This window comes from Aphelocoma coerulescens, unplaced genomic scaffold (genome assembly GCF_041296385.1).
Source record: "Aphelocoma coerulescens isolate FSJ_1873_10779 unplaced genomic scaffold, UR_Acoe_1.0 HiC_scaffold_39, whole genome shotgun sequence".
Classification (NCBI taxonomy): domain Eukaryota; kingdom Metazoa; phylum Chordata; class Aves; order Passeriformes; family Corvidae; genus Aphelocoma; species Aphelocoma coerulescens.
In genome coordinates, this window is record NW_027183733.1 from 2,189,332 (window position 1) to 2,292,394 (window position 103,063).

The 103,063-nt window shown below is 53.2% G+C and overlaps 1 protein-coding gene across 1 annotated transcript; it reads right to left on the reverse strand.

The window, feature by feature from the left end:
• Positions 1-8,726: 8,726 nt before the first annotated feature.
• LOC138101668 (centrosome-associated protein CEP250-like) lies at positions 8,727-91,376 on the reverse strand. The gene is made up of 35 exons (XM_068999442.1): positions 91,362-91,376; positions 90,428-90,475; positions 90,034-90,281; positions 89,424-89,577; positions 79,043-79,236; positions 77,620-77,747; positions 77,261-77,430; positions 76,346-76,525; positions 75,602-75,736; positions 75,182-75,325; positions 74,445-74,725; positions 73,087-73,246; positions 72,332-72,508; positions 47,518-47,584; positions 46,764-46,918; positions 45,490-45,831; positions 43,319-43,512; positions 41,933-42,023; positions 39,458-39,586; positions 38,721-39,001; positions 37,363-37,522; positions 36,541-36,784; positions 35,775-35,929; positions 34,504-34,842; positions 33,943-34,098; positions 19,045-19,092; positions 18,651-18,898; positions 18,041-18,194; positions 15,740-15,883; positions 15,003-15,283; positions 13,645-13,804; positions 12,857-13,066; positions 11,859-11,946; positions 11,105-11,259; positions 8,727-8,882 (listed from the first exon to the last, which is right to left on the reverse strand). The coding sequence occupies exons 1-35, from the start codon at positions 91,374-91,376 to the stop codon at positions 8,727-8,729; spliced, it is 5,991 nt and encodes a 1,996-aa protein (XP_068855543.1).
• Between the last annotated feature and the right edge of the window lie 11,687 nt (positions 91,377-103,063).

Consider the following 103,063-nt stretch of genomic DNA (forward strand, 5'->3'; position numbering starts at 1 on the left):
CTGAAGCTTCTTTCCAGGGCATTGTTTCTCTAGGTGAGGCCTGAGATGGGCTTAGCATTTCAACAGACTGGGAGTAGCCCCAAAGAGATGAAGGCCATCGACGGAACATCAACAGAACATCAGCGGCCATCTATGAACATCTACCCCAGACTCTGCCTCTGGCAGAGTTGGAGACATCTCCTCCAGAAAAGACTGATAAGAAAATCAAGGAATGAAGATCTAATTAACATCAGAAGAGAAGAAATCTGGATTCCATAGGAGAGCAATTGCTAAGAACTACACTCACTTGGGACCAATGAACACTGACCCAATTTGTTTCTATGACTTTTGACTGTATAAAAGATCTGGAAAATCTAGTAGAAGCCATGTGTCATGGAATGATTCTCTCTGCACACCTGGGCTATGTGTGGATGAGATGATTTCTGGGGTACATCCTGGCCAGAACAATATCCTGGCCAGAATAAAGTAATGCCTTGACTCTCTAACATTAAAAATGTTGTGTGAGGGCTTTGTTTTTCCCACAGTTTTGGTGACACCCCCAGGCCACACATCCAAGGACGTGTTCTCCTTCCACCCGGGGGGGGGGGGGGGGGGGGGGTAGGGGGGGAGGCTCTGTGGGAGTCTTGGTGTTCTGGGGTCCCATCTAGCGTTCGGGGGGGTTCCCCTGATTTTGGGGTTTCCTCTGATTTCATGCTCCCCCAGTTACATTTTCCTCCCATGTGGGGGAGCTCGGGGGTCCCAGCTTCTTTGGCAGGGGCGTCACCCTGATATTGGGGTCTTACAGCATGATTTTGGGGTGTCCCCCAATTTTAAAGCCCCCTGATTTTGGGGTCCCCCACAGGACATGTTCTCCTTGCATCTGAGGGGGTGGGCAGGTCTTGGGGATCTCCCATCTTGGGAGGTCTGGGGGATCTGGGGGTCCCATCTACTCTTGTGGGGTGTTACAAACAACTTATTGAGAGTTGGCTTTTGCCATATGTTTATGGGTTATGAATTACATTATGAGTTATAATATTAAATATTATGATATTTTCCTTGGGAAATATTAAGACAATGGTATATGTTAAAATGTTTAATGTTGTTAAAATAGTCTGGTTGTAAAGTTGTTTTTTTATAAGGGCTGCATGAGTTTGTGTGCTGTAATGTCAGTTCTGTAAGTGGGACACGCTGTTGCGAGCCAAACTTCGAAGACACAGCCATAAATGTGTGATAAATACATACTATAATATTGGCTTTCCGCAAATGTTAAAATGGATGCTATATGTATAATGTTAAAGTATTTAAATAACAATGTTAAAGTATTTAATGTTAAAGTATCGTTGTTATAAAGATACAGTTTTGCAACAATAACTAATGCCTTTATTTCTGCCATTAACTAAACTTAGACATAACAGTGAAATAGCTGATACAGTTATGCTTGCGATAATTGAACTGTCTGCTTGGTTGGATAACATCCAATGAACGGATGATGAAGACCCCTGCTACTGACATGCCAGCTATCGGCAACTGCCGTCTGCAGAAACCATCGACCAAAGCCCACCCTGGAGGTGATAATAAAAACTGACTGAAACCACAGCCAGGAAATGCGCGTGCTCTAAAAAGGCAGATCCAAGGAGGAGCCATGCTAAACAGTTCCTGGAACATGTAAACTAGTTTGGGGGGGAAGTTTGAATTGGCATGATTGATTATGAATATGCATTAGGCTGATGCAATAGGACAGGTGTGTAAAGGGTGTCTCCGCAATAGCAGGTGCGCTCTTGGCTGAGTGCCAAAGCACCCAGCGCCGTGACTTTTGCTTTATTGTCTTTGTCCCCTATTGTCCTTTATTAAACTTTTAAATCCTAACAGCAGAGTGAACCTCGTTTTTCACAAAAGGAGTGGGATTCCATCCAACGAGGACCCCGACGAGCACAGCAACAGAACTGCGCCGGCTCCTAAAAGAGTGACGTGGGGTGAGACTATGCAAAACTGTACATCAGTGTGCATAAGGCTGATGCAGCCACAGGGGTATAAAAGGTAGCACCACCATTTTGTGATTGAGCCTCTGGCCCCTGGCCATGCTCCCAGCACAATCCCTTTTGCTTTGCTGAATTTTATAGTTCTCAATAAAATTTTTAATAACTCATTTCCATATTGGATCTGGGTTGTTTATAACATGGGGTTTCCCCCTGATTTGGGGGTCCTGTCCCCAGGCTGCACACCCGAGGACGTTTTCTCCTGAGCTGCTCCAGTTCCCGCTGGAGGGGGGAGGGAATCTGTGGGAGTGGTTGGGGTTTAGGGGTGGGGGGGAAGCCCCCCCCTCCCCCCCCACCAGCTACTCCATGGTCTTCCACCCTCCTCCCAAACCCTCCTCGTCTACGGGGGGGCACCAGCCCTCTACTGCCACATATAGGGGGGTGCCTGGGGAGGGTACTGGGAAGGGCTGGGAGGGGATCTAGGGGGAGATATGGGAGGAGTATGTGGGATACAGAGTCCTGGGGAGTCTAGGAGGGAGATATGGTCGGGTAGAGGGTCCGGGGAGGTCTGGGGGGAGTTTTGTGGGGCCCTGGGATGGCTTGGGGGGTATGGGCCCTACACTGACAGGTTGGGGGGGTATCTGCCAAGTTCTGGGGTGTCTTAAGGGGGCTCTGGAGGGGTCTGGGAGGAAGATATGGGGGGTACAGAGTCCTGGGGGTCTTTGGTGGGGAGATAGGGGGGGCAGCAGCCTTCCACTGACAGGTACGGGGCATCCTGGGGGGGTCCTGGGAGGCTCTTGGGAGGTCCTGAGGGCGCTGGGGAGGAAGATATGGGGGGTACAGAGTCCCGGAGGTCTCTGGGTGGTCCTCAGCAGGGGGACATGAGGTGAGTTACGGGATCCTGCGACAGCTCTCGGGGTCTCTGGGGGCACTTATTGGGCTGCCCCTCACCTGCCCCACCCCTGCCCCACCCCTTGCTCATTCCTGCCGCACCCTTCCCCTCATCCTTCCCACCCTGTCTCACCCCTGCCTGGCCCCTGCCCTGCTCTGCCCCTCACCTGCCCCACCCCTGCCACGCTCTCTCGCCTGTGCAGGTTCAGTGTCCGGGTGAACTGCACCGACCTGTTCCATGTGGATCGGCACCACTGGACCCCCCCTGCAGGGTTCGGGTGTGGGGGGGTTCGGGAACCCCGGGAATGCGCCTTCCCCAGAGCCACCGGCATTGGGGACTCATGGTGGCCTGTGGTGAGATCCCCGGGACACCCCCAAATCCATAAGAACCCCCAGAAACCTGTGGCCTTTGGAGAGCAGCTGAGCTCTCCTTCGGGACTCTTAAGGCTTCTGGGTGCTTTTTCAGGGCTTTTTGGAGGCATTTTAGGACCAAAATTGCCTTTTCATCCTCCACATTCCAGAAATAATGCCATGTCCTGAATTTATTCAAATTCAGTCAATTTAGATCTATTTTAGTTACATTTATTAAAATTTTCCAATGTGGTTGAGGCATTTTGTGTCTTTTTGAGGTGTTTTAATGCCCAAATGATCTTTTAACCCTCCACTTTTGAAATACAACATAAATATCATCCTAAATTACTCATATTTATTCACATTTACTCCCATTTTCGTCCGTTTTGTTTAAATTCCTGACAAGAATGAGAAGTTGTCTTTACAAACTGTGGGCCTGCTGTAGATAAAGCCACATACTGAGAGGTAAAAGAAGCAATAATGAATCGTGCCGCAACCGGGCCAGGAGACACTTCAGAGACAGAGTCAGAGAAGCGGGTATTTGCTTTATTCGGCGCGCCGGGTGTGTGGGGATCGCTCCTCCAAACACACACACCTGGTGCTCTCTACAACACAGTATTAAGGGTTAAATTATGAATATTCATCACATTCCTTGGGACAGGTGTGGTTACACAAATTATTTCTCGGAAGTCATTAGCATATGGGCCACGCATGCGCTGTGTGTCCTGGTGGTCGCGCTGAGGAAGGCCTCTCCTCTTCCTCGGGGGTCTTTCTGATGGAGGCCAGTAGTCATCCTCGCAGTGAAGTTTTTCACCTTTCTCCCTGGGCATGCGTAGTCCTTTGAGGGATGATTCAGCAATCTCTGAGATGATCCTTGTCCCCTCTATCTTGACAAGATTAGGGTGAATTCGGCTTCTCAGGCTTTGTAATGAACATCTTCCGTCTGAACTAACATTGCTGTCTCCCAATAGTTAACTTGTGCTTACATGAGGTAGTTATTGACTGCCCCTTCTTCAATAAGAGGAACCAAAAATTCCATAGGAATTCCACTAATTGACAGGGAGTGTTACTCACTCAAGACTGCCTTAAATCCCTGGACTTAGAGAAAAAGAACAGAAACACAAGGCAAAAGAAAACAGGGGGGAGGGGGGGAGAGGGAAGGGGAGAGTACACATTGGAAGGGGGTATGTTACTAGGCAATTCGGGAAGTCTGTACCTCTCAAGTACCTCAGCCAACGGGGAAAGACAGAGGGAAATGTGGCCGGGAAATTAGGATAAAAAGAAGGCTGGATCCTCCAACAACTTGAGAGACCCCACAGGAAATGACCATGATCGCTCCCTTTATGTGAATAAAGTAACAGGATTTCTCTGTCTCCTTTTTGGACATAAACCTCCAGTGGTTTTGGGTTAGTTTTCCTGACATTCCGAAGGGGTTTGGGGTCTTTTCTGGGTCCTTCTGAAGCGTCCCGTCCTGTCGTGACTCCGCCCAGCCAACCCCTGAGGGGACGTTTTGCTGAGGCGGGAACGGCTGGTGCACACCCACGCCCTCCCCTCGCACAGCCAACCCCTGTGGGGAGTTTTCCCCGAGCGCGGTTTCGGCAGGAGCCGCCCCTCCCTTCTCAAGCAAATCGGTGCGGAGGGGGGACCGTGCGACGGCAGCTGAAGCGCTTGGGAGCCTCCGAAACGGCGGGCGGGCCCCACCAGGCCGCCCAATGTTCCTCCCCTCTCCCTCTCTTGCCGCCATTCCCCCCCCGCCCCAGCCCGTCCCTCACGGCCACCGCACTCTGATTGGTCGTCGCCGTGAGGCGCGCTGCGCTCCCATTGGTTCAGCCCTTCCCGAGCCACGCGCTGATTGGCGTTAGCCGCCCCTGCTGCCGCGCTTCTTCTGTTGCCAAGGGCAGCCGCGCGCTGATTGGCCGGCGGGTGAAGAAAGGGGCGGGGCAGAGCGATCAGGGCAATCCCAAGCACAGACTCGGGCTGGGCGGAGAATGGATCGAGAGTCGCCCTGTGGAGAAGGACTTGGGGGTGTTGGTGCATAAAAAGCTCAACGTGCCCCAGCCCCTTGCACTGTCACCCAGAAACCCCCAATGTCCTGGACTGACCTCACAGCGTGGGCAGCAGGGGACAGGGGGATTCTGCCCCTCTGCCCTGCTTGGGTGAGATCCCACCTGCAGAGCTGCCTCCAGCCCTGGGGTCCAGCATCAGAAGGATGTGGAGCTGCTGGAGTGAGTTCAGAGAGGCTGCAGAGATGCTCCAAGGGCTGGAGCCCCTCTGCTCCGAGCCGGGCTGGGAGAGCTGCGGGTGTTCAGCCTGGAGAAGAGAAGGCTCCGGGGAGACCTTAGAGCCATTTCCAGTGCCTAAAGGGGCTCCAGGAGAGCGGGGAGTGGGCCTGGAATGCCAGGACAAGGGGAATGGCTTTCCATTCCAGAGGGCAGGGTTAGAAGAAGTTCTTCCCTGGGAGGGTGGGGAGGCCCTGGCACAGGGTGCCCAGAGAAGCTGTGGCTGCCCCATGCCTGGAAGTGTCCAAGGCCAGGTTGGAGGAGCCTTGGAGCAACCTGGTCTGGAGGCAGATGTCCCTGCCCACGGCCAGGGGTGGCATAGGATGAGCTTTGAGGTCCCTCCATCCCAGACCAGTCGGGGATTCTATGCTGAGGAGAAACATCACGCTAGGGATGGCGAATCCAGGGAGTGCCAAGCTGCCACGGCATCATGTCCATTGGGTGGTCCCTGACAAGGCCAAAGGGCAGCTCCTGAGGAGACCAGGTCATCCAGTTGGGCCAAGACTGCAAAAGTGGGATGCCATCACTCGGTGCTGAAGGCTCACTGCCAGGTGCCCTGACCCTTGAGCAGCTGTAGAAAGCGGAGGCTTATGTGCCTTCAAGGCAGGGTAGCCTGAGCACACGGCTTCTGTCTCTCCTGCCTGTGGGTCTCCCCTGTCTGGGCAAGGGATGCAAGCTGAGCTGAGGCTGGACATGACATCAGTGCGTGACACATCCGTCAGCCTCAGGGACCATAGAAATGGGGGCTGGCTCCAGATGCATCTTCTCCAGAAGATGCATCGCTGCCACTCACTGTGACAGACAACATGGAGAATAGAAATTTTCGGTTGCAAAATAGAGCTTAAAGACTAACTAGCAAATTAGATAAAAGAATGTAAAAGTAGACACACAGGATGCTAAACAGAGCTGAAAGCAGTGGACAAACAGATAATAAGGAACCTAAGTGGGTTTTGTGACAAAGTTATGTAACAAGAAACACCAGTGCATGCCCTAAGAGAAGTTCAAGGCAAGGTCACTTCCAATTTTGGGGGCTCTCAGCGAATACGACCACCAGAGACCCCTTTAGACAACCCTCTAAGACCATAAAAGGACTTCCAGTAAGGGGCAGAGGTGGGTAAATTAGTTCTAGGAAAGTAATGTTTATGTATTAGCCCGGAAGCACCTTGTAATGAATGTGTATGATCCTGACGGAATAAACACCCGGTGTAAAGTTTCATGACACACATCTGCTTAGAGGAGACATCCTCTGCATGTAAATATTAGTCGTTAATCAACAGTAATACCGGCTCCAGGGAGGATCAGTGAGTGGTGTCACCACAGCCTGGCCACTTCCTGCACCTGATCCAGCAGTACTGAGCCTGCTGGCTCGGGCAGTTTTCCATTCACTTGGCCGCTCACTCGGTCCGTACCTCACCAGTCCGGCTGTAAGGAGACTGTGTGGCTGTTGAATGGTTTGCAGTGTCAGCAAAACCCTCCCTGGTCCCCCATTATTCACAGAGTCCATCAGGTCGGCCAGCCATGATTTCCCCCGTGGTAAATCTGTGCTGGCTCTTCCCAGTGCCCTTCCCTCGCAGTTGCTTGAAAGGGTGTCCAGGACCATTTGCTCCATCACCTTCCCAGGGATTCCAAAGGAGCTGATTAGCCTGTAGTTCTTCAGATCCTCTTCTGTGCCCATCTTTAAGACTGGTGTAACACTCTTTGCTGTTCTCAGGAACCTCCTTCAATGGCCAGGCTTTTTTGAAGATGACAGACAGCTCCTGTAGCTTCCTCTGGTCCTCAGACCTGGTGGATGCCTGGCTCAAGAGCTCCCTGACTATTCTCCCCCTCCCCTACTGCTTCCACAGCAATGTCTGTTCACTCCTTCTGGATAACTTGATTCTTCTTCCACAATTTTTTCTTCCACATTCCTCCTTTCTGAGATGAGGTTGATCACAAGTTCCCCGCTCAGTTGATCTCCTGTCAGCCAGGGCTGTGATTCTGCTTTTCACCTTGCTAAGTTACCTTATTCTAAACTAGGACCTCAACCCCTGACCTTCTCATCCTCAGCCAGTTCTTGAGTGTTTCCAGGATCAAGAATTCCTCCCACTGGGAGGGTGGCCGAGCACTGGTGCAGGTGCCCAGGGAGGTGGTGGAGTCTCCATCCCTGGAGAGATTCAAAAGCCGCCTGGACACCTCCTGGGCAGCCAGCTCTGGGTGGCCCTGATGGAGCAGGGGGCTGGGCAAGGTGACCTCCAGAGGTGCCTCCAGCCTCCCCCAGCCTGAGATTCTGTGACTCGGAGAAAAAACAGGTTGCAGTTTCCTAAGGACAAATGCAAAAGCTCCACATGTGGCAGGATTCTCCTGCCCTCACCAAAGTGGTTCATGTCACGTGTCTCCCATCTGCAGATTCCTCCCTGGAGTGAGGATGCCCCTCAAGGTCACTCCTTGAGGCTGACAGAAATATTTGCCCACGGTCATTGGTTTGGGTGAGAAGCATCAATCTTTAATTATTAATTGGTTTTGCTGGCTTGAATATAACTGCTTCCATGTTGCTTCAAATATAATGCACTCTACCGGAAGTTATAGTTCTCTGTACTGGGTAGTCAATAACTCTGATAAAGGTCTTTTTGTGTAGTCGTAATAAACACTTTATTTTTCTATAAATATATCCTTCATCCTATGGAACACAGTTGTATAAAGGTTCAATTACACCTATTATCCTACAATCCTACAATTACACCTGCAATCCTTTAAACATAAACTATGGACAAAATCTGAGGCTACGACTGCATGCAGCTGCACCCTGTCTCCTCTCTGACAAGCCTAGGAAGTAAGGAGGTCCTTGTGACTCAACGAGAGCATCTCCTGCCTGCTCCCTGCACAGCTCTCCAGGGGTTCCTGCCGGTCTCGGGCCAGCTGTGACTGCAGCAAGGACACCTGAAAGAGGCAGAAAGCCCAGCTCAGACAAGCCCACGTGGGCAGGAGCATCCGCAGCCCCACGGTACCGGCTGTGGGGGCAGACACAGCCTCCAACTCCAGCCCTCACCAACACTCTGCCCTTGGGGAAGGGGAAAGGAACAGGCTCCCACACTGCCCCTGAACGGAGCTCAGATGATCAACAAGTCCAGTTCATGGCTGGCAAACCCTTCCCTCATACAACCCTCAGCCACCACAGGTCGGGGAGAGAGAGTTCCGACAGGATTTAGGAACCCAGCTCTGATTCCCAAAGCACGCATTCTGGCCACTGACCCCTTTCTCCACAGGCTGTGCCTCAGCACGGGGGCTGCAGCTCCCCTGAGCTACTGGAGGACTCTTGTCTTTCAGAGGTTGATGCATTTTTCTGGTCAGACTGGGAGACAGGCAATGTAAAGTAGTCTGGGGGGAACACTCTCCAAAAAGTTCTGATTCTCCTCCCTTCATGTTCCACCTGCAGGTTGGATGGGAGAAAGGGTCACAGAAACCTGTCAGCAAACATGGGGCAAAAGGACCTCTGGACATCAAGGCAAGGAGATCTCTGCTCACAGACCCTCAATTGCACCAGACAGCACTGGGGGCAAAGAACTCTCGCTGGGGGCTGTGCAGGAGAGGCCAGTGTGTGTCCGGGGACACAGGGCCAGGGAGGGAGGCAGCGGAGTGAAGGTGCCTTTGTGAAAGCCATGGGCTGCCACAACAGAGACAACAAACAAAGGGGTGTGCCCACAGCAGGGACAGGGAGAGGCAAGGAAACAAGCAGAGGACTCCAAAGCACTGCCTGGGCACACGAGTCATGATCCAGAGGAGCCTGAGGCTCTGCAGAGGCAGTGAAAGCCCACTTTACCTCAAAAGTTCTCCTGAGCTCACGCTTCTCTGGCTTGTCTTTTGCTGCTGCTGCAACCTGGTCCCGCACACATTCCACACCCCTCCTGGAGTGCTCAGACAGCCGCTTGCCTTCTGCTCCAACAGCCTGCTGGGTGTTCAGAGAGGAGATGATTCCCTTATTTCAAACACCACAAGAGCTGTCCCTCAGAAATCTCCATCTGGGGAAGCATCCTCGAAGCTCCAGCAGTGCAGCTGCTCTTCAGCCCTCGCTACAGAACTCTGCTCACTTCAGTCCATCACTCTGCTCACCTGCTCCATTCCTTTCCACACCAAATCCAACCCACACATGTTGCCTCCCCTTGCCTGGGCACGGGAGAAGCAATTCCCCATGCCCAGCTTTTGGCCTGGAGCTGATTTGAACAGCAGCTCCAGAGCTGCCTCAGTCATTCCAGGCGTGCCAGCAAACAATCTGGCAGCCAATGGTCTCTGGCTGGAGCCAGGCAGACACACAAGGCTGCCTGCTGCAGCCCGGGCTGCTTTGCCCAAGCAGGCCTAGACTGACAGGGATTTAGAATCCCACCTCTTCATGGGAAACTTCATTGGAATCTTTGAGAGACGTTGCAGTGGACTGAAGATCAGTGCCAGTGCCTACCTGGGGATGACTCTTTCCCTGCAGAAAGGCTGAGTGTTTCTTCAGAGCCTCTTTGGCAATTTTACACTTGGCCAGTGGAGCACACAGGACTTGAGCATTTCCTCTGCCTTCCTTCAAAGCAGCAGCCCCATGCTCCAACTCCTCCTGTTTTCTTTCATTTTCAGCGTCCAATTGTTGCGTTGTTTCCTTTCTTGAAATTTCAAGTGTTTTCATTTCATTCTTCTTTTTCAGATCCCTCATCTGCTCCTCGTACAATTCCCGTTCACGCTGCCAAAACAGGGAGGTCACTCATTCCCTCTCTCGGTTTGCTTTTCATACCAGATCGGGACTCCTGCCACAGGCAGGCAAAGGCTGCCCCTCTCTCTCTGCCTCTTGGGATGCCTCAGACCTTTGCTGGGACCGCCCTTGACGCTGAGTCTTTCCCAGCTCACTCAGCCCATCCCAGCTCCCTTTCTGCCCTTCCCCGACCTCTTGCAGCTCCACTCGAGTGTTCCTTTGGGGAGCAGCTGCCAGAACTGCAGCCAGGATTCCAAGTCCACGCTAAGCAGGATTTAGGCAGTGCCATGAGGATGTGCTCTCCAGCAGGGAGAAAGGGAAGAGCAAACACCCCCAACATTTCATTCCCTGCAGCTGGGGTGACAGGAGTGGTTTTTGAGCTCTCCTGTGTAGAGTTTCCATGGCACCATCCCCGAGAGCCCCACTGCCCTCTCTTGGAGCAGCAATGGCCACATCAGTCTGTCATTCTCTGCTGCCACTCAGGACGAGTTCTCCCCTTGCAGGCACACGTCCTTATCTGCATCAGCACTTTGCTTTTCTCTCTTTTCTCCCCACTGGCTGCTCTCTGATGGCCAAGGCCAAACACCTTTCTATTAACAGCAAACTTGGCCTTCTCACCCCTCGTTCCAGGTCCAGGTATTTGAAATCTGGACGTGGGTTTGGACACGAGGAATTGCCCAGACCATGCAATGTCCATAGAGACAGTGTGGACATTGAGAACTACAGGGCACAAAACTCCAGCATGGAGGAAAACCAGCAGCCTCAGCACTAACTGGCTTTGACATGACTACGACATCTTTTCCTCCTTATTCAGAAGAATGCAGTTTGAAAAGCTCAGCTGGAAAGAGGTGCTCCTTAGAACTATTAACACAAGGGCCAAACATAGCTAGGAAATGGCCCTTCATGGCATCTGCCGTTCTCACCAGCACATCCTTCCTTTCCTTCTCCAGGCTCTCCAGTTTCCTCTGCAGAGATGCCACCTCCTGACAAAGAGTCACACCCTCTTCCTTCAGGGCAATGGCCTCTTTCTCCAGGGCAGTTTCTCGAGAGGTCTTCTGGTGTTCTGCCCTCCACATCGCTGCAGCAGGAAGGAGAAGGAGAATGAGAACAGCAAAGCAAAGGCAAACTGATGTGCATCCTGCAGGGACAACAGCACTGTCTTCTTGGCCTGCCTGTGTTTGCCAGCCCCTAAGGCCGCAAGGGCTTCCAAAGCTGACAGAAATGAAGGAGAAAAAAGCAGGACTCCAAGGGGCAAGGTTCAGAGGAATAGGAAAGTGTCTTTACTCTTGGGCTTGTGCAGAGTGAGCAGTCCAAGAGAGACAAAGGAGCGGGGATGCCTGTGCAGCCCTGCTCCAGAGAGGCCAATAGCCTGGGGGCTCTGGCAGGGCCTGGAGTTGGGGGGAATCGAGCTGAGGCATCCAGCTACAGCTCCTCAGCACAGACACAGCACCTGAAAGGCACCACCTGTGCACGGGATCAGCCATAGCACAGCCAGATGGCACTGCCAGCCACGGCATCTTCCTCGAGAAAAAGCTTTCACTGGCACTGGATGGAGAAATCTCCTGCTGGTTGTTCTTCCCCTCTGCCATCTCTGGGCACTGCCCTTTTCCTCTGTGTGGCATCAGAGATCCCTGCTGGGACAGGATGGGGCAGCGGGTGGGAGAGGTGAAGCTGTACCTGCTTGAATTTCTTCCAACTGTTTCAGCAGCTCCTGATTGCTGGCTCTGAGATTGTCCCTCTCAGCCTGCCCCATGCCCAGCTCCAGCTCCAAGGCCTGTATCTTCTTCCTTGCATCATTCTGGAAGAGGCAAGAGGAACAGAATCACCTGTCAGTGCCACTGCTGGCAGGAGACAAAGGGCTACAAACACTAAAGCAGAAATAGCCCAGGTGGGAGAGGGCAGCTGGACCGTACTGGTAGATGTGATCGTGATCCTCCTTCCTCCCCATGCTAGTGAGACAACCCCCCTACAAGAACTTCCACCCATCCTGGCCTTGGCACTCTGCTTGTCCAGCAGCCCAGCAGCAGGACAGGATTTCTGGGTGCATATTACCAGATCTTTCTGGGAATGCTCCAGGTGCTGCTGCAGGTCTTGCAGAGCTGCTGACACTCTGTCCACTGTGAGCTCTGCGGGGACATCCCCATCCTGAGAAGCACTTAGGCCCAAGACATGACCCTTTTCTGAAAAGAGAAGACATTCTCTTTCAAGATTTAATCCAACAGTCTCCAACAAACAAGGCCTCTTTCTACCTAGGAGGAGGTGCCTTTGTCATTGTCCTAGAGCTCGCCTTGCAGCAGGATGTGTGTCACAGGCTGACGTTATTTTGATGACCACTAATGTCAGCACTGCCCCAAAGACAACTGCATGGGCCCTGTGGCTTGACAGGACTTGGGCCCTTCTCCCTTCTGACTCTAATCACTTCTCTACAAACAAACATGGACTTGTGTCTCTGCAGGGAGACAAGACTTCCCAAGGCCTGAGTCAGCCTGAACTGACAGGGTGAGTGTGTCATACCAGGATGACCAGGAACCACCCCCTCGCTCCACCTGCTCTCCCAGCCTCCCACACTTGCCTGAGCTCCAGGTGACCAAGTCTCTGCTATCCCTGATCACGTGGTGGAGAACCAGGAGCAGTTTGTCCAGCTGGGATTGAGTTTCCTGGTGAGCACCACTGGCCTGCTGACACTTTGTGGCCAAGGCCTCTGCTCTGTTCTCAGAGCTCTGGAGCTTCCTACGCAGCTCAGACACCTCAGCCTCCAGCACCTGCACAGAGTCCCTCAAGCTCCGTTCTCCTGCTCGGGACTCCTCCAGCTCCTGCAGCAGCTGCTTCTCTCGAGTTGCCTGGGTAGCCTCCATCTCCAGCACTGCCTTCTGCAGGGCCCGCATCTGGAAGATGGATGCACAGAGCCTCAGGGACAGGGCTGCTCCTGAGGCAGCAGAGCAGGCAGTAGAGCAAGTAACAAAGGAGAAATGACTTCAGGCAAAAAAACATGCCCAAAACAGAAGGCACAGAGCCAAGGATTCCAATGGAAACAAGTGTCCTGAAAATAGGGAAAGGGAGCCAATGGGCATCCTTGAGGCTGCAGCTCTGAACACCGGCTGAACTGGCTGCGCTGGAAGTGCCCTCCCCAGCCTGCCATAGCCACGTCTGTGTGCCCACATTGCTCGGTGCCCAGCACAGGCACCAACTCCATCTGGGACAACACTGCTAACAGAGGGATGGAGAAGCTCCAAAGGAGTCTGCTGCTGCTTCTCCTCCCACATTTCCTGCTGGGAGCCGGGAGAGAACGGAGGAAAACATCGGCAGCAGACACCAGATCCAGCCTTGGCCTGTGGGTGCAGCAGCACCCCGGGGCAGAACACGGCAGCAGTGGATGCTGCTGGGAGGGGAAAGCAGTTGGGGCCTCCAAGCCAAAGGTGATGATGTGTGTCCCTGGAGAAGAGGACGCCAGGGCACAGATTACCTGGGCGTTGAGCTTCAGCACTTGTCCTGTGCGGTTTGCACAGAGCTGCTCGGCCTCGCGAAGAGCAGAACGAAATTGAGACACCTGATTGTTCAGTGCCTGGTTCTTTTCTTCCAGTGTTCTGAGGCACAGGTTCTTTTCCTCCAGAGACAGAAGCAGCCTAAAAGGGAAGCATGCAACTCATTACTACACGGTATCACATTTTAGGAACTCTTAGGACTCGCACCACCTCGGGGAAAACTGCTCTGTCTGATGAGGTTTGTCTAAACAACGTGGCTGTTTGTTTGTTCCCCCTGCAGTCACAGCCCAGCATGTGCCCACTCTGCTTTTATTCATGAAAGAATGAGGAGTTCCTGCCTACATGTCCTACCTTCTTCTTGAGATGGGAATGTGAATATAGACCTAACAAAGTCTTGCCATGAAGAGATTAGGGGAGAGGAAGAGTTTTCTTCTGACTACGCAGGCTCCAAGGGGGAAAGGTTTGGTCAACATGGAAGAGACATTTCCTTGCCCCATCTTGTATGTCCAGGTAGGAGGAGCAGCACCCTACAGCCAGAGGATCTCGGGGAAGTTCCCTAAGATTTACCAGCACCCATCCTACTTCCAGCTGGAGAAACAAAGGCCGATAGCAGAAGTGGCAACAGAGCCTTGGAGCACAACCTGATGGAAGATGCAGAAACCTGCAGGCAAGCAAGAGGGCCCTGCCCTTTCTTTGTCTTCTTCTCAAAAGAAGAATCCTGTGGCACTGAAGACCGGCAGGACTTGGTCAGCTGGAGGGGCCCCGCTAACCTTGGTCTTGTCTCTTGCATTCTTTGCACAGTCAGTATTGCCTGTGACTCTGGAGGCTGGCAGGGACCCTGCTTGAGCCCCCCCAGGCACCTGGGGGCATTTTCTGAGGAACGATGCAACAGAGACATTCTTGGTTCTTGGGTGCCTTTGAGGGGAATCTGGCCTAGGTCAGCAATCAGGGCCTTGAGATGGTTCTGCCAAGCAAAGGCATCAGCATGCCAGGCTGGTCCAGATCCCAAAGGCTTCAAGTTACAGGACCCAAGGCGGAGCTGCTGGATGTGTCCAGCTCCTTACACTGCAGCTTGGGCAGTGTTAGCACACCCACCTCACAACAGAACACACCCCTAGAGGGAAAGAGCTACTCCAAAAGCCTTTGTCTTCAGAAAAACTCTAACTGAAGGCTTGAAAGAAAAGAAAATGAAACACAACATCCAGACAACCAGACGCGTCTGCACGGAGAGTTCAGAACTCTGCCACATAGGAAATGCTGCCAGAGCCCCTGGCCAGTGCAAAGATGGCAAAGAGGGAATCCATTCCCACAAGGCAGAGTCCCACAGGCTTTCATTTACCTGGCTTTTTCCTTCTCTAGGGTGTTCAAGGAAGCCCAAAGTCCCGAATTTTGGCGTGCCACTTCTTCCCATTGACTCCTTTCCATCTCCAAGTTCTTCAGGTGCACTTGCAGCTCCTTGTTCTGATGTTCTGCCTCCTCCAGCATCTTCTGGAGCTGCTCAACCTGCAACAGCTTCTGCCTTGACTGCTTCTGGGCCTCCCTCACATCTTGCTGGGCTCTCTGAACAATCGTTGCCTGGGACTCTCTGGAGGCTGCCAGCTGAGATGTCAACTCTCCCACCTCCAGTCAAACAGAACAAAGCAGTCAGAGGCTACAGCCACAGCCTGTCACTGTCAGCCACAGCAGAGGCTGTGAGAAAAGGCAAAGGCCAACTTTCCATTTCTCCCTGTCCTCAGAGCACCAGATTCACAATGCATACGGACAACTTGTTTCAATCTCTACGTGGCCCACCAAGGGCACCTGAAAAAGCACCTCCCACACCAAGGCCAGCAAGAAGAGGCCAGCAGGAATCCGTGCTGATGGTTGCTGGCCAACAGCCCAGAGGACTAGTCCAGCTGTCCAGGGCAGCAGCTGAGATTCAGCAGAGCACCGAGGGTCCTTCAGAGCAGCTGCCAAGGAGCCCAGAGCACGAGGCAGCCCCAGGGACCACCCCAGCAGCTGCTGCTCTGCCATGGAAAAGCAAGAAGGGCACAGACCCCCTGCTGGATGCTGCGGTGCCACTGCTCTTTCACTCACCTGCTTTTGTAGAGCCTCCCTCTGCTCAAGGAGGAGATTCATTTCCTCTTTGATGCCTCGTAATTCTTCCTTGTGCCTCTTCTGCGCTGCCTGGATCTCCCCCCGAGCTTCCTGCAGCTCAGCTTGCAGCTTTGCCTGGATGGTCTGGCAACAAAATGCAGAGCAACTTCCTGCGACCTGCCCTCAGGCTCAGCTTTTCCCACTTGCTCTCTCAAAATCCCATTCCTTCAGCGACTTCTTTTGGCTTCTCTACCCAGCTCTGCTTCCATTGCAAGCCTTGCTTCCCGGGCCTGAGCTCTGGAGCTTGCCAGGCTCTGTGCTGCCAGGGCCTGAAGCAGCCCTTGCCTCCTGACTCCCAGCACCTGCCTTTTGTGCCCTTGCCACTGCCCTGCACTCTGTTCCCTGCCTGCTCAGACTTACCTGCCCCTTCTCTTGCTGCTCTTTCACCTCCTGCCTGAGCTGCTGCACCTGCTGGCAGGCTTGGCTTAGCTGTCCCCGAGTTTGGAGCAGTGTCTCTGATAAAGAATTCTTCTCCTTCTGCTTTTCCAGCAGGACCTGCACAGAAGGAAAGAGCAGAGGGCTTGACACTTCCCCTGCAAACTCTGTGTGGCAAGAGGCAAAGACTGATGGGCTCACGCGCTCTCAGAGCACTCGGCTGCTGCTCCCCTGGGCCACTGTCTGCCCTGGGGGGGACACAGCTTCCCAGGAAGTGACTTAGAACACAGCCCAGGAGACATCTCTGGGTTGCTGTTCAGAAATACTCCAGGCGAGTCTTTAAAAAGATTTGTCTCTTGTCAGCGTTCCTGCTGCGCCCTCCCTGTGCCCACAAAAGAAAAGTCCTACAAACTCAGTTTGGCTATGGACACCGACCAGTACACACCAAAAGAGGACCCTTAAGAGAACAGTGAAGATCCTCCGAGGTAAGTCTTAGGAAAACAGAGCACAAGAGCAGCACAAAAATCCCAACGGAAAGCTGATGTTTCTGCCGGGCTTCCTGTGAGAGGGCTCATTCCTGGGCCCAAAGATAGCCCTGTTCACCTTTCACCTCCCCAAATTCAATGTAGAAGGCATGGAGGGCATGCTCCACACAGCCCCATAGCCTGTCATCTCCCACAGCTCCAGCCTTGCAAAAAATCACACCAGTTCTCCTTGCACACTCCCTTACCAACAAAATGTCTATCAGGATCTATTCCTGTGCTGGACATTTTCAGGATGGTTGAGGAAAGCAATTTTGCTTGCTGAAGCAAGTGAAAATTCACAGGGTTTCTCCTTCTCGGACAAAACCCACATCAAAGTGTCCCCTCCTCCAGTGTGCAAAGCAGCTCTCTGCAACGAGGGCATGCCTGGCAGGGAAACGGCTCTTGTGGTGAGCAGTCCTTTAGTGACTGATGGCAGTCTGGCTGATGTGGCCAAAGCAGACTCTCTTTGTGCAGCAGTTCACACCGACAATACCATTTACTTGTCTTACACAAAGAAGGTGTCTCATGGCCCTTGCTGGTATTCAAGCCTGAAGACTACACTGTGGTTTTGAGCTTTTCTCTTCAAAAGCAAAACCTCTGCTGGGTATTTGCCAAACCTACCACATACTCCAGAACTGAGACTGTCTGACAGAGACCATCAGAAACAAACCCTTCTCTCACAGCTCTCCTGTAACACCCAATCCAAACCTCCCCCGGCACACTTGGGGCCGTTTCCTCTTGTCCTGTCCCTTGTTCCCTGGGAGCAAAGACCAACCCTCACCTGGCTGCACCTTCCTGTCACAGGGAGTTGGAGAGAGCGAGAAGGTGTCCCCTGAGCCTCCTTTTCTCCAGGCTCAGCCCCCCCAGCTCCCTCAGCCACTCCTTGTCACACCTGTGCTCCAGACCCTTCCCCAGCTCCGTTCCCTCTTTTAGAGGCTCTGGGGCTGCCCAAAGGAACAAATTTTGCAGAAGCATGTAACCCTTTGCTGATGAACATGCATATGCCTGGCTAATAAATGCATGTGCCATCTTGAGCCAGGTGTGCACAGCAGTGTCCCTCTCTTCTACTGCCAGAAACAGCATCTGGCCTGATCTGGCTGGCACAACTCCCACTCCCACAGGTGCTGCCTAGGAATAAGGTGTCCAGAGCCACGGTAACATCATGCCCCTCTTGCTCCAGCAGCTCCCTCTGAAGCTGCAATTCCTCCAGTGCCTGCCTGTTGACTTCCAGCTCCCTCTGCAGTGATGGGTCTTCTCCCTCGAGTGCAGCCAAGTCCTCCACTGTACAAGAAGGGGCAAGACAAGTTTTCAACGGAAAACCAGCCTCATTTCCAAAACCAACCTCCATCCTGTGCTGCTGCTCCGCCTTTTCCGCCTGGGCTGACGCTTCCTTCAGCTGCTTGCTGTTCTTCTGGCGCAGACTCAAGGCTCCTGGCTCCGGGATTCCAGTGCATTGCTGCAGCTTTTCCTTGGACTTCTCAAGGTTTTCACAGTCACTGCAGAGACAAGGCTCAGTCAGAAGAAGGAAGAGGCCTGAAGAGCCATCGATCCCATTTTCAGCCCTCCACAATGGAGCTGGGGGCAGTGGGCTAAGGAAGACCTTGCTCTTTCCCTCCCAAGGAAATCCTCCAGAGGCAAAGGGAAAGGAAGGCAGGATTTTGCCTTCCTTCAGTGAGAAGCAGTGGCTGGACAGGGGCTCTCAAAGAACAGAATTCAGGGAAGCAGCACGGTGAGAGGAAGGAGTCTTCTATTCCAACATCGCTGTGCATCTCCCAGGCAGCCTTGGGAGTCACAGTAGAGCATGAAAAGCCCTGACAGGACGATGCTCAAGAGCCACACTGAGGCCTACACATGGTAGGGCAGGTGAGTTCTTTGCCCAGAACACCTCTGAACTCCCAGACCTGGACGCAGATTGCCTCTGGAACGCAGGAGGAGGAGGAAGAAACACTCACCTTCTGATTTCTTCCATCACAGAGTCTATGTGCTCCCGGTGGCTACTGAGCCTCTTGCATCGCTCCTCCATTTTCTCAAAACATCGCTGCAAGCGCCCACAATTCTCTGTGGCTTCCCAAACCAATTCCAAGGGATGCTGTGCATCAGTGGATGTCAGAGTTGAGAGGCTGTTCCTGGAGGCTGCATGCTGGGAACGGTCAGCGCCGGTGATGGAACTGGCCATGCTGTCACTGCCGTCTAACAGCACCTGAAAGCCCACATCCAGCTGTTAGTCAGGTACTCTGTTCCTATTCCAAAGTACCACTGAGATGCCTCTTCTGATTCCACAAGAACCAGTGTCCATTTGTGGAGGACCAGTTTCAAATCCGAGCCAGCTCAGCACAGTTTACTCACCTCAGGGGCTCTGGAGAAACGTCCCTGGTGAGAAAGGCCTCGAGCTCCCTGGAAGAGCACAGGGAAGAGCACACTCAGACTGCATGGCTGCCCCTGAGGCAGTCGCCTCTAAATGCTTCCCAGCCTGGAATTCCAGCTCAGCTCCTTCCTCCCTTCCTTGGGAATATTTTCAGCCCAGTAGGTTGACAGCAGCACAAACAAACATGCTGGAAGGTGTCTCATCACTTCTTAGAACACCACAAGGGGAATTGCCCAGAGCCCCATCCAACCTGGTCTTGAACACTGCCAGGGATCCAGGGGCAGCCACAGCTTCTGTGGGCAACCTGTGCCAGGGCCTCAGCAGCCTCACAGGGAAGAATTCCCTCCCAATATCCCATTAGACCCTGTCCTTTCCCTGCAGGCCCCTGGCTTAAGACTCTCTCCAGCTCTCTTCCAGCCCCTTCATGCATTGGAAGGTCACCCTGGAACCTTCTCCAGGCTGGACAACCCCAACTCTTGCATCCTTTTCCCTTGGCACAGGTGCTCCAGCCCTTGGAGCATCTTCCTATCATCCTCGTGGCCTCCTCTGCACCACTGGGGATCATCTTGGAGATGTCTGGGAGAAACCCATTCTTGTCTCTGGGAAGCGCTCAGGCTGCGCTGTGAATTGGGCTGAGGGGAAGGCAGTGAAAGCTGCTCCCTTGTTTGTGCCCACACCCTCCAGTGGGACAAGGACGGAGGAGGAGATGTGGGTGTGCTCTGGGATGGCCAGGAGCCCCCCCATTCCCTCCCAGGCCTGTCCCCATGGCCAGCACCAAAGCTGCTGCTAGCTCTGGAACAGCCAACTGTTAATCCCTTGCTATTCCCAAAGGGAACTGTTCCCAGTGGCACAGCCCAGGCCCACCCAGGCCCCTGCTGGGCTTGGCACAAAGAGGGCAGCAGCTCTCTCACTCACCCGCCGGGTCTCCATCTGCCCCTTGGCACGAGCAGTGACCAAATGTCAGTGTCCAAAGGCCGTTGGCCTTTGCAGGGTCTAAACCCCAATCTCCAAAGGCTTTTGGCCTTTGCAGGGTCTAAACCCCAATCTCCAAAGGTTGTTTGACTTCGCAGGGTCTAAACCCCAATGTCCAAAGGCCGTTGGCCTTTGCAGGGTCTAAACCCCAATGTCCAAAGGCCGTTGGCCTTTGTAGGGTCAAACCCCAATCTCCAAAGGTTGTTTGACTTCGCAGGGTCTAAACCCCAATGTCCAAAGGCCGTTGGCCTTTGCAGGGTCAAACCCCAATATCCAAGGGTCGTTGGCCTTTGCAGGGTCAAGAGCACAAGATCAAAGTGCTGTTGGCAGTTGCAAGGTCAAAGCCCCAATGTTCAGGAGCTGTTGACAGTTGCCAGGGCGAAAACCCCAACATTCCATGGGCTGTTGATGGTTGCCAGGCTCCAAACCCCAACATTCCATGGGCTGTTGATGGTTGCCAGGCTCCAAACCCCAACATTCCATGGGCTGTTGATGGTTGCCAGGCTGCAAACCCCAACATTCCAGGGGCTGTTGGAGAGGCCCTCCCCTGGCTCTCCACCCATCCCAGCTCACTGCTGCCCGGCACCTGCACCAGCACCCCCACATCCCCACAGCCCAGCTGGGCAGCTGGGCAGGGACCTGGCTCATAACATGAGTTCAAAGTTGCTGGCCCAGACAGCATCAGTTTTAAGGCTCAGCATTCCTGAGACCCGCATGCTCTTTAGGGATGCGCTTAGTTCCTGAGTCACAGGAATTTGTCTGTCTCCCCTGACAAAGGGGAGGTGTAAGAAAAAGCCTCAAAAGGTTCTTGGTGCTTACAAATATTCATGGAAAGTAAAGCTCTGCATCTAGAACAGCCACATGAGGAGGAAAAATGGTGTTTCAGGGTCTTTTCAAATTCCTACAGAGAAATGCCAGGAGTTGCAGTGTTTAAGGCTCATAAAAGAGATTCAGAATCCCGAGACAGACACGAGTGCATTTTTTTCTCTGCTCTCTGTTTGGCAACATATCACTAGGTCTTCTAGGCAGAAGAAAAGTCTTGCTGCTTATTTCAAAGATTCCTTGTGTCTTGGGGTGACCTTATGATGTGTAGCCCATATCGCTGCCTATGCCCAGAAATTAATTTCTATGCCTCTAAACTGAGCACAACTTTTTCAAAGCAGTTTGCAGCTTGTTCAAGGTCACACACAGATAGCGGGGTTTTTTTCCAGCTGCGGCAGGGGAGGGAGGAGGCACCTGGCTTGCGGCTTCCCGGTCAGCTTTTGGCCAGTTGTTCAGCTTCTTTTTCTCCGGAGAGAGAGGTGAATTTTTTTTTCCTTCCCTGGAATTTCGGACTTTCTCCCTTTTCCACTGGACTGCTACAATATTAGAACACATCAGGAGGACTTTCCACCGAGCGCAGAGGGCCTGGCCTTGGGCCAAGCCCCAGCTCTGAGGAGACCAACAGGAGGACTCTAACACTTTCCCAGGTTTTTTCTCCACAGCGAGAGATTTTATTGTTTAGCATTATTTTCCTTTTCCCGTGTGTTTGTTCAATAAATAGTTTTATCTCCTTCACTTTCCTTCAAGGAAAATTTATTTTTTCCCAAACCTGGTGGGGGAGGGGTGGTTGTGCCTTCTCTCAGAGGATATATTTCTAAATTTGGCCAAACCGGAACACCTCGCTAGGAACAGACCTTCCAGAACCAAATGCTTGGAAAAGCTTTGGTAGATATTTTACTCCTTCATCTTTGAGAACATTCATCTGTGTCCTAGGGAGAATTTTTGTGCCCCAGTTGACAGGAATTGGTTTCTGGCAGGGTACAAATCGTCTGGGGAAGAGAAGAGCGGCACCTGCCTTCTCCAGGGCCTCTCCAGACTCTCTCCAGAGACTGACGGCCCAGGGATGTCACTGCCAAGTTCAGCTTCAGAGACCGATGCAGCTTCGAGTCTCTGCTTCCAGAACAGCAGCTTTGGGCTCCTTGAGCACAGCTGCAAAGGAGCAGGACAGCTCCCGGTGAAGGTCTGAGCTCCTGGCTGGTCCTTGCACAGCTCTCAGTGTAGTTCTGCCAGTGCTGTTGGTCTCAGGCCAGCTGTGACTGCAGCAAGGACACCTGAAAGAGGCAGAAAGCCCAGCTCAGACAAGCCCACGTGGGCAGGAGCATCCGCAGCCCCACGGTACCGGCTGTGGGGGCAGACACAGCCTCCAACTCCAGCCCTCACCAACACTCTGCCCTTGGGGAAGGGGAAAGGAACAGGCTCCCACACTGCCCCTGAACGGAGCTCAGATGATCAACAAGTCCAGTTCATGGCTGGCAAACCCTTCCCTCATACAACCCTCAGCCACCACAGGTCGGGGAGAGAGAGTTCCGACAGGATTTAGGAACCCAGCTCTGATTCCCAAAGCACGCATTCGGGCCACTGACCCCTTTCTCCACGGGCTGTGCCTCAGCACGGGGGCCTCAGCTCCCCTGAGCTCCTGGAGGACTCTCCTACTTGAGCTGCTGGACAGCCAGCCCCGGCAGGAGGGGAATTTGGTGCTTGTGTTATAGCAGGTTGGCTTTCCCGGGCTGGTTACCTATATATCGATAATTAGTTGATGAATTGTTAAATAAAGTGCCTAATTAATGTACTATGAATTTAAATAGTTATAAGCTAATGAGTTAAGTGCGCGTGTGTACAGGAAGCAATGCATGGGTATAACCATTAGAGGCAGGTACAACAGGAACCTGATGGACTTTATAGAAGGATCCTTTTAGAACCATTACCCCATGAGACGATATCAGTACCCAAGACCCTGACTGGAAAAGGAGCTGACCAATGGAATGGATCCAATTAGAAATGATTGGTCAAGGATGCACCATGTTAAAAGGCAATCAGAACACCGGAAAGTGGCCAATCAGTGAGATTGAAAGCGCACCAGTCCTGGAGGTGACAGAGACAATAAAAACTGACCAAGTGCTCTGTACCAGGTTCTCTGGTGGAAACTTGTGGTCCAAGGGAGTACTCGATGTGTCACATTGTTCATTTTTCTGGCTTGTAGTGTAGGGTCTGAGCTTATCTTGGATCCTCGTTCTCAGTTGCTAATTAATAAACAAGTTAGCCTGCCAAAAGGTTTCCCACCTCGTTTATAACACCTGGGGTTTTTTGATGCCTTCTTGAAGCATTTTAGCACCCGAAGCCCCTTTCACACCGCCCCATTTTTTAATTATATGTTAAGTATAGCTTTAACTTCTTTATTCATATTTATTATGCTTCTACTTAATCTCACTTAATCCCGAGGGATTCTTAAAGGGGTTTTGGGGGTTTTCTTGGTTTTGCCACGTTTTTGTGCACAGTCCGCCTTTTCAACCCTCCATTCTTTAAATGTAACAAATATAGCCTTAAATTTTTCTATACTTATACAAATTTATTCCATTTTTGTCAGTTTTGTTAAGTTTTGAAAAGGTTTTGAGGCTTTGTTGGGTCATTTCCGGTACCCACCCAGCCAATGACTGAGGGGAGTTGGGCTGAGGCGGGAACAGCTCTCGCCCCGCCCCCTGTCCCGCCCAGCCAATGACTGAGGGGAGTTGGGCTGAGGCGGGAACAGCTCTCGCCCCGCCCCCTGTCCCGCCCAGCCAATGACTGAGGGGAGTTGGGCTGAGGCGGGAACAGCTCTCGCCCCGCCCCCTGTCCCGCCCAGCCAATGACTGAGGGGAGTTGGGCTGAGGCGGGAACAGCTCTCGCCCCGCCCCCTGTCCCGCCCAGCCAATGACTGAGGGCGCTTTTCCCCGCCCGCCGGTTGGGCGGGAGCCGCTCCCCACTTGTCAGTCAATGAGGGGGGTCCGGCTGAGGCTGGAACTTCCCCCTCTCCCCCTCCCCGGCCGATCACTCCCGCCCCTCCCTGCCTCGCTGCCACTGGCCCCTTGTGACTCTGAATTTTCCCCACCTGCCCCAGTCTGGACTGGTTTATACTGCTTTATACTCCCCCCTCCCCAGGCAGAGGAGCTCCTGTGCCCCCCACCCCGCAGTGGGTAAAATTCACCTCACTAGAAGTTCGTGTCCACAAAGGAGACCGAGGAGTCCTGTAAAATTGCCTTGATTTGGAGAAAGGGAGAAAGTCCGTCAGGTGTGTGTCCAACGGGGTCTCTCCCAATTAGTTGGAGCAAGTAGCCTTCTTTTCTCCTCATTTCCTGGCCGCATTTTCTCCTCCTTCCCTTTCCCTGTTGGCTGCGGTACTTGGAAGGTACTTGGGACTTCCCGATCCACCTATCCGTGTCCCCCCTTAGTATGTGCCCCCTGTAAAACACACGATCCATGAGCATTACAATTAGCTAAATCAAATGATCTATTTTAGTAAGCTTTACTAATTGGCACGGACTGCTGCTCAGCCAAAGTCATGCTGAAGTCCTGAACTTTGGGAAGAAGAACAAAGACTTTATAGGATTATGAATATTAATATCTTTGCCTAGGGTGGATTAAAAGCTAATTAGAGCCCCCCAAACTCCCATCTCACCTCCCACAGACTCCCAGAATGTCTCCGGAGCCACCCCAAACCCCCCTGTTAGCCCCTAGAAACGCCCAAGGGACCCCCCCTGTTGGAAAACCAACCAGTTTAAAACCACTTTTTTTATATAACTTTAGCCAGGTTTCTTCACCTTTGCCCCGGAGAAGGGAACTGAAGCTTCTTTCCAGGGCATTGTTTCTCTAGGTGAGGCCTGAGATGGGCTTAGCATTTCAACAGACTGGGAGTAGCCCCAAAGAGATGAAGGCCATCGACGGAACATCAACAGAACATCAGCGGCCATCTATGAACATCTACCCCAGACTCTGCCTCTGGCAGAGTTGGAGACATCTCCTCCAGAAAAGACTGATAAGAAAATCAAGGAATGAAGATCTAATTAACATCAGAAGAGAAGAAATCTGGATTCCATAGGAGAGCAATTGCTAAGAACTACACTCACTTGGGACCAATGAACACTGACCCAATTTGTTTCTATGACTTTTGACTGTATAAAAGATCTGGAAAATCTAGTAGAAGCCATGTGTCATGGAATGATTCTCTCTGCACACCTGGGCTATGTGTGGATGAGATGATTTCTGGGGTACATCCTGGCCAGAACAATATCCTGGCCAGAATAAAGTAATGCCTTGACTCTCTAACATTAAAAATGTTGTGTGAGGGCTTTGTTTTTCCCACAGTTTTGGTGACACCCCCAGGCCACACATCCAAGGACGTGTTCTCCTTCCACCCGGGGGGGGGGGGGGGGGGGGGTAGGGGGGGAGGCTCTGTGGGAGTCTTGGTGTTCTGGGGTCCCATCTAGCGTTCGGGGGGGTTCCCCTGATTTTGGGGTTTCCTCTGATTTCATGCTCCCCCAGTTACATTTTCCTCCCATGTGGGGGAGCTCGGGGGTCCCAGCTTCTTTGGCAGGGGCGTCACCCTGATATTGGGGTCTTACAGCATGATTTTGGGGTGTCCCCCAATTTTAAAGCCCCCTGATTTTGGGGTCCCCCACAGGACATGTTCTCCTTGCATCTGAGGGGGTGGGCAGGTCTTGGGGATCTCCCATCTTGGGAGGTCTGGGGGATCTGGGGGTCCCATCTACTCTTGTGGGGTGTTACAAACAACTTATTGAGAGTTGGCTTTTGCCATATGTTTATGGGTTATGAATTACATTATGAGTTATAATATTAAATATTATGATATTTTCCTTGGGAAATATTAAGACAATGGTATATGTTAAAATGTTTAATGTTGTTAAAATAGTCTGGTTGTAAAGTTGTTTTTTTATAAGGGCTGCATGAGTTTGTGTGCTGTAATGTCAGTTCTGTAAGTGGGACACGCTGTTGCGAGCCAAACTTCGAAGACACAGCCATAAATGTGTGATAAATACATACTATAATATTGGCTTTCCGCAAATGTTAAAATGGATGCTATATGTATAATGTTAAAGTATTTAAATAACAATGTTAAAGTATTTAATGTTAAAGTATCGTTGTTATAAAGATACAGTTTTGCAACAATAACTAATGCCTTTATTTCTGCCATTAACTAAACTTAGACATAACAGTGAAATAGCTGATACAGTTATGCTTGCGATAATTGAACTGTCTGCTTGGTTGGATAACATCCAATGAACGGATGATGAAGACCCCTGCTACTGACATGCCAGCTATCGGCAACTGCCGTCTGCAGAAACCATCGACCAAAGCCCACCCTGGAGGTGATAATAAAAACTGACTGAAACCACAGCCAGGAAATGCGCGTGCTCTAAAAAGGCAGATCCAAGGAGGAGCCATGCTAAACAGTTCCTGGAACATGTAAACTAGTTTGGGGGGGAAGTTTGAATTGGCATGATTGATTATGAATATGCATTAGGCTGATGCAATAGGACAGGTGTGTAAAGGGTGTCTCCGCAATAGCAGGTGCGCTCTTGGCTGAGTGCCAAAGCACCCAGCGCCGTGACTTTTGCTTTATTGTCTTTGTCCCCTATTGTCCTTTATTAAACTTTTAAATCCTAACAGCAGAGTGAACCTCGTTTTTCACAAAAGGAGTGGGATTCCATCCAACGAGGACCCCGACGAGCACAGCAACAGAACTGCGCCGGCTCCTAAAAGAGTGACGTGGGGTGAGACTATGCAAAACTGTACATCAGTGTGCATAAGGCTGATGCAGCCACAGGGGTATAAAAGGTAGCACCACCATTTTGTGATTGAGCCTCTGGCCCCTGGCCATGCTCCCAGCACAATCCCTTTTGCTTTGCTGAATTTTATAGTTCTCAATAAAATTTTTAATAACTCATTTCCATATTGGATCTGGGTTGTTTATAACATGGGGTTTCCCCCTGATTTGGGGGTCCTGTCCCCAGGCTGCACACCCGAGGACGTTTTCTCCTGAGCTGCTCCAGTTCCCGCTGGAGGGGGGAGGGAATCTGTGGGAGTGGTTGGGGTTTAGGGGTGGGGGGGAAGCCCCCCCCTCCCCCCCCACCAGCTACTCCATGGTCTTCCACCCTCCTCCCAAACCCTCCTCGTCTACGGGGGGGCACCAGCCCTCTACTGCCACATATAGGGGGGTGCCTGGGGAGGGTACTGGGAAGGGCTGGGAGGGGATCTAGGGGGAGATATGGGAGGAGTATGTGGGATACAGAGTCCTGGGGAGTCTAGGAGGGAGATATGGTCGGGTAGAGGGTCCGGGGAGGTCTGGGGGGAGTTTTGTGGGGCCCTGGGATGGCTTGGGGGGTATGGGCCCTACACTGACAGGTTGGGGGGGTATCTGCCAAGTTCTGGGGTGTCTTAAGGGGGCTCTGGAGGGGTCTGGGAGGAAGATATGGGGGGTACAGAGTCCTGGGGGTCTTTGGTGGGGAGATAGGGGGGGCAGCAGCCTTCCACTGACAGGTACGGGGCATCCTGGGGGGGTCCTGGGAGGCTCTTGGGAGGTCCTGAGGGCGCTGGGGAGGAAGATATGGGGGGTACAGAGTCCCGGAGGTCTCTGGGTGGTCCTCAGCAGGGGGACATGAGGTGAGTTACGGGATCCTGCGACAGCTCTCGGGGTCTCTGGGGGCACTTATTGGGCTGCCCCTCACCTGCCCCACCCCTGCCCCACCCCTTGCTCATTCCTGCCGCACCCTTCCCCTCATCCTTCCCACCCTGTCTCACCCCTGCCTGGCCCCTGCCCTGCTCTGCCCCTCACCTGCCCCACCCCTGCCACGCTCTCTCGCCTGTGCAGGTTCAGTGTCCGGGTGAACTGCACCGACCTGTTCCATGTGGATCGGCACCACTGGACCCCCCCTGCAGGGTTCGGGTGTGGGGGGGTTCGGGAACCCCGGGAATGCGCCTTCCCCAGAGCCACCGGCATTGGGGACTCATGGTGGCCTGTGGTGAGATCCCCGGGACACCCCCAAATCCATAAGAACCCCCAGAAACCTGTGGCCTTTGGAGAGCAGCTGAGCTCTCCTTCGGGACTCTTAAGGCTTCTGGGTGCTTTTTCAGGGCTTTTTGGAGGCATTTTAGGACCAAAATTGCCTTTTCATCCTCCACATTCCAGAAATAATGCCATGTCCTGAATTTATTCAAATTCAGTCAATTTAGATCTATTTTAGTTACATTTATTAAAATTTTCCAATGTGGTTGAGGCATTTTGTGTCTTTTTGAGGTGTTTTAATGCCCAAATGATCTTTTAACCCTCCACTTTTGAAATACAACATAAATATCATCCTAAATTACTCATATTTATTCACATTTACTCCCATTTTCGTCCGTTTTGTTTAAATTCCTGACAAGAATGAGAAGTTGTCTTTACAAACTGTGGGCCTGCTGTAGATAAAGCCACATACTGAGAGGTAAAAGAAGCAATAATGAATCGTGCCGCAACCGGGCCAGGAGACACTTCAGAGACAGAGTCAGAGAAGCGGGTATTTGCTTTATTCGGCGCGCCGGGTGTGTGGGGATCGCTCCTCCAAACACACACACCTGGTGCTCTCTACAACACAGTATTAAGGGTTAAATTATGAATATTCATCACATTCCTTGGGACAGGTGTGGTTACACAAATTATTTCTCGGAAGTCATTAGCATATGGGCCACGCATGCGCTGTGTGTCCTGGTGGTCGCGCTGAGGAAGGCCTCTCCTCTTCCTCGGGGGTCTTTCTGATGGAGGCCAGTAGTCATCCTCGCAGTGAAGTTTTTCACCTTTCTCCCTGGGCATGCGTAGTCCTTTGAGGGATGATTCAGCAATCTCTGAGATGATCCTTGTCCCCTCTATCTTGACAAGATTAGGGTGAATTCGGCTTCTCAGGCTTTGTAATGAACATCTTCCGTCTGAACTAACATTGCTGTCTCCCAATAGTTAACTTGTGCTTACATGAGGTAGTTATTGACTGCCCCTTCTTCAATAAGAGGAACCAAAAATTCCATAGGAATTCCACTAATTGACAGGGAGTGTTACTCACTCAAGACTGCCTTAAATCCCTGGACTTAGAGAAAAAGAACAGAAACACAAGGCAAAAGAAAACAGGGGGGAGGGGGGGAGAGGGAAGGGGAGAGTACACATTGGAAGGGGGTATGTTACTAGGCAATTCGGGAAGTCTGTACCTCTCAAGTACCTCAGCCAACGGGGAAAGACAGAGGGAAATGTGGCCGGGAAATTAGGATAAAAAGAAGGCTGGATCCTCCAACAACTTGAGAGACCCCACAGGAAATGACCATGATCGCTCCCTTTATGTGAATAAAGTAACAGGATTTCTCTGTCTCCTTTTTGGACATAAACCTCCAGTGGTTTTGGGTTAGTTTTCCTGACATTCCGAAGGGGTTTGGGGTCTTTTCTGGGTCCTTCTGAAGCGTCCCGTCCTGTCGTGACTCCGCCCAGCCAACCCCTGAGGGGACGTTTTGCTGAGGCGGGAACGGCTGGTGCACACCCACGCCCTCCCCTCGCACAGCCAACCCCTGTGGGGAGTTTTCCCCGAGCGCGGTTTCGGCAGGAGCCGCCCCTCCCTTCTCAAGCAAATCGGTGCGGAGGGGGGACCGTGCGACGGCAGCTGAAGCGCTTGGGAGCCTCCGAAACGGCGGGCGGGCCCCACCAGGCCGCCCAATGTTCCTCCCCTCTCCCTCTCTTGCCGCCATTCCCCCCCCGCCCCAGCCCGTCCCTCACGGCCACCGCACTCTGATTGGTCGTCGCCGTGAGGCGCGCTGCGCTCCCATTGGTTCAGCCCTTCCCGAGCCACGCGCTGATTGGCGTTAGCCGCCCCTGCTGCCGCGCTTCTTCTGTTGCCAAGGGCAGCCGCGCGCTGATTGGCCGGCGGGTGAAGAAAGGGGCGGGGCAGAGCGATCAGGGCAATCCCAAGCACAGACTCGGGCTGGGCGGAGAATGGATCGAGAGTCGCCCTGTGGAGAAGGACTTGGGGGTGTTGGTGCATAAAAAGCTCAACGTGCCCCAGCCCCTTGCACTGTCACCCAGAAACCCCCAATGTCCTGGACTGACCTCACAGCGTGGGCAGCAGGGGACAGGGGGATTCTGCCCCTCTGCCCTGCTTGGGTGAGATCCCACCTGCAGAGCTGCCTCCAGCCCTGGGGTCCAGCATCAGAAGGATGTGGAGCTGCTGGAGTGAGTTCAGAGAGGCTGCAGAGATGCTCCAAGGGCTGGAGCCCCTCTGCTCCGAGCCGGGCTGGGAGAGCTGCGGGTGTTCAGCCTGGAGAAGAGAAGGCTCCGGGGAGACCTTAGAGCCATTTCCAGTGCCTAAAGGGGCTCCAGGAGAGCGGGGAGTGGGCCTGGAATGCCAGGACAAGGGGAATGGCTTTCCATTCCAGAGGGCAGGGTTAGAAGAAGTTCTTCCCTGGGAGGGTGGGGAGGCCCTGGCACAGGGTGCCCAGAGAAGCTGTGGCTGCCCCATGCCTGGAAGTGTCCAAGGCCAGGTTGGAGGAGCCTTGGAGCAACCTGGTCTGGAGGCAGATGTCCCTGCCCACGGCCAGGGGTGGCATAGGATGAGCTTTGAGGTCCCTCCATCCCAGACCAGTCGGGGATTCTATGCTGAGGAGAAACATCACGCTAGGGATGGCGAATCCAGGGAGTGCCAAGCTGCCACGGCATCATGTCCATTGGGTGGTCCCTGACAAGGCCAAAGGGCAGCTCCTGAGGAGACCAGGTCATCCAGTTGGGCCAAGACTGCAAAAGTGGGATGCCATCACTCGGTGCTGAAGGCTCACTGCCAGGTGCCCTGACCCTTGAGCAGCTGTAGAAAGCGGAGGCTTATGTGCCTTCAAGGCAGGGTAGCCTGAGCACACGGCTTCTGTCTCTCCTGCCTGTGGGTCTCCCCTGTCTGGGCAAGGGATGCAAGCTGAGCTGAGGCTGGACATGACATCAGTGCGTGACACATCCGTCAGCCTCAGGGACCATAGAAATGGGGGCTGGCTCCAGATGCATCTTCTCCAGAAGATGCATCGCTGCCACTCACTGTGACAGACAACATGGAGAATAGAAATTTTCGGTTGCAAAATAGAGCTTAAAGACTAACTAGCAAATTAGATAAAAGAATGTAAAAGTAGACACACAGGATGCTAAACAGAGCTGAAAGCAGTGGACAAACAGATAATAAGGAACCTAAGTGGGTTTTGTGACAAAGTTATGTAACAAGAAACACCAGTGCATGCCCTAAGAGAAGTTCAAGGCAAGGTCACTTCCAATTTTGGGGGCTCTCAGCGAATACGACCACCAGAGACCCCTTTAGACAACCCTCTAAGACCATAAAAGGACTTCCAGTAAGGGGCAGAGGTGGGTAAATTAGTTCTAGGAAAGTAATGTTTATGTATTAGCCCGGAAGCACCTTGTAATGAATGTGTATGATCCTGACGGAATAAACACCCGGTGTAAAGTTTCATGACACACATCTGCTTAGAGGAGACATCCTCTGCATGTAAATATTAGTCGTTAATCAACAGTAATACCGGCTCCAGGGAGGATCAGTGAGTGGTGTCACCACAGCCTGGCCACTTCCTGCACCTGATCCAGCAGTACTGAGCCTGCTGGCTCGGGCAGTTTTCCATTCACTTGGCCGCTCACTCGGTCCGTACCTCACCAGTCCGGCTGTAAGGAGACTGTGTGGCTGTTGAATGGTTTGCAGTGTCAGCAAAACCCTCCCTGGTCCCCCATTATTCACAGAGTCCATCAGGTCGGCCAGCCATGATTTCCCCCGTGGTAAATCTGTGCTGGCTCTTCCCAGTGCCCTTCCCTCGCAGTTGCTTGAAAGGGTGTCCAGGACCATTTGCTCCATCACCTTCCCAGGGATTCCAAAGGAGCTGATTAGCCTGTAGTTCTTCAGATCCTCTTCTGTGCCCATCTTTAAGACTGGTGTAACACTCTTTGCTGTTCTCAGGAACCTCCTTCAATGGCCAGGCTTTTTTGAAGATGACAGACAGCTCCTGTAGCTTCCTCTGGTCCTCAGACCTGGTGGATGCCTGGCTCAAGAGCTCCCTGACTATTCTCCCCCTCCCCTACTGCTTCCACAGCAATGTCTGTTCACTCCTTCTGGATAACTTGATTCTTCTTCCACAATTTTTTCTTCCACATTCCTCCTTTCTGAGATGAGGTTGATCACAAGTTCCCCGCTCAGTTGATCTCCTGTCAGCCAGGGCTGTGATTCTGCTTTTCACCTTGCTAAGTTACCTTATTCTAAACTAGGACCTCAACCCCTGACCTTCTCATCCTCAGCCAGTTCTTGAGTGTTTCCAGGATCAAGAATTCCTCCCACTGGGAGGGTGGCCGAGCACTGGTGCAGGTGCCCAGGGAGGTGGTGGAGTCTCCATCCCTGGAGAGATTCAAAAGCCGCCTGGACACCTCCTGGGCAGCCAGCTCTGGGTGGCCCTGATGGAGCAGGGGGCTGGGCAAGGTGACCTCCAGAGGTGCCTCCAGCCTCCCCCAGCCTGAGATTCTGTGACTCGGAGAAAAAACAGGTTGCAGTTTCCTAAGGACAAATGCAAAAGCTCCACATGTGGCAGGATTCTCCTGCCCTCACCAAAGTGGTTCATGTCACGTGTCTCCCATCTGCAGATTCCTCCCTGGAGTGAGGATGCCCCTCAAGGTCACTCCTTGAGGCTGACAGAAATATTTGCCCACGGTCATTGGTTTGGGTGAGAAGCATCAATCTTTAATTATTAATTGGTTTTGCTGGCTTGAATATAACTGCTTCCATGTTGCTTCAAATATAATGCACTCTACCGGAAGTTATAGTTCTCTGTACTGGGTAGTCAATAACTCTGATAAAGGTCTTTTTGTGTAGTCGTAATAAACACTTTATTTTTCTATAAATATATCCTTCATCCTATGGAACACAGTTGTATAAAGGTTCAATTACACCTATTATCCTACAATCCTACAATTACACCTGCAATCCTTTAAACATAAACTATGGACAAAATCTGAGGCTACGACTGCATGCAGCTGCACCCTGTCTCCTCTCTGACAAGCCTAGGAAGTAAGGAGGTCCTTGTGACTCAACGAGAGCATCTCCTGCCTGCTCCCTGCACAGCTCTCCAGGGGTTCCTGCCGGTCTCGGGCCAGCTGTGACTGCAGCAAGGACACCTGAAAGAGGCAGAAAGCCCAGCTCAGACAAGCCCACGTGGGCAGGAGCATCCGCAGCCCCACGGTACCGGCTGTGGGGGCAGACACAGCCTCCAACTCCAGCCCTCACCAACACTCTGCCCTTGGGGAAGGGGAAAGGAACAGGCTCCCACACTGCCCCTGAACGGAGCTCAGATGATCAACAAGTCCAGTTCATGGCTGGCAAACCCTTCCCTCATACAACCCTCAGCCACCACAGGTCGGGGAGAGAGAGTTCCGACAGGATTTAGGAACCCAGCTCTGATTCCCAAAGCACGCATTCTGGCCACTGACCCCTTTCTCCACAGGCTGTGCCTCAGCACGGGGGCTGCAGCTCCCCTGAGCTACTGGAGGACTCTTGTCTTTCAGAGGTTGATGCATTTTTCTGGTCAGACTGGGAGACAGGCAATGTAAAGTAGTCTGGGGGGAACACTCTCCAAAAAGTTCTGATTCTCCTCCCTTCATGTTCCACCTGCAGGTTGGATGGGAGAAAGGGTCACAGAAACCTGTCAGCAAACATGGGGCAAAAGGACCTCTGGACATCAAGGCAAGGAGATCTCTGCTCACAGACCCTCAATTGCACCAGACAGCACTGGGGGCAAAGAACTCTCGCTGGGGGCTGTGCAGGAGAGGCCAGTGTGTGTCCGGGGACACAGGGCCAGGGAGGGAGGCAGCGGAGTGAAGGTGCCTTTGTGAAAGCCATGGGCTGCCACAACAGAGACAACAAACAAAGGGGTGTGCCCACAGCAGGGACAGGGAGAGGCAAGGAAACAAGCAGAGGACTCCAAAGCACTGCCTGGGCACACGAGTCATGATCCAGAGGAGCCTGAGGCTCTGCAGAGGCAGTGAAAGCCCACTTTACCTCAAAAGTTCTCCTGAGCTCACGCTTCTCTGGCTTGTCTTTTGCTGCTGCTGCAACCTGGTCCCGCACACATTCCACACCCCTCCTGGAGTGCTCAGACAGCCGCTTGCCTTCTGCTCCAACAGCCTGCTGGGTGTTCAGAGAGGAGATGATTCCCTTATTTCAAACACCACAAGAGCTGTCCCTCAGAAATCTCCATCTGGGGAAGCATCCTCGAAGCTCCAGCAGTGCAGCTGCTCTTCAGCCCTCGCTACAGAACTCTGCTCACTTCAGTCCATCACTCTGCTCACCTGCTCCATTCCTTTCCACACCAAATCCAACCCACACATGTTGCCTCCCCTTGCCTGGGCACGGGAGAAGCAATTCCCCATGCCCAGCTTTTGGCCTGGAGCTGATTTGAACAGCAGCTCCAGAGCTGCCTCAGTCATTCCAGGCGTGCCAGCAAACAATCTGGCAGCCAATGGTCTCTGGCTGGAGCCAGGCAGACACACAAGGCTGCCTGCTGCAGCCCGGGCTGCTTTGCCCAAGCAGGCCTAGACTGACAGGGATTTAGAATCCCACCTCTTCATGGGAAACTTCATTGGAATCTTTGAGAGACGTTGCAGTGGACTGAAGATCAGTGCCAGTGCCTACCTGGGGATGACTCTTTCCCTGCAGAAAGGCTGAGTGTTTCTTCAGAGCCTCTTTGGCAATTTTACACTTGGCCAGTGGAGCACACAGGACTTGAGCATTTCCTCTGCCTTCCTTCAAAGCAGCAGCCCCATGCTCCAACTCCTCCTGTTTTCTTTCATTTTCAGCGTCCAATTGTTGCGTTGTTTCCTTTCTTGAAATTTCAAGTGTTTTCATTTCATTCTTCTTTTTCAGATCCCTCATCTGCTCCTCGTACAATTCCCGTTCACGCTGCCAAAACAGGGAGGTCACTCATTCCCTCTCTCGGTTTGCTTTTCATACCAGATCGGGACTCCTGCCACAGGCAGGCAAAGGCTGCCCCTCTCTCTCTGCCTCTTGGGATGCCTCAGACCTTTGCTGGGACCGCCCTTGACGCTGAGTCTTTCCCAGCTCACTCAGCCCATCCCAGCTCCCTTTCTGCCCTTCCCCGACCTCTTGCAGCTCCACTCGAGTGTTCCTTTGGGGAGCAGCTGCCAGAACTGCAGCCAGGATTCCAAGTCCACGCTAAGCAGGATTTAGGCAGTGCCATGAGGATGTGCTCTCCAGCAGGGAGAAAGGGAAGAGCAAACACCCCCAACATTTCATTCCCTGCAGCTGGGGTGACAGGAGTGGTTTTTGAGCTCTCCTGTGTAGAGTTTCCATGGCACCATCCCCGAGAGCCCCACTGCCCTCTCTTGGAGCAGCAATGGCCACATCAGTCTGTCATTCTCTGCTGCCACTCAGGACGAGTTCTCCCCTTGCAGGCACACGTCCTTATCTGCATCAGCACTTTGCTTTTCTCTCTTTTCTCCCCACTGGCTGCTCTCTGATGGCCAAGGCCAAACACCTTTCTATTAACAGCAAACTTGGCCTTCTCACCCCTCGTTCCAGGTCCAGGTATTTGAAATCTGGACGTGGGTTTGGACACGAGGAATTGCCCAGACCATGCAATGTCCATAGAGACAGTGTGGACATTGAGAACTAGAGGGCACAAAACTCCAGCATGGAGGAAAACCAGCAGCCTCAGCACTAACTGGCTTTGACATGACTACGACATCTTTTCCTCCTTATTCAGAAGAATGCAGTTTGAAAAGCTCAGCTGGAAAGAGGTGCTCCTTAGAACTATTAACACAAGGGCCAAACATAGCTAGGAAATGGCCCTTCATGGCATCTGCCGTTCTCACCAGCACATCCTTCCTTTCCTTCTCCAGGCTCTCCAGTTTCCTCTGCAGAGATGCCACCTCCTGACAAAGAGTCACACCCTCTTCCTTCAGGGCAATGGCCTCTTTCTCCAGGGCAGTTTCTCGAGAGGTCTTCTGGTGTTCTGCCCTCCACATCGCTGCAGCAGGAAGGAGAAGGAGAATGAGAACAGCAAAGCAAAGGCAAACTGATGTGCATCCTGCAGGGACAACAGCACTGTCTTCTTGGCCTGCCTGTGTTTGCCAGCCCCTAAGGCCGCAAGGGCTTCCAAAGCTGACAGAAATGAAGGAAACTTCAAGGCAGAGAAAAAAGCAGGAATCCAAGGGGCAAGGTTCAGAGGAATAGGAAAGTGTCTTTCCTCTTGGGCTTGTGCAGAGTGAGCAGTCCAAGAGAGACAAAGGAGCGGGGATGCCTGTGCAGCCCTGCTCCAGAGAGGCCAATAGCCTGGGGGCTCTGGCAGGGCCTGGAGTTGGGGGGAATCGAGCTGAGGCATCCAGCTACAGCTCCTCAGCACAGACACAGCACCTGAAAGGCACCACCTGTGCACGGGATCAGCCATAGCACAGCCAGATGGCACTGCCAGCCACGGCATCTTTCTCGAGAAAAAGCTTTCACTGGCACTGGATGGAGAAATCTCCTGCTGGTTGTTCTTCCCCTCTGCCATCTCTGGGCACTTTTCCTCTGCATGGGATCAGAGAGCCCTGCTGGCAAGACGGGATGGGGCAGTGGGTGCGAGAGGAGAAGCTCTACCTTGCTCACTTTCCTCCAACTCCTGCTGCAGCTCCTGGTTGCGAGCCTTCAGATGGTCTATCTGAGCCTGCACCTCCCTCAGCTCCAGCTCCAAAGTCTTACACTGCGTGGCCATGGCCTCTGCTCTTTCCTCAGAGCTCTGGAGCCTCACATGCAGCTCAGACCCCTCAGTTTCCAGCTCCTGCTTCTCCTGAGTAGGCTGGGGAGCCGCCTTCTCGATCACTGCTTCCAGCTCGGCCGGCATCTGGAAGATGGATGCACAGAGCCTCAGGGACAGGGCTGCTCCTGAGGCAGCAGAGCAGGCAGTAGAGCAAGCAACAAAGGAGAAATGATTTCAGGCAAAAAAACATGCCCAAAACAGAAGGCACAGAGCCAAGGATTCCAGTGGAAACAAGTGTCCTGAAAATAGGGAAAGGGAGCCAATGGGCATCCTTGAGGCTGCAGCTCTGAACACCGGCTGAACTGGCTGCGCTGGAAGTGCCCTCCCCAGCCTGCCATAGCCACGTCTGTGTGCCCACATTGCTCGGTGCCCAGCACAGGCACCAACTCCATCTGGGACAACACTGCTAACAGAGGGATGGAGAAGCTCCAAAGGAGTCTGCTGCTGCTTCTCCTCCCACATTTCCTGCTGGGACCCGGGAGAGAACGGAGGAAAACATCGGCAGCAGACACCAGATCCAGCCTTGGCCTGTGGGTGCAGCAGCACCCCGGGGCAGAACACGGCAGCAGTGGATGCTGCTGGGAGGGGAAAGCAGTTGGGGCCTCCAAGCCAAAGGTGATGATGTGTGTCCCTGGAGAAGAGGACGCCAGGGCACAGATTACCTGGGTGTTGAGCTTCAGCACTTGTCCTGTGCGGTTTGCACAGAGCTGCTCGGCCTCGCGAAGAGCAGAACGAAATTGAGACACCTGATTGTTCAGTGCCTGGTTCTTTTCTTCCAGTGTTCTGAGGCACAGGTTCTTTTCCTCCAGAGACAGAAGCAGCCTAAAAGGGAAGCATGCAACTCATTACTACACGGTATCACATTTTAGGAACTCTTAGGACTCGCACCACCTCGGGGAAAACTGCTCTGTCTGATGAGGTTTGTCTAAACAACGTGGCTGTTTGTTTGTTCCCCCTGCAGTCACAGCCCAGCATGTGCCCACTCTGCTTTTATTCATGAAAGAATGGGGAGTTCCTGCCTACATGTCCTACCTTCTTCTTGAGATGGGAATGTGAATATAGACCTAACAAAGTCTTGCCATGAAGAGATTAGGGGAGAGGAAGAGTTTTCTTCTGACTACCCAGGCTCCAAGGGGGAAAGGTTTGGTCAACATGGAAGAGACATTTCCTTGCCCCATCTTGTATGTCCAGGTAGGAGGAGCAGCACCCTACAGCCAGAGGATCTCGGGGAAGTTCCCTAAGATTTACCAGCACCCATCCTACTTCCAGCTGGAGAAACAAAGGCCGATAGCAGAAGGGGCAACAGAGCCTTGGAGCACAACCTGATGGAAGATGCAGAAACCTGCAGGCAAGCAAGAGGGCCCTGCCCTTTCTTTGTCTTCTTCTCAAAAGAAGAATCCAGTGGCACTGAAGACCGGCAGGACTTGGTCAGCTGGAGGGGCCCCGCTAACCTTGGTCTTGTCTCTTGCATTCTTTGCACAGTCAGTATTGCCTGTGACTCTGGAGGCTGGCAGGGACCCTGCTTGAGCCCCCCCAGGCACCTGGGGGCATTTTCTGAGGAACGATGCAACAGAGACATTCTTGGTTCTTGGGTGCCTTTGAGGGGAATCTGGCCTAGGTCAGCAATCAGGGCCTTGAGATGGTTCTGCCAAGCAAAGGCATCAGGATGCCAGGCTGGTCCAGATCCCAAAGGCTTCAAGTTACAGGACCCAAGGCGGAGCTGCTGGATGTGTCCAGCTCCTTACACTGCAGCTTGGGCAGTGTTAGCACACCCACCTCACAACAGAACACACCCCTAGAGGGAAAGAGCTACTCCAAAAGCCTTTGTCTTCAGAAAAACTCTAACTGAAGGCTTGAAAGAAAAGAAAATGAAACACAACATCCAGACAACCAGACGCGTCTGCACGGAGAGTTCAGAACTCTGCCACATAGGAAATGCTGCCAGAGCCCCTGGCCAGTGCAAAGATGGCAAAGAGGGAATCCATTCCCACAAGGCAGAGTCCCACAGGCTTTCATTTACCTGGCTTTTTCCTTCTCTAGGGTGTTCAAGGAAGCCCAAAGTCCCGAATTTTGGCGTGCCACTTCTTCCCATTGACTCCTTTCCATCTCCAAGTTCTTCAGGTGCACTTGCAGCTCCTTGTTCTGATGTTCTGCCTCCTCCAGCATCTTCTGGAGCTGCTCAACCTGCAACAGCTTCTGCCTTGACTGCTTCTGGGCCTCCCTCACATCTTGCCGGGCTCTCTGAACAATCGTTGCCTGGGACTCTCTGGAGGCTGCCAGCTGAGATGTCAACTCTCCCACCTCCAGTCAAACAGAACAAAGCAGTCAGAGGCTACAGCCACAGCCTGTCACTGTCAGCCACAGCAGAGGCTGTGAGAAAAGGCAAAGGCCAACTTTCCATTTCTCCCTGTCCTCAGAGCACCAGATTCACAATGCATACGGACAACTTGTTTCAATCTCTACGTGGCCCACCAAGGGCACCTGAAAAAGCACCTCCCACACCAAGGCCAGCAAGAAGAGGCCAGCAGGAATCCGTGCTGATGGTTGCTGGCCAACAGCCCAGAGGACTAGCCCAGCTGTCCAGGGCAGCAGCTGAGATTCAGCAGAGCACCGAGGGTCCTTCAGAGCAGCTGCCAAGGAGCCCAGAGCACGAGGCAGCCCCAGGGACCACCCCAGCAGCTGCTGCTCTGCCATGGAAAAGCAAGAAGGGCACAGACCCCCTGCTGGATGCTGCGGTGCCACTGCTCTTTCACTCACCTGCTTTTGTAGAGCCTCCCTCTGCTCAAGGAGGAGATTCATTTCCTCTTTGATGCCTCGTAGTTCTTCCTCGTGCCTCTTCTGCGCTGCCTGGATTCCCCTCCGAGCTTTCTGCAGCTCAGCTTGCAGCTTTGCCTGGATGGTCTGGCAACAAAATGCAGAGCAACTTCCTGCGACCTGCCCTCAGGCTCAGCTTTTCCCACTTGCTCTCTCAAAATCCCATTCCTTCAGCGACTTCTTTTGGCTTCTCTACCCAGCTCTGCTTCCATTGTAAGCCTTGCTTCCTGGGCCTGAGCTCTGGAGTTTGCCAGGCTCTGTGCTGCCAGGGCCTGAAGCAGCCCTTGCCTCCTGACTCCCAGCACCTGCCTTTTGTGCCCTTGCCACTGCCCTGCACTCTGTTCCCTGCCTGCTCAGACTTACCTGCCCCTTCTCTTGCTGCTCTTTCACCTCCTGCCTGAGCTGCTGCACCTGCTGGCAGGCTTGGCTTAGCTGTCCCCGAGTTTGGAGCAGTGTCTCTGATAAAGAATTCTTCTCCTTCTGCTTTTCCAGCAGGACCTGCACAGAAGGAAAGAGCAGAGGGCTTGACACTTCCCCTGCAAACTCTGTGTGGCAAGAGGCAAAGACTGATGGGCTCACGCGCTCTCAGAGCACTCGGCTGCTGTTCCCCTGGGCCACTGTCTGCCCTGGGGGGGACACAGCTTCCCAGAGAGTGACTTAGAACACAGCCCAGGAGACATCTCTGGGTTGCTGTTCAGAAATACTCCAGGCGAGTCTTTAAAAAGATTTGTCTCTTGTCAGCGTTCCCGCTGCGCCCTCCCTGTGCCCACAAAAGAAAAGTCCTACAAACTCAGTTTGGCTATGGACACCGACCAGTACACACCAAAAGAGGACCCTTAAGAGAACAGTGAAGATCCTCCAAGGTAAGTCTTAGGAAAACAGAGCACAAGAGCAGCACAAAAATCCCAACGGAAAGCTGATGTTTCTGCCGGGCTTCCTGTGAGAGGGCTCATTCCTGGGCCCAAAGATAGCCCTCTTCACCTTTCACCTCCCCAAATTCAATGTAGAAGACATGGAGGGCATGCTCCACACAGCCCCATAGCCTGCCATCTCCCACAGCTCCAGCCTTGCAAAAAATCACACCAATTCTCCTTGCACAATCATTACCTCTCGCTTGGCATTTTCAAATCTAGTTTGTTCCTCTTGTCTTTGAGCCTGCAGGGTGGCAACTTTCTGCCTCATCTCAAACAGCACCTTCTGGTGCTCCTGCTCTCTCTCTGCCTTCTCTTTTCCCCATTGCTGCAGCATCTCCTGTATGTCTGCATGGTACCTTTCCCGCTCAATTGCCTGAGGAGGGGAGGAAAAATCTTCAAGTTGAAGTCCCCAGGCAAGCTCCTCGCTGAAAAACGTGAAGCTTCATCCCTCCCACAAACCCCAACCTGAAAAGACAACAGCACTGGCTCTCTGCTCTCCAGAAACCGTGTCCTGTCAGGGAATTTAAAAGGAGGCTCAGCAGGTGCAAGGATCCCAGAACCATGGAATCATTTCTGTTGAGAAAGACCTGCACAAGCATTGAGTCCAACCATTCAGAAAAGGAGGTGTCACCTTCTGGCACCCTGATGCCCCAGTCACAAGGACTGAAGGACCGGGGCCTGTTCCATTTGCTTCCAGCCCAAAGCTAATCCCTCTGTCCACCGTGGGAGCACAGCAAGACAGGAACCGAGTTCCCACGCCTGCAGCCAGCAGCACTGTTGGCATCTGCTCCACGCTGGCATCTGCTCCGTGGCAGGTGGGACTCGGGGAAGATCCTGCCCTGGGCCGCCACGCTTTGGGTGGGCACTGCCCAAGCTGCTCTGGAACTCGCCTTACGCCCTCACGGAAGCCGTGGCTGCATTTACTGGCCCAGCACCATCCTGTGGGTCTTCACGCGCCTCCAAGTCCGAGCCGCCGCCTCTCCTGCCCGGCCCAGCAGCGGGAGGCCTCTGGCAGAGGACTGCTGCCCTTTCACACCCTCAGGCTCTGCTGGTGCTAAACCAGCCCCCAGGGCCAGCTTGGACAATTCAGAAGCGTATTGTCACCTACCAGGTCTTGCAGGAGCTTGTTTATTTCCACCTGCTGAGCAGTTCCCTGAAGCCTGAGGCTTTTGTGACACTGCTGCTCTACCTGCAAGAGCTGTTGTGCTGTGTCTTCCTGCTCCTGCTTCCTGAGAGCTCTCTCTGCTTCCAGCTCACGTTGGAGGCACTTCACTTCTCCTGCAAACACGACCAACAGCAAGATTCAGAGTCTTTACTGCCTTTACTGACTCAGGCCCTTTCAGTGTCAGCGTAGGAGGGCCCTGCCTCCAGCGCCACCGCTCCTCAGAAGCCCTGCAGACAGAGGAGGCTTTACAGCAGCTTCTCTAGGTGGGGCGGCACCACAAACAAAGCACACGAGGTTCTCACCTTGTAGCGCCTCCTTGGCCTGTGTGACTGTGAGCACTTGAGCCTCCAGATGGTTGCTGGTGATCTCCAGCTGGGATATCTGCTGCTGAGCAGCAAACAGGCTGGATTCCAGGTTCTCCTTCGCTGACCTACAGGTTGCAAATACGGAGAGACATGAGCTGCTCGCTCCTGACACTCCCGGGCAGTTATTCCAGGACAACGTGGCTCAAGATGCCCAGGCCTGAGAATGCAAAACGGGTCGCATGGAAACTTGTACAGAGAAGGCCCATTTGTGCCATTTCAGTAGCAAAGCAGGGCCCTCTGAGGGAGTGCCCAGGCCTTCCTTATGGCCTGGCACAGCACAGACAGCCCAGCCCAACGTGACCTCAACAGCCGAACCTTCAGCTGCTCTTCCTGACCTATGACCCTGGCTAGCTGTGCCCACACAGGCTGGGCCAAGGAGCAAAAGCCCAGCCTCTGCTCACAGCCCTTCTCTCATCAGCACTTCCAAGCTGCTCTGCAGGGGGACAGAACAGACTCTCGTCCTGGCTCACTCCTGACTTGTTAACTCTCTTCATCATGGACATAAAGGTACATAATTTTCCAGACACTCTGTATTTAAGAGACTTCAGAACTACTTTGCATGATACAGTAAAATCTCATGGTCATGGCAGCACTTGTAAAAATTCAGAACACCATGTTGTCTGAACAACAACTACCTGAATGCAGAGACTGCAGTTTAAGCTCCTGCACGGTCAAGGAATAGACTTGCCACCTTTCTTTTAGTGTTGCCAGCTAAGCAGGCAGTAGCCCAAGTCTTGTCCTTCTTTGGAGAGTGAGAGGGACCATCCAAAAGGACCTTGGCAGGTTTGACAGGTGGGTGCCCATCAACACAGCAAGAATCCCCAGGGGCTGTCAACAATTCCAAAGAGGTTTCCCTGCTGCTCTCTAAGCAGCTCTAGGTCCTGCCTCACACTTCTCAAGAGTGTGCTTGGAAGCAGAAGGCCCTCAGCATTTTCAGCAGGAGCCTCTGGCTTCCCCCTGAATGGCAGCATGCTACTGCCAACATCCCAAGGTCAGAGCCTGGAGTTCTGAAGATGAAGCTTCAGTTCTGAAGATCAGGATTGTGTCAAGCTACTTAGGAAGGAAAGAGGGATGTTCAATGCCCAGCACAAGGAACTAAACCCAAGAGAAACTTGAGGTTTCACTCAACAGCTGCATGGTTTAAGTACTACTCAATTCAGGGCCGGGTGGCTTGCTTTTGACTTCCCACACGAGTGTGCTTGGCGGCACAAACAGGAGCCCAAGGCTCACAACAGCTTTGCTGGCTTTAGATGTCAGAAAAATAACCTTCACATTGTGGCATATTTCTTTTTCTTGAGACTTCCATTTTCTGTCCATGCAAGGTAAAAGCATCCGGAAAGGGTCTCCTCCCTGCCTTTACCTGGTCTCTGCCAGCTGCTTGGAAAGGTCTTGTTGGTGACGCTCCATGGCTGCCAGTCGGCCCTCAAGGGCAGCCTTCTCCCGGCCCAGCAGCTCCTTCTCTCTGCACACCTGGGCCAGTGCGTGCCCTTGGCCAGAGGGCTCCTGGTGCAGCTGCTCCAGAGCCCTGCTCAATGACTCTTGCTCCTGGGAAACCTGGAAGCAGGACAAGGTACAGCTCGAGCCCTTCCTCAGGAGCCCTGTGCAGAGCCAGCCAGTGCCACCTCGCAGGCAGCCAGAGGACAGGGAGCTCCCATGCTCTGGGCTCAAAGTTTCACAGCATCTGCCCTCTGCAGCTCCGATACCCTGGGCTGCCAAAAGCCTCTGGCACTGTTACCTTGGAAGTGCTGTGTCAGGCCCTGCTGGCTTGCCTGGCACCAGATTGCTCCTTCCCAACAAACATCCCTGCCCCAAATTCTGTGTTGTCACCCAAAAATACTGCATCTTCCACAACTGCCAATACACTTGACTCTAAGCACCAGCAGTGCAGCTGCTGTTCAGCCCTCGCTACAGAACTCTGCTCACTTCAGTCCATCACTGCTCACCCCCACGTGTTGCCTCCCCTTGCCTGGGCAAGGGAGAAGCAGATCCCCATGCCCGGCTTTTGGCCTGGAGCTGATCTGAACAGCAAGCTCCTGCACAGCCAGCCCAGGGACAGGGAGCAAACTCTCCTTCTCCCAAACTTCAGAGCATTCCACATGGGAGCAGAGCACAATGTGGGCAACGAAGCCCACGGGGAGAATGAGCCTTCAAGCACTGCTGAGGCCACGAAACTCCTCCAACTCTTCTTTCCTGACACCACGGGCTTGTGGCTGCTGGGCTGGCTGGCAGCAGAGAGCCAGCTGCTCCCACCTCCTGCTGGCTCTGCAGCGGGTGCAGCCACAGCAGCTCCAGCACGGTGCCCTCTGTCTGCTCTGGAGCAGAGGAGCTGCCAGCCCTGGGAGCAGCGCTCAGGGCTTGCCTGGCTTGGGGAAAACAGCTCAGCTCACAGCTGCTACTCTGCTTTCTGAGGGACATGTGCCTTGCCAAGGGTTGTGTTCCTCCCACCAAGGAAGATGATGTTCTCACCTGTCCAGAAGTCGACCTGCTGTGCTGGGAAGACGGGGGAGCATCCACTCTAATGGTATCCGAGAGGTAAACATTCCCAAAGATTCTCTGGACACTCCTCCCTTCAGGTTCCACCTGCAGGTTGGATGGGAGAAAGGGTCACAGAAACCTGTCAGCAAACATGGGGCAAAAGGACCTCTGGACATCAAGGCAAGGAGATCTCTGCTCACAGACCCTCAATTGCACCAGACAGCACTGGGGGCAAAGAGCTCTCGCTGGGGGCTGTGCAGGAGAGGCCAGTGTGTGTCCGGGGACACGGGGCCAGGGAGGGAGGCAGCGGAGTGAAGGTGCCTTTGTGAAAGCCATGGGCTGCCACAACAGAGAGAACAAACAAAGTGGTGTGCCCACAGCAGGGACAGGGAGAGGCAAGGAAACAAGCAGAGGACTCCAAAGCACTGCCTGGGCACACGAGTCATGATCCAGAGGAGCCTGAGGCTCTGCAGAGGCAGTGAAAGCCCACTTTACCTCAAAAGTTCTCCTGAGCTCACGCTTCTCTGGCTTGTCTTTTGCTGCTGCTGCAACCTGGTCCCGCACACATTCCACACCCCTCCTGGAGTGCTCAGACAGCCGCTTGCCCTCTGCTCCAACAGCCTGCTGGGTATTCAGAGAGGAGATGATTCCCTTATTTCAAACACCACAAGAGCTGTCCCTCAGAAATCTCCATCTCGGGAAGCATCCTCGAAGCTCCAGCAGTGCAGCTGCTCTTCAGCCCTCGCTACAGAACTCTGCTCACTTCAGTCCATCACTCTGCTCACCTGCTCCATTCCTTTCCACACCAAATCCAACCCACACATGTTGCCTCCCCTTGCCTGGGCACGGGAGAAGCAATTCCCCATGCCCAGCTTTTGGCCTGGAGCTGATTTGAACAGCAGCTCCAGAGCTGCCTCAGTCATTCCAGGCATGCCAGCAAACAATCTGGCAGCCAATGGTCTCTGGCTGGAGCCAGGCAGACAAACAAGGCTGCCTGCTGCAGCCCGGGCTGCTTTGCCCAAGCAGGCCTAGACTGACAGGGATTTAGAATCCCACCTCTTCATGGGAAACTTCATTGGAATCTTTGAGAGACGTTGCAGTGGACTGAAGATCAGTGCCAGTGCCTACCTGGAGACAAAGCCTTTCCTTCAAGATGTCCAGGTCTTTCTTCAGAGCCCCTTTGGAAATTTCACTCTTGGTCAGTGCAACACTCAGGACTTGAGCGGTCTCTTGCCATTCCTTCAAAGCAGCAGCCCCATGCTCCAACTGTTCCTGCTTGGCTTCCCTCTCCACTTCCAGTTGTTGGGTGTTTTCCTTGACACTTCGCATCTCCGGTGTTTTCATTTCATTCTTCTTTTTCAGATCCCTCATCTGCTCCTCGTACAATTCCCGTTCATGCTGCCAAAACAGGGAGGTCACTCATTCCCTCTCTCAGTTTGCTTTTCATACCAGATCGGGACTCCTGCCACAGGCAGGCAAAGGCTGCCCCTCTCTCTCTGCCTCTCGGGATGCCTCAGACCTTTGCTGGGACCGCCCTTGACGCTGAGTCTTTCCCAGCTCACTCAGCCCATCCCAGCTCCCTTTCTGCCCTTCCCCGACCTCTTGCAGCTCCACTCGAGTGTTCCTTTGGGGAGCAGCTGCCAGAACTGCAGCCAGGATTCCAAGTCCACGCTAAGCAGGATTTAGGCGGTGCCATGAGGATGTGCTCTCCAGCAGGGAGAAAGGGAAGAGCAGACACCCCCAACATTTCATTCCCTGCAGCTGGGGTGACAGGAGTGGTTTTTGAGCTCTCCTGTGTAGAGTTTCCATGGCACCATCCCCGAGAGCCCCACTGCCCTCTCTTGGAGCAGCAATGGCCACATCAGTCTGTCATTCTCTGCTGCCACTCAGGACGAGTTCTCCCCTTGCAGGCACACGTCCTTATCTGCATCAGCACTTTGCTTTTCTCTCTTTTCTCCCCACTGGCTGCTCTCTGATGGCCAAGGCCAAACACCTTTCTATTAACAGCAAACTTGGCCTTCTCACCTCTCGTTCCAGGTCCAGGTATTTGAAATCTGGACGTGGGTTTGGACACGAGGAATTGCCCAGACCATGCAATGTCCATAGAGACAGTGTGGACATTGAGAACTAGAGGGCACAAAACTCCAGCATGGAGGAAAACCAGCAGCCTCAGCACTAACTGGCTTTGACATGACTACGACATCTTTTCCTCCTTATTCAGAAGAATGCAGTTTGAAAAGCTCAGCTGGAAAGAGGTGCTCCTTAGAACTATTAACACAAGGGCCAAACATAGCTAGGAAATGGCCCTTCATGGCATCTGCCGTTCTCACCAGCACATCCTTCCTTTCCTTCTCCAGGCTCTCCAGTTTCCTCTGCAGAGATGCCACCTCCTGACAAAGAGTCACACCCTCTTCCTTCAGGGCAATGGCCTCTTTCTCCAGGGCAGTTTCTCGAGAGGTCTTCTGGTGTTCTGCCCTCCACATCGCTGCAGCAGGAAGGAGAAGGAGAATGAGAACAGCAAAGCAAAGGCAAACTGATGTGCATCCTGCAGGGACAACAGCACTGTCTTCTTGGCCTGCCTGTGTTTGCCAGCCCCTAAGGCCGCAAGGGCTTCCAAAGCTGACAGAAATGAAGGAGAAAAAAGCAGGACTCCAAGGGGCAAGGTTCAGAGGAATAGGAAAGTGTCTTTCCTCTTGGGCTTGTGCAGAGTGAGCAGTCCAAGAGAGACAAAGGAGCGGGGATGCCTGTGCAGCCCTGCTCCAGAGAGGCCAATAGCCTGGGGGCTCTGGCAGGGCCTGGAGTTGGGGGGAATCGAGCTGAGGCATCCAGCTACAGCTCCTCAGCACAGACACAGCACCTGAAAGGCACCACCTGTGCACGGGATCAGCCATAGCACAGCCAGATGGCACTGCCAGCCACGGCATCTTCCTCGAGAAAAAGCTTTCACTGGCACTGGATGGAGAAATCTCCTGCTGGTTGTTCTTCCCCTCTGCCATCTCTGGGCACTGCCCTTTTCCTCTGTGTGGCATCAGAGATCCCTGCTGGGACAGGATGGGGCAGCGGGTGGGAGAGGTGAAGCTGTACCTGCTTGAATTTCTTCCAACTGTTTCAGCAGCTCCTGATTGCTGGCTCTGAGATTGTCCCTCTCAGCCTGCCCCATGCCCAGCTCCAGCTCCAAGGCCTGTATCTTCTTCCTTGCATCATTCTGGAAGAGGCAAGAGGAACAGAATCACCTGTCAGTGCCACTGCTGGCAGGAGACAAAGGGCTACAAACACTAAAGCAGAAATAGCCCAGGTGGGAGAGGGCAGCTGGACCGTACTGGTAGATGTGATCGTGATCCTCCTTCCTCCCCATGCTAGTGAGACAACCCCCCTACAAGAACTTCTACCCATCCTGGCCTTGGCACTCTGCTTGTCCAGCAGCCCAGCAGCAGGACAGGATTTCTGGGTGCATATTACCAGATCTTTCTGGGAATGCTCCAGGTGCTGCTGCAGGTCTTGCAGAGCTGCTGACACTCTGTCCACTGTGAGCTCTGCGGGGACATCCCCATCCTGAGAAGCACTTAGGCCCAAGACATGACCCTTTTCTGAAAAGAGAAGACATTCTCTTTCAAGATTTAATCCAACAGTCTCCAACAAACAAGGCCTCTTTCTACCTAGGAGGAGGTGCCTTTGTCATTGTCCTAGAGCTCGCCTTGCAGCAGGATGTGTGTCACAGGCTGACGTTATTTTGATGACCACTAATGTCAGCACTGCCCCAAAGACAACTGCATGGGCCCTGTGGCTTGACAGGACTTGGGCCCTTCTCCCTTCTGACTCTAATCACTTCTCTACAAACAAACATGGACTTGTGTCTCTGCAGGGAGACAAGACTTCCCAAGGCCTGAGTCAGCCTGAACTGACAGGGTGAGTGTGTCATACCAGGATGACCAGGAACCACCCCCTCGCTCCACCTGCTCTCCCAGCCTCCCACACTTGCCTGAGCTCCAGGTGACCAAGTCTCTGCTATCCCTGATCACGTGGTGGAGAACCAGGAGCAGTTTGTCCAGCTGGGATTGAGTTTCCTGGTGAGCACCACTGGCCTGCTGACACTTTGTGGCCAAGGCCTCTGCTCTGTTCTCAGAGCTCTGGAGCTTCCTACGCAGCTCAGACACCTCAGCCTCCAGCACCTGCACAGAGTCCCTCAAGCTCCGTTCTCCTGCTCGGGACTCCTCCAGCTCCTGCAGCAGCTGCTTCTCTCGAGTTGCCTGGGTAGCCTCCATCTCCAGCACTGCCTTCTGCAGGGCCCGCATCTGGAAGATGGATGCACAGAGCCTCAGGGACAGGGCTGCTCCTGAGGCAGCAGAGCAGGCAGTAGAGCAAGCAACAAAGGAGAAATGACTTCAGGCAAAAAAACATGCCCAAAACAGAAGGCACAGAGCCAAGGATTCCAATGGAAACAAGTGTCCTGAAAATAGGGAAAGGGAGCCAATGGGCATCCTTGAGGCTGCAGCTCTGAACACCGGCTGAACTGGCTGCGCTGGAAGTGCCCTCCCCAGCCTGCCATAGCCACGTCTGTGTGCCCACATTGCTCGGTGCCCAGCACAGGCACCAACTCCATCTGGGACAACACTGCTAACAGAGGGATGGAGGAGCTCCAAAGGAGTCTGCTGCTGCTTCTCCTCCCACATTTCCTGCTGGGACCCGAGAGAGAACGGAGGAAAACATCGGCAGCAGACACCAGATCCAGCCTTGGCCTGTGGGTGCAGCAGCACCCCGGGGCAGAACACGGCAGCAGTGGATGCTGCTGGGAGGAGAAAGCAGTTGGGGCCTCCAAGCCAAAGGTGATGATGTGTGTCCCTGGAGAAGAGGACGCCAGAGCACAGATTACCTGGGCGTTGAGCTTCAGCACTTGTCCTGTGCGGTTTGCACAGAGCTGCTCGGCCTCGCGAAGAGCAGAACGAAATTGAGACACCTGATTGTTCAGTGCCTGGTTCTTTTCTTCCAGTGTTCTGAGGCACAGGTTCTTTTCCTCCAGAGACAGAAGCAGCCTAAAAGGGAAGCATGCAACTCATTACTACACGGTATCACATTTTAGGAACTCTTAGGACTCGCACCACCTCGGGGAAAACTGCTCTGTCTGATGAGGTTTGTCTAAACAACGTGGCTGTTTGTTTGTTCCCCCTGCAGTCACAGCCCAGCATGTGCCCACTCTGCTTTTATTCATGAAAGAATGGGGAGTTCCTGCCTACATGTCCTACCTTCTTCTTGAGATGGGAATGTGAATATAGACCTAACAAAGTCTTGCCATGAAGAGATTAGGGGAGAGGAAGAGTTTTCTTCTGACTACCCAGGCTCCAAGGGGGAAAGGTTTGGTCAACATGGAAGAGACATTTCCTTGCCCCATCTTGTATGTCCAGGTAGGAGGAGCAGCACCCTACAGCCAGAGGATCTCGGGGAAGTTCCCTAAGATTTACCAGCACCCATCCTACTTCCAGCTGGAGAAACAAAGGCCGATAGCAGAAGTGGCAACAGAGCCTTGGAGCACAACCTGATGGAAGATGCAGAAACCTGCAGGCAAGCAAGAGGGCCCTGCCCTTTCTTTGTCTTCTTCTCAAAAGAAGAATCCAGTGGCACTGAAGACCGGCAGGACTTGGTCAGCTGGAGGGGCCCCGCTAACCTTGGTCTTGTCTCTTGCATTCTTTGCACAGTCAGTATTGCCTGTGACTCTGGAGGCTGGCAGGGACCCTGCTTGAGCCCCCCCAGGCACCTGGGGGCATTTTCTGAGGAACGATGCAACAGAGACATTCTTGGTTCTTGGGTGCCTTTGAGGGGAATCTGGCCTAGGTCAGCAATCAGGGCCTTGAGATGGTTCTGCCAAGCAAAGGCATCAGGATGCCAGGCTGCTCCAGATCCCAAAGGCTTCAAGTTACAGGACCCAAGGCGGAGCTGCTGGATGTGTCCAGCTCCTTACACTGCAGCTTGGGCAGTGTTAGCACACCCACCTCACAACAGAACACACCCCTAGAGGGAAAGAGCTACTCCAAAAGCCTTTGTCTTCAGAAAAACTCTAACTGAAGGCTTGAAAGAAAAGAAAATGAAACACAACATCCAGACAACCAGACGCGTCTGCACGGAGAGTTCAGAACTCTGCCACATAGGAAATGCTGCCAGAGCCCCTGGCCAGTGCAAAGATGGCAAAGAGGGAATCCATTCCCACAAGGCAGAGTCCCACAGGCTTTCATTTACCTGGCTTTTTCCTTCTCTAGGGTGTTCAAGGAAGCCCAAAGTCCCGAATTTTGGCGTGCCACTTCTTCCCATTGACTCCTTTCCATCTCCAAGTTCTTCAGGTGCACTTGCAGCTCCTTGTTCTGATGTTCTGCCTCCTCCAGCATCTTCTGGAGCTGCTCAACCTGCAACAGCTTCTGCCTTGACTGCTTCTGGGCCTCCCTCACATCTTGCCGGGCTCTCTGAACAATCGTTGCCTGGGACTCTCTGGAGGCTGCCAGCTGAGATGTCAACTCTCCCACCTCCAGTCAAACAGAACAAAGCAGTCAGAGGCTACAGCCACAGCCTGTCACTGTCAGCCACAGCAGAGGCTGTGAGAAAAGGCAAAGGCCAACTTTCCATTTCTCCCTGTCCTCAGAGCACCAGATTCACAATGCATACGGACAACTTGTTTCAATCTCTACGTGGCCCACCAAGGGCACCTGAAAAAGCACCTCCCACACCAAGGCCAGCAAGAAGAGGCCAGCAGGAATCCGTGCTGATGGTTGCTGGCCAACAGCCCAGAGGACTAGTCCAGCTGTCCAGGGCAGCAGCTGAGATTCAGCAGAGCACCGAGGGTCCTTCAGAGCAGCTGCCAAGGAGCCCAGAGCACGAGGCAGCCCCAGGGACCACCCCAGCAGCTGCTGCTCTGCCATGGAAAAGCAAGAAGGGCACAGACCCCCTGCTGGATGCTGCGGTGCCACTGCTCTTTCACTCACCTGCTTTTGTAGAGCCTCCCTCTGCTCAAGGAGGAGATTCATTTCCTCTTTGATGCCTCGTAATTCTTCCTTGTGCCTCTTCTGCGCTGCCTGGATCTCCCCCCGAGCTTCCTGCAGCTCAGCTTGCAGCTTTGCCTGGATGGTCTGGCAACAAAATGCAGAGCAACTTCCTGCGACCTGCCCTCAGGCTCAGCTTTTCCCACTTGCTCTCTCAAAATCCCATTCCTTCAGCGACTTCTTTTGGCTTCTCTACCCAGCTCTGCTTCCATTGCAAGCCTTGCTTCCCGGGCCTGAGCTCTGGAGCTTGCCAGGCTCTGTGCTGCCAGGGCCTGAAGCAGCCCTTGCCTCCTGACTCCCAGCACCTGCCTTTTGTGCCCTTGCCACTGCCCTGCACTCTGTTCCCTGCCTGCTCAGACTTACCTGCCCCTTCTCTTGCTGCTCTTTCACCTCCTGCCTGAGCTGCTGCACCTGCTGGCAGGCTTGGCTTAGCTGTCCCCGAGTTTGGAGCAGTGTCTCTGATAAAGAATTCTTCTCCTTCTGCTTTTCCAGCAGGACCTGCACAGAAGGAAAGAGCAGAGGGCTTGACACTTCCCCTGCAAACTCTGTGTGGCAAGAGGCAAAGACTGATGGGCTCACGCGCTCTCAGAGCACTCGGCTGCTGCTCCCCTGGGCCACTGTCTGCCCTGGGGGGGACACAGCTTCCCAGAGAGTGACTTAGAACACAGCCCAGGAGACATCTCTGGGTTGCTGTTCAGAAATACTCCAGGCGAGTCTTTAAAAAGATTTGTCTCTTGTCAGCGTTCCCGCTGCGCCCTCCCTGTGCCCACAAAAGAAAAGTCCTACAAACTCAGTTTGGCTATGGACACCGACCAGTACACACCAAAAGAGGACCCTTAAGAGAACAGTGAAGATCCTCCGAGGTAAGTCTTAGGAAAACAGAGCACAAGAGCAGCACAAAAATCCCAACGGAAAGCTGATGTTTCTGCCGGGCTTCCTGTGAGAGGGCTCATTCCTGGGCCCAAAGATAGCCCTGTTCACCTTTCACCTCCCCAAATTCAATGTAGAAGGCATGGAGGGCATGCTCCACACAGCCCCATAGCCTGTCATCTCCCACAGCTCCAGCCTTGCAAAAAATCACACCAGTTCTCCTTTCACACTCCCTTACCAACAAAATGTCTATCAGGATCTATTCCTGTGCTGGACATTTTCAGGATGGTTGAGGAAAGCAATTTTGCTTGCTGAAGCAAGTGAAAATTCACAGGGTTTCTCCTTCTCGGACAAAACCCACATCAAAGTGTCCCCTCCTCCAGTGTGCAAAGCAGCTCTCTGCAACGAGGGCATGCCTGGCAGGGAAACGGCTCTTGTGGTGAGCAGTCCTTTAGTGACTGATGGCAGTCTGGCTGATGTGGCCAAAGCAGACTCTCTTTGTGCAGCAGTTCACACCGACAATACCATTTACTTGTCTTACACAAAGAAGGTGTCTCATGGCCCTTGCTGGTATTCAAGCCTGAAGACTACACTGTGGTTTTGAGCTTTTCTCTTCAAAAGCAAAACCTCTGCTGGGTATTTGCCAAACCTACCACATACTCCAGAACTGAGACTGTCTGACAGAGACCATCAGAAACAAACCCTTCTCTCACAGCTCTCCTGTAACACCCAATCCAAACCTCCCCCGGCACACTTGGGGCCGTTTCCTCTTGTCCTGTCCCTTGTTCCCTGGGAGCAAAGACCAACCCTCACCTGGCTGCACCTTCCTGTCACAGGGAGTTGGAGAGAGCGAGAAGGTGTCCCCTGAGCCTCCTTTTCTCCAGGCTCAGCCCCCCCAGCTCCCTCAGCCACTCCTTGTCACACCTGTGCTCCAGACCCTTCCCCAGCTCCGTTCCCTCTTTTAGAGGCTCTGGGGCTGCCCAAAGGAACAAATTTTGCAGAAGCATGTAACCCTTTGCTGATGAACATGCATATGCCTGGCTAATAAATGCATGTGCCATCTTGAGCCAGGTGTGCACAGCAGTGTCCCTCTCTTCTACTGCCAGAAACAGCATCTGGCCTGATCTGGCTGGCACAACTCCCACTCCCACAGGTGCTGCCTAGGAATAAGGTGTCCAGAGCCACGGTAACATCATGCCCCTCTTGCTCCAGCAGCTCCCTCTGAAGCTGCAATTCCTCCAGTGCCTGCCTGTTGACTTCCAGCTCCCTCTGCAGTGATGGGTCTTCTCCCTCGAGTGCAGCCAAGTCCTCCACTGTACAAGAAGGGGCAAGACAAGTTTTCAACGGAAAACCAGCCTCATTTCCAAAACCAACCTCCATCCTGTGCTGCTGCTCCGCCTTTTCCGCCTGGGCTGACGCTTCCTTCAGCTGCTTGCTGTTCTTCTGGCGCAGACTCAAGGCTCCTGGCTCCGGGATTCCAGTGCATTGCTGCAGCTTTTCCTTGGACTTCTCAAGGTTTTCACAGTCACTGCAGAGACAAGGCTCAGTCAGAAGAAGGAAGAGGCCTGAAGAGCCATCGATCCCATTTTCAGCCCTCCACAATGGAGCTGGGGGCAGTGGGCTAAGGAAGACCTTGCTCTTTCCCTCCCAAGGAAATCCTCCAGAGGCAAAGGGAAAGGAAGGCAGGATTTTGCCTTCCTTCAGTGAGAAGCAGTGGCTGGACAGGGGCTCTCAAAGAACAGAATTCAGGGAAGCAGCACGGTGAGAGGAAGGAGTCTTCTATTCCAACATCGCTGTGCATCTCCCAGGCAGCCTTGGGAGTCACAGTAGAGCATGAAAAGCCCTGACAGGACGATGCTCAAGAGCCACACTGAGGCCTACACATGGTAGGGCAGGTGAGTTCTTTGCCCAGAACACCTCTGAACTCCCAGACCTGGACGCAGATTGCCTCTGGAACGCAGGAGGAGGAGGAAGAAACACTCACCTTCTGATTTCTTCCATCACAGAGTCTATGTGCTCCCGGTGGCTACTGAGCCTCTTGCATCGCTCCTCCATTTTCTCAAAACATCGCTGTAAGCGCCCACAATTCTCTGTGGCTTCCCAAACCAATTCCAAGGGATGCTGTGCATCAGTGGATGTCGGAGTTGAGAGGCTGTTCCTGGAGGCTGCATGCTGGGAACGGTCAGCGCCGGTGATGGAACTGGCCATGCTGTCACTGCCGTCTAACAGCACCTGAAAGCCCACATCCAGCTGTTAGTCAGGTACTCTGTTCCTATTCCAAAGTACCACTGAGATGCCTCTTCTGATTCCACAAGAACCAGTGTCCATTTGTGGAGGACCAGTTTCAAATCCGAGCCAGCTCAGCACAGTTTACTCACCTCAGGGGCTCTGGAGAAACGTCCCTGGTGAGAAAGGCCTCGAGCTCCCTGGAAGAGCACAGGGAAGAGCACACTCAGACTGCATGGCTGCCCCTGAGGCAGTCGCCTCTAAATGCTTCCCAGCCTGGAATTCCAGCTCAGCTCCTTCCTCCCCTCCTTGGGAATATTTTCAGCCCAGTAGGTTGACAGCAGCACAAACAAACATGCTGGAAGGTGTCTCATCACTTCTTAGAACACCACAAGGGGAATTGCCCAGAGCCCCATCCAACCTGGTCTTGAACACTGCCAGGGATCCAGGGGCAGCCACAGCTTCTGTGGGCAACCTGTGCCAGGGCCTCAGCAGCCTCACAGGGAAGAATTCCCTCCCAATATCCCATTAGACCCTGTCCTTTCCCTGCAGGCCCCTGGCTTAAGACTCTCTCCAGCTCTCTTCCAGCCCCTTCATGCATTGGAAGGTCACCCTGGAACCTTCTCCAGGCTGGACAACCCCAACTCTTGCATCCTTTTCCCTTGGCACAGGTGCTCCAGCCCTTGGAGCATCTTCCTATCATCCTCGTGGCCTCCTCTGCACCACTGGGGATCATCTTGGAGATGTCTGGGAGAAACCCATTCTTGTCTCTGGGAAGCGCTCAGGCTGCGCTGTGAATTGGGCTGAGGGGAAGGCAGTGAAAGCTGCTCCCTTGTTTGTGCCCACACCCTCCAGTGGGACAAGGACGGAGGAGGAGATGTGGGTGTGCTCTGGGATGGCCAGGAGCCCCCCCATTCCCTCCCAGGCCTGTCCCCATGGCCAGCACCAAAGCTGCTGCTAGCTCTGGAACAGCCAACTGTTAATCCCTTGCTATTCCCAAAGGGAACTGTTCCCAGTGGCACAGCCCAGGCCCACCCAGGCCCCTGCTGGGCTTGGCACAAAGAGGGCAGCAGCTCTCTCACTCACCCGCCGGGTCTCCATCTGCCCCTTGGCACGAGCAGTGACCAAATGTCAGTGTCCAAAGGCCGTTGGCCTTTGCAGGGTCTAAACCCCAATCTCCAAAGGCCGTTGGCCTTTGCAGGGTCTAAACCCCAATCTCCAAAGGCTTTTGGCCTTTGCAGGGTCTAAACCCCAATCTCCAAAGGTTGTTTGACTTCGCAGGGTCTAAACCCCAATGTCCAAAGGCCGTTGGCCTTTGCAGGGTCTAAACCCCAATGTCCAAAGGCCGTTGGCCTTTGTAGGGTCAAACCCCAATCTCCAAAGGTTGTTTGACTTCGCAGGGTCTAAACCCCAATGTCCAAAGGCCGTTGGCCTTTGCAGGGTCAAACCCCAATATCCAAGGGTCGTTGGCCTTTGCAGGGTCAAGAGCACAAGATCAAAGTGCTGTTGGCAGTTGCAAGGTCAAAGCCCCAATGTTCAGGAGCTGTTGACAGTTGCCAGGGCGAAAACCCCAACATTCCATGGGCTGTTGATGGTTGCCAGGCTCCAAACCCCAACATTCCATGGGCTGTTGATGGTTGCCAGGCTGCAAACCCCAACATTCCAGGGGCTGTTGGAGAGGCCCTCCCCTGGCTCTCCACCCATCCCAGCTCACTGCTGCCCGGCACCTGCACCAGCACCCCCACATCCCCACAGCCCAGCTGGGCAGCTGGGCAGGGACCTGGCTCATAACATGAGTTCAAAGTTGCTGGCCCAGACAGCATCAGTTTTAAGGCTCAGCATTCCTGAGACCCGCATGCTCTTTAGGGATGCGCTTAGTTCCTGAGTCACAGGAATTTGTCTGTCTCCCCTGACAAAGGGGAGGTGTAAGAAAAAGCCTCAAAAGGTTCTTGGTGCTTACAAATATTCATGGAAAGTAAAGCTCTGCATCTAGAACAGCCACATGAGGAGGAAAAATGGTGTTTCAGGGTCTTTTCAAATTCCTACAGAGAAATGCCAGGAGTTGCAGTGTTTAAGGCTCATAAAAGAGATTCAGAATCCCGAGACAGACACGAGTGCATTTTTTTCTCTGCTCTCTGTTTGGCAACATATCACTAGGTCTTCTAGGCAGAAGAAAAGTCTTGCTGCTTATTTCAAAGATTCCTCGTGTCTTGGGGTGACCTTATGATGTGTAGCCCATATCGCTGCCTATGCCCAGAAATTAATTTCTATGCCTCTAAACTGAGCACAACTTTTTCAAAGCAGTTTGCAGCTTGTTCAAGGTCACACACAGATAGCGGGGTTTTTTTCCAGCTGCGGCAGGGGAGGGAGGAGGCACCTGGCTTGCGGCTTCCCGGTCAGCTTTTGGCCAGTTGTTCAGCTTCTTTTTCTCCGGAGAGAGAGGTGAATTTTTTTTTCCTTCCCTGGAATTTCGGACTTTCTCCCTTTTCCACTGGACTGCTACAATATTAGAACACATCAGGAGGACTTTCCACCGAGCGCAGAGGGCCTGGCCTTGGGCCAAGCCCCAGCTCCGAGGAGACCAACAGGAGGACTCTAACACTTTCCCAGGTTTTTTCTCCACAGCGAGAGATTTTATTATTTAGCATTATTTTCCTTTTCCCGTGTGTTTGTTCAATAAATAGTTTTATCTCCTTCACTTTCCTTCAAGGAAAATTTATTTTTTCCCAAACCTGGTGGGGGAGGGGTGGTTGTGCCTTCTCTCAGAGGATATATTTCTAAATTTGGCCGGAACACCTCGCTAGGAACAGACCTTCCAGAACCAAATGCTTGGAAAAGCTTTGGTAGATATTTTACTCCTTCATCTTTGAGAACATTCATCTGTGTCCTAGGGAGAATTTTTGTGCCCCAGTTGACAGGAATTGGTTTCTGGCAGGGTACAAATCGTCTGGGGAAGAGAAGAGCGGCACCTGCCTTCTCCAGGGCCTCTCCAGACTCTCTCCAGAGACTGACGGCCCAGGGATGTCACTGCCAAGTTCAGCTTCAGAGACCGATGCAGCTTCGAGTCTCTGCTTCCAGAACAGCAGCTTTGGGCTCCTTGAGCACAGCTGCAAAGGAGCAGGACAGCTCCCGGTGAAGGTCTGAGCTCCTGGCTGGTCCTTGCACAGCTCTCAGTGTAGTTCTGCCAGTGCTGTTGGTCTCAGGCCACCTGTGACTGCAGCAAGGACACCTGAAAGAGGCAGAAAGCCCAGCTCAGACAAGCCCACGTGGGCAGGAGCATCCGCAGCCCCACGGTACCGGCTGTGGGGGCAGACACAGCCTCCAACTCCAGCCCTCACCAACACTCTGCCCTTGGGGAAGGGGAAAGGAACAGGCTCCCACACTGCCCCTGAACGGAGCTCAGATGATCAACAAGTCCAGTTCATGGCTGGCAAACCCTTCCCTCATACAACCCTCAGCCACCACAGGTCGGGGAGAGAGAGTTCCGACAGGATTTAGGAACCCAGCTCTGATTCCCAAAGCACGCATTCGGGCCACTGACCCCTTTCTCCACGGGCTGTGCCTCAGCACGAGGGCCTCAGCTCCCCTGAGCTCCTGGAGGACTCTCCTACTTGAGCTGCTGGACAGCCAGCCCCGGCAGGAGGGGAATTTGGTGCTTGTGTTATAGCAGGTTGGCTTTCCCGGGCTGGTTACCTATATATCGATAATTAGTTGATGAATTGTTAAATAAAGTGCCTAATTAATGTACTATGAATTTAGATAGTTATAAGCTAATGAGTTAAGTGCGCGTGTGTACAGGAAGCAATGCATGGGTATAACCATTAGAGGCAGGTACAACAGGAACCTGATGGACTTTATAGAAGGATCCTTTTAGAACCATTACCCCATGAGACGATATCAGTACCCAAGACCCTGACTGGAAAAGGAGCTGACCAATGGAATGGATCCAATTAGAAATGATTGGTCAAGGATGCACCATGTTAAAAGGCAATCAGAACACCGGAAAGTGGCCAATCAGTGAGATTGAAAGCGCACCAGTCCTGGAGGTGACAGAGACAATAAAAACTGACCAAGTGCTCTGTACCAGGTTCTCTGGTGGAAACTTGTGGTCCAAGGGAGTACTCGATGTGTCACATTGTTCATTTTTCTGGCTTGTAGTGTAGGGTCTGAGCTTATCTTGGATCCTCGTTCTCAGTTGCTAATTAATAAACAAGTTAGCCTGCCAAAAGGTTTCCCACCTCGTTTATAACACCTGGGGTTTTTTGATGCCTTCTTGAAGCATTTTAGCACCCGAAGCCCCTTTCACACCGCCCCATTTTTTAATTATATGTTAAGTATAGCTTTAACTTCTTTATTCATATTTATTATGCTTCCACTTAATCTCACTTAATCCCGAGGGATTCTTAAAGGGGTTTTGGGGGTTTTCTTGGTTTTGCCACGTTTTTGTGCACAGTCCGCCTTTTCAACCCTCCATTCTTTAAATGTAACAAATATAGCCTTAAATTTTTCTATACTTATACAAATTTATTCCATTTTTGTCAGTTTTGTTAAGTTTTGAAAAGGTTTTGAGGCTTTGTTGGGTCATTTCCGGTACCCACCCAGCCAATGACTGAGGGGAGTTGGGCTGAGGCGGGAACAGCTCTCGCCCCGCCCCCTGTCCCGCCCAGCCAATGACTGAGGGGAGTTGGGCTGAGGCGGGAACAGCTCTCGCCCCGCCCCCTGTCCCGCCCAGCCAATGACTGAGGGGAGTTGGGCTGAGGCGGGAACAGCTCTCGCCCCGCCCCCTGTCCCGCCCAGCCAATGACTGAGGGGAGTTGGGCTGAGGCGGGAACAGCTCTCGCCCCGCCCCCTGTCCCGCCCAGCCAATGACTGAGGGGAGTTGGGCTGAGGCGGGAACAGCTCTCGCCCCGCCCCCTGTCCCGCCCAGCCAATGACTGAGGGCGCTTTTCCCCGCCCGCCGGTTGGGCGGGAGCCGCTCCCCACTTGTCAGTCAATGAGGGGGGTCCGGCTGAGGCTGGAACTTCCCCCTCTCCCCCTCCCCGGCCGATCACTCCCGCCCCTCCCTGCCTCGCTGCCACTGGCCCCTTGTGACTCTGAATTTTCCCCACCTGCCCCAGTCTGGACTGGTTTATACTGCTTTATACTCCCCCCTCCCCAGGCAGAGGAGCTCCTGTGCCCCCCACCCCGCAGTGGGTAAAATTCACCTCACTAGAAGTTCGTGTCCACAAAGGAGACCGAGGAGTCCTGTAAAATTGCCTTGATTTGGAGAAAGGGAGAAAGTCCGTCAGGTGTGTGTCCAACGGGGTCTCTCCCAATTAGTTGGAGCAAGTAGCCTTCTTTTCTCCTCATTTCCTGGCCGCATTTTCTCCTCCTTCCCTTTCCCTGTTGGCTGCGGTACTTGGAAGGTACTTGGGACTTCCCGATCCACCTATCCGTGTCCCCCCTTAGTATGTGCCCCCTGTAAAACACACGATCCATGAGCATTACAATTAGCTAAATCAAATGATCTATTTTAGTAAGCTTTACTAATTGGCACGGACTGCTGCTCAGCCAAAGTCATGCTGAAGTCCTGAACTTTGGGAAGAAGAACAAAGACTTTATAGGATTATGAATATTAATATCTTTGCCTAGGGTGGATTAAAAGCTAATTAGAGCCCCCCAAACTCCCATCTCACCTCCCACAGACTCCCAGAATGTCTCCAGAGCCACCCCAAACCCCCCTGTTAGCCCCTAGAAACGCCCAAGGGACCCCCCCTGTTGGAAAACCAACCAGTTTAAAACCACTTTTTTTATATAACTTTAGCCAGGTTTCTTCACCTTTGCCCCGGAGAAGGGAACTGAAGCTTCTTTCCAGGGCATTGTTTCTCTAGGTGAGGCCTGAGATGGGCTTAGCATTTCAACAGACTGGGAGTAGCCCCAAAGAGATGAAGGCCATCGACGGAACATCAACAGAACATCAGCGGCCATCTATGAACATCTACCCCAGACTCTGCCTCTGGCAGAGTTGGAGACATCTCCTCCAGAAAAGACTGATAAGAAAATCAAGGAATGAAGATCTAATTAACATCAGAAGAGAAGAAATCTGGATTCCATAGGAGAGCAATTGCTAAGAACTACACTCACTTGGGACCAATGAACACTGACCCAATTTGTTTCTATGACTTTTGACTGTATAAAAGATCTGGAAAATCTAGTAGAAGCCATGTGTCATGGAATGATTCTCTCTGCACACCTGGGCTATGTGTGGATGAGATGATTTCTGGGGTACATCCTGGCCAGAACAATATCCTGGCCAGAATAAAGTAATGCCTTGACTCTCTAACATTAAAAATGTTGTGTGAGGGCTTTGTTTTTCCCACAGTTTTGGTGACACCCCCAGGCCACACATCCAAGGACGTGTTCTCCTTCCACCCGGGGGGGGGGGGGGGGGGGGGGGGGGGGTAGGGGGGGAGGCTCTGTGGGAGTCTTGGTGTTCTGGGGTCCCATCTAGCGTTCGGGGGGGTTCCCCTGATTTTGGGGTTTCCTCTGATTTCATGCTCCCCCAGTTACATTCTCCTCCCATGTGGGGGAGCTCGGGGGTCCCAGCTTCTTTGGCAGGGGCGTCACCCTGATATTGGGGTCTTACAGCATGATTTTGGGGTGTCCCCCAATTTTAAAGCCCCCTGATTTTGGGGTCCCCCACAGGACATGTTCTCCTTGCATCTGAGGGGGTGGGCAGGTCTTGGGGATCTCCCATCTTGGGAGGTCTGGGGGATCTGGGGGTCCCATCTACTCTTGTGGGGTGTTACAAACAACTTATTGAGAGTTGGCTTTTGCCATATGTTTATGGGTTATGAATTACATTATGAGTTATAATATTAAATATTATGATATTTTCCTTGGGAAATATTAAGACAATGGTATATGTTAAAATGTTTAATGTTGTTAAAATAGTCTGGTTGTAAAGTTGTTTTTTTATAAGGGCTGCATGAGTTTGTGTGCTGTAATGTCAGTTCTGTAAGTGGGACACGCTGTTGCGAGCCAAACTTCGAAGACACAGCCATAAATGTGTGATAAATACATACTATAATATTGGCTTTCCGCAAATGTTAAAATGGATGCTATATGTATAATGTTAAAGTATTTAAATAACAATGTTAAAGTATTTAATGTTAAAGTATCGTTGTTATAAAGATACAGTTTTGCAACAATAACTAATGCCTTTATTTCTGCCATTAACTAAACTTAGACATAACAGTGAAATAGCTGATACAGTTATGCTTGCGATAATTGAACTGTCTGCTTGGTTGGATAACATCCAATGAACGGATGATGAAGACCCCTGCTACTGACATGCCAGCTATCGGCAACTGCCGTCTGCAGAAACCATCGACCAAAGCCCACCCTGGAGGTGATAATAAAAACTGACTGAAACCACAGCCAGGAAATGTGCGTGCTCTAAAAAGGCAGATCCAAGGAGGAGCCATGCTAAACAGTTCCTGGAACATGTAAACTAGTTTGGGGGGGAAGTTTGAATAGGCATGATTGATTATGAATATGCATTAGGCTGATGCAATAGGACAGGTGTGTAAAGGGTGTCTCCGCAATAGCAGGTGCGCTCTTGGCTGAGTGCCAAAGCACCCAGCGCCGTGACTTTTGCTTTATTGTCTTTGTCCCCTATTGTCCTTTATTAAACTTTTAAATCCTAACAGCAGAGTGAACCTCATTTTTCACAAAAGGAGTGGGATTCCATCCAACGAGGACCCCGACGAGCACAGCAACAGAACTGCGCCGGCTCCTAAAAGAGTGACGTGGGGTGAGACTATGCAAAACTGTACATCAGTGTGCATAAGGCTGATGCAGCCACAGGGGTATAAAAGGTAGCACCACCATTTTGTGATTGAGCCTCTGGCCCCTGGCCATGCTCCCAGCACAATCCCTTTTGCTTTGCTGAATTTTATAGTTCTCAATAAAATTTTTAATAACTCATTTCCATATTGGATCTGGGTTGTTTATAACATGGGGTTTCCCCCTGATTTGGGGGTCCTGTCCCCAGGCTGCACACCCGAGGACGTTTTCTCCTGAGCTGCTCCAGTTCCCGCTGGAGGGGGGAGGGAATCTGTGGGAGTGGTTGGGGTTTAGGGGTGGGGGGGAAGCCCCCCCCTCCCCCCCACCAGCTACTCCATGGTCTTCCACCCTCCTCCCAAACCCTCCTCGTCTACGGGGGGGCACCAGCCCTCTACCGCCACATATAGGGGGGTGCCTGGGGAGGGTACTGGGAAGGGCTGGGAGGGGATCTAGGGGGAGATATGGGAGGAGTATGTGGGATACAGAGTCCTGGGGAGTCTAGGAGGGAGATATGGTCGGGTGGAGGGTCCGGGGAGGTCTGGGGGGAGTTTTGTGGGGCCCTGGGATGGCTTGGGGGGTATGGGCCCTACACTGACAGGTTGGGGGGGGTATCTGCCAAGTTCTGGGGTGTCTTAAGGGGGCTCTGGAGGGGTCTGGGAGGAAGATATGGGGGGTACAGAGTCCTGGGGGTCTTTGGTGGGGAGATAGGGGGGGCAGCAGCCTTCCACTGACAGGTACGGGGCATCCTGGGGGGGTCCTGGGAGGCTCTTGGGAGGTCCTGAGGGCGCTGGGGAGGAAGATATGGGGGGTACAGAGTCCCGGAGGTCTCTGGGTGGTCCTCAGCAGGGGGACATGAGGTGAGTTACGGGATCCTGCGACAGCTCTCGGGGTCTCTGGGGGCACTTATTGGGCTGCCCCTCACCTGCCCCACCCCTGCCCCACCCCTTGCTCATTCCTGCCGCACCCTTCCCCTCATCCTTCCCACCCTGTCTCACCCCTGCCTGGCCCCTGCCCTGCTCTGCCCCTCACCTGCCCCACCCCTGCCACGCTCTCTCGCCTGTGCAGGTTCAGTGTCCGGGTGAACTGCACCGACCTGTTCCATGTGGATCGGCACCACTGGACCCCCCCTGCAGGGTTCGGGTGTGGGGGGGTTCGGGAACCCCGGGAATGCGCCTTCCCCAGAGCCACCGGCATTGGGGACTCATGGTGGCCTGTGGTGAGATCCCCGGGACACCCCCAAATCCATAAGAACCCCCAGAAACCTGTGGCCTTTGGAGAGCAGCTGAGCTCTCCTTCGGGACTCTTAAGGCTTCTGGGTGCTTTTTCAGGGCTTTTTGGAGGCATTTTAGGACCAAAATTGCCTTTTCATCCTCCACATTCCAGAAATAATGCCATGTCCTGAATTTATTCAAATTCAGTCAATTTAGATCTATTTTAGTTACATTTATTAAAATTTTCCAATGTGGTTGAGGCATTTTGTGTCTTTTTGAGGTGTTTTAATGCCCAAATGATCTTTTAACCCTCCACTTTTGAAATACAACATAAATATCATCCTAAATTACTCATATTTATTCACATTTACTCCCATTTTCGTCCGTTTTGTTTAAATTCCTGACAAGAATGAGAAGTTGTCTTTACAAACTGTGGGCCTGCTGTAGATAAAGCCACATACTGAGAGGTAAAAGAAGCAATAATGAATCGTGCCGCAACCGGGCCAGGAGACACTTCAGAGACAGAGTCAGAGAAGCGGGTATTTGCTTTATTCGGCGCGCCGGGTGTGTGGGGATCGCTCCTCCAAACACACACACCTGGTGCTCTCTACAACACAGTATTAAGGGTTAAATTATGAATATTCATCACATTCCTTGGGACAGGTGTGGTTACACAAATTATTTCTCGGAAGTCATTAGCATATGGGCCACGCATGCGCTGTGTGTCCTGGTGGTCGCGCTGAGGAAGGCCTCTCCTCTTCCTCGGGGGTCTTTCTGATGGAGGCCAGTAGTCATCCTCGCAGTGAACTTTTTCACCTTTCTCCCTGGGCATGCGTAGTCCTTTGAGGGATGATTCAGCAATCTCTGAGATGATCCTTGTCCCCTCTATCTTGACAAGATTAGGGTGAATTCGGCTTCTCAGGCTTTGTAATGAACATCTTCCGTCTGAACTAACATTGCTGTCTCCCAATAGTTAACTTGTGCTTACATGAGGTAGTTATTGACTGCCCCTTCTTCAATAAGAGGAACCAAAAATTCCATAGGAATTCCACTAATTGACAGGGAGTGTTACTCACTCAAGACTGCCTTAAATCCCTGGACTTAGAGAAAAAGAACAGAAACACAAGGCAAAAGAAAACAGGGGGGAGGGGGGGAGAGGGAAGGGGAGAGTACACATTGGAAGGGGGTATGTTACTAGGCAATTCGGGAAGTCTGTACCTCTCAAGTACCTCAGCCAACGGGGAAAGACAGAGGGAAATGTGGCCGGGAAATTAGGATAAAAAGAAGGCTGGATCCTCCAACAACTTGAGAGACCCCACAGGAAATGACCATGATCGCTCCCTTTATGTGAATAAAGTAACAGGATTTCTCTGTCTCCTTTTTGGACATAAACCTCTGGTGGTTTTGGGTTAGTTTTCCTGACATTCCGAAGGGGTTTGGGGTCTTTTCTGGGTCCTTCTGAAGCGTCCCGTCCTGTCGTGACTCCGCCCAGCCAACCCCTGAGGGGACGTTTTGCTGAGGCGGGAACGGCTGGTGCACACCCACGCCCTCCCCTCGCACAGCCAACCCCTGTGGGGAGTTTTCCCCGAGCGCGGTTTCGGCAGGAGCCGCCCCTCCCTTCTCAAGCAAATCGGTGCGGAGGGGGGACCGTGCGACGGCAGCTGAAGCGCTTGGGAGCCTCCGAAACGGCGGGCGGGCCCCACCAGGCCGCCCAATGTTCCTCCCCTCTCCCTCTCTTGCCGCCATTCCCCCCCCGCCCCAGCCCGTCCCTCACGGCCACCGCACTCTGATTGGTCGTCGCCGTGAGGCGCGCTGCGCTCCCATTGGTTCAGCCCTTCCCGAGCCACGCGCTGATTGGCGTTAGCCGCCCCTGCTGCCGCGCTTCTTCTGTTGCCAAGGGCAGCCGCGCGCTGATTGGCCGGCGGGTGAAGAAAGGGGCGGGGCAGAGCGATCAGGGCAATCCCAAGCACAGACTCGGGCTGGGCGGAGAATGGATCGAGAGTCGCCCTGTGGAGAAGGACTTGGGGGTGTTGGTGCATAAAAAGCTCAACGTGCCCCAGCCCCTTGCACTGTCACCCAGAAACCCCCAATGTCCTGGACTGACCTCACAGCGTGGGCAGCAGGGGACAGGGGGATTCTGCCCCTCTGCCCTGCTTGGGTGAGATCCCACCTGCAGAGCTGCCTCCAGCCCTGGGGTCCAGCATCAGAAGGATGTGGAGCTGCTGGAGTGAGTTCAGAGAGGCTGCAGAGATGCTCCAAGGGCTGGAGCCCCTCTGCTCCGAGCCGGGCTGGGAGAGCTGCGGGTGTTCAGCCTGGAGAAGAGAAGGCTCCGGGGAGACCTTAGAGCCATTTCCAGTGCCTAAAGGGGCTCCAGGAGAGCGGGGAGTGGGCCTGGAATGCCAGGACAAGGGGAATGGCTTTCCATTCCAGAGGGCAGGGTTAGAAGAAGTTCTTCCCTGGGAGGGTGGGGAGGCCCTGGCACAGGGTGCCCAGAGAAGCTGTGGCTGCCCCATGCCTGGAAGTGTCCAAGGCCAGGTTGGAGGGGCCTTGGAGCAACCTGGTCTGGAGGCAGATGTCCCTGCCCACGGCCAGGGGTGGCATAGGATGAGCTTTGAGGTCCCTCCATCCCAGACCAGTCGGGGATTCTATGCTGAGGAGAAACATCACGCTAGGGATGGCGAATCCAGGGAGTGCCAAGCTGCCACGGCATCATGTCCATTGGGTGGTCCCTGACAAGGCCAAAGGGCAGCTCCTGAGGAGACCAGGTCATCCAGTTGGGCCAAGACTGCAAAAGTGGGATGCCATCACTCGGTGCTGAAGGCTCACTGCCAGGTGCCCTGACCCTTGAGCAGCTGTAGAAAGTGGAGGCTTATGTGCCTTCAAGGCAGGGTAGCCTGAGCACACGGCTTCTGTCTCTCCTGCCTGTGGGTCTCCCCTGTCTGGGCAAGGGATGCAAGCTGAGCTGAGGCTGGACGTGACATCAGTGCGTGACACATCCGTCAGCCTCAGGGACCATAGAAATGGGGGCTGGCTCCAGATGCATCTTCTCCAGAAGATGCATCGCTGCCACTCACTGTGACAGACAACATGGAGAATAGAAATTTTCGGTTGCAAAATAGAGCTTAAAGACTAACTAGCAAATTAGATAAAAGAATGTAAAAGTAGACACACAGGATGCTAAACAGAGCTGAAAGCAGTGGACAAACAGATAATAAGGAACCTAAGTGGGTTTTGTGACAAAGTTATGTAACAAGAAACACCAGTGCATGCCCTAAGAGAAGTTCAAGGCAAGGTCACTTCCAATTTTGGGGGCTCTCAGCGAATACGACCACCAGAGACCCCTTTATACAACCCTCTAAGACCATAAAAGGACTTCCAGTAAGGGGCAGAGGTGGGTAAATTAGTTCTAGGAAAGTAATGTTTATGTATTAGCCCGGAAGCACCTTGTAATGAATGTGTATGATCCTGACGGAATAAACACCCGGTGTAAAGTTTCATGACACACATCTGCTTAGAGGAGACATCCTCTGCATGTAAATATTAGTCGTTAATCAACAGTAATACCGGCTCCAGGGAGGATCAGTGAGTGGTGTCACCACAGCCTGGCCACTTCCTGCACCTGATCCAGCAGTACTGAGCCTGCTGGCTCGGGCAGTTTTCCATTCACTTGGCCGCTCACTCGGTCCGTACCTCACCAGTCCGGCTGTAAGGAGACTGTGTGGCTGTTGAATGGTTTGCAGTGTCAGCAAAACCCTCCCTGGTCCCCCATTATTCACAGAGTCCATCAGGTCGGCCAGCCATGATTTCCCCCGTGGTAAATCTGTGCTGGCTCTTCCCAGTGCCCTTCCCTCGCAGTTGCTTGAAAGGGTGTCCAGGACCATTTGCTCCATCACCTTCCCAGGGATTCCAAAGGAGCTGATTAGCCTGTAGTTCTTCAGATCCTCTTCTGTGCCCATCTTTAAGACTGGTGTAACACTCTTTGCTGTTCTCAGGAACCTCCTTCAATGGCCAGGCTTTTTTGAAGATGACAGACAGCTCCTGTAGCTTCCTCTGGTCCTCAGACCTGGTGGATGCCTGGCTCAAGAGCTCCCTGACTATTCTCCCCCTCCCCTACTGCTTCCACAGCAATGTCTGTTCACTCCTTCTGGATAACTTGATTCTTCTTCCACAATTTTTTCTTCCACATTCCTCCTTTCTGAGATGAGGTTGATCACAAGTTCCCCGCTCAGTTGATCTCCTGTCAGCCAGGGCTGTGATTCTGCTTTTCACCTTGCTAAGTTACCTTATTCTAAACTAGGACCTCAACCCCTGACCTTCTCATCCTCAGCCAGTTCTTGAGTGTTTCCAGGATCAAGAATTCCTCCCACTGGGAGGGTGGCCGAGCACTGGTGCAGGTGCCCAGGGAGGTGGTGGAGTCTCCATCCCTGGAGAGATTCAAAAGCCGCCTGGACACCTCCTGGGCAGCCAGCTCTGGGTGGCCCTGATGGAGCAGGGGGCTGGGCAAGGTGACCTCCAGAGGTGCCTCCAGCCTCCCCCAGCCTGAGATTCTGTGACTCGGAGAAAAAACAGGTTGCAGTTTCCTAAGGACAAATGCAAAAGCTCCACATGTGGCAGGATTCTCCTGCCCTCACCAAAGTGGTTCATGTCACGTGTCTCCCATCTGCAGATTCCTCCCTGGAGTGAGGATGCCCCTCAAGGTCACTCCTTGAGGCTGACAGAAATATTTGCCCACGGTCATTGGTTTGGGTGAGAAGCATCAATCTTTAATTATTAATTGGTTTTGCTGGCTTGAATATAACTGCTTCCATGTTGCTTCAAATATAATGCACTCTACCGGAAGTTATAGTTCTCTGTACTGGGTAGTCAATAACTCTGATAAAGGTCTTTTTGTGTAGTCGTAATAAACACTTTATTTTTCTATAAATATATCCTTCATCCTATGGAACACAGTTGTATAAAGGTTCAATTACACCTATTATCCTACAATCCTACAATTACACCTGCAATCCTTTAAACATAAACTATGGACAAAATCTGAGGCTACGACTGCATGCAGCTGCACCCTGTCTCCTCTCTGACAAGCCTAGGAAGTAAGGAGGTCCTTGTGACTCAACGAGAGCATCTCCTGCCTGCTCCCTGCACAGCTCTCCAGGGGTTCCTGCCGGTCTCGGGCCAGCTGTGACTGCAGCAAGGACACCTGAAAGAGGCAGAAAGCCCAGCTCAGACAAGCCCACGTGGGCAGGAGCATCCGCAGCCCCACGGTACCGGCTGTGGGGGCAGACACAGCCTCCAACTCCAGCCCTCACCAACACTCTGCCCTTGGGGAAGGGGAAAGGAACAGGCTCCCACACTGCCCCTGAACGGAGCTCAGATGATCAACAAGTCCAGTTCATGGCTGGCAAACCCTTCCCTCATACAACCCTCAGCCACCACAGGTCTGGGAGAGAGAGTTCCGACAGGATTTAGGAACCCAGCTCTGATTCCCAAAGCACGCATTCTGGCCACTGACCCCTTTCTCCACAGGCTGTGCCTCAGCACGGGGGCTGCAGCTCCCCTGAGCTACTGGAGGACTCTTGTCTTTCAGAGGTTGATGCATTTTTCTGGTCAGACTGGGAGACAGGCAATGTAAAGTAGTCTGGGGGGAACACTCTCCTAAAAGTTCTGATTCTCCTCCCTTCATGTTCATCCTGCACCTTGGATGGGAGAAAGGGTCACAGAAACCTGTCAGCAACCATGGGGCAAAAGGACCTCTGGACATCAAGGCAAGGAGATCTCTGCTCACAGACCCTCAATTGCACCAGACAGCACTGGGGGCAAAGAGCTCTCGCTGGGGGCTGTGCAGGAGAGGCCAGTGTGTGTCCGGGGACACGGGGCCAGGGAGGGAGGCAGCGGAGTGAAGGTGCCTTTGTGAAAGCCATGGGCTGCCACAACAGAGAGAACAAACAAAGGGGTGTGCCCACAGCAGGGACAGGGAGAGGCAAGGAAACAAGCAGAGGACTCCAAAGCACTGCCTGGGCACACGAGTCATGATCCAGAGGAGCCTGAGGCTCTGCAGAGGCAGTGAAAGCCCACTTTACCTCAAAAGTTCTCCTGAGCTCACGCTTCTCTGGCTTGTCTTTTGCTGCTGCTGCAACCTGGTCCCGCACACATTCCACACCCCTCCTGGAGTGCTCAGACAGCCGCTTGCCTTCTGCTCCAACAGCCTGCTGGGTGTTCAGAGAGGAGATGATTCCCTTATTTCAAACACCACAAGAGCTGTCCCTCAGAAATCTCCATCTGGGGAAGCATCCTCGAAGCTCCAGCAGTGCAGCTGCTCTTCAGCCCTCGCTACAGAACTCTGCTCACTTCAGTCCATCACTCTGCTCACCTGCTCCATTCCTTTCCACACCAAATCCAACCCACACTTGTTGCCTCCCCTTGCCTGGGCACGGGAGAAGCAATTCCCCATGCCCAGCTTTTGGCCTGGAGCTGATTTGAACAGCAGCTCCAGAGCTGCCTCAGTCATTCCAGGCGTGCCAGCAAACAATCTGGCAGCCAATGGTCTCTGGCTGGAGCCAGGCAGACACACAAGGCTGCCTGCTGCAGCCCGGGCTGCTTTGCCCAAGCAGGCCTAGACTGACAGGGATTTAGAATCCCACCTCTTCATGGGAAACTTCATTGGAATCTTTGAGAGACGTTGCAGTGGACTGAAGATCAGTGCCAGTGCCTACCTGGGGATGACTCTTTCCCTGCAGAAAGGCTGAGTGTTTCTTCAGAGCCTCTTTGGCAATTTTACACTTGGCCAGTGGAGCACACAGGACTTGAGCATTTCCTCTGCCTTCCTTCAAAGCAGCAGCCCCATGCTCCAACTCCTCCTGTTTTCTTTCATTTTCAGCGTCCAATTGTTGCGTTGTTTCCTTTCTTGAAATTTCAAGTGTTTTCATTTCATTCTTCTTTTTCAGATCCCTCATCTGCTCCTCGTACAATTCCCGTTCACGCTGCCAAAACAGGGAGGTCACTCATTCCCTCTCTCGGTTTGCTTTTCATACCAGATCGGGACTCCTGCCACAGGCAGGCAAAGGCTGCCCCTCTCTCTCTGCCTCTCGGGATGCCTCAGACCTTTGCTGGGACCGCCCTTGACGCTGAGTCTTTCCCAGCTCACTCAGCCCATCCCAGCTCCCTTTCTGCCCTTCCCCGACCTCTTGCAGCTCCACTCGAGTGTTCCTTTGGGGAGCAGCTGCCAGAACTGCAGCCAGGATTCCAAGTCCACGCTAAGCAGGATTTAGGCAGTGCCATGAGGATGTGCTCTCCAGCAGGGAGAAAGGGAAGAGCAAACACCCCCAACATTTCATTCCCTGCAGCTGGGGTGACAGGAGTGGTTTTTGAGCTCTCCTGTGTAGAGTTTCCATGGCACCATCCCCGAGAGCCCCACTGCCCTCTCTTGGAGCAGCAATGGCCACATCAGTCTGTCATTCTCTGCTGCCACTCAGGACGAGTTCTCCCCTTGCAGGCACACGTCCTTATCTGCATCAGCACTTTGCTTTTCTCTCTTTTCTCCCCACTGGCTGCTCTCTGATGGCCAAGGCCAAACACCTTTCTATTAACAGCAAACTTGGCCTTCTCACCCCTCGTTCCAGGTCCAGGTATTTGAAATCTGGACGTGGGTTTGGACACGAGGAATTGCCCAGACCATGCAATGTCCATAGAGACAGTGTGGACATTGAGAACTAGAGGGCACAAAACTCCAGCATGGAGGAAAACCAGCAGCCTCAGCACTAACTGGCTTTGACATGACTACGACATCTTTTCCTCCTTATTCAGAAGAATGCAGTTTGAAAAGCTCAGCTGGAAAGAGGTGCTCCTTAGAACTATTAACACAAGGGCCAAACATAGCTAGGAAATGGCCCTTCATGGCATCTGCCGTTCTCACCAGCACATCCTTCCTTTCCTTCTCCAGGCTCTCCAGTTTCCTCTGCAGAGATGCCACCTCCTGACAAAGAGTCACACCCTCTTCCTTCAGGGCAATGGCCTCTTTCTCCAGGGCAGTTTCTCGAGAGGTCTTCTGGTGTTCTGCCCTCCACATCGCTGCAGCAGGAAGGAGAAGGAGAATGAGAACAGCAAAGCAAAGGCAAACTGATGTGCATCCTGCAGGGACAACAGCACTGTCTTCTTGGCCTGCCTGTGTTTGCCAGCCCCTAAGGCCGCAAGGGCTTCCAAAGCTGACAGAAATGAAGGAAACTTCAAGGCAGAGAAAAAAGCAGGAATCCAAGGGGCAAGGTTCAGAGGAATAGGAAAGTGTCTTTCCTCTTGGGCTTGTGCAGAGTGAGCAGTCCAAGAGAGACAAAGGAGCGGGGATGCCTGTGCAGCCCTGCTCCAGAGAGGCCAATAGCCTGGGGGCTCTGGCAGGGCCTGGAGTTGGGGGGAATCGAGCTGAGGCATCCAGCTACAGCTCCTCAGCACAGACACAGCACCTGAAAGGCACCACCTGTGCACGGGATCAGCCATAGCACAGCCAGATGGCACTGCCAGCCACGGCATCTTTCTCGAGAAAAAGCTTTCACTGGCACTGGATGGAGAAATCTCCTGCTGGTTGTTCTTCCCCTCTGCCATCTCTGGGCACTTTTCCTCTGCATGGGATCAGAGAGCCCTGCTGGCAAGACGGGATGGGGCAGTGGGTGCGAGAGGAGAAGCTCTACCTTGCTCACTTTCCTCCAACTCCTGCTGCAGCTCCTGGTTGCGAGCCTTCAGATGGTCTATCTGAGCCTGCACCTCCCTCAGCTCCAGCTCCAAAGTCTTACACTGCGTGGCCATGGCCTCTGCTCTTTCCTCAGAGCTCTGGAGCCTCACATGCAGCTCAGACCCCTCAGTTTCCAGCTCCTGCTTCTCCTGAGTAGGCTGGGGAGCCGCCTTCTCGATCACTGCTTCCAGCTCGGCCGGCATCTGGAAGATGGATGCACAGAGCCTCAGGGACAGGGCTGCTCCTGAGGCAGCAGAGCAGGCAGTAGAGCAAGCAACAAAGGAGAAATGATTTCAGGCAAAAAAACATGCCCAAAACAGAAGGCACAGAGCCAAGGATTCCAGTGGAAACAAGTGTCCTGAAAATAGGGAAAGGGAGCCAATGGGCATCCTTGAGGCTGCAGCTCTGAACACCGGCTGAACTGGCTGCGCTGGAAGTGCCCTCCCCAGCCTGCCATAGCCACGTCTGTGTGCCCACATTGCTCGGTGCCCAGCACAGGCACCAACTCCATCTGGGACAACACTGCTAACAGAGGGATGGAGAAGCTCCAAAGGAGTCTGCTGCTGCTTCTCCTCCCACATTTCCTGCTGGGACCCGGGAGAGAACGGAGGAAAACATCGGCAGCAGACACCAGATCCAGCCTTGGCCTGTGGGTGCAGCAGCACCCCGGGGCAGAACACGGCAGCAGTGGATGCTGCTGGGAGGGGAAAGCAGTTGGGGCCTCCAAGCCAAAGGTGATGATGTGTGTCCCTGGAGAAGAGGACGCCAGGGCACAGATTACCTGGGTGTTGAGCTTCAGCACTTGTCCTGTGCGGTTTGCACAGAGCTGCTCGGCCTCGCGAAGAGCAGAACGAAATTGAGACACCTGATTGTTCAGTGCCTGGTTCTTTTCTTCCAGTGTTCTGAGGCACAGGTTCTTTTCCTCCAGAGACAGAAGCAGCCTAAAAGGGAAGCATGCAACTCATTACTACACGGTATCACATTTTAGGAACTCTTAGGACTCGCACCACCTCGGGGAAAACTGCTCTGTCTGATGAGGTTTGTCTAAACAACGTGGCTGTTTGTTTGTTCCCCCTGCAGTCACAGCCCAGCATGTGCCCACTCTGCTTTTATTCATGAAAGAATGGGGAGTTCCTGCCTACATGTCCTACCTTCTTCTTGAGATGGGAATGTGAATATAGACCTAACAAAGTCTTGCCATGAAGAGATTAGGGGAGAGGAAGAGTTTTCTTCTGACTACCCAGGCTCCAAGGGGGAAAGGTTTGGTCAACATGGAAGAGACATTTCCTTGCCCCATCTTGTATGTCCAGGTAGGAGGAGCAGCACCCTACAGCCAGAGGATCTCGGGGAAGTTCCCTAAGATTTACCAGCACCCATCCTACTTCCAGCTGGAGAAACAAAGGCCGATAGCAGAAGGGGCAACAGAGCCTTGGAGCACAACCTGATGGAAGATGCAGAAACCTGCAGGCAAGCAAGAGGGCCCTGCCCTTTCTTTGTCTTCTTCTCAAAAGAAGAATCCAGTGGCACTGAAGACCGGCAGGACTTGGTCAGCTGGAGGGGCCCCGCTAACCTTGGTCTTGTCTCTTGCATTCTTTGCACAGTCAGTATTGCCTGTGACTCTGGAGGCTGGCAGGGACCCTGCTTGAGCCCCCCCAGGCACCTGGGGGCATTTTCTGAGGAACGATGCAACAGAGACATTCTTGGTTCTTGGGTGCCTTTGAGGGGAATCTGGCCTAGGTCAGCAATCAGGGCCTTGAGATGGTTCTGCCAAGCAAAGGCATCAGGATGCCAGGCTGGTCCAGATCCCAAAGGCTTCAAGTTACAGGACCCAAGGCGGAGCTGCTGGATGTGTCCAGCTCCTTACACTGCAGCTTGGGCAGTGTTAGCACACCCACCTCACAACAGAACACACCCCTAGAGGGAAAGAGCTACTCCAAAAGCCTTTGTCTTCAGAAAAACTCTAACTGAAGGCTTGAAAGAAAAGAAAATGAAACACAACATCCAGACAACCAGACGCGTCTGCACGGAGAGTTCAGAACTCTGCCACATAGGAAATGCTGCCAGAGCCCCTGGCCAGTGCAAAGATGGCAAAGAGGGAATCCATTCCCACAAGGCAGAGTCCCACAGGCTTTCATTTACCTGGCTTTTTCCTTCTCTAGGGTGTTCAAGGAAGCCCAAAGTCCCGAATTTTGGCGTGCCACTTCTTCCCATTGACTCCTTTCCATCTCCAAGTTCTTCAGGTGCACTTGCAGCTCCTTGTTCTGATGTTCTGCCTCCTCCAGCATCTTCTGGAGCTGCTCAACCTGCAACAGCTTCTGCCTTGACTGCTTCTGGGCCTCCCTCACATCTTGCCGGGCTCTCTGAACAATCGTTGCCTGGGACTCTCTGGAGGCTGCCAGCTGAGATGTCAACTCTCCCACCTCCAGTCAAACAGAACAAAGCAGTCAGAGGCTACAGCCACAGCCTGTCACTGTCAGCCACAGCAGAGGCTGTGAGAAAAGGCAAAGGCCAACTTTCCATTTCTCCCTGTCCTCAGAGCACCAGATTCACAATGCATACGGACAACTTGTTTCAATCTCTACGTGGCCCACCAAGGGCACCTGAAAAAGCACCTCCCACACCAAGGCCAGCAAGAAGAGGCCAGCAGGAATCCGTGCTGATGGTTGCTGGCCAACAGCCCAGAGGACTAGCCCAGCTGTCCAGGGCAGCAGCTGAGATTCAGCAGAGCACCGAGGGTCCTTCAGAGCAGCTGCCAAGGAGCCCAGAGCACGAGGCAGCCCCAGGGACCACCCCAGCAGCTGCTGCTCTGCCATGGAAAAGCAAGAAGGGCACAGACCCCCTGCTGGATGCTGCGGTGCCACTGCTCTTTCACTCACCTGCTTTTGTAGAGCCTCCCTCTGCTCAAGGAGGAGATTCATTTCCTCTTTGATGCCTCGTAGTTCTTCCTCGTGCCTCTTCTGCGCTGCCTGGATTCCCCTCCGAGCTTTCTGCAGCTCAGCTTGCAGCTTTGCCTGGATGGTCTGGCAACAAAATGCAGAGCAACTTCCTGCGACCTGCCCTCAGGCTCAGCTTTTCCCACTTGCTCTCTCAAAATCCCATTCCTTCAGCGACTTCTTTTGGCTTCTCTACCCAGCTCTGCTTCCATTGTAAGCCTTGCTTCCTGGGCCTGAGCTCTGGAGTTTGCCAGGCTCTGTGCTGCCAGGGCCTGAAGCAGCCCTTGCCTCCTGACTCCCAGCACCTGCCTTTTGTGCCCTTGCCACTGCCCTGCACTCTGTTCCCTGCCTGCTCAGACTTACCTGCCCCTTCTCTTGCTGCTCTTTCACCTCCTGCCTGAGCTGCTGCACCTGCTGGCAGGCTTGGCTTAGCTGTCCCCGAGTTTGGAGCAGTGTCTCTGATAAAGAATTCTTCTCCTTCTGCTTTTCCAGCAGGACCTGCACAGAAGGAAAGAGCAGAGGGCTTGACACTTCCCCTGCAAACTCTGTGTGGCAAGAGGCAAAGACTGATGGGCTCACGCGCTCTCAGAGCACTCGGCTGCTGCTCCCCTGGGCCACTGTCTGCCCTGGAGGGGACACAGCTTCCCAGAGAGTGACTTAGAACACAGCCCAGGAGACATCTCTGGGTTGCTGTTCAGAAATACTCCAGGCGAGTCTTTAAAAAGATTTGTCTCTTGTCAGCGTTCCCGCTGCGCCCTCCCTGTGCCCACAAAAGAAAAGTCCTACAAACTCAGTTTGGCTATGGACACCGACCAGTACACACCAAAAGAGGACCCTTAAGAGAACAGTGAAGATCCTCCAAGGTAAGTCTTAGGAAAACAGAGCACAAGAGCAGCACAAAAATCCCAACGGAAAGCTGATGTTTCTGCCGGGCTTCCTGTGAGAGGGCTCATTCCTGGGCCCAAAGATAGCCCTCTTCACCTTTCACCTCCCCAAATTCAATGTAGAAGACATGGAGGGCATGCTCCACACAGCCCCATAGCCTGCCATCTCCCACAGCTCCAGCCTTGCAAAAAATCACACCAATTCTCCTTGCACAATCATTACCTCTCGCTTGGCATTTTCAAATCTAGTTTGTTCCTCTTGTCTTTGAGCCTGCAGGGTGGCAACTTTCTGCCTCATCTCAAACAGCACCTTCTGGTGCTCCTGCTCTCTCTCTGCCTTCTCTTTTCCCCATTGCTGCAGCATCTCCTGTATGTCTGCATGGTACCTTTCCCGCTCAATTGCCTGAGGAGGGGAGGAAAAATCTTCAAGTTGAAGTCCCCAGGCAAGCTCCTCGCTGAAAAACGTGAAGCTTCATCCCTCCCACAAACCCCAACCTGAAAAGACAACAGCACTGGCTCTCTGCTCTCCAGAAACCGTGTCCTGTCAGGGAATTTAAAAGGAGGCTCAGCAGGTGCAAGGATCCCAGAACCATGGAATCATTTCTGTTGGGAAAGACCTGCACAAGCATTGAGTCCAACCATTCAGAAAAGGAGGTGTCACCTTCTGGCACCCTGATGCCCCAGTCACAAGGACTGAAGGACCGGGGCCTGTTCCATTTGCTTCCAGCCCAAAGCTAATCCCTCTGTCCACCGTGGGAGCACAGCAAGACAGGAACCGAGTTCCCACGCCTGCAGCCAGCAGCACTGTTGGCATCTGCTCCACGCTGGCATCTGCTCCGTGGCAGGTGGGACTCGGGGAAGATCCTGCCCTGGGCCGCCACGCTTTGGGTGGGCACTGCCCAAGCTGCTCTGGAACTCGCCTTACGCCCTCACGGAAGCCGTGGCTGCATTTACTGGCCCAGCACCATCCTGTGGGTCTTCACGCGCCTCCAAGTCCGAGCCGCCGCCTCTCCTGCCCGGCCCAGCAGCGGGAGGCCTCTGGCAGAGGACTGCTGCCCTTTCACACCCTCAGGCTCTGCTGGTGCTAAACCAGCCCCCAGGGCCAGCTTGGACAATTCAGAAGCGTATTGTCACCTACCAGGTCTTGCAGGAGCTTGTTTATTTCCACCTGCTGAGCAGTTCCCTGAAGCCTGAGGCTTTTGTGACACTGCTGCTCTACCTGCAAGAGCTGTTGTGCTGTGTCTTCCTGCTCCTGCTTCCTGAGAGCTCTCTCTGCTTCCAGCTCACGTTGGAGGCACTTCACTTCTCCTGCAAACACGACCAACAGCAAGATTCAGAGTCTTTACTGCCTTTACTGACTCAGGCCCTTTCAGTGTCAGCGTAGGAGGGCCCTGCCTCCAGCGCCACCGCTCCTCAGAAGCCCTGCAGACAGAGGAGGCTTTACAGCAGCTTCTCTAGGTGGGGCGGCACCACAAACAAAGCACACGAGGTTCTCACCTTGTAGCGCCTCCTTGGCCTGTGTGACTGTGAGCACTTGAGCCTCCAGATGGTTGCTGGTGATCTCCAGCTGGGATATCTGCTGCTGAGCAGCAAACAGGCTGGATTCCAGGTTCTCCTTCGCTGACCTACAGGTTGCAAATACGGAGAGACATGAGCTGCTCGCTCCTGACACTCCCGGGCAGTTATTCCAGGACAACGTGGCTCAAGATGCCCAGGCCTGAGAATGCAAAACGGGTCGCATGGAAACTTGTACAGAGAAGGCCCATTTGTGCCATTTCAGTAGCAAAGCAGGGCCCTCTGAGGGAGTGCCCAGGCCTTCCTTATGGCCTGGCACAGCACAGACAGCCCAGCCCAACGTGACCTCAACAGCCGAACCTTCAGCTGCTCTTCCTGACCTATGACCCTGGCTAGCTGTGCCCACACAGGCTGGGCCAAGGAGCAAAAGCCCAGCCTCTGCTCACAGCCCTTCTCTCATCAGCACTTCCAAGCTGCTCTGCAGGGGGACAGAACAGACTCTCGTCCTGGCTCACTCCTGACTTGTTAACTCTCTTCATCATGGACATAAAGGTACATAATTTTCCAGACACTCTGTATTTAAGAGACTTCAGAACTACTTTGCATGATACAGTAAAATCTCATGGTCATGGCAGCACTTGTAAAAATTCAGAACACCATGTTGTCTGAACAACAACTACCTGAATGCAGAGACTGCAGTTTAAGCTCCTGCACGGTCAAGGAATAGACTTGCCACCTTTCTTTTAGTGTTGCCAGCTAAGCAGGCAGTAGCCCAAGTCTTGTCCTTCTTTGGAGAGTGAGAGGGACCATCCAAAAGGACCTTGGCAGGTTTGACAGGTGGGTGCCCATCAACACAGCAAGAATCCCCAGGGGCTGTCAACAATTCCAAAGAGGTTTCCCTGCTGCTCTCTAAGCAGCTCTAGGTCCTGCCTCACACTTCTCAAGAGTGTGCTTGGAAGCAGAAGGCCCTCAGCATTTTCAGCAGGAGCCTCTGGCTTCCCCCTGAATGGCAGCATGCTACTGCCAACATCCCAAGGTCAGAGCCTGGAGTTCTGAAGATGAAGCTTCAGTTCTGAAGATCAGGATTGTGTCAAGCTACTTAGGAAGGAAAGAGGGATGTTCAATGCCCAGCACAAGGAACTAAACCCAAGAGAAACTTGAGGTTTCACTCAACAGCTGCATGGTTTAAGTACTACTCAATTCAGGGCCGGGTGGCTTGCTTTTGACTTCCCACACGAGTGTGCTTGGCGGCACAAACAGGAGCCCAAGGCTCACAACAGCTTTGCTGGCTTTAGATGTCAGAAAAATAACCTTCACATTGTGGCATATTTCTTTTTCTTGAGACTTCCATTTTCTGTCCATGCAAGGTAAAAGCATCCGGAAAGGGTCTCCTCCCTGCCTTTACCTGGTCTCTGCCAGCTGCTTGGAAAGGTCTTGTTGGTGACGCTCCATGGCTGCCAGTCGGCCCTCAAGGGCAGCCTTCTCCCGGCCCAGCAGCTCCTTCTCTCTGCACACCTGGGCCAGTGCGTGCCCTTGGCCAGAGGGCTCCTGGTGCAGCTGCTCCAGAGCCCTGCTCAATGACTCTTGCTCCTGGGAAACCTGGAAGCAGGACAAGGTACAGCTCGAGCCCTTCCTCAGGAGCCCTGTGCAGAGCCAGCCAGTGCCACCTCGCAGGCAGCCAGAGGACAGGGAGCTCCCATGCTCTGGGCTCAAAGTTTCACAGCATCTGCCCTCTGCAGCTCCGATACCCTGGGCTGCCAAAAGCCTCTGGCACTGTTACCTTGGAAGTGCTGTGTCAGGCCCTGCTGGCTTGCCTGGCACCAGATTGCTCCTTCCCAACAAACATCCCTGCCCCAAATTCTGTGTTGTCACCCAAAAATACTGCATCTTCCACAACTGCCAATACACTTGACTCTAAGCACCAGCAGTGCAGCTGCTGTTCAGCCCTCGCTACAGAACTCTGCTCACTTCAGTCCATCACTGCTCACCCCCACGTGTTGCCTCCCCTTGCCTGGGCAAGGGAGAAGCAGATCCCCATGCCCGGCTTTTGGCCTGGAGCTGATCTGAACAGCAAGCTCCTGCACAGCCAGCCCAGGGACAGGGAGCAAACTCTCCTTCTCCCAAACTTCAGAGCATTCCACATGGGAGCAGAGCACAATGTGGGCAACGAAGCCCACGGGGAGAATGAGCCTTCAAGCACTGCTGAGGCCACGAAACTCCTCCAACTCTTCTTTCCTGACACCACGGGCTTGTGGCTGCTGGGCTGGCTGGCAGCAGAGAGCCAGCTGCTCCCACCTCCTGCTGGCTCTGCAGCGGGTGCAGCCACAGCAGCTCCAGCACGGTGCCCTCTGTCTGCTCTGGAGCAGAGGAGCTGCCAGCCCTGGGAGCAGCGCTCAGGGCTTGCCTGGCTTGGGGAAAACAGCTCAGCTCACAGCTGCTACTCTGCTTTCTGAGGGACATGTGCCTTGCCAAGGGTTGTGTTCCTCCCACCAAGGAAGATGATGTTCTCACCTGTCCAGAAGTCGACCTGCTGTGCTGGGAAGACGGGGGAGCATCCACTCTAATGGTATCCGAGAGGTAAACATTCCCAAAGATTCTCTGGACACTCCTCCCTTCAGGTTCCACCTGCAGGTTGGATGGGAGAAAGGGTCACAGAAACCTGTCAGCAAACATGGGGCAAAAGGACCTCTGGACATCAAGGCAAGGAGATCTCTGCTCACAGACCCTCAATTGCACCAGACAGCACTGGGGGCAAAGAGCTCTCGCTGGGGGCTGTGCAGGAGAGGCCAGTGTGTGTCCGGGGACACGGGGCCAGGGAGGGAGGCAGCGGAGTGAAGGTGCCTTTGTGAAAGCCATGGGCTGCCACAACAGAGAGAACAAACAAAGTGGTGTGCCCACAGCAGGGACAGGGAGAGGCAAGGAAACAAGCAGAGGACTCCAAAGCACTGCCTGGGCACACGAGTCATGATCCAGAGGAGCCTGAGGCTCTGCAGAGGCAGTGAAAGCCCACTTTACCTCAAAAGTTCTCCTGAGCTCACGCTTCTCTGGCTTGTCTTTTGCTGCTGCTGCAACCTGGTCCCGCACACATTCCACACCCCTCCTGGAGTGCTCAGACAGCCGCTTGCCCTCTGCTCCAACAGCCTGCTGGGTATTCAGAGAGGAGATGATTCCCTTATTTCAAACACCACAAGAGCTGTCCCTCAGAAATCTCCATCTCGGGAAGCATCCTCGAAGCTCCAGCAGTGCAGCTGCTCTTCAGCCCTCGCTACAGAACTCTGCTCACTTCAGTCCATCACTCTGCTCACCTGCTCCATTCCTTTCCACACCAAATCCAACCCACACATGTTGCCTCCCCTTGCCTGGGCACGGGAGAAGCAATTCCCCATGCCCAGCTTTTGGCCTGGAGCTGATTTGAACAGCAGCTCCAGAGCTGCCTCAGTCATTCCAGGCATGCCAGCAAACAATCTGGCAGCCAATGGTCTCTGGCTGGAGCCAGGCAGACACACAAGGCTGCCTGCTGCAGCCCGGGCTGCTTTGCCCAAGCAGGCCTAGACTGACAGGGATTTAGAATCCCACCTCTTCATGGGAAACTTCATTGGAATCTTTGAGAGACGTTGCAGTGGACTGAAGATCAGTGCCAGTGCCTACCTGGAGACAAAGCCTTTCCTTCAAGATGTCCAGGTCTTTCTTCAGAGCCCCTTTGGAAATTTCACTCTTGGTCAGTGCAACACTCAGGACTTGAGCGGTCTCTTGCCATTCCTTCAAAGCAGCAGCCCCATGCTCCAACTGTTCCTGCTTGGCTTCCCTCTCCACTTCCAGTTGTTGGGTGTTTTCCTTGACACTTCGCATCTCCGGTGTTTTCATTTCATTCTTCTTTTTCAGATCCCTCATCTGCTCCTCGTACAATTCCCGTTCATGCTGCCAAAACAGGGAGGTCACTCATTCCCTCTCTCAGTTTGCTTTTCATACCAGATCGGGACTCCTGCCACAGGCAGGCAAAGGCTGCCCCTCTCTCTCTGCCTCTCGGGATGCCTCAGACCTTTGCTGGGACCGCCCTTGACGCTGAGTCTTTCCCAGCTCACTCAGCCCATCCCAGCTCCCTTTCTGCCCTTCCCCGACCTCTTGCAGCTCCACTCGAGTGTTCCTTTGGGGAGCAGCTGCCAGAACTGCAGCCAGGATTCCAAGTCCACGCTAAGCAGGATTTAGGCGGTGCCATGAGGATGTGCTCTCCAGCAGGGAGAAAGGGAAGAGCAGACACCCCCAACATTTCATTCCCTGCAGCTGGGGTGACAGGAGTGGTTTTTGAGCTCTCCTGTGTAGAGTTTCCATGGCACCATCCCCGAGAGCCCCACTGCCCTCTCTTGGAGCAGCAATGGCCACATCAGTCTGTCATTCTCTGCTGCCACTCAGGACGAGTTCTCCCCTTGCAGGCACACGTCCTTATCTGCATCAGCACTTTGCTTTTCTCTCTTTTCTCCCCACTGGCTGCTCTCTGATGGCCAAGGCCAAACACCTTTCTATTAACAGCAAACTTGGCCTTCTCACCTCTCGTTCCAGGTCCAGGTATTTGAAATCTGGACGTGGGTTTGGACACGAGGAATTGCCCAGACCATGCAATGTCCATAGAGACAGTGTGGACATTGAGAACTAGAGGGCACAAAACTCCAGCATGGAGGAAAACCAGCAGCCTCAGCACTAACTGGCTTTGACATGACTACGACATCTTTTCCTCCTTATTCAGAAGAATGCAGTTTGAAAAGCTCAGCTGGAAAGAGGTGCTCCTTAGAACTATTAACACAAGGGCCAAACATAGCTAGGAAATGGCCCTTCATGGCATCTGCCGTTCTCACCAGCACATCCTTCCTTTCCTTCTCCAGGCTCTCCAGTTTCCTCTGCAGAGATGCCACCTCCTGACAAAGAGTCACACCCTCTTCCTTCAGGGCAATGGCCTCTTTCTCCAGGGCAGTTTCTCGAGAGGTCTTCTGGTGTTCTGCCCTCCACATCGCTGCAGCAGGAAGGAGAAGGAGAATGAGAACAGCAAAGCAAAGGCAAACTGATGTGCATCCTGCAGGGACAACAGCACTGTCTTCTTGGCCTGCCTGTGTTTGCCAGCCCCTAAGGCCGCAAGGGCTTCCAAAGCTGACAGAAATGAAGGAGAAAAAAGCAGGACTCCAAGGGGCAAGGTTCAGAGGAATAGGAAAGTGTCTTTCCTCTTGGGCTTGTGCAGAGTGAGCAGTCCAAGAGAGACAAAGGAGCGGGGATGCCTGTGCAGCCCTGCTCCAGAGAGGCCAATAGCCTGGGGGCTCTGGCAGGGCCTGGAGTTGGGGGGAATCGAGCTGAGGCATCCAGCTACAGCTCCTCAGCACAGACACAGCACCTGAAAGGCACCACCTGTGCACGGGATCAGCCATAGCACAGCCAGATGGCACTGCCAGCCACGGCATCTTCCTCGAGAAAAAGCTTTCACTGGCACTGGATGGAGAAATCTCCTGCTGGTTGTTCTTCCCCTCTGCCATCTCTGGGCACTGCCCTTTTCCTCTGTGTGGCATCAGAGATCCCTGCTGGGACAGGATGGGGCAGCGGGTGGGAGAGGTGAAGCTGTACCTGCTTGAATTTCTTCCAACTGTTTCAGCAGCTCCTGATTGCTGGCTCTGAGATTGTCCCTCTCAGCCTGCCCCATGCCCAGCTCCAGCTCCAAGGCCTGTATCTTCTTCCTTGCATCATTCTGGAAGAGGCAAGAGGAACAGAATCACCTGTCAGTGCCACTGCTGGCAGGAGACAAAGGGCTACAAACACTAAAGCAGAAATAGCCCAGGTGGGAGAGGGCAGCTGGACCGTACTGGTAGATGTGATCGTGATCCTCCTTCCTCCCCATGCTAGTGAGACAACCCCCCTACAAGAACTTCTACCCATCCTGGCCTTGGCACTCTGCTTGTCCAGCAGCCCAGCAGCAGGACAGGATTTCTGGGTGCATATTACCAGATCTTTCTGGGAATGCTCCAGGTGCTGCTGCAGGTCTTGCAGAGCTGCTGACACTCTGTCCACTGTGAGCTCTGCGGGGACATCCCCATCCTGAGAAGCACTTAGGCCCAAGACATGACCCTTTTCTGAAAAGAGAAGACATTCTCTTTCAAGATTTAATCCAACAGTCTCCAACAAACAAGGCCTCTTTCTACCTAGGAGGAGGTGCCTTTGTCATTGTCCTAGAGCTCGCCTTGCAGCAGGATGTGTGTCACAGGCTGACGTTATTTTGATGACCACTAATGTCAGCACTGCCCCAAAGACAACTGCATGGGCCCTGTGGCTTGACAGGACTTGGGCCCTTCTCCCTTCTGACTCTAATCACTTCTCTACAAACAAACATGGACTTGTGTCTCTGCAGGGAGACAAGACTTCCCAAGGCCTGAGTCAGCCTGAACTGACAGGGTGAGTGTGTCATACCAGGATGACCAGGAACCACCCCCTCGCTCCACCTGCTCTCCCAGCCTCCCACACTTGCCTGAGCTCCAGGTGACCAAGTCTCTGCTATCCCTGATCACGTGGTGGAGAACCAGGAGCAGTTTGTCCAGCTGGGATTGAGTTTCCTGGTGAGCACCACTGGCCTGCTGACACTTTGTGGCCAAGGCCTCTGCTCTGTTCTCAGAGCTCTGGAGCTTCCTACGCAGCTCAGACACCTCAGCCTCCAGCACCTGCACAGAGTCCCTCAAGCTCCGTTCTCCTGCTCGGGACTCCTCCAGCTCCTGCAGCAGCTGCTTCTCTCGAGTTGCCTGGGTAGCCTCCATCTCCAGCACTGCCTTCTGCAGGGCCCGCATCTGGAAGATGGATGCACAGAGCCTCAGGGACAGGGCTGCTCCTGAGGCAGCAGAGCAGGCAGTAGAGCAAGCAACAAAGGAGAAATGACTTCAGGCAAAAAAACATGCCCAAAACAGAAGGCACAGAGCCAAGGATTCCAATGGAAACAAGTGTCCTGAAAATAGGGAAAGGGAGCCAATGGGCATCCTTGAGGCTGCAGCTCTGAACACCGGCTGAACTGGCTGCGCTGGAAGTGCCCTCCCCAGCCTGCCATAGCCACGTCTGTGTGCCCACATTGCTCGGTGCCCAGCACAGGCACCAACTCCATCTGGGACAACACTGCTAACAGAGGGATGGAGGAGCTCCAAAGGAGTCTGCTGCTGCTTCTCCTCCCACATTTCCTGCTGGGACCCGAGAGAGAACGGAGGAAAACATCGGCAGCAGACACCAGATCCAGCCTTGGCCTGTGGGTGCAGCAGCACCCCGGGGCAGAACACGGCAGCAGTGGATGCTGCTGGGAGGAGAAAGCAGTTGGGGCCTCCAAGCCAAAGGTGATGATGTGTGTCCCTGGAGAAGAGGACGCCAGGGCACAGATTACCTGGGCGTTGAGCTTCAGCACTTGTCCTGTGCGGTTTGCACAGAGCTGCTCGGCCTCGCGAAGAGCAGAACGAAATTGAGACACCTGATTGTTCAGTGCCTGGTTCTTTTCTTCCAGTGTTCTGAGGCACAGGTTCTTTTCCTCCAGAGACAGAAGCAGCCTAAAAGGGAAGCATGCAACTCATTACTACACGGTATCACATTTTAGGAACTCTTAGGACTCGCACCACCTCGGGGAAAACTGCTCTGTCTGATGAGGTTTGTCTAAACAACGTGGCTGTTTGTTTGTTCCCCCTGCAGTCACAGCCCAGCATGTGCCCACTCTGCTTTTATTCATGAAAGAATGGGGAGTTCCTGCCTACATGTCCTACCTTCTTCTTGAGATGGGAATGTGAATATAGACCTAACAAAGTCTTGCCATGAAGAGATTAGGGGAGAGGAAGAGTTTTCTTCTGACTACCCAGGCTCCAAGGGGGAAAGGTTTGGTCAACATGGAAGAGACATTTCCTTGCCCCATCTTGTATGTCCAGGTAGGAGGAGCAGCACCCTACAGCCAGAGGATCTCGGGGAAGTTCCCTAAGATTTACCAGCACCCATCCTACTTCCAGCTGGAGAAACAAAGGCCGATAGCAGAAGTGGCAACAGAGCCTTGGAGCACAACCTGATGGAAGATGCAGAAACCTGCAGGCAAGCAAGAGGGCCCTGCCCTTTCTTTGTCTTCTTCTCAAAAGAAGAATCCAGTGGCACTGAAGACCGGCAGGACTTGGTCAGCTGGAGGGGCCCCGCTAACCTTGGTCTTGTCTCTTGCATTCTTTGCACAGTCAGTATTGCCTGTGACTCTGGAGGCTGGCAGGGACCCTGCTTGAGCCCCCCCAGGCACCTGGGGGCATTTTCTGAGGAACGATGCAACAGAGACATTCTTGGTTCTTGGGTGCCTTTGAGGGGAATCTGGCCTAGGTCAGCAATCAGGGCCTTGAGATGGTTCTGCCAAGCAAAGGCATCAGGATGCCAGGCTGCTCCAGATCCCAAAGGCTTCAAGTTACAGGACCCAAGGCGGAGCTGCTGGATGTGTCCAGCTCCTTACACTGCAGCTTGGGCAGTGTTAGCACACCCACCTCACAACAGAACACACCCCTAGAGGGAAAGAGCTACTCCAAAAGCCTTTGTCTTCAGAAAAACTCTAACTGAAGGCTTGAAAGAAAAGAAAATGAAACACAACATCCAGACAACCAGACGCGTCTGCACGGAGAGTTCAGAACTCTGCCACATAGGAAATGCTGCCAGAGCCCCTGGCCAGTGCAAAGATGGCAAAGAGGGAATCCATTCCCACAAGGCAGAGTCCCACAGGCTTTCATTTACCTGGCTTTTTCCTTCTCTAGGGTGTTCAAGGAAGCCCAAAGTCCCGAATTTTGGCGTGCCACTTCTTCCCATTGACTCCTTTCCATCTCCAAGTTCTTCAGGTGCACTTGCAGCTCCTTGTTCTGATGTTCTGCCTCCTCCAGCATCTTCTGGAGCTGCTCAACCTGCAACAGCTTCTGCCTTGACTGCTTCTGGGCCTCCCTCACATCTTGCCGGGCTCTCTGAACAATCGTTGCCTGGGACTCTCTGGAGGCTGCCAGCTGAGATGTCAACTCTCCCACCTCCAGTCAAACAGAACAAAGCAGTCAGAGGCTACAGCCACAGCCTGTCACTGTCAGCCACAGCAGAGGCTGTGAGAAAAGGCAAAGGCCAACTTTCCATTTCTCCCTGTCCTCAGAGCACCAGATTCACAATGCATACGGACAACTTGTTTCAATCTCTACGTGGCCCACCAAGGGCACCTGAAAAAGCACCTCCCACACCAAGGCCAGCAAGAAGAGGCCAGCAGGAATCCGTGCTGATGGTTGCTGGCCAACAGCCCAGAGGACTAGTCCAGCTGTCCAGGGCAGCAGCTGAGATTCAGCAGAGCACCGAGGGTCCTTCAGAGCAGCTGCCAAGGAGCCCAGAGCACGAGGCAGCCCCAGGGACCACCCCAGCAGCTGCTGCTCTGCCATGGAAAAGCAAGAAGGGCACAGACCCCCTGCTGGATGCTGCGGTGCCACTGCTCTTTCACTCACCTGCTTTTGTAGAGCCTCCCTCTGCTCAAGGAGGAGATTCATTTCCTCTTTGATGCCTCGTAATTCTTCCTTGTGCCTCTTCTGCGCTGCCTGGATCTCCCCCCGAGCTTCCTGCAGCTCAGCTTGCAGCTTTGCCTGGATGGTCTGGCAACAAAATGCAGAGCAACTTCCTGCGACCTGCCCTCAGGCTCAGCTTTTCCCACTTGCTCTCTCAAAATCCCATTCCTTCAGCGACTTCTTTTGGCTTCTCTACCCAGCTCTGCTTCCATTGCAAGCCTTGCTTCCCGGGCCTGAGCTCTGGAGCTTGCCAGGCTCTGTGCTGCCAGGGCCTGAAGCAGCCCTTGCCTCCTGACTCCCAGCACCTGCCTTTTGTGCCCTTGCCACTGCCCTGCACTCTGTTCCCTGCCTGCTCAGACTTACCTGCCCCTTCTCTTGCTGCTCTTTCACCTCCTGCCTGAGCTGCTGCACCTGCTGGCAGGCTTGGCTTAGCTGTCCCCGAGTTTGGAGCAGTGTCTCTGATAAAGAATTCTTCTCCTTCTGCTTTTCCAGCAGGACCTGCACAGAAGGAAAGAGCAGAGGGCTTGACACTTCCCCTGCAAACTCTGTGTGGCAAGAGGCAAAGACTGATGGGCTCACGCGCTCTCAGAGCACTCGGCTGCTGCTCCCCTGGGCCACTGTCTGCCCTGGGGGGGACACAGCTTCCCAGAGAGTGACTTAGAACACAGCCCAGGAGACATCTCTGGGTTGCTGTTCAGAAATACTCCAGGCGAGTCTTTAAAAAGATTTGTCTCTTGTCAGCGTTCCCGCTGCGCCCTCCCTGTGCCCACAAAAGAAAAGTCCTACAAACTCAGTTTGGCTATGGACACCGACCAGTACACACCAAAAGAGGACCCTTAAGAGAACAGTGAAGATCCTCCGAGGTAAGTCTTAGGAAAACAGAGCACAAGAGCAGCACAAAAATCCCAACGGAAAGCTGATGTTTCTGCCGGGCTTCCTGTGAGAGGGCTCATTCCTGGGCCCAAAGATAGCCCTGTTCACCTTTCACCTCCCCAAATTCAATGTAGAAGGCATGGAGGGCATGCTCCACACAGCCCCATAGCCTGTCATCTCCCACAGCTCCAGCCTTGCAAAAAATCACACCAGTTCTCCTTTCACACTCCCTTACCAACAAAATGTCTATCAGGATCTATTCCTGTGCTGGACATTTTCAGGATGGTTGAGGAAAGCAATTTTGCTTGCTGAAGCAAGTGAAAATTCACAGGGTTTCTCCTTCTCGGACAAAACCCACATCAAAGTGTCCCCTCCTCCAGTGTGCAAAGCAGCTCTCTGCAACGAGGGCATGCCTGGCAGGGAAACGGCTCTTGTGGTGAGCAGTCCTTTAGTGACTGATGGCAGTCTGGCTGATGTGGCCAAAGCAGACTCTCTTTGTGCAGCAGTTCACACCGACAATACCATTTACTTGTCTTACACAAAGAAGGTGTCTCATGGCCCTTGCTGGTATTCAAGCCTGAAGACTACACTGTGGTTTTGAGCTTTTCTCTTCAAAAGCAAAACCTCTGCTGGGTATTTGCCAAACCTACCACATACTCCAGAACTGAGACTGTCTGACAGAGACCATCAGAAACAAACCCTTCTCTCACAGCTCTCCTGTAACACCCAATCCAAACCTCCCCCGGCACACTTGGGGCCGTTTCCTCTTGTCCTGTCCCTTGTTCCCTGGGAGCAAAGACCAACCCTCACCTGGCTGCACCTTCCTGTCACAGGGAGTTGGAGAGAGCGAGAAGGTGTCCCCTGAGCCTCCTTTTCTCCAGGCTCAGCCCCCCCAGCTCCCTCAGCCACTCCTTGTCACACCTGTGCTCCAGACCCTTCCCCAGCTCCGTTCCCTCTTTTAGAGGCTCTGGGGCTGCCCAAAGGAACAAATTTTGCAGAAGCATGTAACCCTTTGCTGATGAACATGCATATGCCTGGCTAATAAATGCATGTGCCATCTTGAGCCAGGTGTGCACAGCAGTGTCCCTCTCTTCTACTGCCAGAAACAGCATCTGGCCTGATCTGGCTGGCACAACTCCCACTCCCACAGGTGCTGCCTAGGAATAAGGTGTCCAGAGCCACGGTAACATCATGCCCCTCTTGCTCCAGCAGCTCCCTCTGAAGCTGCAATTCCTCCAGTGCCTGCCTGTTGACTTCCAGCTCCCTCTGCAGTGATGGGTCTTCTCCCTCGAGTGCAGCCAAGTCCTCCACTGTACAAGAAGGGGCAAGACAAGTTTTCAACGGAAAACCAGCCTCATTTCCAAAACCAACCTCCATCCTGTGCTGCTGCTCCGCCTTTTCCGCCTGGGCTGACGCTTCCTTCAGCTGCTTGCTGTTCTTCTGGCGCAGACTCAAGGCTCCTGGCTCCGGGATTCCAGTGCATTGCTGCAGCTTTTCCTTGGACTTCTCAAGGTTTTCACAGTCACTGCAGAGACAAGGCTCAGTCAGAAGAAGGAAGAGGCCTGAAGAGCCATCGATCCCATTTTCAGCCCTCCACAATGGAGCTGGGGGCAGTGGGCTAAGGAAGACCTTGCTCTTTCCCTCCCAAGGAAATCCTCCAGAGGCAAAGGGAAAGGAAGGCAGGATTTTGCCTTCCTTCAGTGAGAAGCAGTGGCTGGACAGGGGCTCTCAAAGAACAGAATTCAGGGAAGCAGCACGGTGAGAGGAAGGAGTCTTCTATTCCAACATCGCTGTGCATCTCCCAGGCAGCCTTGGGAGTCACAGTAGAGCATGAAAAGCCCTGACAGGACGATGCTCAAGAGCCACACTGAGGCCTACACATGGTAGGGCAGGTGAGTTCTTTGCCCAGAACACCTCTGAACTCCCAGACCTGGACGCAGATTGCCTCTGGAACGCAGGAGGAGGAGGAAGAAACACTCACCTTCTGATTTCTTCCATCACAGAGTCTATGTGCTCCCGGTGGCTACTGAGCCTCTTGCATCGCTCCTCCATTTTCTCAAAACATCGCTGTAAGCGCCCACAATTCTCTGTGGCTTCCCAAACCAATTCCAAGGGATGCTGTGCATCAGTGGATGTCAGAGTTGAGAGGCTGTTCCTGGAGGCTGCATGCTGGGAACGGTCAGCGCCGGTGATGGAACTGGCCATGCTGTCACTGCCGTCTAACAGCACCTGAAAGCCCACATCCAGCTGTTAGTCAGGTACTCTGTTCCTATTCCAAAGTACCACTGAGATGCCTCTTCTGATTCCACAAGAACCAGTGTCCATTTGTGGAGGACCAGTTTCAAATCCGAGCCAGCTCAGCACAGTTTACTCACCTCAGGGGCTCTGGAGAAACGTCCCTGGTGAGAAAGGCCTCGAGCTCCCTGGAAGAGCACAGGGAAGAGCACACTCAGACTGCATGGCTGCCCCTGAGGCAGTCGCCTCTAAATGCTTCCCAGCCTGGAATTCCAGCTCAGCTCCTTCCTCCCCTCCTTGGGAATATTTTCAGCCCAGTAGGTTGACAGCAGCACAAACAAACATGCTGGAAGGTGTCTCATCACTTCTTAGAACACCACAAGGGGAATTGCCCAGAGCCCCATCCAACCTGGTCTTGAACACTGCCAGGGATCCAGGGGCAGCCACAGCTTCTGTGGGCAACCTGTGCCAGGGCCTCAGCAGCCTCACAGGGAAGAATTCCCTCCCAATATCCCATTAGACCCTGTCCTTTCCCTGCAGGCCCCTGGCTTAAGACTCTCTCCAGCTCTCTTCCAGCCCCTTCATGCATTGGAAGGTCACCCTGGAACCTTCTCCAGGCTGGACAACCCCAACTCTTGCATCCTTTTCCCTTGGCACAGGTGCTCCAGCCCTTGGAGCATCTTCCTATCATCCTCGTGGCCTCCTCTGCACCACTGGGGATCATCTTGGAGATGTCTGGGAGAAACCCATTCTTGTCTCTGGGAAGCGCTCAGGCTGCGCTGTGAATTGGGCTGAGGGGAAGGCAGTGAAAGCTGCTCCCTTGTTTGTGCCCACACCCTCCAGTGGGACAAGGACGGAGGAGGAGATGTGGGTGTGCTCTGGGATGGCCAGGAGCCCCCCCATTCCCTCCCAGGCCTGTCCCCATGGCCAGCACCAAAGCTGCTGCTAGCTCTGGAACAGCCAACTGTTAATCCCTTGCTATTCCCAAAGGGAACTGTTCCCAGTGGCACAGCCCAGGCCCACCCAGGCCCCTGCTGGGCTTGGCACAAAGAGGGCAGCAGCTCTCTCACTCACCCGCCGGGTCTCCATCTGCCCCTTGGCACGAGCAGTGACCAAATGTCAGTGTCCAAAGGCCGTTGGCCTTTGCAGGGTCTAAACCCCAATCTCCAAAGGCCGTTGGCCTTTGCAGGGTCTAAACCCCAATCTCCAAAGGCTTTTGGCCTTTGCAGGGTCTAAACCCCAATCTCCAAAGGTTGTTTGACTTCGCAGGGTCTAAACCCCAATGTCCAAAGGCCGTTGGCCTTTGCAGGGTCTAAACCCCAATGTCCAAAGGCCGTTGGCCTTTGTAGGGTCAAACCCCAATCTCCAAAGGTTGTTTGACTTCGCAGGGTCTAAACCCCAATGTCCAAAGGCCGTTGGCCTTTGCAGGGTCAAACCCCAATATCCAAGGGTCGTTGGCCTTTGCAGGGTCAAGAGCACAAGATCAAAGTGCTGTTGGCAGTTGCAAGGTCAAAGCCCCAATGTTCAGGAGCTGTTGACAGTTGCCAGGGCGAAAACCCCAACATTCCATGGGCTGTTGATGGTTGCCAGGCTCCAAACCCCAACATTCCATGGGCTGTTGATGGTTGCCAGGCTGCAAACCCCAACATTCCAGGGGCTGTTGGAGAGGCCCTCCCCTGGCTCTCCACCCATCCCAGCTCACTGCTGCCCGGCACCTGCACCAGCACCCCCACATCCCCACAGCCCAGCTGGGCAGCTGGGCAGGGACCTGGCTCATAACATGAGTTCAAAGTTGCTGGCCCAGACAGCATCAGTTTTAAGGCTCAGCATTCCTGAGACCCGCATGCTCTTTAGGGATGCGCTTAGTTCCTGAGTCACAGGAATTTGTCTGTCTCCCCTGACAAAGGGGAGGTGTAAGAAAAAGCCTCAAAAGGTTCTTGGTGCTTACAAATATTCATGGAAAGTAAAGCTCTGCATCTAGAACAGCCACATGAGGAGGAAAAATGGTGTTTCAGGGTCTTTTCAAATTCCTACAGAGAAATGCCAGGAGTTGCAGTGTTTAAGGCTCATAAAAGAGATTCAGAATCCCGAGACAGACACGAGTGCATTTTTTTCTCTGCTCTCTGTTTGGCAACATATCACTAGGTCTTCTAGGCAGAAGAAAAGTCTTGCTGCTTATTTCAAAGATTCCTCGTGTCTTGGGGTGACCTTATGATGTGTAGCCCATATCGCTGCCTATGCCCAGAAATTAATTTCTATGCCTCTAAACTGAGCACAACTTTTTCAAAGCAGTTTGCAGCTTGTTCAAGGTCACACACAGATAGCGGGGTTTTTTTCCAGCTGCGGCAGGGGAGGGAGGAGGCACCTGGCTTGCGGCTTCCCGGTCAGCTTTTGGCCAGTTGTTCAGCTTCTTTTTCTCCGGAGAGAGAGGTGAATTTTTTTTTCCTTCCCTGGAATTTCGGACTTTCTCCCTTTTCCACTGGACTGCTACAATATTAGAACACATCAGGAGGACTTTCCACCGAGCGCAGAGGGCCTGGCCTTGGGCCAAGCCCCAGCTCCGAGGAGACCAACAGGAGGACTCTAACACTTTCCCAGGTTTTTTCTCCACAGCGAGAGATTTTATTATTTAGCATTATTTTCCTTTTCCCGTGTGTTTGTTCAATAAATAGTTTTATCTCCTTCACTTTCCTTCAAGGAAAATTTATTTTTTCCCAAACCTGGTGGGGGAGGGGTGGTTGTGCCTTCTCTCAGAGGATATATTTCTAAATTTGGCCGGAACACCTCGCTAGGAACAGACCTTCCAGAACCAAATGCTTGGAAAAGCTTTGGTAGATATTTTACTCCTTCATCTTTGAGAACATTCATCTGTGTCCTAGGGAGAATTTTTGTGCCCCAGTTGACAGGAATTGGTTTCTGGCAGGGTACAAATCGTCTGGGGAAGAGAAGAGCGGCACCTGCCTTCTCCAGGGCCTCTCCAGACTCTCTCCAGAGACTGACGGCCCAGGGATGTCACTGCCAAGTTCAGCTTCAGAGACCGATGCAGCTTCGAGTCTCTGCTTCCAGAACAGCAGCTTTGGGCTCCTTGAGCACAGCTGCAAAGGAGCAGGACAGCTCCCGGTGAAGGTCTGAGCTCCTGGCTGGTCCTTGCACAGCTCTCAGTGTAGTTCTGCCAGTGCTGTTGGTCTCAGGCCACCTGTGACTGCAGCAAGGACACCTGAAAGAGGCAGAAAGCCCAGCTCAGACAAGCCCACGTGGGCAGGAGCATCCGCAGCCCCACGGTACCGGCTGTGGGGGCAGACACAGCCTCCAACTCCAGCCCTCACCAACACTCTGCCCTTGGGGAAGGGGAAAGGAACAGGCTCCCACACTGCCCCTGAACGGAGCTCAGATGATCAACAAGTCCAGTTCATGGCTGGCAAACCCTTCCCTCATACAACCCTCAGCCACCACAGGTCGGGGAGAGAGAGTTCCGACAGGATTTAGGAACCCAGCTCTGATTCCCAAAGCACGCATTCGGGCCACTGACCCCTTTCTCCACGGGCTGTGCCTCAGCACGAGGGCCTCAGCTCCCCTGAGCTCCTGGAGGACTCTCCTACTTGAGCTGCTGGACAGCCAGCCCCGGCAGGAGGGGAATTTGGTGCTTGTGTTATAGCAGGTTGGCTTTCCCGGGCTGGTTACCTATATATCGATAATTAGTTGATGAATTGTTAAATAAAGTGCCTAATTAATGTACTATGAATTTAGATAGTTATAAGCTAATGAGTTAAGTGCGCGTGTGTACAGGAAGCAATGCATGGGTATAACCATTAGAGGCAGGTACAACAGGAACCTGATGGACTTTATAGAAGGATCCTTTTAGAACCATTACCCCATGAGACGATATCAGTACCCAAGACCCTGACTGGAAAAGGAGCTGACCAATGGAATGGATCCAATTAGAAATGATTGGTCAAGGATGCACCATGTTAAAAGGCAATCAGAACACCGGAAAGTGGCCAATCAGTGAGATTGAAAGCGCACCAGTCCTGGAGGTGACAGAGACAATAAAAACTGACCAAGTGCTCTGTACCAGGTTCTCTGGTGGAAACTTGTGGTCCAAGGGAGTACTCGATGTGTCACATTGTTCATTTTTCTGGCTTGTAGTGTAGGGTCTGAGCTTATCTTGGATCCTCGTTCTCAGTTGCTAATTAATAAACAAGTTAGCCTGCCAAAAGGTTTCCCACCTCGTTTATAACACCTGGGGTTTTTTGATGCCTTCTTGAAGCATTTTAGCACCCGAAGCCCCTTTCACACCGCCCCATTTTTTAATTATATGTTAAGTATAGCTTTAACTTCTTTATTCATATTTATTATGCTTCCACTTAATCTCACTTAATCCCGAGGGATTCTTAAAGGGGTTTTGGGGGTTTTCTTGGTTTTGCCACGTTTTTGTGCACAGTCCGCCTTTTCAACCCTCCATTCTTTAAATGTAACAAATATAGCCTTAAATTTTTCTATACTTATACAAATTTATTCCATTTTTGTCAGTTTTGTTAAGTTTTGAAAAGGTTTTGAGGCTTTGTTGGGTCATTTCCGGTACCCACCCAGCCAATGACTGAGGGGAGTTGGGCTGAGGCGGGAACAGCTCTCGCCCCGCCCCCTGTCCCGCCCAGCCAATGACTGAGGGGAGTTGGGCTGAGGCGGGAACAGCTCTCGCCCCGCCCCCTGTCCCGCCCAGCCAATGACTGAGGGGAGTTGGGCTGAGGCGGGAACAGCTCTCGCCCCGCCCCCTGTCCCGCCCAGCCAATGACTGAGGGGAGTTGGGCTGAGGCGGGAACAGCTCTCGCCCCGCCCCCTGTCCCGCCCAGCCAATGACTGAGGGGAGTTGGGCTGAGGCGGGAACAGCTCTCGCCCCGCCCCCTGTCCCGCCCAGCCAATGACTGAGGGCGCTTTTCCCCGCCCGCCGGTTGGGCGGGAGCCGCTCCCCACTTGTCAGTCAATGAGGGGGGTCCGGCTGAGGCTGGAACTTCCCCCTCTCCCCCTCCCCGGCCGATCACTCCCGCCCCTCCCTGCCTCGCTGCCACTGGCCCCTTGTGACTCTGAATTTTCCCCACCTGCCCCAGTCTGGACTGGTTTATACTGCTTTATACTCCCCCCTCCCCAGGCAGAGGAGCTCCTGTGCCCCCCACCCCGCAGTGGGTAAAATTCACCTCACTAGAAGTTCGTGTCCACAAAGGAGACCGAGGAGTCCTGTAAAATTGCCTTGATTTGGAGAAAGGGAGAAAGTCCGTCAGGTGTGTGTCCAACGGGGTCTCTCCCAATTAGTTGGAGCAAGTAGCCTTCTTTTCTCCTCATTTCCTGGCCGCATTTTCTCCTCCTTCCCTTTCCCTGTTGGCTGCGGTACTTGGAAGGTACTTGGGACTTCCCGATCCACCTATCCGTGTCCCCCCTTAGTATGTGCCCCCTGTAAAACACACGATCCATGAGCATTACAATTAGCTAAATCAAATGATCTATTTTAGTAAGCTTTACTAATTGGCACGGACTGCTGCTCAGCCAAAGTCATGCTGAAGTCCTGAACTTTGGGAAGAAGAACAAAGACTTTATAGGATTATGAATATTAATATCTTTGCCTAGGGTGGATTAAAAGCTAATTAGAGCCCCCCAAACTCCCATCTCACCTCCCACAGACTCCCAGAATGTCTCCAGAGCCACCCCAAACCCCCCTGTTAGCCCCTAGAAACGCCCAAGGGACCCCCCCTGTTGGAAAACCAACCAGTTTAAAACCACTTTTTTTATATAACTTTAGCCAGGTTTCTTCACCTTTGCCCCGGAGAAGGGAACTGAAGCTTCTTTCCAGGGCATTGTTTCTCTAGGTGAGGCCTGAGATGGGCTTAGCATTTCAACAGACTGGGAGTAGCCCCAAAGAGATGAAGGCCATCGACGGAACATCAACAGAACATCAGCGGCCATCTATGAACATCTACCCCAGACTCTGCCTCTGGCAGAGTTGGAGACATCTCCTCCAGAAAAGACTGATAAGAAAATCAAGGAATGAAGATCTAATTAACATCAGAAGAGAAGAAATCTGGATTCCATAGGAGAGCAATTGCTAAGAACTACACTCACTTGGGACCAATGAACACTGACCCAATTTGTTTCTATGACTTTTGACTGTATAAAAGATCTGGAAAATCTAGTAGAAGCCATGTGTCATGGAATGATTCTCTCTGCACACCTGGGCTATGTGTGGATGAGATGATTTCTGGGGTACATCCTGGCCAGAACAATATCCTGGCCAGAATAAAGTAATGCCTTGACTCTCTAACATTAAAAATGTTGTGTGAGGGCTTTGTTTTTCCCACAGTTTTGGTGACACCCCCAGGCCACACATCCAAGGACGTGTTCTCCTTCCACCCGGGGGGGGGGGGGGGGGGGGGGGGGGTAGGGGGGGAGGCTCTGTGGGAGTCTTGGTGTTCTGGGGTCCCATCTAGCGTTCGGGGGGGTTCCCCTGATTTTGGGGTTTCCTCTGATTTCATGCTCCCCCAGTTACATTCTCCTCCCATGTGGGGGAGCTCGGGGGTCCCAGCTTCTTTGGCAGGGGCGTCACCCTGATATTGGGGTCTTACAGCATGATTTTGGGGTGTCCCCCAATTTTAAAGCCCCCTGATTTTGGGGTCCCCCACAGGACATGTTCTCCTTGCATCTGAGGGGGTGGGCAGGTCTTGGGGATCTCCCATCTTGGGAGGTCTGGGGGATCTGGGGGTCCCATCTACTCTTGTGGGGTGTTACAAACAACTTATTGAGAGTTGGCTTTTGCCATATGTTTATGGGTTATGAATTACATTATGAGTTATAATATTAAATATTATGATATTTTCCTTGGGAAATATTAAGACAATGGTATATGTTAAAATGTTTAATGTTGTTAAAATAGTCTGGTTGTAAAGTTGTTTTTTTATAAGGGCTGCATGAGTTTGTGTGCTGTAATGTCAGTTCTGTAAGTGGGACACGCTGTTGCGAGCCAAACTTCGAAGACACAGCCATAAATGTGTGATAAATACATACTATAATATTGGCTTTCCGCAAATGTTAAAATGGATGCTATATGTATAATGTTAAAGTATTTAAATAACAATGTTAAAGTATTTAATGTTAAAGTATCGTTGTTATAAAGATACAGTTTTGCAACAATAACTAATGCCTTTATTTCTGCCATTAACTAAACTTAGACATAACAGTGAAATAGCTGATACAGTTATGCTTGCGATAATTGAACTGTCTGCTTGGTTGGATAACATCCAATGAACGGATGATGAAGACCCCTGCTACTGACATGCCAGCTATCGGCAACTGCCGTCTGCAGAAACCATCGACCAAAGCCCACCCTGGAGGTGATAATAAAAACTGACTGAAACCACAGCCAGGAAATGCGCGTGCTCTAAAAAGGCAGATCCAAGGAGGAGCCATGCTAAACAGTTCCTGGAACATGTAAACTAGTTTGGGGGGGAAGTTTGAATTGGCATGATTGATTATGAATATGCATTAGGCTGATGCAATAGGACAGGTGTGTAAAGGGTGTCTCCGCAATAGCAGGTGCGCTCTTGGCTGAGTGCCAAAGCACCCAGCGCCGTGACTTTTGCTTTATTGTCTTTGTCCCCTATTGTCCTTTATTAAACTTTTAAATCCTAACAGCAGAGTGAACCTCGTTTTTCACAAAAGGAGTGGGATTCCATCCAACGAGGACCCCGACGAGCACAGCAACAGAACTGCGCCGGCTCCTAAAAGAGTGACGTGGGGTGAGACTATGCAAAACTGTACATCAGTGTGCATAAGGCTGATGCAGCCACAGGGGTATAAAAGGTAGCACCACCATTTTGTGATTGAGCCTCTGGCCCCTGGCCATGCTCCCAGCACAATCCCTTTTGCTTTGCTGAATTTTATAGTTCTCAATAAAATTTTTAATAACTCATTTCCATATTGGATCTGGGTTGTTTATAACATGGGGTTTCCCCCTGATTTGGGGGTCCTGTCCCCAGGCTGCACACCCGAGGACGTTTTCTCCTGAGCTGCTCCAGTTCCCGCTGGAGGGGGGAGGGAATCTGTGGGAGTGGTTGGGGTTTAGGGGTGGGGGGGAAGCCCCCCCCTCCCCCCCACCAGCTACTCCATGGTCTTCCACCCTCCTCCCAAACCCTCCTCGTCTACGGGGGGGCACCAGCCCTCTACCGCCACATATAGGGGGGTGCCTGGGGAGGGTACTGGGAAGGGCTGGGAGGGGATCTAGGGGGAGATATGGGAGGAGTATGTGGGATACAGAGTCCTGGGGAGTCTAGGAGGGAGATATGGTCGGGTGGAGGGTCCGGGGAGGTCTGGGGGGAGTTTTGTGGGGCCCTGGGATGGCTTGGGGGGTATGGGCCCTACACTGACAGGTTGGGGGGGTATCTGCCAAGTTCTGGGGTGTCTTAAGGGGGCTCTGGAGGGGTCTGGGAGGAAGATATGGGGGGTACAGAGTCCTGGGGGTCTTTGGTGGGGAGATAGGGGGGGCAGCAGCCTTCCACTGACAGGTACGGGGCATCCTGGGGGGGTCCTGGGAGGCTCTTGGGAGGTCCTGAGGGCGCTGGGGAGGAAGATATGGGGGGTACAGAGTCCCGGAGGTCTCTGGGTGGTCCTCAGCAGGGGGACATGAGGTGAGTTACGGGATCCTGCGACAGCTCTCGGGGTCTCTGGGGGCACTTATTGGGCTGCCCCTCACCTGCCCCACCCCTGCCCCACCCCTTGCTCATTCCTGCCGCACCCTTCCCCTCATCCTTCCCACCCTGTCTCACCCCTGCCTGGCCCCTGCCCTGCTCTGCCCCTCACCTGCCCCACCCCTGCCACGCTCTCTCGCCTGTGCAGGTTCAGTGTCCGGGTGAACTGCACCGACCTGTTCCATGTGGATCGGCACCACTGGACCCTCCCTGCAGGGTTCGGGTGTGGGGGGGTTCGGGAACCCCGGGAATGCGCCTTCCCCAGAGCCACCGGCATTGGGGACTCATGGTGGCCTGTGGTGAGATCCCCGGGACACCCCCAAATCCATAAGAACCCCCAGAAACCTGTGGCCTTTGGAGAGCAGCTGAGCTCTCCTTCGGGACTCTTAAGGCTTCTGGGTGCTTTTTCAGGGCTTTTTGGAGGCATTTTAGGACCAAAATTGCCTTTTCATCCTCCACATTCCAGAAATAATGCCATGTCCTGAATTTATTCAAATTCAGTCAATTTAGATCTATTTTAGTTACATTTATTAAAATTTTCCAATGTGGTTGAGGCATTTTGTGTCTTTTTGAGGTGTTTTAATGCCCAAATGATCTTTTAACCCTCCACTTTTGAAATACAACATAAATATCATCCTAAATTACTCATATTTATTCACATTTACTCCCATTTTCGTCCGTTTTGTTTAAATTCCTGACAAGAATGAGAAGTTGTCTTTACAAACTGTGGGCCTGCTGTAGATAAAGCCACATACTGAGAGGTAAAAGAAGCAATAATGAATCGTGCCGCAACCGGGCCAGGAGACACTTCAGAGACAGAGTCAGAGAAGCGGGTATTTGCTTTATTCGGCGCGCCGGGTGTGTGGGGATCGCTCCTCCAAACACACACACCTGGTGCTCTCTACAACACAGTATTAAGGGTTAAATTATGAATATTCATCACATTCCTTGGGACAGGTGTGGTTACACAAATTATTTCTCGGAAGTCATTAGCATATGGGCCACGCATGCGCTGTGTGTCCTGGTGGTCGCGCTGAGGAAGGCCTCTCCTCTTCCTCGGGGGTCTTTCTGATGGAGGCCAGTAGTCATCCTCGCAGTGAACTTTTTCACCTTTCTCCCTGGGCATGCGTAGTCCTTTGAGGGATGATTCAGCAATCTCTGAGATGATCCTTGTCCCCTCTATCTTGACAAGATTAGGGTGAATTCGGCTTCTCAGGCTTTGTAATGAACATCTTCCGTCTGAACTAACATTGCTGTCTCCCAATAGTTAACTTGTGCTTACATGAGGTAGTTATTGACTGCCCCTTCTTCAATAAGAGGAACCAAAAATTCCATAGGAATTCCACTAATTGACAGGGAGTGTTACTCACTCAAGACTGCCTTAAATCCCTGGACTTAGAGAAAAAGAACAGAAACACAAGGCAAAAGAAAACAGGGGGGAGGGGGGGAGAGGGAAGGGGAGAGTACACATTGGAAGGGGGTATGTTACTAGGCAATTCGGGAAGTCTGTACCTCTCAAGTACCTCAGCCAACGGGGAAAGACAGAGGGAAATGTGGCCGGGAAATTAGGATAAAAAGAAGGCTGGATCCTCCAACAACTTGAGAGACCCCACAGGAAATGACCATGATCGCTCCCTTTATGTGAATAAAGTAACAGGATTTCTCTGTCTCCTTTTTGGACATAAACCTCTGGTGGTTTTGGGTTAGTTTTCCTGACATTCCGAAGGGGTTTGGGGTCTTTTCTGGGTCCTTCTGAAGCGTCCCGTCCTGTCGTGACTCCGCCCAGCCAACCCCTGAGGGGACGTTTTGCTGAGGCGGGAACGGCTGGTGCACACCCACGCCCTCCCCTCGCACAGCCAACCCCTGTGGGGAGTTTTCCCCGAGCGCGGTTTCGGCAGGAGCCGCCCCTCCCTTCTCAAGCAAATCGGTGCGGAGGGGGGACCGTGCGACGGCAGCTGAAGCGCTTGGGAGCCTCCGAAACGGCGGGCGGGCCCCACCAGGCCGCCCAATGTTCCTCCCCTCTCCCTCTCTTGCCGCCATTCCCCCCCCGCCCCAGCCCGTCCCTCACGGCCACCGCACTCTGATTGGTCGTCGCCGTGAGGCGCGCTGCGCTCCCATTGGTTCAGCCCTTCCCGAGCCACGCGCTGATTGGCGTTAGCCGCCCCTGCTGCCGCGCTTCTTCTGTTGCCAAGGGCAGCCGCGCGCTGATTGGCCGGCGGGTGAAGAAAGGGGCGGGGCAGAGCGATCAGGGCAATCCCAAGCACAGACTCGGGCTGGGCGGAGAATGGATCGAGAGTCGCCCTGTGGAGAAGGACTTGGGGGTGTTGGTGCATAAAAAGCTCAACGTGCCCCAGCCCCTTGCACTGTCACCCAGAAACCCCCAATGTCCTGGACTGACCTCACAGCGTGGGCAGCAGGGGACAGGGGGATTCTGCCCCTCTGCCCTGCTTGGGTGAGATCCCACCTGCAGAGCTGCCTCCAGCCCTGGGGTCCAGCATCAGAAGGATGTGGAGCTGCTGGAGTGAGTTCAGAGAGGCTGCAGAGATGCTCCAAGGGCTGGAGCCCCTCTGCTCCGAGCCGGGCTGGGAGAGCTGCGGGTGTTCAGCCTGGAGAAGAGAAGGCTCCGGGGAGACCTTAGAGCCATTTCCAGTGCCTAAAGGGGCTCCAGGAGAGCGGGGAGTGGGCCTGGAATGCCAGGACAAGGGGAATGGCTTTCCATTCCAGAGGGCAGGGTTAGAAGAAGTTCTTCCCTGGGAGGGTGGGGAGGCCCTGGCACAGGGTGCCCAGAGAAGCTGTGGCTGCCCCATGCCTGGAAGTGTCCAAGGCCAGGTTGGAGGGGCCTTGGAGCAACCTGGTCTGGAGGCAGATGTCCCTGCCCACGGCCAGGGGTGGCATAGGATGAGCTTTGAGGTCCCTCCATCCCAGACCAGTCGGGGATTCTATGCTGAGGAGAAACATCACGCTAGGGATGGCGAATCCAGGGAGTGCCAAGCTGCCACGGCATCATGTCCATTGGGTGGTCCCTGACAAGGCCAAAGGGCAGCTCCTGAGGAGACCAGGTCATCCAGTTGGGCCAAGACTGCAAAAGTGGGATGCCATCACTCGGTGCTGAAGGCTCACTGCCAGGTGCCCTGACCCTTGAGCAGCTGTAGAAAGTGGAGGCTTATGTGCCTTCAAGGCAGGGTAGCCTGAGCACACGGCTTCTGTCTCTCCTGCCTGTGGGTCTCCCCTGTCTGGGCAAGGGATGCAAGCTGAGCTGAGGCTGGACGTGACATCAGTGCGTGACACATCCGTCAGCCTCAGGGACCATAGAAATGGGGGCTGGCTCCAGATGCATCTTCTCCAGAAGATGCATCGCTGCCACTCACTGTGACAGACAACATGGAGAATAGAAATTTTCGGTTGCAAAATAGAGCTTAAAGACTAACTAGCAAATTAGATAAAAGAATGTAAAAGTAGACACACAGGATGCTAAACAGAGCTGAAAGCAGTGGACAAACAGATAATAAGGAACCTAAGTGGGTTTTGTGACAAAGTTATGTAACAAGAAACACCAGTGCATGCCCTAAGAGAAGTTCAAGGCAAGGTCACTTCCAATTTTGGGGGCTCTCAGCGAATACGACCACCAGAGACCCCTTTATACAACCCTCTAAGACCATAAAAGGACTTCCAGTAAGGGGCAGAGGTGGGTAAATTAGTTCTAGGAAAGTAATGTTTATGTATTAGCCCGGAAGCACCTTGTAATGAATGTGTATGATCCTGACGGAATAAACACCCGGTGTAAAGTTTCATGACACACATCTGCTTAGAGGAGACATCCTCTGCATGTAAATATTAGTCGTTAATCAACAGTAATACCGGCTCCAGGGAGGATCAGTGAGTGGTGTCACCACAGCCTGGCCACTTCCTGCACCTGATCCAGCAGTACTGAGCCTGCTGGCTCGGGCAGTTTTCCATTCACTTGGCCGCTCACTCGGTCCGTACCTCACCAGTCCGGCTGTAAGGAGACTGTGTGGCTGTTGAATGGTTTGCAGTGTCAGCAAAACC

What these genes read in the sequence shown, in the direction of transcription:
- LOC138101668 (XM_068999442.1), bottom strand. An exon ending in GTGATGGAAGAAATCAGAAG is followed by an intron (nt 89,578 to 90,033) that starts GTGAGTGTTTCT and finishes TTGTCTCTGCAG; the next exon opens with TGACTGTGAAAACCTTGAGA. An exon ending in AGGAAAGGAAGGATGTGCTG is followed by an intron (nt 45,832 to 46,763) that starts GTGAGAACGGCA and finishes CTGTTTTGGCAG; the next exon opens with CATGAACGGGAATTGTACGA.